The 144,179-nt window shown below is 41.4% G+C and overlaps 1 protein-coding gene across 3 annotated transcripts; it reads right to left on the bottom strand.

The window, feature by feature from the left end:
• Positions 1-25,412: 25,412 nt before the first annotated feature.
• MAMLD1 (mastermind like domain containing 1) lies at positions 25,413-127,763 on the bottom strand. 3 transcript variants are annotated; one of them, XM_074206746.1, is made up of 5 exons: positions 125,470-127,763; positions 71,334-73,154; positions 30,842-30,997; positions 29,985-30,066; positions 25,413-28,715 (listed from the first exon to the last, which is right to left on the bottom strand). In XM_074206746.1, the coding sequence occupies exons 1-5, from the start codon at positions 125,482-125,484 to the stop codon at positions 27,700-27,702; spliced, it is 3,090 nt and encodes a 1,029-aa protein (XP_074062847.1). In that variant the 5' UTR covers positions 125,485-127,763; the 3' UTR covers positions 25,413-27,699. The 3 variants fall into 3 exon arrangements, with proteins under 3 accessions (XP_074062847.1, XP_074062846.1, XP_074062849.1); XM_074206745.1 differs by having other exon boundaries at positions 29,985-30,069; positions 125,470-127,762; XM_074206748.1 differs by having other exon boundaries at positions 29,985-30,069; positions 125,476-127,762.
• Positions 127,764-144,179: the final 16,416 nt, after the last annotated feature.

The raw sequence follows: 144,179 nt of genomic DNA, 5'->3' as shown, positions 1-144,179 counted from the left end.
GGCTTAATTGAACCTGACAGGTTCTAATAAAGTTCTACTGGGTCTTTTTGCTTACTGCTTCCTTTTCTAGATGTCTCCCAACCATCTATTTAAGAATACTCTAACTTCAATATGATGTTATATAATTTTGCCAAGAATCAAAATCAAATTCATAGGCCTTTAGTACAAAACTTCTACCTCTTCCCTTTTTTGAAAATGGCTATAGCATTTGTCCTTCTTTAGTCCTGTGACATTCCTCCCATTCAGCACGATCTATTGAATATGCCTGTAAATGTCTTAGTAAACACACTTGCCAATTGTTTCCAGGACCCAAGGATGTAGTCCATCTGGACCCGTGACTTGAGTGCTCTTTTCCCTTTACTTTTCTTAGGTACCAACTGGGGCAGGTAGATGGTACAGTGGGATTAAAGTGTTGGAGTCAGGAGGATGGGAGTTTGAATCCAGCTTCAGACACTTGTCTCTTACTGTTTGATCTTGGGCAAGTCACTTAACCTTGATTGCCTTGCATCCAGGGTCATCTCTAGTGGTCCTCATTCATATCTGGCCACTGGACCCAGTGGTCCTGGAGGAGAAAGTGAGGCTGGTGACTTAGTACAGCCCCCCTCACTCAAATCCAATTCATATGTTTGTCATGGTATCACCTTCTAGATGTTGTGGTCATATTTGAAAATAAGGGACAAATATTAGGTACTAACTTCCTGTTACCCATTTTGTTCTATCCCTTTCTAGTCTAAAGGTCATTTTCCTTTTCATTATATAGATACAAAATAAAACTCTCCCATTTGTTATCCTTGGCTTTCTTTGCTATCCACAACTCATTCTGAGTCTTAGGACATTCAACAATATTTTAAAAGGACCATGCTATAGATTTTTATACATCCTCTGTTTCCTGTTCTTCATTTCATTTTCCAAATAATCCTATTAAAAGTCTTTGTTGGGAATTGGAAATCGAGGGAATGTCCATCAATTGGGGAATAGCTTAATAAAGTGTGGTATATGTATGTGATGGAACACTATTGTTCTATTAGAAACCAGGAGGGACAGGAATTCAAGGAAGCCTGGAGGGATTTGCATGAACTGATGCTGAGTGAGATGAGCAGAACCAGAAAAACACTGCACACCCTAAAGCAACATGGGGGTGATGGTCAACCTTGATGGACTTGCTCATTCCATCAGTGCAACAATCAGGCACAATTTTGGGGTATCTGTGATAGAGAATACCATCTGTATCCAGAGAAAGAATTGAGTTTGAACAAAGACCAAAGACTATTATTACCTTTAAGTTTAAAAAACCATTATATAATTTTGCTATCTCTTATACTTTATGTTTCTTCCTTAAGGATGTGTTTTCTTTCTTATCGCATTCAACTTAGATCAATGTATACCATGGAAACAATGTAAAGATGAACAGATTGCCTTCTGTGGGGGGGGAAGTGAGATTAGGGGAAAAATTGTAAAATTCAAAATAAATAAATAAATTTTTTAAAAAGTCTTTGTTGGTTAGTGAGTTCCCTATGTATCCACATTGGTCTTTTTAGATAACTTTTCTTCTCTCTTTTCAAAATTTTTTTTATCTTTTTATGATTTCCTTACCAGATGTAGTAGTGCTTGCCTGTAACCCCCTGCTACTGGTAGAAATTGAGGCTGTGGATCACTTGAGTTCAGGAGTTCTGAGTTGCAGTAGGGCTAAAGTTGACCAAATAAGTGTTCACTAGAGGGAAATCACATAGTTTCTTCCACCCTGTATCTTTTTTGGTCGTATGAAAGAAAGAGGCTCTTTTTCATTCAAGGGTGGGATTTTTGCCTGCCATGTGGGAAGCACAGATCTAATTCTCAGCTAAACTATCTCTCCCAGGTATTACTGAAGGATAGGGTTGCATAGTGGAAAGGGTACGGAAAACCTAGATTCAGATCATGGACCCAGTGTTTACTTTGGTCAGATCTTTTCTCCTCTCTGGTTCTCAGTTTCTTCCTCTTTAAAACAAGGATTTGGACCAGAAGACCTCTAAAGATTCTTCCAGCTTTACGATCCTGTGAATCCTATGGAAGTCCTAAAATCACCCTGACTCTGCTCAGAACTATATAAATTTCCTCAGACAGGATTGTTTTTTCTGCTCCAAAGATCTATATTAAAGGATATTTCCACCTCATTTGGTTGCCCATTCTATGGTTAGGTAGTTTCTTCTTAAGATGCTAAAAAAAAGTCTTTTGCCATGTTTGACAAAAAAAAGACCCTTAGTTTTTTTTGACTAAAATTCACTGGTGTAAAAAATTAGTAGACCCAATGTTGTACTGGAATCTACCTTTCCGAACTTCTCATTCACTGTTCTTCTTTTTGTCCTGTGGGCCCAAGGAGAACATGTCTAATCCCTTTTCTAAGTAATAACCTTCTCTTATTTTCCTTCAGTATAATCAAGATACATAGATTCAATCTCCCAGTTGCAGAGGATCTTGGGAACCTTATAGGTCCCCTAATTCATTCCCATTTCTAGGGAGGAATCCATTCATCCCTGAAGTAAAACAACATGTTTTGAAGTTTTTGAAAGAAGTTTCGAAGCAACGACTAGACAATCATTTCTTCAGAATAAGTCTATTCCCTTTTCCATGCCTAGTCAGTCAGATACTTGAATAGAGCAATCATACCTTCTCTAAGCCTTTTCTTCTCTAGGCTACCTAGTCTCACCTTTCCTATCACTCCCATGATTTCTTCAAAAGGCTTTTTATACAGGATGAATCAAAACACATCTGAAAAGAGATGATATAGTAAAAGCCTGATCCAATGTGGTTAGCTTAGAACTTGGGTATTTGTACTATTCTCCAAGATCAGCATTATTTAGAATGTGGTATCAAACTCATATAGTAGAAACTGAGGGGGGGAATGGTAGCCAGGTGGCACAATGGATAGGGCACCAGCCCTGGAGTCAGGAGGATCTGAGTTCAAATCCAGCCTCAGACACTTGATACTAGCTGTGTGGCCTTGGGCAAGTCACTTGACCCCATTGCCTTATAAAAAACAACAGCGACAAAAAAATACAAAACAAAAGCAGAAACTGGGATCATTGAATCATACATAAAGATCCCTGTAGGCTATTTTTAACTTTAACCCCCCCCCACAAATTGATGTTAAATCTTTTTATTTTATTTTTATTTATTTTCTTAACTATTTCCCCATCACATGTTAATCTGGCATGCATCTCTGAATCTTTCATGAGAGATGCACAATAAGAGAAATAAGGGGGTGGGTTAACACACTACTCTTCAGGAAGACTGGAACAGGTGCATATGAGAATTGCTTTCTTTTTCTTAAAGGGCAGGCATGGCCTGAAGTCCCTGCTGCACCAGGGAGCCAGGATGGCATCTGCTATGTGGAGAGCTGATCTGAATGCTGTGATCAGCAGGATGCCTTGGCACTAGGGTCTCTGATGAGGGAATGTGCAAAGTTGCAGGAAAGATTTGTGGGTAATATGATCTTCAGAAGCAGAGTGGTCTGCTAGCTAGGCCCTTGCAGATCAGAGGGTGCCAGGGAGTTGGCATTGATAGTTATTTCATGGCAATAGTTCCACTTGAGCATCTGCTTTGAGGGGGAAAAACCAATACCAGTTCCAATGATTTGGTAGCATTGAGTAATTGTTATTATCTCTTTTTGTTTGGTTTTGTTGTTTTGCTGGTTTTTTCTTTCTTTTTTTGAGGTAATCGGGGCTAAGTGGCTTGCCCAGTTCATACAGCTATGAAGTAATTGATGCTAGATTTGAACTCAGGTCCTCCTGATTCCATGGCTGATGCTCTACCTAGCTGCCCCTATTGTTATCTTGAACCATTTCTCCTGTTCCTTTTCCCTAGTTTTGACTTCTCCCTTCTCTCTCCAGCTCTATCCAAGACATGAATCCATCAGCATAAAACACTACGTACCTCACCTCACATATTCTTTCCTTAACACTAGCATGCCAGTAAAAAAAAAAAAAAAACAGTTCAATGTTGACTTTGACTCTTCACGTCGAAACTGTAGTGGAAAGAACTTTTCAATCGTTTTTCAGTTCTTTCTGACTCTTGGTGACCCTATTTGGGGTTCTCTTGGTAGAGATCCTAGAGTGGTTTGCCATTATCCTTATCTGGCTCATTTTATAGATGAAGAAACTGAGGCAAAAAAGGGTGAAGTGGGGGCAACTAGGTGGCACAGTGGATAGAGCACCAGCCTTGGAGTCAAGAGGACCTGAATTCAAACCCAGCCTCAGCCACTTAATCATTACCTAGCTGTGTGACCTTGGGCAAGTCACTTCACCCCATTGCCTAGCAAAAACAAAAACAATATGAAATAGGGTGAAGTGACTTGCCCAGGGTCACACTGCTAGTAAGTGTCTGAGGTCAGATTTGAATTTAAGAAGATGAGTTTTTCTGACTCCAGGTCTAACACTCTAATCATTGTGCTAGCCACCTACTCAGTGAAAAGAGCACTGTACTTGGAATCAGAAGACCTAGGTTTGAATCCTGGCTCTGTCACTTGCTACCTGTGGATTTGAACTCAGGTCCTCCTGACTCTAGAGCTGGTACTCTCTCCACTGTTGCCACCTAGCTGCCCCTAGAAGCTCCATTTTCAAAGGTGGAAATTTTCCTAGAGGTAGGGGCCTGTGTGCCAAGCCAATCAAAAAGGGTTCTAAAAGTAAGAAAACATTAACAGAGAACGCCTAAACTCACCCTAAGTGCACAGGACAATATGAAATATGTACTTGAGAATAATGAGGCCGACAGACCTGTTCTTTGCTTAGACAGGAAAGGAAAGAGGATGGAGCGGGGAGGCAATTACTTAGCCCTTCATTTAGGCAGGGCAAACTCTAGGCCCTTGGAAGAAGCTGAGAAAAACAGAATACATACTTGTCTAACCCCAGGTAACTTGCAATAAAAAGCCTCTTGTTTTCTGAAGTTCTTACTGTTTTTTGGGCCCTGAAACCCCAGTGCAATCTAGGGACCCCTTCTTAGAATACTGCTCATAAATACATAAAGTAAAATACATAGAAGTCAATTTTATAGTGGATATTATTAGTATACAATATTATATATAATTTTCAAAATATTTTTTAAAAACTTCCCAGGCCCCAAATTAAGAACTCTTGTGGCCATGGGAAGCCACAGCTAGGCCAGCTCATGACTTTTTCTCCCCATAGCTTTCTGCCCTGACTTGTTTCCATCCCAAGTCAGGAGTCATTTTGTTTGTATCCCCCAATTTGGTTAGCCATTCCCTCTTGGAGGGGTAGATACCACCTTTGGATTTTGTTCTTTGACGCTAAAAAAAGAGCTGCTAGAAATATTTTTGTACATAGAGGTTGGGTTCTTAGCTTCTTTCTTTGATTTCTTTGGGGATACAGGCTTAGTAGCTGGATACATACCTTAGGAACTTTGGGGCATAGTTCCCAATTGCTTTCCAGAGATACCAGGAACAATTCACAGCTCTGCTCATAATGCATCAGTGCATCTATTTTCCCTCAACCCTTCTGAATCTGTAATTTTCCTTTTTTTCTGATCATTTTTGACAATCTGATAATAATGCTTGTCCTTTGCCTTTTTTTTCGAAGAAGACCATAACATCAGGGAGGTGACTCCATGACAAATATGTGAATTGGATTTGAGTGAGGGGGTGCCGTGCTAAGTTCCCAGCCTCATTTTCTCCTCCAGAGCCATCTGGGTACAGTGACCAGATATTAATCAGGGACTGGAAATGGCCCTCGATGCAATGCTATCAGGGTAAGTGACTTGCCCAAGCTCACATGGCTAGTTAGTGTCAAGTCTTAGGCTGGATTTGAACTCCCATCCTCCTGACTCCAAGACCAGTGCTTATCCACTGTGCCACCTAACTGCCCAGATTTGACAATCTGATAGGTGTGAGGTAGAAGCCAAGAGTTGCTGTAATTTGCATTTTTCTATGATGTGGAGAATTTTTTCACATAGCTATGGAAAGCTTGGAATTCCTCCTTTGAAAACTGCCTGGTCATATCCTTTGACCCTATATATTATTGGGTAGCAAACAACTAACTTATGTCCCCTTTGAAAATGGGATCCTCTGTTAATTAGGAATTATCCATAGAGAGTAAGGTCTATTCTAAACCACAAGGAGTATGCCAGCTAACAAAGTGAGGAAGGCTCATGCAGCAATCACCCTCACTCCAAAGAATTCATCATTCTTTAATCCATTAGTGCTGAATCTCTCTGCTGGGTTTGAGAAGACAGATACATGATTTCCAAGGGAGTTTCTAGGATGGAAGTAAGGCTCAACTACCTCTTTGAGTGGGGTCTTTTCATTAGTAAGCAGAAAAGATTGACTCCTCGGGGCCAGCTCTGAATGGAGCAAGGTTGAACACATTCAAAAGAAAGGTCCATCAAAATGGCCATTAGCATTCTGCCATCAGAAGCTTCAATATCCAAACCTACAAGTCTAATAATGGCTTCCATTTCTTTAGTGCTATAAGATTTGAGGAACACTTTCCTTATAACAACTTATTAAGACTTATTAGCTCCATTTTTACAAATGGGGAGACTGAGGCTCAGAGAGACTTGATGGGGAATATAGGACTAGCGAGAGGCAGAGCAAAAATTCAAACTATGTCTTTTTCCTACCTACTGGACCAAGATTCTTTGCATCATGTTACAATGCCTCTCTAGAAATGAAATTTTCCATAGTTACCCAACAGGTAGAGTCTAGGGTAGCCTTGACTGTGAGAGGTCACAGTCATAACCAAAGTGTGGGTTTCTTCCTATGTGCATGCCTGAATCCAAGCCATCTCGGTGGGAGATAGGGGTGGAGGTTGTTGTATTGGGTACAGCTAGATCTTGACCCTATCTCATGGATAGTTGGATTTGACCTTCAGAAGGACCCAAGTGATAGTATGCATAAAATGGGCTGATGAACAAAGGGTTGAGAATCAAGTCCTCATCACTGAGAGCATTCCAGATAGAATGGCAGACTCACTGACGACAGCTCAGCAGGATGGAGAACCAGCAAGAATAGGCTGTTCTGATTAGATCCAAAGTCCGGAGGCACAGTATACTTTGTGAAGGCACATAGTAACTAAATTCTATCTTTTTTAAAAACAAAATTATTTCTTGTTCATCTCATGAAATCAGGGTAAAAGATAAGGTACTGACTTTCCCACACTATAGCTTCTCTTTGAACTAGATTCAACTCCAGCTTCTTCTGACATCATTTTTTGGTTGGTTTTTGCAAGGCAATGGGGTTAAGTGACTTGCCCAACATCACACAGGTAGGTATTTATTAAGTGTCTGAGGCCACATTTGAACTCAGGTCCTCCTGACTCCAGGGCTGGTGCTCTATCCACTGTGCCACCTAGCTGCCCCTATCTCTCATTTATTTCTTTTCTGATCTGACCTAGAGAGAGAGACAATGATATGATATAGTAAGCAAGAATGGTGGCTTAGGTGGCAGGAAACCTGGGTTCTAGCCTTTTTTCTAACATGACTAAGCTATGTGATCTTGGGTAAATCCCTTTTCCTATCTGAACCTTAGTTTCTTCATCTATAAAAAGAGGGGACTGGAATAGATTGATCCAAAATAAGAGACTTCTTACTCTAAAATGTTATGATCCTATATGAGTTCTCTCTTATCACATTCCACTTAAAGTCTAACAGACTGCCTTCTGTGGGGGGTGGGGGGGGAGGGAAGCAAGATTAGGGGAAAATTGTAAAACTCTAAATAAATAAATAAAATAAAAAAATATATGTATTTGGGTGTTGTCACCTTATTAGATTGTAAGCTTCTTAAAGACGGGGAGGTCTTTTTCTCTTGTTTCCTCAGAAAGCAAAGTGGTGCCTGGAACATAATAGACACTAATAAATGTTTATTGATTGATCGATTAAAGCCTATCCTCTGGGAAAAATAAAATGTTATGATCCTGTAAGTGACAGAGTCAGTAACTACTGGCAATTTCTATGGGCTATGGGAAGGCCAAGGATAGCAATGGGTTCTCACTCAGTAGCTGGTGAAGTTTCCTTCATCTTTGTCCTTTCCAAGTGGACAGTAAGCCAAACTTAGAAATTATTCTCCCACATTTGTAACAATATGAGATGATTTTTGAAAATCACCCAAAATCAGTTAAGGTTCAAAGTTTCCTTCTTTGCCTACTTACTGAACAACTCTAGCAAGAACATGGTGTTTTCTCAGAGTTAACCATTTATCAGTTTGAATAGGACACATTCTTATGGGGAAAGATAGAAAAGTAAAAAATGTAGAGTTCCTTCCTTCCTTCCTTCCTCCCTTCTGTCCCACTTTTGTTCCTTCTTGCCCTTCCTCACCCATGATCCTCCACCTCCCATCTTTTTTACAGGGCAGGGGGGTGGAGAATGGATAGTATTCTTAATTATAAGTCCTTCAGAGCTTTCTTATATCATAGCATTGCTGAGAAAAGGCAAGTCATTCACAGATTATCATCCTGCAATATTGCTATTTTTAATCAGACACATAATATTTACTTAGCTGTGTGAATTTGGGCAAATCTCTGAACCCCAATGCCTTGCAAAAAACCCCAAATTACTGTTACTTTGTATAAAGGACATTTAACATTGCATCTGCTCACATAAGTTTTTTATTGAGAGCATCCTATTCAACATTTCCCATAACAAAACAGCATTTCATCTCAATCACATACCACTATTTGTTCAGCCATTCCCCAAACATTTGGGCATCCTTGCCATCAGAAAATAGCTGCTATAAATATCCCTATACGTTTAGATTCTGGGCTCTTTCAATGACCATCTTCCATGTTTCTCCTCACTTTTGCCTACTGGCTTCCTTAGCTTCCTTCAAGACATGGCTCATTATCAATGTTCATTATCAACTATAATAGGCTATAATCCCCTGAACTAATTTGTCTCCAAAAGAAAATAATAATAAAGAGATATGGGAGGTTTTAAAACTTGAAATTCTGATGGCGTAATACGAATAATCCCAGGAGGAGATATCAAAAGAACCAAATGTGGCCATAGAGGGTACTCTTTGGACAAGTTCAGATTTGGCACAGTCCTACAGGACTACTTTCGGGAAGGCAGATTTTGGTTTTATATATATAAGGAAGAATTTACAAATATTAGTGCTATTCAACAATAGAATTGGGTGACACTGTAGGTATTATCTCTTCATCATTTGGAATGTTCAAGTCGAGACCAGTTATCTGATGGGGATGCTCTCTTTCTTTCTCATCTATCTATCTATCTATCTATCTATCTATCTATCTATCTATCTATCTATCTATCTATCAACATATAATGAGGTAGAAGACTGAACTAGATGACCTCTGAGGTCTCTCCCAGATCCGAGATTCTTTGCTTCTGGGAATTTTCAATCAATTCCTCTAATACATAAGGGGCTCCATGTAGCAAAAGACTGCCATAACTTATATAATGACTGACCATTCTATACTACCTTACAAGGCTTCTTCATTGGAGCTGGATATCACCTCTTTCCCAGCCCAACCAGAAGTTATGAGTTTTTAAATTCTGCTTGATGCCTGCCTAGGTGAGTGTCATATCATGGGACCTTCCAGAGGGTGAGTCAGGCATAATTGCCAGTGAAAGTAGAATGGAACCACAGACTTCTCTGGATACTTGGTGGTCCAAAAAAAATGGCTAGGTCTTCACAATCCAAATAGACTGAACACATGGTTGGCTTCTGGTGCCCTCTGTGAGGTGCTGAGTACCCTGAATATTTATGAAAGAAAATGATCCTGGTCTACAGTTGGAAGAGAGTAGAGGCCATTTAGTTAAATTTCCTTCATTTTATATATGATGAAAACAGAGGCCCCCTGGGAACATGGAAATTGGAGGTGCAAGATCCCTAAGTTGGAAGCAGGGTTCTAAACTAGGAACTTCTACTTTAAAACAAGCACCATGGGGCTTCTAGGTAGCACAGTGGATAGAGTACTGGCCCTGGAGTCAGGAGGACCTGAGTTCAAATGTGACCTCAGAGACTTAATAATTACCTAGCTGTGTGACCTTGGGCAAGTCACTTAACCCATATTGCCTCGCAAAAAGCAAAAAAAAAAAGGAACCACCAGCACCCTTTTCTACTATATTGTACTGCCAGCCTCTCCTCACAAGGGTGATATGATGAGAGTTACATTGTTGACTTCCCTGGGTCAGGCCATATCTGGAAAATTATGTTAACAATAGTTATCTAATGCCCTAAATTTTACAAGACACTTTGTATATACTATCTTGTTTGAGTTGCACGTTGGGCTCTATAGTTGCGTGGGCTCTATAAGTATTATTTGCCCCTTTTTAACAGAGGGGAAACTGAAATTGAGAGGGGTTAAGTGACTTAACCCTGGAGTCACATAGCTAGTAAGTGTCACAGATGAGATTTGAACTTGGGTCTTCCTAACTCCAAATCAAGCACCTTAGTTATTTAGCTGCCTCATGTTTTAGAAAGGATAAACTAAAATGCTTTAAGAGAAATGTCACTAGAATGGTGAGGGAATCTGCAACCAGATACCACACAAGGATGATTGAAGGAACTTGGAATATATTCTGTAGAAGAGCAAACTGGGAAAAAGGGTGAGGGGAGAATAGACATGATTCAATTCAATTTAACAAGCACTTATTATAGCCTTTTTGTAGTGCAGACTTGCAGTCATGTCTGACTCTTCATGATGCCAATTCTTGGCAGAAATACTAGAGTGGTGGGGTGGCTAGGTGGTGCAGTAGATAGAGCACCGGCCCTGGAGTCAGGAGGACCTGAGTTCAAATTCAGCCTCAGATACTTAATAATTACCTAGCTGTGTGGCCTTGGGCAAGCCACTTAACCCCATTTGCCTTGCAAAAAGAAAAGACATACTAGAGTGGTTTGCTATTTTCTTCTCCAGCTCATTTTACAGATAAGGAAACTGAAGCAAATAGGGTAAAGTGATTTCCCCAGGGTCACACAGCTAGTAAGTATCTAAGGCTACATTTGAACTCAGGTCTTCCTAAATTTGGGCCAGCACTCTATCTCCAAATATTTGAAGGGTTATGTCATATTTCCCCATTCTCAGATTGAATGGGTCCTCTGATCTCTGGGATAGGTCCAACTAAGGGAACAGGGAAGGGGCAAACAAGCCAGTTAATTTCTCTGAATCCCAGCTGCCTCATTTGAAAAATGGGTCTCAGGGCTGTTATAATATTCAAGTGATGAAAGGTAAGAAGCTTGACAAATGTTAAATATCTTTTTTTTTCAAGTGGCAACATGGTAACATTGAAAAAAAGATGGCCTTGTAGTCAGGAGAAACTTGTGGTCCTATCTTAACCCTGACCTTCCTTAGTTTGATCAGGGGACACTTAGGTCTTCTATACTTACTGGAAGAGAACAGCAGAATGAGGTCTGGGGAGGACTTACCCCAAATGCCTCAGTGGCTGGGCTCAGACAGTTAATGCTGTCTACTCCTCAACAATACAAGGGAAAGTTCTAAATTTCAGCTCCCAATCTCTCTTCAAATTCCTGGATTTTCTTTTCTCTCTTTTTTTATTTTGATTTTTAAAATCTTTATTTTTTAAGGCAATGGGGTTAAGTGACTTGCCCAAGGTCTCACAGCTAGGCAATTATTAAGTGTGAGGATTCAGGTCCTCCTGACTGCAGGGCTGGTTCTCTATCCACTGCACTCCTAGCTGCCCTAAATTCCTGGATTTTCTTGAGGTTTCCTTAGGGACTTATTGATTTAAACCCTAGAACCATGGTCCTGGAACTACTGGGCTTTGGGGCTTGCCCATAGGCTGGGGACTGCCAGAAGGAACCTCCAATGTTCAGTTGATGGTGTGGCTCTTTGGATATAGGCAGTAAATGTGACAAAGCTTTCTCTTGTTTCTCCTTTTCTCTCGTCCGACTTTCTTCTCATTCTCTTTTGATTTTCCCCCTTCCTTCCTTTTCCTTCTGTGGTTCCAGCTCTGCTGTGTTTGTGGAATTCACTCCATTAAAGGATGCTTTGGGGACAGAATTCCAGTGAAATGGAAGGAAAGGACTTCCTGCCCACCCTCTAGGTGGAGATACTATGAGTCAAGATTGCCCTATGTACAACCCTGGACTTAAGAGGAAGAGAGTGACCACTCCCCAAAGGGACTGAAAGGAGGGGTTGAACCACTCCCCAAAGGCACTGAAAAGAGAGGGATGACCACTCCCTAAAGAGACTGAAAGGAGGGGGGTGGCCACTCCCCAAAGGGACTGAAAGGGGGACCACTCCCTAAAGGTACTGAAAGGAGGGGGTGACCACTGCCCAAATGGAATGAAAGGGGGAACTACTCCCCAAAGCGACTGAAAGGGGGAACCACTCCCCAAAGGGACTTAAAGGGGGCACCACTCCCCAAAGGGACTGAAAGGAGGGGGAATGACAACTCCCTAAAGGGACTGAAAGGAGGGGGGTGACCCCTCCCCAAAAGGACTGAAAGGAGGGGGATGACCACTCTCCAAAGAGACTGAAAGGAGGGGGGGTGACCACTCCCCAAAGGGACTGAAAGGGGGCACTACTCCCCAAAGGGACTGAAAGGAGGGGGTGACCACTCCCCAAAGGGACTGAAAGGGGGCACTACTCCCCAAAGGGACTGAAAGGAGGGGGGTGACCACTCCCCAAAGAGACTGAAAGGGGGCACTACTCCCCAGAGGGACTGAAAGGAGGGGGGTGACCACTCCCCAAAGGGACTGAAAGGGGGCACTACTCTCCAAAGAGAATGAAAGGAGGGGGATGACCACTCTCCAAAGAGACTGAAAGGAGGGGGTGACCACTCCCCAAAGGGACTGAAAGGGGGCACTACTCCCCAAAGGGACTGAAAGGAGGGGGGTGACCACTCCCCAAAGGGACTGAAAGGGGGCACTACTCCCCAAAGGGACTGAAAGGAGGGGGGTGACCACTCCCCAAAGAGACTGAAAGGGGGCACTACTCCCCAAAGGGACTGAAAGGAAGGGGGTGACCACTCCCCAAAGGGACTGAAAGGGGGCACTACTCTCCAAAGAGACTGAAAGGAGGGGGGATGACCACTCTCCAAAGAGACTGAAAGGAGGGGGTGACCACTCCCCAAAGGGACTGAAAGGGGGCACTACTCCCCGAAGGGACTGAAAGGAGGGGGGTGACCACTCTCCAAAGAGACTGAAAGGAGGGGGTGACCACTCCCCAAAGGGACTGAAAGGGGGCACTACTCCCCAAAGAGACTGAAAGGAGGGGGTGACCACTCCCCAAAGGGAGTGAAAGGGGGCACTACTCCCCAAAGGGACTGAAAGGAGGGGGATGACCACTCTCCAAAGAGACTGAAAGGAGGGGGTGACCACTCCCCAAAGGGATGGAGCTAGAGATGGAGAGAACTACCTCTCTGAGAACCCTAAAGAAATGAATGGGTACACAGCCTCTGGGATCAGCCTGTGATTTCCAACATTGTAATTGAATAGGATCCGATAACTGGACAGCATTGCCCTCTGGTGGTTGAATGTAAACTGAAACTAATAGCATCTACCTCAAAGGAGGATCAAATCAGAAAATGTATACTAGAGGATTTCCCAATTGTCAAAAGTCCTTCAGATGTCAACTGTTGAAGGCAGGGTAGTTGCTGACCTTGGGATCCAATGATGACTTTGTTGGAGGCCATGCCTTCAAGACCTGTAACCCTTTCCGCAAGGGCCTAACGCTTGCCATTCTCTCCAGAGACACAGAACGCAGGGAAATATGACACAGACAAAGAGACGTAATGAAAGCTACCCAGGTAACCAGACTCCCCAGAGCTGTCCTGCTCTGCCTCAGAGATTTTACCTGGCTCTTTTACTCTCCTTTCTGACCACACAGGAAGCTCTATACAATGAAGGGCAGTTTAAAAGAAACCAACCGACCCAGAAGTCTTGGCTAGGCCCTTTTAGACAGGGTTGCTTTCAGCAAATTGAGTAACCGAGGAAGGCTGGTGCCCTTGTTAGGCTTCCTGGCATTCCCTATTGCCTTCCTGATTGTGGTAACAGAAGAGGGTTCAGCCAGCCTTGTTTTCCTTGGCCCAGGAAGGAAGAACTAGAATTTCAAAGGAGGAAAAGCTTCGTTATAATTAGAGATATTTTAAAGTGGAATGAGCTGCCATGGGAAGTAGTGACTTCCATATCACTGGATGTCTGCAGGCAAGGCTGCACCACCACCACTTGTTGGGTATGTCATAAAGAGCTGTGAGCAGGGCCTCTGGGGGCCCTTTCACCTCAGAGATTTTAGGATAAAAGGAAAGATACTATCCTAAATATGGCTAGAAAAGGAGAGCTTGACATTGGAGTGTGCTCCCTCCTGTCTCTGTACACTATCCTCTAGATATTATTCTACAGGGCTGGCATGATCTGTTTGGGACCTCCCAGGCAAATATAATTTTGGGGCCTCCTCATTGTTTTCTTTAAGAACACATAGCAAAATCCGACCTCAGACACTTAATAATGACCTAGCTGTGTGGTCTTGGGCAAGCCACTTAACCCCATTGCCTAGCAAAAACCTAAAAAAACACATAGCAAACATGACCATTTGGTGACATGAGGGGGCAGCAACAGGTGATACTTTCCTTAGAGCTGGTGACTTCCTTGTCTCTATGAATTTACCCATTTTAAGATCATAACTTTAGTACCACTAATATCAATCAACCTCTTCTTTCTTCCCCTTTTCCTTCCATCTTCCTTTTTTCTTCTCCCTTCTTCCTTCTTCTTCCTCTTTTTCTTTTTTCCTTTTTGCAAGGCAATGGGGTTAAGTGACTTGCCCAAGGTTACACAGCAAGTAAGTATCAAATGTTCATGGTCAGATTTGAAAGTGTCTGAGGTAGGATTTGAACATCTCTTGCTTCTAACAGTAATTCTGAAGCCTTACATGTTGACAGAATCTGGGAGATGACAGATTTTTACTGGATGAGCTCTATGAGCAAAATTCCTGAAGTATTGATTTCTTCTTTCAGTCATAATAATATCTCTAGGCAGCTGATACTGCTGGAGAAAATCATAATAAGAACTGATGCTTATATAGCATTTGAAACTTCTCAAAGTATTTCACATACATGATGGATTCTCATTTGAGCCACTAAACAGCAACATGGGGTAGGGGATATGGGCATCACTAGCGGAATTTTTATTTTACAAATAAGGAAACTGAGACTCAGGAAGGTGAAGGGTTATTTATGATGTGGCTCAGGCTACAATGCTAGTAAAGGCTAGAGGTACCCAGTTCTTCCTGTTTTCCAATCCAAGATAGGAAATAGCAAACAGAAAATACTGACTCTTCTTGGGTCTGACTTTTACTTATTTTTGCATTTTAAACTTATATCATCACCTCTGCATAATTAAAACAGAAACCAGAAAAGGGACAAATAAAAGTTGATTCAGGAGGCTCAAAATTTCTCATTTATCTTCATGCTTACTTTTGCTCCCTTGTGATACGCTGCCCTCTACAGTTTATATGGTGTCTTTGAATAGGTATAAATGAATTTGCTAGGAGCCTTACTAGTAATGTATTCACATTATAAAGCATACAAATATATCTCTCTTACCACAGACTTTAATTTTTCAGTATTCATAAGAAGACATATCTTATTTGTGTTGGAGTTTGCTTATTATGAGTTATATCTTTTTTTTGGTGGGTGAGGCAGTTGGGGTTAAGTGACTTATCCAGGGTCACACAGCTAGTAAGTGTCAAATGAGTGAGGCTGCATTTGAACTCAGGTCCTCCTGACTCCAGGGTTGATGCTCTATCCACTGTGCTATCTACCTGTCCCTAAGCTATATATAATATTAATAGATCTTCTTGTTTTCAGATTCTCCCCTCTCTAATTCATCTTCCCCGCAGTTGACTGCTGACCTTGCTCAACAAGCTTCATTGACTCCCTAGTACCTCTCTGATAAAAGGAAAGCTCTTTTGTTGGGCATTTAAAGCCCTTTACTATCTGAATCCAAAATACTTCTCAAGGTCAAAAGCATATGATTCTTCTTCGTGCATTTTACATGGCAAATGAATGAATTTTCTTGCTAGTTTCCATAGGCAATATTTCATTTCCCACCTCTCTTCCTTTGAACATATGAAATCTATGCCTGGAATGCTCTCTTTCACCTTCATCTCCTAGAATTCCTAACTCTCATTAGGGTTCAGTGCTAATGTTACTTCCTACTGGAGGCCTCTCCTCTCAATTGTTAGTTGCTGCTCCTTTGTATGAATTTTGTCTCTATTTTACAGTTATTTGTGTATTGTTATTTACCTCCAAGAGAAAGAGACAGTGATAGACAAAGAGACAGAGAGAATACACACACACACGCACACACACACACACACACACACACACACACACACACACACACACACACACACACACACACACACACACACACAGCCCTTTAGGACAGGGACCATTTTAATATTTATTATTGTTACCCCAGTGCAATGGACTCAGTATCTGACCCCTTTGTATTAGATACTCAATAAATCTGTGTCTAAATACTATATAAAATGAAGGGGGAGGGTGGGCAAGGGGATTTCTGAGGACCTTTCTGTGTTTCCAATTTGATGATCCATAATTTGATCCCATTGCATTTTTGTGGAAATGAGAATGTAGAAAACAGTCCTTCATTGCTTAGACTGTGTCATTTTGGAGGTAAAATGTTCTACCCCTTCTCCTTGTACTTGGCCTGACCCAACTGGGGCCTACAGCCAAGGTATTTTAGCTGGTCTATTCTTGACTCGTTGGTACAGGCAGGGGGAAAGAAGGGGAAGAGCCACCTGAAGAAGCAGGCCATCTCTCACCATTTCTTCCTTGCCTTATTGTAACATCATCCTCATTCTCATTTTCCTACTCTTCTTCTCCAATCTTCACCAACAAAATGGAGGGCTAGATATTGTCTTTGGTCCTCAGGTTCTCCCACACTTCTCCAAAATGGGATTTATGAGCCAAGTAAGAAATGCCATCTGTCTCCATAGGACAGCAAGAGCTCCAAAGGAGGCAAAAACTCCATGAACCAACACGCCTCTTTCCCTCCATAGTACTTTAAGGCTGGTGATGATTTTGTACAGCTCTGCCTCCCTTAAATCCATAACATACACAAGTCAAGAACAAGGGTTGGAAAGGGATTTCTTTACCAGCGTTCTGTGACATAGGTAGTACGAGTATTGTTATTACCATTGAAGCTTGGAGACGTCACATTTGAGTAGTATAGGATAGTGACTGGAGAGCTGATGTGGGTTTAACTCTTACCTCTGACAATTCCTAGCTGAATCTCCCTGGGCAAATGATCTCGCGGCTCTGGACCTCACTTTTCTCATCTGAAAAATGGGGATGATGGATGATATAGCCTCCTTCCCAGGGTTTTTTGGTGAGGCTCAAGTGAGTTCATGTATATAAAATACTTGGCAAACTTTAAAGCATTATCTGAATCTAACTTCCATTTAGACTTCAAAGAGCTTTTCCTAAAGGATAGGGCTAACCATGCCACTCTCATCCTCTCCAATGGACTCCTAATGAGTATCAGCTAAAGTACTGGTATTAGAGTCAGGAAGACCTGGGTTCAAATTCTACCTGGCACTTACTATCTGTGTAATCTTGGGCAAGTCACGTCTCAATGTCCTCATCTGTAAAATGAGTCGGTTGAACTAGATGGCCCTTTCAGCTCTCAATCGATGACCCTATGATATATCATCTTCCTTCCCTATCCATTTTATATCTCAATAAATCCCCAGGTTTTGGAGCTTATATGCTGTGGGGGAAGAGGGGATGGCCCAGAGCTTTTGGAGGATTAGTCTATATTTTTCACAAAAGCATCCAAGAAGGTCTCTGCTACTTTCTCTGAATGTTTTTTCCCTCTTATGAAGCACATTGTTGTTCTTTCCTCTTTTGTTCTTGAAGATCGTGACATCAAGAGGTGATACCATGACAAGCACATGAACTGAATTTGAATTTGAGTGAGGGGGATTGTGCTATGTCACCAGCCTCAGCTTCTCCTCCACAGTCATATGACCAGTGGCCAGACATGAATGAGGATGACTGGAGTTGGTCCCAGATGTGAGGCGATTGAGATTAAGTGACTTATCCAAGGTCAAACAGCTATTAAGTATCAAGGATCGGAGGCCCAATTTCAGCACAGGTCCTTCTGACTCCAGGGCTGGTGCTCTATCCACTGTGTCACCTATCTGCTTTACACACACACACACACACACACACACACACACACACACACACAATCTTCCTTGCTGTCAGCTTTAGAACTCACCTCCCTCTCTTCCCCTTCCCCACACCCAACTCTATCCCTTTGATTCATTCCTGGGGACATCACTCCTCAAGGTGATGGTGCCTGTAACACCTTGACCTCACAGGCCCTCAATTTCCTCAGCCCAATCAATCAGTCCATAAATATTTATTAACCAATTACCTTGGGCTGGGCACTCTGCTAAGGCCTGGGAATACAAAAAAGAGGCAAAAGACAGTATCTGCTCTCAAGAAGCTTACAGTCTAATGGGAGGAGACAATAAGCAAATGTATAAAAACAAACTATATGCAGGATAAATAGAAAATACAGCAATTAAGAGGGAAAGTCCTAGAATTAAGAGAGTTGGAAAAGATTTCCAGTAGAAGATGGGATTTTAATTGAGACTTAAAGGAAGTCAGAGAAGGCAGGAAACTGAGAGGAGGAAGGAAAGCATTCCAGGGATAGGGAACAAGCAGAGAAAAAATTCAGAGCTTAGAGATAGAGATGGACTATCTTGCTTGTGGAACAGCCAGGAGACCAATGGCACTGGATAGAAGAGTACATTTTGGGTAGTAAGGTGGAAGAAGACTGGAAAGGGAGGAAGGGGCTAGGTTATAAAGAGCTTTGAATGACAAACAGATCATTTATATATATGATCTTGGAGGTGACAGGGAGGCACTGGTGTATTTTGAGCTGAGGAGTGTGAGTGTGTGTGTGTGTGTGTGTGTGTGTGTGTGTGTGTGTGTGTGACCATGATTAGTCCTGAACTTTAGGAAAATACTTTGATGACTGAATGGAGGATGGATTGGAGTAGGGAGAGACTCGAGGCAGGCAGACACCTAGTGACAACTGCAATAATCTATGCACGAGGTGATGAAGGTTTGCACCAAATTGAGGCAGTATCGGAGGAGAGGAGGAGACATATTAGAGAGATGTTATAGAGATGAAAGGGCCAGGCCTTAGGAAACAGATTGAATGTGGAGGGGAGGAGAAAGTAAGAAATTCAGGATGACCCCTAGGTTGTGAGCCTGAGCAGTGGGGAGGATGGTATTGATGGTATCAACCTCTAGAGTACTAGGGAAGGTAAGAGGTGGAGGCGGGTTTGGAGGGAGAGGAAAATAATCAGTTCAATTTTGGATATGTTGAGTTTAAGACGTAGTTGGAGATGTGAGATTGAAGGTCAGCAGAGCGTTTGGGGCAGTAGAGGTAGATTTGAGAATCATCAGTATGGTAGCTGATGATATTTGCCAAGTGAAGTAGCATAGATGGAGAAGGGAGAAGGCCCCAGGACAGAACCTTGTAGAACACTATGGTTAGAGGGATGAGGATATGGCTAAGGATCCAGCAAAGGAGTTTGAGGAGAGGTTAGAGAGATAGGAGAGAATCAGAAGTGAGGTCCTGATAACTTAGAGGAAAGAGAATATCAAGGAGAGGGAATGATCAAGTGTCAAAGACTGAAGAGAAGTTGAGGTGAATGAGGACTGAGAACAGGTCATTGGATTTGGCAACTGAGAGATTTCTAATAATTTTAAAGAGAACAGTTCAATGGAGCTATATGGTTGGAAGCTAGTAGACAGGGAGAGATTGAAGAGAAATGATTGAGTAAGGATGGCAGAGGGGGCAATCTGTGAAGGGCATGGGTAGAAATGGGATCACTTGAACTGGTAGAAGGCTTAGTTTTGGTAAGGAGTAAGATCAACTCATTACGTGAGACAAGGTGAGGAGATAGTGGCAGAAGGTGTCTGAGTGAAAAGAGAAGAGGGAAGAAGAAGGAGCTCATAGTGGAATGACCTCCATTTTTTTCCTGTAGAAATATGAGACAAAATTCTCAGCTGAGAGATCGGGTGGAGCAGAAGCACGAGAGGTTTGAAGAAGGATGGAAAGGTTTGGAGGAGCAGCTATGGAAAGTGGGCTAGTGAGCTGATAAGGCAGGGAGAGAAGCATTGTCTAGCAGCAATGATGATCCAACTATCTCCATCTCCATTCACTTTAGCCACATACTACTGTGAGTTCATAGACATCTCTCAGAAATGTCTTACCTCCAAGATCTCAGACTCTGGAATCTGTTCACTGATCTCATCCAGTTGTTCCTGTACCTGTCCTATCCTTTCACTAAATTATCTTGGAAAATGAAGGACCAAGACCTTTGATCTTCTCCTTGAAGCTGGCTCTGAGACCCTCTCCTATTCTTTCAGTTTCTTCCAGGTTCTCTGGTTTAATTTCCCTTATTTCCAATCTAATCAGTCCCTTCAGGTCTTTATTAACCATTAGCCTAGAATCTCTTTGACCCCTTTCCTGACCTTCCACCATAGCTGCCCTACTAATTCTCAAACCAAGGTACTTTTGACTATCTGATTTCTTTGGTTCTGTTCCCAGGCTGCTGAATGACTAAAAGTTGTGTTGAAAATACCCATTATAGGGGCAACCAGGTGGCTAAGTGGATAGAGCATCAGTCCTGGAGTCAGGAGGACCTGAATTCAAGTCTGACCTCAGACACTTAATACTTAGCTGTGTGACCATGGGCAAGTCACTTAACCCCATTGCCTTGCAAAAAAAGAAAATACCAATTCTAGATTTAGGCCCATGCTGTTCCTCAGCAACCCTTCTAATCAACATTTATTGATTCTTTGTATCATTCAATGCCATCACTGCTCCCAACTTCTTCCCTGCTTCTCAAGGAGTCAAACCCACCTTCACTTAAAGCAGCTAACTCATCCCCTTTTTCACTGAGATCTAGGCTATCCAGTTTGGACTCCACCTTCAAGGGCAGCTGGGTAGATGGATCAGTGGCTAGAGCATGAGACCTAGAGTAAGGAAGATTTGAGTTCAAATGTGGCCTTAGACACCTGCTGTATTACTTTGGGCAGGTCAATTCACCACTGGTTGCCTTAGTTTCCCTATCTGTAAAATGGGGATAATAATACTTAGCATAGTATCTGGCATTATGATAATTCAAGTTTCGTTCTTATCACTGCACTGAAACTCCTTTGTCAAAGGTAAATGACTTAATCATTGCCAAATCCAATGACCTTAACCCCTTTTGTGTATTATCTCCTCTCAGCTTCCAAAATACCACTCTCTTATATCTCCTCCAACTCTCTCTCCATCTACTTGTCTTTTTCAACTATCTCTCTGCCTCCTCTTCCCTGTGCAACCCTACCCCCATCATTTCTTTTACCAATTTTCTCATGTTTTGGCTCCTCTGAATTCTGTCCTCATACCTCTTCTCTCTTTATAATCTCTCATCTAGTAAGTTCTTTACTCCCACAGTTTCACCTGTTCCCTATGGTTGACTAATTGGCACACGTAGATGTTTAGCCTTTACCCTCTCTTTTGAGTTGAAGACCACCTTTCCAACTACCTACTACATATCTCTACCTGCCTGGCCCATTGTGTCTTTTTTATTTTTAAAATTTTTTGTTGGTTTTTGCAAGGCAATGGGATTAAGTGATTTGCCCAAGATCACACAGCTAGGTAATTATTGTGTCTGAGGTTGGATTTGAACTTAGGTCCTCCTGACTCCAGGGTCGGTGCTCTATCCACTGTGCCACCTAGCTGCCCTGTCCCATTGTGTCTTAAATTCAACAAGTGCACAATTAAATTTTTGCCATCCTCCACTTCCAAACTCACTCCTGTCAATAACACCTTTATCTAATGCCTGTGCCACAACGGAGACCTTGCTGTTACCTCTCTCTCGTTCCCTAAATCATGTTAATTGCAGTTGATTCTTCCTTTGCTGTGTCTCTCATTGATTAGGATAGCATGATGACCTTCTGTTGACTAATGAGATAAAGAGCTGGACCTGAAGTCTGGAAAATGGGGTTAAATCCTGACTCTGGCATTGCCTAGCTGAAAAAACTTGGGTAAATCACCTAAGTCGCTGTCTCCTGATCTGTAAAATGGGGATTAACCATCCTGCCTACCTCCTTCGCTTGTTTTGAGGCTCAAACGCAACATAATGTATATAAAACATTTTGTAAGTCTTAAAGCATTGTAGAAATGTCAGTGGCAGGGGGTGGCTAGGTGGCGTAGTGGGTAAAGCACCGACCCTGGAGTCAGGAGTACCTGGGTTCAAATCTGGTCTCAGACACTTAATAATGCCCTAGCTGTGTGGCCTTAGGCAAGCCACTTAACCCGGTTTGCCTTGAAAAAACCTAAAAATTAATCCTTAAAAAAAAGAAATGCCAGTGGCAATTATCATCCATCCTATTCGTTTTCACTGCCACCATCTGAGCAGGTCTTCCTATCTACCTGCCTGATCAGCTACAAGAGCCTCCCAAGTTGTTTCCATCCCCTTGGGTCTAGTCTTCGTACTGCTTCGAGGTTGGTTTCCCATATGCTCAGACATTATTGTGCAACCTACTGCTCAGAAGTCTCCATTGCCTCCCTGTTATCCTTGCTCTGACACTAACTGGGTAACCCTGGACAAATTAACAGTTCTAAACCTGTGCCCCCCCCCCCCCCGCCTCCAACCCAGAATGGGAATTATGATGTTTGCAAGGAGTGTCTCTGAGGGTTATTGTGAGGAGAGCACTTTGTAAAGCTGAAAACATAAGTGTGAACTATCATTATTATCAGTCAACCAATCAGTCAAAAAATTCATTAGGAAATTCCTAAATGGAACTAAAATGGAAACTTCTTAGCTTGGCATTCAAGGCCCTCAATGATCTTGGTGCTAGCATTCCTTTTCATTCTCTGCTTATATTAATTCCTTCCAGATGCTCTGTTTTAAACTGTATTATTTGCTCAGGGGCAGCTAGGTGGCACAGTGGATAGGAATCAGGAGAATGGGTGTCCCAATTCAGTCTCCCACACTTACTAGTTGTGTGACCTTGGGCAAGTCACTTAACCCTGATTGCCTCTCATCCAGGGCCCTCTCCAGTCATTCTGATTAAAATCTGGTCACTGGACTCAGATGACTCTGGAGGAGAAAGTGAGGCTGGTGATTTAGCATAGCACCCCCTCACTCCAGTCCAATTCACGTGTTTGTCATGGCATCACCTCCCTGATGTCTTGGTCTTCTTCGAGAATGAAGGACAAACATTAATTGATTGACTATTTGTTTCTCACTTCTAAATGTCCTCAAGGATAATATAATCAAGGATAACTGAAGTTGAGAAGAATGGTGGCACCCTTGAGAGAAATAGGGAAGCTTGGTGAAGGGAGAGGTTTAAGGGAAAAGAATGCATTCTCTTTTGAGCATGTTGAGTTGGCGATGGTAATGGGGCATCTGGGCAGAGATGTGCAGCTGGCAGTTGATAATGTAGAACAATGTGGACAAAGTAGAAAGAATTTGTACTTTAGGTATCTGGAGCAGCATATACCTCTTATAAGTCACCTTAAATCTGGGTCTCAGGACATGGAAGATACTTTGGGATCCTTTGCTTCCAGGGACTCAGGAGGCAACTGAGTGCCTGCATCATGGGTGAATATGACTTCAGCCCCAATCCTCAAAGACCTTATCATTGTCTTATACTCTCTCCTCTGAGGTGTTAGAACTCTAAGAGATCCCTGTGCTCTGGGAGTCAGAGGCAGTACAGATAGAGGCCCCCTCTTAATCATCCCCCGACCTATGGGGAACAGATTCATCTCCCACTATCTTCATCCCCATACTTCAGAGTCCATGAGACAAAACTACTTTCCCCTCCCATCTTTCTCCATACTTTCCTCCCTTCAGCCTTACCCCTCCACAATCCATAACCTCTTCTGTCCTTCCATTCTATTACCTCCTCTGAAATCTTCACTTTCTTGTTAAGCAGCTCTCCTTTATCCCAAGGCACTTCACATTTTTCATTCTCTTGGGCTAGCAGAAACCTTGTTTTCTTTAAGATTAGCTCCATCTATCTTTATTACCTGATCTAACTGCTTCTCAGTAATAATCTATTGGCTTCTGATGATCATTTCCCCTCCTTTTTCAGAGTTTGGTATCTGGCTCAGAATTCCTCTCCTGTCCAACCTCTGCCTCCCTATTTGGAAACCTCAACATACATGTCAATGTCCCTGGAATCCCCAGGCTTCTTCAACCACCCTATATCTTCCTTTACTGCAGTCACATACTACTGATCTGACCACCACCCAGAATTATTTCGTGTACTTAATCCAGAGCTCTGAAATTCTTCTTCCCAAATATAACTTCCTGTTCTCCTTCAAACTCTCCTTTTGATTCACTCCTCTTAATTCTATTCTTTGTCCTAATCATGACTGCCAGACCCTTTAATCCTCCCTCTTATCCCAGTCCAACACCCTTACTACACTGAGAAAGCAGTGTGGGACCAAACTAACCCCAGGTTCATTGACTCCAAATACAGTGTTCTCTCCATTATGTTCTATTACTCTTCTTGGACCAGGTCCTGGAGGAGGTGAGAGCAAGGGTGTGGGGAAGGACTTGATTTAGGAAGGAGTAGAGATGGAGGGGGAATATATGCTTCATTGCCCCATCGTGTCTTCACATAATCTGCTGAGTGTTAGGGTCTCATAAGGAGGAATGGAAAAAGGAGTCGATAGGAGTAGAGATTCTTCAGCATAAATTTCCAGTGGGAGAGATCAACTTGATTTTATGATTTTCTCCCTTATTCAGCAAACAGGAACACGTAAAAAAGAACTAATGATGTTATCCAGGGCTGAGGTTCAAATGGTCACATTTTGTATTATAGTTTTTTAAAATGTGCCCTCTTTTCCCTTAGTAGACTCTAAGCTGGCATCAAAACCTTATTTGATCTTTGTATCTCCCCCACTGCTCTGCATCCATCTTTCCCTTGGTTTGTCAAAGCTATGTCAAGCAATCCCAAAATAGTCCTTTCTCTCTACAATGTGACGGCAATTCATCTTTTCCATGATCTTGCCATGGTTTGCTTTTATTGAACTCAGAGTGTAAAGAAAATTTATCCAACTAGTGGGACTTTTGCTGTAGTTTGAAGTACATGCTAATGATTATGGAGATAGCCAGGGATCTAGGGGCTGGAGTGACCAATGTCTTCTAAACAGCTGACTTTGAGAGGGCACAGAAGACATCAACGGGGCTCTGCTCCTTTACTTCCCTTATCCATTTGGTAGACTGTATACATTGTTTAACCGATAAATCAGGATGGGCCCAGTAGCAGTGAGAGGAGAAGGAATTAAATCTAAGCTAACTTCTCTGGTTTCTCTTGTTTCAACACTTTTCAGCTTCCTTCCCTCCATCCTGCCATCCCACCAAACCTCCACCATCCCCATCCCCCTGCATCGATCTGGGTGGTTTGTTTGAGACATTAAGAGTGTGAATTAGCAAGTTTTAGTTTCTTAGTTATTCTTTTAAACATCTTGATTAAGCAACAAAGGCTCATTATTCCAAAGATCCTCCATCGGTTCAAGTAGAACTGCCATATGACACCACTTTTCCAAAGGTTTGGGTATGGAGGGTGATCCTAGTTTTGTCTATCAGGGCCTTTCCCATTTACTGATCCATAGCAGGGTTAATCCTTGGGACATCTTTTCAATAACTTACAGAATAATATCTCTACAGAACTCTACTTTATAGAATAACATTATGTCAACTTTTGTTCTTGTGCTCAGTACCTATCAATACTCTTTTTTTTCTAATGAAAAATATAGAGTAAGAGATTTGTATTCTAGCCTCAGTTCTGTCATTATATGGAGTATATGACCTTGGGCAAAATGACCTCACTACTATTGGGTCTAAGATTCCTTCTCTGTAAAGGGATTCGAAGAAAGGAATTCTAAGATCTCTTTTAGCTCTAACATCGTAGAATTCTAGTTCCAAGCTTGAGAAGTTGCCTCTCTGCTTTGGTGGAAGGAGTTTCCCCACTGGGAACTTCCTCATATAATGAACTCCCAGGACTGAACCAAAAAGAAAAGGTCTAAACAGTAACCCACCAAGATTTATAGAAAGTAACTAACTGGCCTGGTCAGAATTAATGTCCCGTTGGATTGTTATAGGAACTGAAAGTGTGCTGAATCATTGGACTAAGTTTGAAGTCTCTCTCTGGGTCAAGTCTAAAGCTGTATAATCTAAGGTTCTAAAAGTTGGTCGAATTGTGCCTTATGGGAGAAAGCCTTTTTTTCTCTTCCTGCTCATCAGGAGATACAGATGAACCCCAAGGCGGCAAGTAGTCACGGAAAGAGTAGAAGATGACACTGGCAGCCCCAGAGCCAATGAACAAAATGAACCCAAATATGCAGTTCTCTCATGGCAGTTTATTATGACATGAAGGAAGAACCATCCTGTGCTCAAAGCTGATGCTATATTACAAATGTATGGCTGAAGTAGAATGTGACTAATAAAATAGGATTCCACAAAGCATGAACGTTTTAAGGCATTTACAATACAGTGGCTCTTCTATAAACAGACACTTAAATATACATGACTGTAGCTGCAGACAGAAACCATCAGAGGGACAGATCCCAAATGAACTCTTCATATCAATAGACTCTTCTTCCGAACTCCAAGTCTTACATTCAAACACATATTGAAAGGCCTTATAACCAGGAACGAATCACCTGTACACTACAGATATACACACTAGGGGTGCTGAGACCGGAGGCAGTCTTTCTTCCAGTCTGAATGAGAATGGGAAGGATGCTTTGCAGTCTCTCCAAGGTCATCATTCAGAGCAAGGCGAGCTTCTCCAGGAGACTTGCATGGGGTGGCTCCTCCAGGGCTTCAAACATTCCTTCCGATCATCAGTATTTCTCATCACGGAGGAGGTTGCGGCTTAGCCCATCTCCATGCTAGACACTTAGCATGCTCATCAAAGGCATCAAAGAGAAATGGGAAGGAGACAAGAAGTCCCAAGGCATTCGTATTCCTGGTCTTCCATTTGGCACTTGCTCAGTTTGTCTACCACCCCTAGTTTGTCTTACATTATATCAAACACACGCGTGTTTTCAAGCGGTAATACACAGTATTACGGAAACTAACAAAATGATTTGCATATTTGTAACAAGTGTAACAAGCAAAACTTCTATAATAAAACAATACGTAAGCCAGAGATTTATTTACAAACGGTCACAAAGAGAAGTATAAATACTTCTATATTGAATGCTTAAGAAAACGCCATTTACAAAATTTGGATATATACAGTCACTTGAAAAATAGCCAATATTCAACTTTGTCACAGGAGAAGAACTGGCTCCAACTTGGTAATGGACAAAAACTAGCTTTGGGTATGTGCCTGTATGGTATGGTTGGGGTTTTGCTTTTGTTTGTTTGTTCTGTTTGTGTGTGTGTGTAGGGGGTATGAATGGCTGTATGTGTGTTTGTAGCAGGTTGGGGTGTGTGTTTGTAGTGGATTTGTATGTGTGTGTGTATGAATGCATGTAAATTTGTAGCGGGCTTGTGTGTGTAAGGGGGTTTGTAGTCTAGGTGTGTGTGTGTGTGTGTGTGTGTGTGTGTGTGTGTGTGTGTAGGTAAGTAAGTGTGTTTATAGCAGGTTGGTGTTTTTCTATTTTGCTTTCTCTCACCCAACTCCCCAGCCGGGTGAGGAGGGTGTCAAATCTGGGGACCTTGCCAAGACCTAAACATGACCAGAACTTTGAGTGTGCTGCCCTAAGATGTCATCAATCATTCTCAAGTTGTTCAGCCACTCTTCATCATTGTTGCTGCTGTTTTTCATGAGGGAATCGATGAAGTCTGTCTCGCTGCAGCTGTCTGGCAAAATGGCATCATTCTGCTGTGGGCCAAAATCATACTGTGGCATCTCTGCCGAAGGGCCCATCCTGCTGAAGGTCCCAGACGCCTGGCTGGTGACCGGATAACTCGGGGGCTCGATGCCTTGGGCTGGGCTGATTGGGTTGAAACTGGACACGCTTTGGGGGATGGGTTTCATGACATTCATCGCTGGCAATGGGGTTCGGGTTAGATTTTGTCTCAAACTCTGACTGTTGAGTATGTTGAGGCTTTGAGTAGGCTGGCCTATGTTCACTTTTGGAATCTGCCTGACTCCAGGGGCAATCTGATTGGGGGGTATCACTGACTGAGGTGAAAACTGTTGACCTGTTAGATTGGATCTCACATTTTGTTTGGAGAAAAGAGGACTGTTGGGAAACTGTTGAATGCTGGTGTCTATTTGGCTCTGATTGGGCACTCGAGAGGCCACTGTAGAGATCCATGCCTGAGGGGAGGAACTGGGATACAGGTTGGACATCCGGGCCATATTGGGCTGCCGTAACTGGTTGGGGCTTGCAGACTGGTTTGCTAAGGAGCTGGAACTGAACCCAGTCAGGGTCATTCCAGGCTTGACTGCTGAATGACTGCTCTGGACTGTCTGGCTGGCAGAGCTCAGACTAGCTGAAGTTTGGTTCTGTCGCATGGAGACATTAAAGTCGGAGCCAGAGGGAAAAATTCCCTGTTGTTTCCCCGTGGCCTGGGGGATCATAACCATGCCCCCTGAGCTCTGGTTCCCAGTAGTTGAACTGATTCCAGGGGTCAAGGTGTTTTGAAGGATCCCAGGTGTGGATGGCATCCTGCGGGGATTAGCTGAAGAAGTCGGCATGGACTGGCCACAGTCAGAAGTCATTTGCTGTGGCATGGCTGCTCAAAGAAAAGAACATGGTAAATGAGACATTCTTGCTCTAGAATTATGGCACCAGTGGCATGACAGGGGTGGGGTGGTAGGAAAGAGATATAGCAGGTACTGGAAGTACCAGTAGGGGAAAAAACTAGGTATTACCTGACCCACAAGGTACAGGCAAGGTAGGAAAAAGCACAGTCATGAATCAGATCTTTGCCTTCCCACCCCTAAGAGAGTTTTTGCTATGGTATTTACTCTCAGAATATCTAGTTAGACCATTGCCTAGTATCTATCTATCTATCTATCTATCTATCTATCTATCTATCTATCTGTTTATCTCATTCTCTGCTAGTATCCTCTTGATAAATTTCTCTCTTGTATATCTCTATCATCTCTCTCTCTCTCTCTCTCTCTCTCTCTCTCTCTCTCTCTCTCTCCCTCCCTCCCTCCCTCCCTCCCTCTCTTCTATCTGTCTATCTCATACTCCACTGGTATCCTCTTCATAAATTCCTCTCTTGTATATTTCTGTCATCTATCTATCTATCTATCTATCTACCTATCTCTGTCTATTTCATACTCCACTGGCATCCTCTTCATAAATTTCTCTCTTATATATCTCTATCATCCATCCATCTATCTATCTATATATCTATCTACCCATCCATCCATCTATCTATCCATCCATCTATCTATTTATGTCTATTTGTCTATCTCATACTCCACTGGTATCCTCTTGATAAATTTCTCTTGTATATCTCTATCATCCATCCATCCATCCATCCAGGTCTCCTATCTCACTCTGGTTGGAAGGGCATAGGCCCGATGCCAATGTTGATTGACATAAAAGCTTTAACCTGCTTCATTTTTTCTGTCCTGGGTTGGTTTGCCTCTCCTTAGGAAGCCTGGTGAACTTCTTCTTTAGAGGGCTTACCATACTGGTCCGACACTTAGTGAAGACACCTGACTGGCTTAAGTCCTACCGTACTCCTGAACTCAAGCAATCCACTAGCCTTCATCTCCTCATCATTAGGAACTATGTACATGTGTTGCCATACCCAAGAGAGAAGAATTTATTTTGATTTCTCTCTTGATCCAAATAGGAAATTCTCATTTTGGCAAAATCTTTCTTTCAATTGGGATACCACTTGAGCCATAAGCAAATGGCTAGATCACATGTTGAGCTTCAAGGATGAAAGATTCCAAATAGGAATATTTCATGAAAGACTTTTCTGGCTTCTAGACTTCACATCCCTTCTAAAGTTTGAGTAAGAGTGAGATTAGCTCCTTACTTGAAAACTGACTCATCTGTTGGCAGAGATAGGGAGTCCGCTGGTCAGATGGCCCTGCCATGACATTTGGTCTCTGCTTTTCCTGCTAAATAGAAAATGAAAAAGATGCATTATATTAGAGCTATTAAAAACACTGATGAGGAACAGTATCTGGCAAGCACTAAGTGAGGGAGGCCTATGACACTGTCTATGGCAGAATGAATGGTCACCTTGATACCCAAATATAGATTTGGTAAAGGTAAAAATGACAGCCTGTCCTTTGTTCCTTATACCTGAAGCCATCTAACATGTCTAATTCAAGGCAATTTGAGGCACACTAGAGATACAAAGACAAAAATGAATTGACCTTTCCCTTAAGAAGCTTACATTCTACTTGGAGTGATGATGCAACATGACTCCCAGAAAATAAGGACAAAGTCTATGAACAGTCATTTTGGTAAGCTCTCCAATAGGAGGTAGTGATTGCCTTGTGCTTTGAAGGAAGTCAGGTGGAGATGAGACACAGAGGACCACTTGTGAAAAGGAAAAGAGGTGGGAGATGAAATATCATTTGACTGAACAGTGAGTACAGTAAGGGGAGTAATATAAAATTAGACTGGAATCATGGGGGAGCAAGGTTTTAGAGAGATTTCAATGTAAGGCTGAGGGCGCATGTTATTTTATTCTAGAGGAGTACTAATACTCTATCATGGAAGCTTCTGGGATCCACATGGATAACTAACCGCTTGAGATACATTGTTAAGTGTTCTAAGGCCAATCCCCAACTGCCCTTCTAACCCCCTCCATCCAAATAAGAAACAACTCTCATGAATCAAAGAACCCTGTCAAACTGCCCATGGAAACAGCATGACTCAAACCTGCAAGATATGCTGCCGGCGCAGGATCTGCTGCTTGAGCAAATGGTTTCTCATGCATCCATTCACTGTGGCCTGGGTGGCTGCCGGAATGGAGCTGCCTGTACCCTGGAGAGGGCCTGTATCCTGAAGTCTGGCAGCAATGCTAGGATTCCCATCCTGCCAAGTGAGTAGAAAGAACAAAATTAGACAGAGAAGATAACAAAAGAAACCATTTTCCTGAGCAGTGGGTTTTCCTTTCTGTCCCAACCTCAGCCCACTTCCTGTCTTATATACCACTACACTCTCCAGTGGACCTTTTAGATGATAGAAGTGTGCATCGATCAGGACACCATGGGGAATGGAGAAGGTCTGGTTGAATTCCTCTAGCTGGTACCTGATCTTGTCAAAGCATTAAGGAGGAAGAAGAGTGGTGCTTGGGTGGGGGGGGGACTTAAAGATACCTCTCCCCTTCCTTCCTGTTTTGGTCTCCAGACATGGCTCAGATTAAACCAAAGTCCTAATCACTTTGCCATGGTTACAACTTGGTCTAGAAAAACTGACCAAAGAGAAAATGGTGGGGGAGGAAAATCTATGCAGAAGGACGAAGAGAAAAATGAGCTAAGGACATGGAGAGGAATGAATTATGAAGGGAAGTAATTTTACTCTATGGCACACATGAGAACAATAATACAAATAATAAATAATAGCAGACATTCATATAATGCTTTAAGATTTGCAAAGTATTTTAAATGCAATTACCTCATGTGATCCTCATAAGAACTTTCTGAGGTCACTGCTATTATTACCCTCACTTTTCAGATGAGGAAACTGAGGCTCAGAGAAGATTAAGTCATTTGGCCTAGGGCACACAACAGTAGCTGGTTAAGTATCTGAGATAGTATTTGAACCCATGTCTTCTTGATTCCAAGTTCAATACTCTAAGTATGACCCTGGAAGGCTTCTATCAGTAGAGATAAGCAAATCAAAGTGTGAGTAGCTCAAAGGAAACCATATGGCTAACCCAGCTATGGAGAGATTCCGGAATCAGAGAGGCATTGACAATACATGTACGCCCCACACCATGGATTGCCAGGTTTTCGGCATCAATTCTGAACAGCCGATGTCGAGTACCACTTCCCAGCATGATTCACTTCACAACATCTGAGTGTTAAAGTGAACAGCTGCTTGGCAAAGAAGTTGAAAGAAAGGAATCAGAGAAAAACTCTCCCTTTAACTCAGCTATGAAGAAAAGAACCCCAGAAAGTTAGAGTTTAAGGGACTTCTGGGAGTCTTCTCCTCAAAACCTTTCATGTTACAGATGGGGAAACTGAGGTGGGAGGAGGTGACATGCCAAAAGTCACAGAGCTGAAAAAAGCTGAAGTCCAAGAGCAATGGAGCTGAAACTAGCATCTAGTTAGTGGACATTTAATCCAATGCTTTTTCCACCAGGCCACAGAGCCTCTGGAGGGTATATTCAGCAGCCAAACAGAGCAACGACACTCAGATTACTATTTCTGCTTTCATATCCAACTTTCCCATTATTAGGGTTTGTTATCATTGGCAGAAAGAACCATACACATTCTCTCCAGCATTCTTCCCGAGGCCATGCTTCCTTTGTTTTCCAAATGGAGGCCCCCCATCCTTTGTTTCTGAATCAATGTTATCAAAGAGAAGCCCAAAGAAAAGAGTTGCAGCCTTTTGACACTGAGAATTAGAAGCATGTGAAAACAGAGAAAACAGGAAATGACCAATGTTTTTAGTGACCAGAAGGAAATGGTGGCTAAAAGTTGCTGCTTAGTAGTGGGATATTCTAGGTTTATTTTTTTTTTTTTTGCTTAAATCCAAGAGATCACCCAAATTATGAGAGGATTTAAAAAAAATGAAAGTCATGATGAAAATTGCACAATGCTCCTTGGTTGAGCACTAAGCTGTAGTAAGGCACAGTAGATGAAAGAGAAATGTCTAAAAACAAGTTTGTCCAAAGATGTCTTCCTAAAAGCCAAAACAATCACTGACATTGTTACCATTATTTTCTGTGTTAGGTGGATGTGGACTTTGCTTGGGGGACAGGTAGGTTGATGGAGGCGGCCATATTTTGTCCCCCTCTTTCAGTGTTTCTAGTTTACTGCAAAGTAGCAAAGAAGAACCTTCAGTTGCTTTCACTTAGCCAGGAACAAGGTCTAGGGACCTTTCATTGAAGAGGACCAGTCTGGAATTCTTAAAAATTTCCTGAGTGGTTCTTTTGTGTGCCAACTGGGTGAGGTTGATAGACTAACATAGCTGAAAATATGTTGACTAGCTCTGAGGCATGTTGGCCAGGGTGGTCTCCCTCTGAAAGAATGACACGCTCCAAAAAGCAGTGGGGCATAGTTTTGGTGGATAGCTGCTGTAGAAGGAAAGGAAAGTAACAGAACAGCAGGCTTCCAAATCTCATCAAGAATGATGCCAGATAGTAGGACTGTGAAAAGAGAGTCCCTTGACCATGCCAAAATGCTTCAAGAGGCAGAACTGAAAAGTAGAAAGGTACAATTTGTTGCTGGGAAATGGAGCCATAAGGACTTAGGCAGGAAATGCCTTCTAGCTACAGACAGTACCAAAGGTTAAACCCTCCCTTGCTTCAAAACATGGGTTTTCCATGGATTTGTTTTGGGAAAATGATCTAAGAACTCTTCTCCACTAGCATGCAACTCAGTGGGAGATTTTTACTTTTTTGTGTAGGAGGGCAAGGCTTGGGATGGTGTTGAGAATGATTCTATTTGACTTTTCCCTGCTGTTTACTTTGTTTTTCTATCCCAATTAAATACTTTGGCATTTGACTAATTTCCAGCCTGGTATGTCAGTGGACTAGGTACTAGATAGGCACTTATTTCCCCTCCATGGAACTTAGTCTTTAAGAATTCCAGAGTGACCACATCAGTTTATACAAATCTTCCCATGTTTATCTAAATTCTTCATCATTTCTTATGATGTAATATTATTCCATTACATTCATATCACAGTTTGTCTAGTCATTCCCAAATTGAAGGGCACCTACTTTCCTTCCAGTTCTTTGTTAATGCTAAAAGTATTGCTGGGAATATTTGGATATATGACACCTTTCTATCAGCCTTGGGGTATATCTCAAGTAGTGAGATTTCTGGGTCAAAGGATATGAACAGTCTAAAATACTTTCCAGAATGGTGAGCCCAATTCACAGTTCCACCATGAGTATATCTAAGTCCACTAACACGTAAAAACACATATAAATAGTGAAAAACAAAGAATTCCTTGTAAGCCTCTATAAAACTTCAGAATGGTCGAAAGCATAGTACTTAGACACTTTCTTATCTACTGGGTCTAGCACCATCCTTGTCCTTTTTAATCCTGATTTCTTAATGAATTGATCGATTACTGAAATATTAAAATATGGATATTTATTGATATTGAAAATAAGGACAAATTTCTTGCTTTCAACCTCAAACCCTTTTCTCATTATATAGAAATTGGCAGGGGCAGCTAGGTGGCACCGTGGATAGAGTACTGGCCCTGGAGTCAGGACAACCTGAGTTCAAATTCAGACTCAGACATTTAATAACTACTCAGCTGTGTGACCTTGGGCAAGCCACTTAACTCCATAGCCTTGCAAAAACAAATATATATACATATACATACATACATACATACACACACACACACACACACACACACACATTGGCAGTGAAAGGGAACTTAATTCTGCCATTTAGTCATTCTTTAATTCGGTCATTTAGCCAACAGTCTACTATTACAAGTTACCTACTGTGTGCAAAAAAACAATTATATTACTACTCTGTGTAAATCCCTCGTGAGTTCTATGTTTGGATATGAGTTGAATCTGAGGAGATCAAAGATGTAATAAGCCTTATAATACAAGGTGTTCCAAAAGTCTCAGTGTACTTTTAAATTTAGATAGCCTTGAGCCCTGGGACACCCTGTATATAGAAAATCTCTAAAATTTAATTTAAACGAACATTCATTGATCACTTAAGAACACTGTGTTAGATTCAAAAGTAGATACAAAGTTTATGTAAGACCCAGACCTTATAGTTAAGAAGTAGGACAGACACAATTATACTATAACACTAAAAGTGTGTGGAAGAAATGAAGAGTAGATATATGAGCTCCAAGGGAAGGTCTCTGAGGCTGACCTCTGAGAGGAGTTTCAACAGAGTGGGGGTGAAGTGGGGCTCAAAAATTATATTGTAAAGGACTCAGGGGAGCATGGGTGGTAAAGGAAGTAGAGCCAGTGGGTGTAGACAATTCTGTTAGGGAGTTTGGCAATAAAGAAAATGTACCACCCACATCTCTGCCATCACTTCGATTTTTCCCTGGCTTGTCTTGCAGTATGCAAACTGTCTGTGCTTACTGAAGCAAATGAGTTTGAGGCAAGGACAATCGTGTTGATGCTTACTTAGCTCAGAGCTATTGCATTAGCAAGTCATAACATTAATGTCTCCCTCACTAATCTGTCCTCCCAATTTTAAGATTGTCTAAACTTCCCCTGGAAAATCATGTGAGTTTTCCCATCATGTTATTATTGTCGAGGAGGAGAAATTTCATTATTAATCCATCCACTTCACTAGGCAAAGAGACTAATTGTTGTGGTGGGGAAGGACCATCGGGGGGGATGGCTCAGTCCAACTCACCAGCCAATACCTAGAGAGGATATCTTCATTTCAGAAAGAACTTCTTTTTATCCACTAGAGAAAACCATCTTTACCTTGAGGAGAATTAGAATAAAATAGCTTCCATGGGAAGACAGGGAGTGAATGTAAGATCTCTTATTTTTGTAAAACATGATTAGACTAAGCCAAAAGGAAAAAAAGAGAGACACAGAAATGCACAGAGATGCAGAAACAGAAAGAGAAATGAGGTGTTGTTTTTTTTTTTAACCACCACTAGTGGGAACTACTGAATTCTTTTCCAGGAGAAAACACCCTGTAAGTGTCAATACTAAGAATAGTTCTCTGATGTAGCCCAGAAAACTCCACTATCTGTAACAAAGGTTAATGAGCCTCAAGATTGTTCTTTTCTTTGCTCTACAAGAAATACAAAAATACCTCCCTTTCTTGTCTGTGGTCAAATCAAAGCAACCCACATTTGAAACTGTCCACCTTTTGATTTCCCCCCTTGGAATGGACAGGAAAATACCATCTGCACAGGTGACCTATAAAATCAAAGTCTCTAAAAACTATGGGTGTTCCCACATCTATGAAGGAGTGCAATGAAGTGGACACTTCTGGATGAAACTGACCGATGGAAATTTGTACAAAATAGCAGGAAGCCCAGTTTGGAGAAGAATGAAAATTCCTAGACAAAAATCAAGCCAACAGGCATATAGAGGTAGTGACATCAGATGTATATTCTAGGCCTCTCCTTTCTTCACAGAGCTTTTAAGGAACTAAAGATGCTACCATAAGATCTCAGAATCACAGGATCTCTGAGTTGGTGGAGATCTCAGAGGCCATCAATTCTAATCCAGATACGACCGGGAATCCCCTCTCCAATGGCCTGGCCAGACAAGTAGTCTCAGTTTCAGAAATGTTTCAGCAGCCTATTCAGTAGGTGATTGTTACATAAGACAAAGGTATTATGGTCAAGGTAAGGATTGAAAATTTTCTTTTCATGTAGAGGTTATCAATTCGGGATTATCTCTACTAAGGGATGCTTTGGGAAAAAAAGACAAAGAACCCCCCAGTCATTTTATTTAGGGGTTGGAGGGAAGAATTTGGATATAAATTCAGTTCTCAAATTTTTAAAGAGCATGATGAACAAGGAGGGCAGGCAGTGTTGGGACTACTGTGCTAAATTTAGTTGATACTCTAAAAAACCAAGAAGCTGTATGTATCAGTCAGGGATTTATAGAGGCCCTCTTTTTCTATTCCTTTCATTTGGAATGTTCATGTTGGTCAATGTCTGTCAAATTCATCATAAAAACAAGATCATTCAGATTTTTAAAAAATTATCTATGTGTATGTTATTGGTATCATGTGCAACAACTAAAGAAAAATCATCCTTCCTGATAGCCTCCCTGCCCTCAAACTTAGCCTGTTGACAGTCTCAAATTAGGTTTGCTGCATAGTGTAGAATCAGGAATTGATCCCCTTTGTCTCTATTCCAAACTTCCCACCCACCTACTTACAGAAGCCTGAAAAATGGTTGGGTGTGAGCCCTTTGTTCCTATTAGGAATGAAGCTCCATGAGGGCTGTTGTAATCTCTCTCCTCTGTGTACAGTGATTTAACCAACGTTGTTCTCCTTGGTTAATTACAGAGCTTAATATGTCCTCTTTGGATGAATCATAAGCTCAGTACGAATGAGTTTCAGTCAAAGCGCAGTCAGTAATAATAGACAAGGAAATGATATCCCTAGGTCATACAGCTATAAATGGGACAGCCTAGGTTTTCTGATCCTAAGGCTAAAAATTCTTTTTGCCATATTGTATAATCCATGTCATTACAGTCTTAAGTGTTTTGATAAGAGCATTGGACAGAATGTTGGCTTTGGAACCTGATGATCTTGGTTTAGATCCTGATTCTTCTGTTTTACTGTCTGTATGACCACAATCAAGTTACTTTTCCACTTTTGGACTCAGTTTCCTCATCTGTAAAATGAGGGCACAGGATTGAATTACTTTAGGTCTCTTTTAGCACTAAATTGAGATTTCTGTGATAAGGAAATTGAAGAGGGCAGGATTGTGCAACAGAAAGAGTTCTAGATTTGGTGTCAAAAGACCTTGATCTCAACTTCTGGCTCTGATATTTAATGTTTGATGCTAGTCAAATCACTACCCATTTCTGAGCCTTGTCTCCCAAGATGACATCTATCAACTCTATATCCTAAGATCTGTGAATAGAACAAAAGGACTAGAGGACCTTGAGGGGCATGGATATATAGAGAGGAGACTTACTCCCCCCATCCCCATCCCCCGTGGGTAGGAGGGGTGGCAGAAAGGATCAAAATCTGGTATATGAAGATTTTTGTTGTATTTTCGGAGCTGCTGCTGAGTCTCAGACAAATGGAGTGATTACTCTAGTAAATAATCTGTAGGCAAACATTTAGATGCTAAGGGGACCTTGTGGTGAATGATTTTTATAATGCCAGCAACCGCTTTCCCCAGTCCTCAATGTTGCTATTCTGTAAACGTGGATTTTTGAGTCTCTGAGTTTTTTTTTTAAATAGGAAACAAAGTCTATCTGGAAGTCATCAACTAGCACATACAGAGGATCTGGCTTAGAGTAGAATTTGGGAAAAGTTTTGCAGGAAGTTTTCCACCGATGGCAGAATGGATTTGTTTTTTTGAAAGACACTGCACTGATAAATCAAGCTACTGTACACTGGATGTATGGAAAGAATTTCTGTCTTGATTTTTCACTTCTACAGAGTATGTAGACTTTAATCCTCTCATTTTGCAGATGAAGAATCTGAGGTTCAAAGAGGGAAAATGGCTTATTTGAACCTAGGGCCTCTCCAGTACTCCAAATCCAACACTCTTTCCACTATGCCACCTGTTAATTGTTTTTTTTTTCCTTATGAAAGGACCACAGTACCCATACTGAACCCTTTCTAGCTTGGTAGGATCTGTCACAGCTCATATACAGTTTGTCTTCCATTGGCATAGTCTTGGAGAACATAGGGATGACTTTGTGCCAGTGGAAGGCACAGGAGTAGGTCTTCTTAGTACAATGTGATTAGACTCCTCTTCATAAGGACCATCTATCGATGGGCTATGGTTCCCCAGATTATTTACTAGAGTAATCACTCCACTTGTCTGAGACTCAGCAGCAGCTCCAAAAATACAACAAAAGTCTTCATATACCAGGTTCCCCAAGATAAGGACTAACCATTTAGTGAGCAAAAGAGAAGGAATTCCTGCTCATATATGGGTTACAGCATTCTAGAGGTCACGTGAAAACCCTCCTAACTTCCATTCTTCACTTCAAGGGAAGGATTGATTTGAATGTTGCCAAGGACCTAAGAGTGCATGGTACTTCTAAGAAGTCATTCGAGTTTGAAGTTAAATTCTTCTCCTATGTAGCATCTGTTCCTTCCAAGTTCAAGACGAGGTAAGAATTGAGACCAAAGATGACCTAATGTATCAAATCATGTGATGTCATTGGTTCTCTTTGAGAACAAAGAACAAACAACACCAAGCTTGATCTACTAATCTGAGTGGATGGGATTGCCATACCTACCTGGAAAGTGAATAGAAGATTGCTCTGGTGCTACAGGAATAGTGCAGGTGCTTTTAATTAAGTTTGAAGTTCAACAGAGTGGTAACATGTGGGATGGTGGCTGAAGGCCCTGTCTTGGGTTTCAATCTTGACTGACACTTAGGACTTTATCTCTCTCAGCCTCAGTCTCTATGCCTGTCGAATAGGGCAGTAATACTTGTATCACCTACTTCACATGATTTCTATGAAGACAGTGCTTCATAAATCTTAAAGGATGACAGAAATGTGAGTAGTAGTTGCTATTATTAGGGATAATAATAATAGCAGCTCCGATAGGATCATAGACTTGTTCCTGCCAGAAAGGACCTAAATAGATGGAGAAGGGTGGGAGTAAGGGGAGGGGTGGTGACTACATTACAAAAGGATTCTTCACTTTATAAAAAGGATTTGTCACAAGATTTAAGTCAGAGAGACTAGTCAAACAAGTGATACTGAGGGAAATATAATCAGAAATTTAAAAAAATAAGTCTATTTAAAATGATGTAATTGAGAAGATCTATGTACAATCATCTTTTCAGAGGGCATGTCTGTCATATGTCTATAGTGCAGACTGTTCCAAGAGGCAGTAGCTGTTAAGCTTTCTGCTCTCCTCCCAGTCCTTTCTTCACTGCCCAAGTGTTTCGAGAGTTGTCCAATAGAGGATTCAGTCTCTGATGCATCTACTGGCTCAAAAGGTAGACTGCTCAGAAGGCAGCACTATCGAGGACACCAGCTCCCAGGTATTCCCCTCTGCCCCAGTCTCTCTTTGCGCTCCCTAATGTTCTGCCAGATAAGACCATGCCCAAGGACATCTGCTCCCTAGTCCCTAAATATGTGCCCAAAGGGCATATATTCCCTCATTTCAGGTACTCTGGAGACCCTGTGATTTCTTTAGGCCGTAGCCCACCAGTATGTAATGTTGGTTCTGTATGAGCTGATCCTCTCCAAAATAGTGTTTTAAGTCATAAAAATGTCTTCACAGTAGCCACAGTCACTACTGGGAACAGTTCTCAGTGGCCAATTGAAAGGCTGGTCCTAAACAACTTGGGAAAAGGCTTTCCTGAGTCTGAAAAGAAAGAAAACAACTTAGTCAACTCTGAATTATCTGTCTGGGCTTATAAATATTTGGGATCTTATTTGCAAAGCGGGACTGACACTGTCACCTAGTCTATTTAAATGGGAGCTCAGTTAACATTAACAGAATTTTTGTTTACTCAAGTCTAGTAGGAGTTGGAAGGGAGGCTCTTTGAAAACTGAAATAATGACCTCCCAGCCCCAGGGGGAAGATGTGAATCAGCTAGCTAATTGCCTCCCTCCCCCAGTCAGCTCTGCTTTCCTCTGGTAGTTCTCTAACACTCTGCCAGAAGATGGAGTCTAGAACCATCAGTGGAGTGGGAAGAGGGGGCCAAGGTGGGCCAGGTGGGCTGCTTTGTAGCATCCTCTTAGAGCATGGATTCATCATCATTTCTTTTCAAGTATTAGGAATTCCCAGGCCATCAGATATTCCCCTCTTCAAACAGGGGTACCAAGACACCTTCCAGAGTCCAGGAGAAATGATTTGGAGAACCACCAACATTCTGGATGGCCCAGGCCACTGCTTCTCCACGTCATAGCGGGTAACTCTGAGGCCATTTGGGAAGGGATGAAGAAAATCATTTCTGATGAAAGCTAGAACCTCCTCAGGAGTAGGAGGGACCTGGAGTTGGAAGCCTTGACCAGTACGGGTTGTACCAGATGGCTAACTCTAGAGAGTCTCCGATTTGTTTTCTTTTAGTGGCATCCATTTAACACTAAATTCATGTGAAATAACAGCTATAAAACTCTTTGTAAACCTTAAAAGGCTGCCTGACTGCTAGCTTTTATTACTGTTGTTGTTGTTTTGTTATCATTCTTCTTCTCTTAGTGGTTTTGGAGGGCAGGGCAAGGCAGGGCTGGTGACAGACTCTATCTTCGGTTGAAGAATGCCCCGCTGTCTGCTTTGATAGGGTTATTTTCCTGAAGGGTGAGCAGATGGAAAGCATTGGGGCTTGGAGAGCTCACGGAGAAAAGGAAAAAAAATCCCAAATCACTAACCTCTGAGTGGAAAGCACTGTTTGTACTCACAAAAACAGACCTTCCTTTAAAGGACAGAGGCCTAGGATGCTTCTTCACTGTGGTGATTGCTCTCTGATCACTATCGCTTCTAATGTATCCATTTTCTCTGAAAACAGATACAGACATTTTGTACACAGCTTGATTTCATATGCTAAAGCTTTAAGTCCACGGTCTGCTTCAAATCTTCTGCCAAAACGCACCTTATCGCTTTCTACTGTCCTGAGATACCACCCCTTAATGTGAGAGTCTGGGACTGAGGGAAGGGCAGTTGACCCATAAATTTGGGAAGACCATCTTAAATTGCATTCCTCTTCAATGTAGTTTTGGTCAGTGGCCTTTCGGCCTATCTCAACTAGGTTGCCCTGGCCCTGGCCACACTGGTACATTTCTCAATTGTATCAAACACCCTTTGACTCAAGTAATCTGTTAGGCTAGGCTGTGTCCTACCAAAGAGCACAGTACCAACTGATTTGCCAATGAAGTTCTAACCATGACATATATCTGGGAAGAGATCACGGAGCCCCCAACCTTCTGACACACTTTATAGAATACAAGAACCAATTGATGAGTACAGCAACTGTGAAATAAATCAGCTACTGGACCAAGAATTTGTTTTGACTTAATCTGTCGCTGACTCTACTGAATAGACTGACTGCTTGGGTGTTGTATTTGGGGAGGGGATCAAGAACAGATGAATTCGGTCAAACAACTGAAAATATTTGATAAATCAAATAACTGGTTAGTCATAGGATGATAGATTTTGGGGGGGGGAGACTTTAGAGGCCCAACCCCCTCATTTTATAGGTAAGGAAATGGTAGGATAGAGAAATTATGTGATTTGCCCAATAATATACAGGTAGTCAGGGGTAGAGTCAAAATTTGAATCCAGGTCCTCTCACTCCAAATCTAGCTCTTTCCAATTTACACTATCAGGTTCCAGGTACTAACAGATAGTTTTTGATTGTTGTTGTTTTTGAGAAGCCTGTTTGACTACATTTGAAAAATGATATAGTTACCTGTATCAGCTTCTTCCTTCAACTGGTTCATTGTTTCATATACATTGTCCAGTGAAAGGCAGTATGGTATAGTGGATAGAAGACCACCTGAAGTCTAGGAAACTGTGGTTCAAATGCTATCTATTCACTTATAACTTTATGACCATTAACCCTTACATTAATTAGTCCCTTAACCTTACTGAACTTTGGGCTACTCTAAGTTTTACGAAGAGAGACTGTCAGTAAATCACAGGGCTAAAATAGATCAGTTCTCATTATAACTTTGCAAGTCTCCTACATATTTGGTGCAGTAACTGATCTTCTCCTATTTGAAAGGATGGGAAGAAGTTTGTACTTGGCCTCAACATGCTACCCAAGTGTTTTGTATCAATTCTTTAACTGATATTAGATGTGCATATGAACAAAGACTTTAAAAATCAGCATCAGATGACTGCAACCACATAGAAATTTAGAACAGTATACCACCTCTCTGAAAGGACAGATATGCACAAGGGAAAACCCTTCTCCAACACAGAACAGAAAAACAAACAACAACCAAGTCTTTTCATGTGAAATAGGAAGTTAACATCCCCTGGGTACTATAAGGAATAAGGAGAAAATTCAAGATTTAAAGGCATTGGAGGACTGCACTTGAAATTCTTGGTCAGGTACAGGATAAACTAAATGGCTAACTCCAATTCTGGAATTCCTTTCTCTTAAGATTTCACTGGTGGGACTCAATGGCAGCAACCTAAAACTAAGCATCCAGATAGAAACTGAAAGAGCTGTATCAAATCTAAGTGTCTGATCTGAATGATACCACTGCCTGGGTATTTCAAGGCATTAAAGGCAACTTGGCAACTAGGTGGCGCTGCAGTGGATAAAGAGTTAAGACTGAAGTAAGGAAGACTTCTGTTACTGAGTTCAAATCTAGTCTTAGAAACTTACTATATGATCCTGGGCAAGTCACTTCACCCTATTTGCCTTGGTTTCCTCATCTATAAAATGAGCTAGAGAAGGGAAAAGCAAACAACTCTAGTGTCTATGCCAAGAAAACCTCACATGAGGTCATGAAGAATTGGACACAGATGAAAACAAACAAATAGCAGAGGCAGCTAACTGGTACAGTGGGTGGAGTACTAGATCAGGACACAAGAAGACCTGGGTTAAGATTTGGCCTCAGACGCTAAGCTGCTGATTACCTCAGTTTCCTCAACTATAAAATATAGATTAATAATAATAGTAATAATGATAATAATAATAATAATAATAATAACAATAAACTCCTTCCCAGAGTTGTGAGACTTCAAATAAGAAATTTCTAAAGCACTTTGCAAAGCTTCACGTGCTGGTGACTACTATGATTATGCTTATCTTGGTTTGAGACTGATTTTTTTAAAAAAATTTTCCAGCTGCATGTTTGTTGCTGTATAGTCACAGCTACTGTTATTCATGAACTATATTCCAAACTAGCTTTAAAACAGTCACTCTTCAAACTGGCAGGTTAGAAAAAAGTGAGAGGCAAGTTGGTAAAAGGCAAGCGCTCTACATGAATTTTTATGGCCAAATTACAAACTCTTAAAAATCAGATACTAAAGACAGCTTCAGATTCACATCATTGTCATTTGAAAAGGCAGTATTTTGATATGATGACCCACTAAAAAAGGGCTCTAATATTCTTACCAAGTCAATGCAACATACTCATAAAACATCTATCCTCAGCCTTCCAACTATTTATAAACTGTATATGGCTCATTTTTCCTTTGTCATTTCATTATTACAGATTTGAGATCACTAGCCATCTGGAGCTTCATTTCATCAAGCTCTGATTTGTCCTTGGAGCAAGGTAACGTGGGACACAAGCATGAAATGCTGCTTTTCACCCCTGATACTTCTTTATGTTTTTTCCTTCATAAATCTCCTTGCTAATTTTAAATCATTTGTTTTCTACCACTTATTTAAAATTGCTCATACATTCATACATACATGTATTAAGGAGAATCTTATGCAACTACTGCAAAAGACAATTAAAAGCAATTAATTGGTTTTATTTGTCGATAACTTTCAGATTATGGCCCCGAAGTGGCTTCATGTATAATATAGTATAGTATAGTATAGTATAGTGTAGTATAGTATAGTCAAGCATTTAGCCTCTACCTTGCTCTCCCCACCCACCCACCCATACACATACACACACACACACAAACATTAACACACACTTGGAGAAGAGAAACTTTAAATGTCACACTCTAATTTGCTGTTCGGTCATCAACTCTTTGTGACCTCATTTGGGCAAAGATACTGGAGTGGTTTGCCACTTCCTTCTCTGGCTCATTTTACAGGTAAGAAAACTGAGGCAAACAGGATTAAGGGACTTATCCAGAATCACTTAGGTCTTTCTGACTCTAGGCCCGGACCTCTATCCAATGCAATATCACTTCCCAGTTGTTGTGATAGAAGATGCTCCACTGGATGGGGACATTTTAATAAAAGTAACCGATAAAGTCCACATTCATTCATTAAATTCCAAGAAAAATGGTACCAGATGTTTCTCAGACTTCCCCAATTCTGCTTCAGCTGTATCTTCTCTGGAGGGAAGAGTGTTTTGGATTTTCTCTCCAATTTTTAGCCATTAAAGAGCTCATGACATGTTAGAGGAGAGGCAGTAAGATGCAGTGGTAGTGTGAGGCCCAGTTCTGCCACTTGCTACTGCGAGATCTCTTGATTCTCTGGGCTTTAGTTCCTCTTCTGGAGAATAAGACTACACTCAATGACCTTTGAGATCCATACCACCTGTAAATCTAAGATCCAAAAGCTCAAAAAGATCTCAGGATAAATTAGTCCAAGTCCCTTGGTTTTTAGAGAAGGGCAATGAGACCCAGGGAGATGAAGAGAGGAGTCTAAGGTTGCAGAGGACCTTGGGCAATTGGTAACTTGGGGCAAATTTATCTCTAAGCTCATGAACCAACACAAATCCTGACCCAGCAAGCAATGAAATTGGCCCAGTTCTGCCACTGACTTGCGTAATCACAAACATGTGTCTTCCTTTTCTCTGAGCTTCAGTTTTCTCCTCTTGTAAAATGAGGAGAAACTCCTTAGCTCCTTGTGTGACTTTGAAGGGGCAAAGCGAAACAGTTGGGGCAGACCAGGTTTCAGCATCTTTAAGACACAGATTGAATCCCGATCTTTATCTTTTGCTAACTGTATGACTGGAAAGTCACTTAACTTTTTGGAGCCTCAGCTTCTTTGTCTGGAGTCATATCCTTATGGGGGGGGGGGCATTACATCTACCCCCCAGGCTGGTTGTGCAGGTCATTAGAGTTCACATGGAGAAATTGCTTTCTATATAAATATTAGCTGATGGTATTATTATTTACCTCTTTGGGTCTCTTTTCTTCTCTATAAAATGTCTCACTTAGACTAGATGATCTCTAAGGCTCCTGGGAACTCAGATAGTCTATAATTCTATACTGTTCATTTAGAGGAATCAGTCCTTGTTTCTGGGGTTCACTCTTCATTGCTAACAGGGCTCAGGCCTAATCAAAGATTCCAAGACCATCAGTTGAACCATGGATAGGCAAAGATGGATTGGTACAGTGGCTGGGAAGGTCAGGCACATACATCAATACTTCACTAATATCTTTTTTGATCTGAACTTCCAAAATAGTAATAATAGCTGATAATAGTAGGTAACATTTAAAAAGCCCCCACTATGTGCCAGACACTGTACTCAGGGCTTAATGATTACACTCTCATTTGATCCTCTCAACAACTCTGGGAAGGAGGTGCTGTTATGATCCCCATTTTACAGATGAGGAAACTGAGGCAGACAGAGGGTAAGTGACTTACCCAGGGCCACTCTGCTAGTAAATGTCTGAGGTCAGATTTGAATTCAGGTCTTCCTGATTCACTCTGGACAAATTAAACAGCAATAAATTCTGCTGCTTCTTGTAGTCTTTTCCCACTTCCAGTGCACAGACAGAGTCTATCTCTTTCAAATGTTCTCTCCTTTACTGCTCTTAGCATTAGAAGAGAATTAAGACTTGAATAGCTGAAACCTTAGCCTGAGCCACTTGGAACTTTTGAGACCCAGAGGCATAATAAAAATCAGGGGCAACATGAAAACAAAACAGGGTACACCAAGGAAGGGTGAACATCAGCTGGATTTTGTTTTAATTTAGGAGATGCTTTTCTACCCTTGTACTATGGTGAGAGAAAAACTGAGCTTTTGCTATGTCTGGAAAGACCATTCTGTGGGCCTTGTCCTCCTTACGGTATAAGCCCATAGGATGATATTACTGTAGCTTCCCCATGTTGGGTATGGTCCAAAGAGTCAAAGGGGATGCTGGCCCCATGGTTACTGATCTGCTTTGTGAAAGGTTGATATCTACTCTCATATTATGAATTATTTAACAGGTTAAAGATTGGTCTCATCTTCTCTAGCCAACGTATGGCTATTTCAGTCTATGAGAGGAGGGAAGTAGGCATTAATATGCTTAAAGTCATCCACTGTAACTACATTGACTCTGGGGGACTTGAAACTTCACTGGCTTCATCCACTTTTATCTTTCTCTGATGATCAACCATAATATAGAACTCTCAAGAGTTCTCTCTGTGGAGAGAAGTAGGAGAGAAAGGAGAGACAGAGACAGAGAGAGAGAGAGAGAGAAGGAAAACAAGGGACCAATAACAGGCAGGTGAAATCACAAGCTCAGCAGTTGAAAGGGACCATGAGGGCCCTCTTAGTTCAATCCCCTCATTTTAGAGATGAAGAAACTGAGATGTAGGGACTTAAAGTGACTTGCTCAGAGTGAGTGGCAGAAATGTGATCTGAACTTGGGTCTTCTGATTCCAAAACCATTGATCTTTTCACTATAGCAGATGAAGGGAAAAAGGCAGAGAATTAAGGAGTCATGACATAAATTCAGAACTGCCTCTAAATAGATAAAAATATCTAAAGAAGACATTATAGACTAGGTCTCCTGGTTAAAAGGGACATGCATTAGTGTCTCCTTATAGTATTTTTAAGCTACCCAAACCAAGTCTATCTCCTTGGAAGGTTCTCTCTCACCCCCATCCATCCCACTTTGAGTACACCATGATGCAGAACATTATGGAAAGAGTTTTGCCTTAGTTTCTGATTGGCATCACTATTTCTTTCCTGAATTCTTTTAGATAGCTCAGTGGATAAAGCACTGGCCTTAGAGTCAGGAGTTCAAATCCAGCCCCAGACACTTGATACTTAACTAGCTGTCTGACCTTGGTTAAGTCACTTAACCCTGCTTGCCTCACATCCAGGTTCATCTCCAGTTGTCCTGATTCCTATCTGGCCAGTGAACCGAGATGGCTCCAGAGAAGAAAGTGAGGCTGGTGACTTAACACAGCCCTCTTCTCTCTCACATTCAATGTATGTGCTTGTCATGGTATCACCTCCCTGATGTCGTCTTCTTTGAGAAGGAAGGACCAATAGTATCAGCATCATCATTATCATCATCATCTCAAATAAAAGGGAGAGACCATCTTTCTCAATTCATGGGCCTTTGGTCAGATCATGTTTTTTTTCTTTTATTTCTCATAAACTTACTTTGGGTCAAATTCTTCCAGATTTGCCTTGGCTACTCTCGGAAGTAACCCAGTACTTAACGAAATGTAAGTGCCTGGGTGCTAACTGGAATCCTTTTTGGCTGAAAGAGTTGATGGTGTGTGGGGCTTAAATTTGAGAAGATCTTGAGTAAATCAATTTCTCCACTCTCTCAGCAAATGGAAAAATGGCTTTGCTATTCTTGTTCCACCAGCCTCTCCCCACAGTAGACTAAAGCACTGACCCAGACAGGAAAGAAGAATCCCATAATATACCAACAGGCAGTGAAAAGCCTAACAAGTCACAAAAGAGAAATCCAGCTCTATCTTTTTGTCAACCTTTGAGTCTACATATATCATGAGGAGACTGGAAGCCAACTAGTCTTTAGCTCTTGAAATGAAATATTTTCCAACTTGGCCAAATAATATATTTTGGTTTCCCTGATAAATTGCTTTCTATTTAATCAAATAGAAAAGTCAGGTATTTCCCCCCAAAGTATAAATATCCAGAACATAACTCTTTGCCCATCAAAGATTATTAAAATTGCCTATAGTCTGGAATCGAGTCCTAAAAGGCTTAGACATTTCTTGGAATTAGGTTTGAATCAAAGAATTATATTGAATTGGTAACTTGTTATTTAGTTGCTCTGGAAAATCACCACCACTCCTTTCTCTCTCCCCACAGCTCATAGCCTAAAAAGGTAGGGGAAAAGCTGACAATTTACAAATCAATCAATAAATGGGTTTCAATCTGAAAATGTACACTAATAAATAAGGAAATAGATTGTAAACTCCTCAAGGACAGGGACTAACTATGTCTTCGTTATTTTTGTATTTTGTACAACGCCAACCACAGTAGTAGGCACATAGAAGTCACTCAATAACTATGCATTAAATGAATGGATAAATCACTTTAATGGCCTCCCCCCCCCCCCCACTGCCTTTTTAAACAAGACAAAGGGATTGGCCTATTAAAGGGTATTTTTTGATGGTATGAACAATGTGGCTGTTGAGCCAGCTGGTCCATCTAAGGTCAGAGGTGATGATGATTTCTTAGACTTAGTACCACTTTTGGAAATGGGGAGAAATTCTGAAGATCTTCTGCCTTCTCCTCTTTCTCTTTCTTCCTCTCCTTTCCTCTTTTCATTCTCTCTCTGTCTCTGTCTCTTTCTCTGTCTCTCTCTCTCTGTGCCTCTCTCTCTCTCTCTCTCTCTCTCTCTCTCTCTCTCTCTCTCTCTCTCTCTCTCTCATCTCTATCTCTGTCTCTCACCTTTCAAGCCTATTTCCCTAACTAGATCCAAAAGGTAAAATATTTCCAGATTGAGAACTGTGAAGCTTCAAATGACAGTTTTCTTGTCCCTACTGAGCAGATGAAACATTCTTGACCCACTGCTGCACTGTATCTCTAAATGACTGTTCCTAGGGAGACATCCAACTGCCATATTCAGGGAAATTGATTGAATGAGAGACACAAGATTTCCTTTAGAATAAGTGGAAGTCACACAAGTGGAAAATGAGATGCTATTTCAAAAGGACAGCCCAAGTTGAAATGAAATCATCAAAACTTTAGTGGAGAAAATGGTCTTTTGGCATCTAAGCATCATTTTTTTTTCCATTTTCTGCTACAAATCAACTGCTTTTCCAGGAGGGACTCCTGTCGGACAGGATTAAGGCTGTGTCAAGGCTGCAGGACCAAGTGGAGATTTCTCTATTTATGTGACTTGGGATTTGGTTGCTAGCCCCGGTGAGCACAGCTGCTCCTTGTTTACTCGCTATGTTCTGGTCAGGAATGGCAATCTTTCCATGGCTCAGAATCTTCAACCTGCCCTCTTACTCCACAGGCCTAAATTCAGACAAATAATCAAGTTGGTATTTCCAGTGCCAGATGATGCTGTGTTTCCTTTCCTTCTCCTCTCATAATCACTCCTTTGGTCATCCTTCTTTCCCTTGGGTTCCATTAGATTTTGTCTTCTCCGTTAGATCCACCGACCTCCCCCAGTTCCTACTCCCTGATTTATCATCCCAGCAGTTTAATTTTGTTGAAAACGTTTGAGTAGACCGTAGAGATCATCTGTTTCAATCCCTCTATTTTAGAGATGAAGAAATGGAAGGGCAGAGGTGGTGATTAACTTATTCAAAGTCACACAGTGAAGTAAGGGCAGAACTGGAAGAGTAACCTAAGTCTCCCGATTCCCATTGTAAGACTTTTTCCCTGTACTGCACTGCCTCTTGGACATCCAGTACCAGACCTTGTGTAGGACTGCAATTCATAATCCCTGATTTAGTAGGGGAGCCCCTCATGCATTAAGCCAGAAGGACAGGTAGATTAGGTTACCCTGCTTAGGTATCCTTGAGCACAGAATGGTACTACTTTTTTTCTCTACTCTCTAATCTCACCTTTCTCCACCCCCAGCTCCAGTTACCACTTAAGCTAGCACTATCTAGATCATTAGGGAACATAGCTTGGGCAAGGTCCATGCCTGTCATTTGTTCGCAGTGTTAACCCATTTGCCCATTCATGAAAGCCTCCCAATCACCCTTTTAGCCAATCCAAAATCCACTTCATATTCTTCAGATACTATGTATGTGTCTCCAAACTACATTCAGATAGACAGTCCCAGAGAAGGGTTTTGATACTATTTGGGATTCTCTAACTTTGTTTAAACTATTTAGGGACATTTAGGGAGCTGAAGAAGAGCAGAGAGAAGTGAAGACCAGAGCAACCTATTTGCCTGGTCCAGGAACGGAGAGATGAGAATGGGGAAAATTCTCTGCACTCTTTTGCCTCCCCTCCCCTACTGACTGCTGAAAAGAATTTTGTTCCACCAAAGACTGACTCTATGGTATACTATTAAACATATAATATATAGTAAGTTAGAGCCGATTCCATTGGTTCAGGGAACTTCCAAAGGAGGCACGATACCTCTATGAATACTGTTGGTACCTTCTTTGCCCCTTAAGTAGCCTCAAAGAGTTGCCTAGAGCATTGTGAGGCTAAGAAACTTAGGCTCAATACTAACCCAGAAGCAAGACATGAAGCCAGGTCACCCACGTTCTACAGAAGTAAAGTTTTTTGGTGACAGGCCCCAATGAGATCTGAACTGGAGAACAGGCCAGCTCTCTTTGCAGGAAGTTAGGTGACTGAGAGTTAGGGACATCTGAGTTCAAATCCTGCCTCAGATACTTCTTAACTGGGTGACCTTAGGCAAGACATTTAACCCCTTTTCAGTCTCACTTTCCTCATCTGTAAAATGAGGATAATAATAGCATCTACTTCACAGTGTTGTGAGAAGCATACAAGGTAACATGGTAACATGTATAAGGACATTGTAAATCATAAAATGTCAAATAAATGCTTGCTAACAATATTCTTATTAACTACACTATCTTTCTGAAAATATTTTACATATTCAGTCTGTATAGAAATAAATGGACATCAAATATTTTTTAAATAAACAGGGTCCTGTTCTAGAAAATCTTAGTTGCTCCCAAACTCTTGGCTACTTTTTATACCACCCCTAACCCCAATGACATCACATGACCTCATTTAATTTGCCTAATTTGCCCTAGAGAGCTTCCTTCCTACTTGCATCTGCCCAAAAGGGTGGTGTTTTTGGAGAAATACATATGAATAGGGCCCAGAAAAGTGTGAAATGGTGACCATACATATGTGTGGTGGGTGGAGGGGTAATCTTTGCTCTGAATTGACAGAGGAAATGTGGCAAAATGTCAGGCCCTGAATATAGAACTAAAAACAGGACTTCTCTCTTTTAAAATATACAGTGGTTGGAATTAAGCTGAAAGGTTAGAACATATAAGCAGTATATAGTGGACAGGACTTTGTACTGGGAATCAAAGAAACCTGGGTTTGGGGCTGCTAGTTAGCACCATAGTAGAGAGAGCACTGGCCCTGGAGTCAGGAAGACTCATCTTCATGAGTTCTAATTCAGCCTCAGATACTAAGTTGTGTGACCCTGGTCGAGTCACTTAATAAAACTTCCTTCAAAAAGAAAGGAAAGAAGAAGGAAGGAAAGAAAGAAAGAAGGAAGGAAGGAAGGAAGGAAGGAAGGAAGGAAGGAAGGAAGGAAGGAAGGAACGAACCTGGATTTAAGTGCCATTTATTAGCTATGTGATCCTAGGGCAGGTTATTGACTCTCTTAGGACTTCAGGTTCCTTTTCTAAAATGAGAAGGTTAGGGGTGGCTAGGTGGCACAGTCGATAGAGCCCTGACACTGTCAGGAGGACGTGAGTTCAAATTCGGCCTCAGACACTTAATAATTACGTAGCCATGTGGCCTTAGGCAAGCCACTTAATCCCATTGCCTTGCAAAAAAAAAATGACCGTTAAACAAATGTACATGTAAAATGAGAAGGTTGGATTGTGATGACCATTTAGAGGTCTCTTTCAGGCCTGGAATTCCATTACATTTAGGGAACATTCATCCTTATCTAATAGAGAAATGCATCTTAAATTAGCCTAAACTAGTGTAAATAAAAGCCTGAATTTTTTCGATTTTGATTTCTCTTGAAATAACCTTACTTTTTTCATTTCATAATATCCCCCTCCTCCCTAATGATGATCTTTAGATAGCTGGGCCAAAAGTTACTACCTGCAAATGAATTTATGTCATTTCTGATTCACAAGGCTGATTTCTCTAGAACTGGGATGGTAGTGGGTACATCAATGTGGGCACACCAACAGAAAGGAAGAAGGGACCATACACCTCTGCGGGCACACCAACAGAAAGGGGGAAGGGACATTACACCTCCCTCACCCTCCCCACCAAAAATGGGCAGAATGATAAAAGGCTAAAGAATGAAGGATAGCTCCAAGCTTCTAAAATCTGATTTTCCCTTAACATGGTAGTCATCAAGAGAATACTGCCTGGTGCCTGTTTTGTCAGCTGTCTTCCAGGGATGAGGGAAAAGTGTTATCTTGCTGCTTATGTTGCCCAACACGTGAAAAACTATCCTTCATAACAGAGCTATAACTAGGAATCCTTTTACCTGGGGAAAAAGCAGGAAGAGGGTAGGACATGGCCCAGGGGACAATTTAACTATGAGTGTAGTGGTGGAAGAGAGGATGGCTATCCAGTCTGCGCCTTCATGTCTCAGGAGAGGGGACCCATAGGGATGTGACCCAGGGGCAAGGTGATGGTGCCAGACAAACAAGTAAGTTCATACTACAGTGCTGGGAGGCAGAGAATCATGAGGCATGAGCACAGTGGCCTCTGAATTGCTGCAGGGAGAAAGAACATTCTCCCTAGGGAGTCTTCATTCCCTTAGATGTTAGCACCCTGGAGAAAAGTCTCAGGCACCGCACCCTAGTGGTGACTTTGCTTCCCAGCTATAATTTCCAAAGAAAAATTTAGTTGATTGTCACTCTCTTCTCCCAGAAACAAATTGTACTCCATATAGAAGGAATGATCTCATAAACACCTTTCCCAACAAACAATACAAGAATAAGTCTCTAGGGATTTACATTAAGCATTCCTTTCCTAGCCCGATGAATTCTTTATTCAAAGTTTGCACTTTGCTGTGGTTACTTTATATTTCCTGGACCAGATACGTATGTCATTTTCCTCTCTGTCATTTCCCTTCTTTACCCCAGTCATGAATTGTTGTTGTCTTCTCTTTCTCACTCAAGGAAGAGAGAGACCTATTGAAATGGGAAGTCTGGGGAGGCCCATGCACACAGACATCTAGTAGCTGACTTTAAATGCTTGAAACACAAATCTTAACTCTTCCAGAAGAGGACCAACTGGGTTAAAAATGAACTGAGCAGTAATAGGTCACTCAATTTTTCTTATCTTTAATACCTGAAATCATTGTAATTTCATCTTTTTTTTAGCTAAAACTTTTGAGTTGTATCAAATTCAACAGAGGCCCCTTAATAATTTCTTTATCACAACCAAAATCCATCCCCATATGCCTGCCTTTCTGCTCCTAACCTGTGGCTGGTTCTAGAGAGGACCTGGCAGGGTCACACATGTTTGGTTTTGCTTTCTTAAAACTCCAAGAATTAGCCTTAAGGGCAAAACAATCAGTACAATTACACTCTGTCCCTTTGTCTAGGGCAACAAGCATCATTTGGACGTCTTAGAACCCCGAATGAGGGAGTTAGAGAATCAGGTAATTTAAAGATCGATATAAGGGTGAGAAAAGAGAGAGAATCAAAAGAACAATTTGAGTGAGATGAGACAGAGAGAGGTTATTTCCTGATCTTTGATGGATTTGAGGTATAACGTATGTCTCTGAAAAGTCATTTCTTTTCTCTTTGAAAATGCTTGAGCAGATTTTGACTAAAGAATAGCATTTGCTTCCAAGAATCGAAAGTAAGGAAGATTCAACCATAAAAAGTTTGAGAAGTTAATGCTTCAAGACAGGGTCAGCAATCATGAATGGATGGATGGCTATAAGGCCTTCCTGCCTACCCCAAAATATTTTTCCTTGGCTTAAAGCCTTGTCTCCAGGAAAGCCCTGTTAAAATGGGAGGAGAAAGGCATTAGGAGCCACTTTCTAACTGGACTTTTGTTTTCTATTATTCTCTCTGTTTGGAATGGGTTTACTTCCCATTCTTCACCTGTTGAATTGCTAGACCTTCCTAGAGAGGTCAATTCAAATGCTACCTCTTTAAAGGAAACCTTTCCTCCACCTTCCACCCTTTTTCCTCATTAATATCTTTAATCATATATTACTTTGTATTACATTTAACTGTGCATCTGTCTTTTCTACTGATACTTCCCTAAGCTCTTGGAGAACATGATGTCCCTAAGGCATGGTCTTTGGTCTGGAAAGGACAGAACAAAATTGGCTAATATGGAGGTGAAATGCAAGATAAGTAGGGAGGTAGCAAGAGAATACCCAGTTCCCCTTAATAATGAGATCAAATCAACAGGCACAGGTCAAGAACATCCCTGCGGGGCTGAATGAGATGGTGGATTATCACTGTGGTGCCACTGTCAATGATTTTTTTCAAGGAAGTGAAAAAACAGGAGAGAAGGCCCAGAGAGAAGGGCAAATACTGCTGTGATTTTTTTGGTGGGGGAAAGGCAGAAAGTGATTGACAAATTAGTAGGCCAGTGAGTTTTGCATCAATTCCTTGCAAAATTCTCACACAGTTTTAAAGGAATGGTTAGTGAACATCTAGAAAAGAAAACAGCGATCACAAAGAACCAATATGGCTTCATCAAAGAGTAGGTCTTATCATAGATGAGCTTCATTTCTTTCTTTGAAGGGTTTTAGACTAGGATAGCAAGAAAATTCATTAGAAATAGTTTAGCAAGATTTCAAGCATTTTATTATTTTTTTTTAGGTTTTTCTTTGCAAGGCAAACAGGGTTAAGTGGTTTGCCCAAGGCCACACAGCTAGGTAATTAAGTGTCTGAGACTGGATTTGAACCCAGGTACTCCTCACTCCAGGGCCGGTGCTTTATCTACTACGCCACCTAGCTGCCCCGATTTCAAGCATTTTAAAACAAATTTTTGTTAATGCCTTTTGGTTTTACATCACACTCATTTCCAGATGTTAAAAACCCTTCCCCAACCCCAGCCCAAAAGACTTCTCTTGTTTATCTAGAGTTAAGCAAAGCATTTAACAAAGTTTCTCATGCTATTCATATGTACAAGATGGAGAGATACGAGTCCCATGATAGGCCAGTTAGGTGGATTTAGAACTGGGTGAATGATCAGACTCCCCAAAGTAGGCATGTATGGTTTTATGAGTCTACATTGGAATGCCCCAAGTATCTGTGTTTGGCCCCCAGTATCTGTGTTTGGCCCCCTCCCTTGCTGTTTAAAATTTTTAACAACAACTTAGATGAGGTCAGAGATGCATACTTATCAAATGTGCTGATGACACAAGAACAGGAGGGATAGCTCAAACTTGGGACAAGAAGATGAAGTTATCTTCATAGCTTAAAACATTAGGTCAATGATCAGAGGATTCCACTTAATAGGGATAAATGTAAAATGGACAGATGTTCTAAAGGGCAGTTTCACAAGGATAACTGACTACACAGCAGATTATCTGAAAAAAAGCCTGGAAGTTTTAGTAGGTTTAAGGTTCAATATGAGTGGAGAGTGTGATCAGGGAAACTAATTTAGACTTGGGCCAGGATTAGGGAAGTGGTGGTCTTAGTGTCTCCTGCCCTGGTCAATGTTCCTGGAAGGTTTCTTGGTGCCACATTTTAGGAAAAGCACTGATGAAAATCTGGAAAGTAACTAGAATATCAGAAAGTTTTGGAATCATGCCACATATGAAGACTGATTGAAGAAACAGGAGAAGCTTAGCCTGGAGAAAAGAAGACTTAGGTGCGACATCTTCACTTATGGTTTGTTCTTCTTGGCCCCAAAGGGGCAGAAGTAGAAGCAACGAATCCAAATTAGAAAGAGGCAGATTTATGAAGGAAACTTCATCCTAACTAGAATTAACTCCAAATGAAATGGGCTGCCTCCAGAAGTAATAGGTCACCACTCATGTTATAGTGAGAATTCCTGTTTGGATATGGGTTGGACTAGATGTCCATAGAGGATCTGAAATTCTGTGATTCTATGTCAGAGCCCTTGTCTTATCTAAGCTATCTGTTTCCTCCATACCTAACACACTTAATAAATGTTTGATGGAATTGGAGCTTAGAAACTTTTGTTTCCTGGGGAGATTGTGATTGAGAGGAGAGGTAGAGAAAGATTAGAGTAAGAAGTAAGTCCAGGAGTGACCTGGCATTAGATCAACATAAGGACTCCTGGAGGCTGTGATGGGGGGCACTGAAAAGGGGAGAAGACTGTACTCTTCACTTACTAGGCAGCTAGGTCATGAGGTGGATAGAGCATTAGATCTGGAGTCAGGAAGATCTGAGTTCAAATCCAGCCTGTGTGACCCTGGGCATATCACCTAACCTCTCTGTTTGCCTCAATTTCCTCATCTGTAAAATGGGAATAATCATAGTACCTAATTCCTAGGGTTGTCATAAGAATAAAATGAGATAATATTTGTAACATGCTTTACAAATTTTAAAGCATTATATAAATGCTAGCTACTACTACCACCACTATTACTGCGGCCACTACTACTACGAGTACCAGCACGACTATTACTTACTATTACTACCACCACTGTCACCACCACCTCACTACCACTTCCAGATTTTGCCTAGGCTCCTTCTTGAAGACCTCACTTAACATTCATGTTGTTTTAGCAGGATTTTCTGTAAAGGAAGACTCCAACAACAAAATTGTGCAACCTTTCAGTAAGGTTCATAGAATCTTAGTGTTAAAGGTTGGGACCTTAGATATCATTTAAGCAATTCCCTCATTTTAGGAAACTAGGTCCAAGGGATTCATTTCAAGTTCCTTGGGAGTTAGAGGATCATTAAGAAAGATCATGATGCTCCAGAATTTGTACTTTGAAGCTTCAATCTCACAGTTTTCCTTACTGAAAGACTAGTTCCTTGGAAAATGAAGCTCAAACTGTCCCTCTGCCACACATCATCAAACGTGTTCAGTCAACATATGATAAAATCATAGTGTCCTTGTTCTCTCTGATCTTGAGTCGAGTTACCTATTGTGCATTAATGGAATACTATGTTCATCTGGGCAAGAAACCATCTATTTTTAACAATATTAAGATGCTCTATGGGTTTCAGCATGTACTTTGTGGTTTTGGTGGAAGTGAAAAACAGACAAAATCCCCAAACCCCAAATGGAATTCCTATATAGAAAACATGCAGAACTCATCTCTTACAAGCAATTAATGGCACCAGATTCCTCAAGGTAACCATCACTCAAGAATTCCAAGAACAAGGTATGATTCCTGAAAGTAATAATTCTAAGCAGAGAATAAGAGTCTATAGGAGTCATTATAGGATAAGACTAGAAACATTATTTTGACTTTCCAACCCTGATCTAGCATTGCCTCCATAGTGAGGACGATGGATGGACTCAGTAAGAGAGCAATTTTACTTCAGATACTTCTTTCCTGTGGTTGAGCTTCTAAATGGATCCAGCTCTCCTAGAAGACATGCTGATGCCAATCTACTTCTAATAAGTCCCCGAAGGAGTTTTCGGATGCCTGAACAGGCTCTCTAATGCCACTCAGGTTCTTTAATTCTGGAGACCACACTGTCTATCATTCAGGGCCTTGGCAATACCTTGAGCCCCCACCATAAGTGATGTTAGGGTTAGGGAGAGCCCAACTGCCCAGTCAGCCAGAAGGAAAAATACAGTCCAGACGGCTTAATTCCAATGTTCACTGAGCCCAGAGCCAAAGTCACGGCCCAGAACTGCACTTTGCAACCTCATTTTGCTCCTTATTGCAATCAATGGAGCAATAAAGGAAATCATGGGCTATCTCGGGGGGGGGGGGGGTTGGGATGGACTTGTTCTGCCAAATGGCACATTTCCATAGCAAAACCTAAATGGAGCTTATAAGGGAACAGCTATCAGCAAAGCAGAAAACAAAGACCAACAAGGAAAACCCTCAAATATGTGAAAATCTGTGCCCACCAACAGGTACAAGCCAGCTTCTCACACTTACTTTCCATGTGATACAGAAAGACTCTGAGAATAACTCAATGATGACAATGTTTTACCTCCTAAAATACTAAATATGAAATTATTTATCAAAAAATTTACTGTGTGATAATTGGTGGGGATATAAAATGGGCTTAATTCCCTTAATTTTAGACCCAATTTTCCCAACCTCTCCTTTATTTTAGGGGCTGATCTAGATTCTCAAGTCCCCCAATTGACATTTCTAGGTTCTGTCAATAGTTTTTCAAGCCCCAAAGTGTGGTTCTGCAGTACTTAGATTGGGAAATGTTGCTTACAACCAACCTCTTGGTTCTTGTTAGCTTGTTTTCCCAAGTTACATTTTAAACCTCATGGGAAAGCAACATATGCTTACCATCTAGCCTTCAAAACCTGGGAGTTTGACACCAGCCTAGTCAGAAGGAAATATGAGATTTAAACACATACTTTGGGAAACCCTCTAAGTAGCTCTGCTGATGTTGGGAATCTCCATATTATCCCAGGGTAAATCTTTTGGGAAATGGAAGAGAAGTCCACCAAGTGATGGTTGGCAGTTCCAAGTGGGTCTTTGGGGGAACGTTTATAATTTGCTATTGTCACTGTTGTACTAGAAATGGCAGACAGAGGTCATGGTTTTCCTTTCCAGGGGCAGCTATGAGCCAGGGCTGCCATTGTTATTGCTTTTTCAAAGAGAACCATGAGTAGAAGGAATAAAGATGAATGGGAGGAGAGTTAAGTAAAGGTGATACACATAGTTTTAGTTCCCTTTCTGAAGCCCAGACCACTTATCCAATCACACCAGAGGAGCCAAAGACCTGATCAGTGTTTACTAGGAAAGCATCTCAAACACCTAATGGACACAGGAGCATTTTGTTCTTCAAGCCTGGGTTTTCACAGATGATCAAAGTTCTCAATGTGATTTCCCTCTAAGATGCAAAGACTGACTACATCCTGAATGTGAATTTCTATCAATGACTAGTGTAGGGCACTTGAAAAAAAATCCCAAGGTTTTGAAATGGAAAGTCTGCACAATCAGGTGGTGAAGAGTATATATTCCTATCTGAAGAGAATCTGCCCATGGCTCTCATGTTCAAACCTAAGGTGCTGGGGGAGTGCTCTTAATTCGTGGCTGAGATTTTCTATCTTCACTCCTGGTCATTGTCCCTGCAAGTGCATTGGCTCCCCAAGGCCCCACTTTTCCCAGCTCCCTAGTGCCATTTGTCGGGGTTCTTGTGTGAATCAGTAAACTGTGAATCATCCTTATGCACTGGAGAAGCCATGAAACAGACACTGAGACAATATCAGTTCCTGTTTACAGTCACTGCTTTGTTCCCCCACCCACACAGAGAAATTTCTCCAAAATGACCAGAAAGAGAAAGAAATTGAGTTCATTTTTTACCAGGAAAGTTATTTCTAGGTATTAAAAATGTACAGTAATCCATGTCATGCATTTTTAACTGAAGCCTCAAAAAATGATAAATTAAGGAAAACTTCAAAGCTTCCCATAATACAATTGTACCTGTGTAAAATCCTCATTTCTGACTTAAAAAATCCAAAGTATGGAGAGGGAAGAGAGAAAATTTTACAAAAATGAATGTTGGAAACTATTTCTACGTGTAATTGGAGGAAAAAATACTATTAAGAGATTAAAAAATCCAAGGTAACAAGTTTCTCCTTCGCTTTCATGTGTGGCAGCAAAATATTATTGTTAATTAGAAAAGGATAAATAAGTTATTAAAACTTTTTTATGAGAGGCAAAAACTAGAAAGTCATATTTGAGGCCTCTTTCTTTTCCTATGTCCCACAGTTTATCTTTGAAATGCTTTCTAAAGCTAAAGAGTGGTTAAGGGTCATAGAATAAGTCACTTATTCCAATTCAGGAGCAGCTTGTGCTACTGTAGGCCAGCTAGGTGGCACAGTGGATAGAACACTGGCCTTGGAGTCAGGAGATGGGAGTTCAAATCCAGCCTGTGTGACCTTGGGCAAGTCACTTAACCCTGACTGCCTTGCATCCAGGGCCATCTCCAGTCGTCCTGATTGCTATCTGACCACTGGACGCAGATGACTCTGGAGGAAAAAGTGAGGCTGGGCACTTAGCATAGCATCCCCTCATTCAAATCCAATTCATGTACTTGTTATGGCCATCACCATGGCCTTCTTCAAGAAAGAAGAACAAACATCATCATTAGCTATAAAACATCCCTTTCACAGTTTGGAGAGAGAAAACATAATCTAGATTTTCCCACTGTATTTCTCAATTTATGTCTCCACCAAACAAAAAGCAAATTGGCAAGTCAGTCTAAAATTTGTTGAATGGATGAAGGGCTAAAGTGACAGTCAGGATGATTCAAGCTCTAAGCTCCTCAAAGAAACAGTTAAGTCTTACTGATCCAGATAATAATAATAGTGCCGATGATGATGAATGACCATCTTATATTTATATGGCATTTCCCCTATAGTAATCCTAGGAGGTTGTCCAGGCAAGTATTATTATCCCCATCTTACAGAAAAGGAAAATGTAGCTCAGAGAGATAGAGACTTACCCATGGTCACAAAACTATTCAATATTGAATATTCAATGGTCTTTCCATGCTATTAGAGATATTTTTTTCAGTTCTCTACTTTTCCTTGCCATTGCAAACACAACTAAATTTAGGTTTGAAATTCTGTACCCTACTTCCTTTCATTTTTTCAAAAATTATATTTCAACCTATATGTGGTTCACAAAAAGGAAATTTGACATGAAATCTTTGGTAAAATGGGAAGAACAGAAAAGTAGTTTTCCATGAGAGAAGCACCGATTCCAATAGAAGATAAGCTTCTTGAGGGCAGGGACTGGTTTTTGTTTGTGTCGTTTTCTTCTCCATGCCTTGCACCAAGTCATTAAACTGAACCAAATTAAAAGGGGGAGGAAGAGTTCTTTGCTGGGCATTTCAAGTAATATACAGCAAATACTGGCATCTGTGAACATGCCTAGCCACAGAGAAAGCCCTGACTGGGGAAGTCCCTTGTGAGTTCTATACTGCTTTTAGCTTTAAAAAATCTCACTGCTTTTGATGTGGGGAAATGGCATGATCTGTCCTCTTGGTGCAACCAAAAAAAAGCATACCTCATTGTGGGCAAAAAAAAAAATAAAATAAAGACTCAGGCAAACATAGGATGTTATTTCTTATTTGCATCAGAAAGAGGAAGGTCTTCTATTGAAGAGATATGAACACTAAGCAATATTGATATGGTGGAAAGGTCACTGGCTTAGGGAGAAGATCTGAGTTATAGTCTTTGTTCTGCTGCAAACTAGCTGTGTGGCCTTGGGCAAATTACTTTCCCCCATCCAGATCTCAGTTTCCTCCTCTGAAAAACAAGGGTTTAGACTTTTTGAGTTAGTGCAGTACAGTAGAAAGAATACTGGATTTGGAATCAGAGAACCCGGGTTCAAATCTTGCTTCTGCCACTTTCCACATTTATGACCTTTGGTAACTCATTTTTACATCTCTGGGCCTCACTTTTCTAATCTGTAAATTGGGGAGAGAGTGGACTAGATGACCTTCAAGGTCCCTTTCCGGCTCCAAAAATCTCTCATCTTCCATCTACACTTCCATCTATCTGGTATATTCTTATTTATTTACATGTTCTTTTTCTTACTAGACTGTAAGCTCTTTTGGGCAGCTCTTTATTACTTGAAATGCCCAGCGAAGAACCCCCCCCCCCCCTTTTAATTTGGTCCAGTGACTTGGTCCAAGGCATGAAGGAGGAAACGACACAAACAAAAACCAGTCCCTGCCCTCAAGAACACTATTTGTGTTTTTCTTTGTAGCTACAGCATTTAGCACAGAGCCTGGAATATAGTAGGCACTTATTTATTATTCAGTCATTTTCCTGTTGTGTCTGACTCTTCATGACCCCATTTGGGATTTTCTTGGCAAACATACTGGAGTGGTTTGCCATTTCCTTCTCAAGCTCATTTTATAGAGGAGGAAACTGAGGCAAACAGGGTCAAGTGACTTGCCCAAGGTCACACAAAGGGTAAGTAATTGTCTGAGGGTCCGAGGCCAGATTTCAACTTAGGAAGATATGTTTTTTTGACTCCTGGGCCAGAACTCTATCCTCTGTAGCAACACCTAGCTGCCCCTCCAGGCTTGGCACTCTACTGCACCACCTGGCTGACTAAAGGGCACTTAATAAATGTTTATTGCTGGATAAGAAGCATTGAAGATATGCTTGCTGATTGACTAATCTGATGATCTCTAAGCTGTTTTCTGGTTCTAAAATTCATGGAGTCCATTTCACTCTCTGCTTTCCCCTTCAAAATTCAAAAGGGATTCTATCACAGTAGGATAGAATGAAAGTATTTATTTATGACACAATTGGGAAATCAGCTGAGAGAACTCGTCACATTGGAAGGTGGTATAGGTTGCAAATCCACACAGGTGTAAGAAGGGTTCAGATGAATATATGTTGCTAAATGGTATGAAATGAAGAAAACTTGTTTTCTTTTGTTTAACCAGTTATGTTTCCGAATTCTTGAGTTTCAGGCCATGCTCTCATGTATGACATAGCTTGGTCCTGACTTTCAGAAATAGAATCAGAGTCCCACGGGACTGAGAGTGAGTTGCAATGTTCTGAAATGGCACTCGAGGTTAGAGGAGCATTTGGTGTCATCATAGACTCTTGCTCCAAACTCTAAACATTTTAGGCTTTGATAAATTTCCATCGACAAGACCTGTTTATTGGCACTGAACTTTTAAATTTGCTGCAGTTTCAAATTAACCTCCCCCACCTTACTCCTTCAGTCACTGAGAACACCAAGGCTACAAGTTTCAATGGCTTTGCCATTTCATTGACATGGACACTCCTTCCATGGGTACAGAGAGCAAACCATCCATGTCTTTTCATCTTGTGCAAATCTTGTCTAAGTTCTTTTGTAAATTCTCCATAATGGATCTAAACAGCATGCTAGAGGCCTTCCTCTGGGTCTTTGAATATTTCATGGAGACCAGCCCAGCACTCTAGCTGCCCATCTGTTATTCCTCTCTCTTACTCCATGACTTGACTGACCCACCTCATCTTACAGTTTATATACATATATGTATATAAAGATATGTAATATAAGTTATATAGATGTATATAACTATATTATTAAAATATAATCACACTTGCTGTGTCTTGAAGTCATTACCATTGGCAAATTGCCATAAATTACTCACATAGGGATACATGTGGAAGCATATTCATGTATGAATATACATGTTCATATGGAAATGCTAGTTGGAATGGGGGGGGTAGGACTCAAGGAGAAATTCCTTCTGGCCCCATTTCTACAAGTGATAGTCTTGGAGAGTTTCCTGAGGCCACTAGGAGAGGACTTGCTTTGGGACACACTGCTCATATGTATCAGAAGGGGAATATAAACCTAATTTTCCTGACTCTGAAGTCAGCTGTCTAGCCACTACACCATTCCCATTTTTCTATTGGATGTACTTGTAATCTGAAATCAGAATTTTCCCTCTTTCTTAGGATATTTTTAGTAAATTTATTCTTTTTAAAATGGAAGTATGGAGGAAGCTAGGTGGCGCAGTGGATAGAGCCCTAGTCCTGGAGACAGGAAGACCTGAGTTCATGTGTGACCCTGGGCAAGTTACTTAATCCCATTGCTTTGCAAAAATGAATGAATGAATTAAATAAACAAAATGGAAGTATGTGCCTTATTATATAAAAGGCTGGCACCTCCCCCCAACTTGAATATATTTTATAACTGGTCTTCAGAAACCCAAAGGATCTAAGAGGAGTTTTCAGAAAATGGTTGGATTTTAGTTGATGCTTTTTAATGACTTCATTAAAACTTGTTTATTCTATAAAAATAAAAACTCTACCCATTGTTTAATAGCAACTCACATAGTTTTAGACCTTTAAGGTTTACAAAACTATAGGTAACAGCGAAATATCATTATTCCCATCTTACACATGGGGAAACTGAGACCTGGGAGCTAAGAAAGCATCACAGCTGCAAACCAAACTTGGGTTCAGCACTTTTTCTATGACTATGCTGTTTCTGGATTTTTCTCCATGTCTCTGCTCAGCTTATCCCATTATCTCTCCTACTTCCCCATTGGGAATAAAGATGGCTTTTCCATTCACATTTTCACCTTTAGCATAACGGATGATGACAGCTCCAAAAGTGTACATACAATGTGAAATGGCTTTAGATTTCAGCACTTCACCTTACTCTTTTTTTATCCAGCCAGAATAAAAAGAGGTTGAAGTTTAAAAGGTTAACATTTGACTTCCAGATCCATCTTAAATTCCCACTTGAAAAAAAAATAAGATGACTTTGAAGTACAGGATCACTGATGTCTCTCTGATAGCAAAACAAACCAAAAAACCACCAAAAAACAGAACCTGCTAAACTAAAAAATAAGATATCAGGTTCTTAGTCAAACTAATCTTTCCAAAGACTAAATTTCCCAAGTTCCACAGTCTCTAGAGCTGCCTTTCCTGATAATTCAGAAGAGCAAACATTTTTTTCAATACAGAAACACTTGCCTCTGAGTTTCCAAAGCAACAAATGTTCAAATGAGATATTTGTAAACGGCTTAGCACAGTGCCACAGAGTAAACATAAATATATATATATACATATACATACATTTATTATATATATGATATTATTATTAATTGAGTAATCCTTCCTCCATCCCTACAAAATCCTTCAATTTTAAACAGTGAGGAGGATGAACAAATTGGGGTGAATATAATATAAAAAAATAGTTCCTGGGGAATCTGTCTTCACATCTGGAAGACAAGCTATATAGAGGTCAAAGCCCAGGTTCAGCCTTGGTGCTTTTTCCTAAGGCAGATTCCTCACTAGCATCTTTTATTCTGTGAGAAAGCCATTTAATTAGCTGAAGGGCTTGGTGTTCTGTCTTCAAAAGCAGACTCTTCTTCACTCCCTCAAAGGTCTCTGCTCTGACATTATGCTATTATCAGCATTAGCCTTTGAAATCAAATCTGCTTTTTTTTTCTCTAGGGAATTAGAAGGTAAATTTTTTAAAAAAACCTACATTTTTTTTCTTACTCCCATCAAAAATAAACACGCAAAAAGACACAAAGAAACATGGAGAGACACGGAAAGCCTTCCCAGGGTCTCCTTAAACTGGTTTAATATCTTGGGTTGGGGTTAACTGCCGGTTTTCAAATAGAACACTTTTGAGAACAGTGAAAAAGCCTGTGTGAGGTCTCTGTGGAGTGACTTTTTCCAGTCAAGAATGAACCAAGAAAAGGGGATTCTCTTCATATTAACTAAGCTATTTTTATCATTTTTCTCTGCAGCAGGAGGTCGTGGTGTGAGGGTTAGGAAAGTCAATTTGGAATATTAATTAAGATGACATTAATTCAAGTTGATAGTCTGCTGAAGCAAGTGAAGCCCAAACCAAGACAATGGACACAAAAAAGAAATGTAGGTTTCCCTTAGAATTCCCTTCAGGGAGAAAATAAATCCCATGAGTTTTAAGAGCCTTTAAAAGATCCATTGGACTCTCCCAGCTTAAACTGGGTCTAAGCAATGTCCCAACCACCATTTGAAAAGTAAAATATTCGATCAGTCAACCAGTGACTTGGTCTCCAGGATATGACAGGAACACAAGTAAACTTTATTTTTAAAATGTATTGAACTGACTGGCCATTTGGTAGACGGTCTTCTAAAGAATTTCCCCTGTGACTTCACAGCATCATGCCAGGGTCATAGATCTAACTGGAGTTAAAAAAGCTTTTAAGAGTCATCCAGTCCAAAGTTTTTATTTTACAGACAGGGAAACTGAGGCCCAGAGAGGACAAATGAACTTTCTAATGTTTTCTTTCCTTGTTTCTTATTGGCAAACTCACCCTCAATGATCATTAGATTGCTCAAGTAATCCACCACCATTTATCAAACACTTACTATTTGATACTTCTCTTTGGGGCTTGAGGGGCTTACAGTCTAGGCAGGGAAGGCAACATGTGCTCGTATAAGTATATTTAAAAAAATAGACACTGGGTAATTTTGGTGAAAAAGACAGTGGCAGCTGGAAAGATGTCTTGCCTTCATATTCTTCCCCATTTAAAACATGGGTCTATTCTAGAACTTGCACCTCCTCCCCCTCCAGAAATCCCACCATGGGTGCAGAAGCAAAACCAGCTGGGCCAAATTTGTGACTGTCTGTGCCCAACTTCCTTTTCAGTTGAAAGGAGCAGTGAGGGGTAGGGGGAACCGCTGGGGACAGGATTTGCCCTTCCTATGCTTATTTTTCCTGACCACGAGCACTGCCAATCGTCTAAGGTGTCAGCAGGGGTGCACCCAGCTAGGAGAATGGTGTTTACTGGAAGCTTTGAAATAACAGGTGGCCTGGAGGAATTTTTCACTGTATCCCGCCAAACTATTTCCAATGCTTAGGGAATCCAAAAAAGAGTTCCAGGTTTTAAATTATTGCTTGGCCTTCCCTTCTTCCTCTCAAATAAAAAATACAGTGTACAGGTAAATCATCATTAGCTATAATCCCCCCTTGACATCTTCCTTCAGAATGTACATTCCTGGAGGTGATATTAACACTGAGACCCTTTCCCATATTCCACAATATAGACTGTGTTTGCATGACTGGCTGCCAAGGTTCTCTCCAGAAGAAAGGAAGTGTTTGGGGGAGGGTGAAGACCAGAGGTTCTTCAGATTTACTGGCTGTCTGCTCAATGGAGGGTTTGGGTGACTAATTGAAAAAGGTGCAATTGATTAGTCATTGAAGATACAAAGTTGTATCACACACACCACTATTCTTTGGGGATTTTTTTTACCCTCTCCTATTCTTCAATGCCAATTAAAATACCAATATGCTCCAACCTTGGTCTATTCCACAGTAGCTAGACCCTTACCCATGCTCTTTTCCTTTGGACCTTCAAAGGTCAGATTTCATACTTGGAGCTTCTTTTTCCAACTGGCTACTACCCTTGTTTCTTCTTTCTAACAAAGCCTCACCTTTCTCTTACTCTGGAGGAAAAGGGTAGAGGTATTCCACAGCATACTTAAATTCACATTCTGATATAGGCAGGCATATTCCCATATACAAACACATACACAAAAATACTGCAGCTTGATTCCTGAGCCACCCCTCCCCCCCAACATTCTTTAGGATAGCGTTCATTTCCTTTTGGGCCTCTGTGTTTTTGTCTTTGAGCAATAGTAACTCTTAATCACTGGTTACCATGTGCAAAATCCAAGGTGATGTTTCTTAATCCTGGTTTTGCAACACTCTGGGGTGTCTCCAGTTCTCTAGGGAGCTGAGGTGATGGAGAAAGGGGCATCATAAAGGTCTCAAAACAAATTGAATTGTACTTAATTTTGTATTGAAAAAAAGAATATATGTCTTCAGCACTCAAACAAGGACAGCGTCTGACAACTCCTCTCGTTAGAAACCACCCATCTAGGGCCCCTATTTTTCTTTTCCTCCTTAAGCATAGGCGTGAATGACTCCGACTTCTTTTTTTGAGTGACTTCATTTAAATCAGTCACCTGATGAGAAAATGAAATTCCCTTCAGATTGGATGTCCTCATTCTATAGAGAAAGGTAGACTACTGTACACCACTGGAATTTTCATTTATGTTTAAGTGTTCCTTCTCAGGGATTTGCTTTCTATTTTCCATTCAGAAACAGCTCTTAGAAATGTTGGGACAGATTTTGAACAAAAGTTCAGCCTTTCAACAGTGCCTGCCATTCACAGATAGCTCAAGGAGTTGTAACGGCCTAAGAAGAAAGGCCCTTTAGTGTGTAATGACCATTATAGAAGTTGGGGCTTGTAAAAGTTTGGGATTTATCTGACTGGAAATGAGAAACATGCAACATTTATACTCATGCCTCAGTTACCCTTATCTTAACCAGTTTCTCCCAATTTTTGCCTCAAATATGCTCTCACTGGTGCTACCCCCCCCACACACATACACACACACACACACACACACATACACACACACACACACACACACACACACACAGACACACACCCCTCCTATCTCTACCTCTCTTTGTCTCTGTCTCTTTCTCTTTCTCCCTCCTTTTCTCTGTATGTTTCTTACTGATTGTTTCTGTCTCCTCCCCCCTCTCTTTTTTCCCCTCTGGAAAAGCTGCCATGACCAAGTATTGAAGCCTCAGAAGTTACATGGGGAAATGGCATAATATAGAAGTCTGGCCAGTTAACAGGAGGTATTGACATGCCGTGACAGGAATCTTTCTTGGTATTTCTTGACTAGAAGGAGAGTATTCTCAGTATAGAGGTGGTAATGGAGCGAAAAGGAGGGAATAAGTCAGCTACAAACATTTATTAGGGAGATAAATAAGGGAATAAAAGAAGAACCTTCGGGGCCTGTAGCAGGGGAGTCTAGTAGCTCAGCTCATTGTCGATGCCTTGCAAAGAGTGTAAATACTCTTTGAGTTGGGTTCTGCAACAGTCACATTAATGCAATTCCATATAATGCAAAACAGAGACTAGGGTCTATCTTGGGAAAGCCAAGCCAGCAAATCTTTGCTTTCCCACGTTGTCCTCTCCACATAAAGAAGAACACTGAGGTCTAATTCAGACCTGGTAGCTTACCTTGATTTAAGATGGAGGTGGGCAAGTCACACCCTTGGAGGGAGGAGGAAAGATATAATTCCATTATAAAGAAGACACTTCCAACCCATCCTCACAGAATCCTGTATTCACATGGAACCTCAGAGCTGGAAGAGACCTCAGAAGTCATTTATTCCAACCTATATTTAAGCAGGAATTGCCACGGCAACATCCTGCGCCTGAAGACCGTCAGCGAGTAAGAACCCCTCACCCTGGCTGCAGCTGCCCCTACTTTGGAGCATTTCTCATGCTTAGGCAACTTTTCAAGCTCAACTGAATTTTGGAGAACTTGGTTACAGGCTGATAAATTTGCTGGCACAGAAACTTGGGATGATGGCTTGCTAGATAAAAGAGAGGCCAGGATCTGTTTTGGTGGAGGAGAATATTTCTTTCTCTACTGAAGTAAATAAAGACATGGGAGGAAGAGAGTATCCTGGTACAATGGAAAGGAGGCTGGACTTGGAAGTGAAGAACTTTGGCTCTGCCATATTATGTGACCTTTGGCAAATTGGCTCACTTGCCTGGGCCTCAGTTTTCTCTTCTGTAAAATGAGGACATTGAAATAGCCCAAGGCTCTTAATCTAGATTCTAGAGTGAATTTGAATTTCTTCGGATAACTACATTTTTTTAGGTTTTTGCAAGGCAATGGGGGTTGCCCAAGGCCACACAGCTAGGTTATTATTAAGTGTCTGAGGCCACATTTGAACTCAGGTACTTCTGACTCCAGGGCCAGTGCTCTATCCATTTCACCACCCAGCCACCCCGATAACTACATTTCAAAGTAATCCTGTATATCTCATTTTATGCATTTAAATCTAATCACAGAAGGACACTACAGTTCCCCTCCAGAAGAACACCAGAAACTGCTTCCATCACAAGAAGGTTTCCTCTAAGAGGCATCTGCAAAATGAAGCAGGAACTGAGAGTCACAGCATATAATGAAAGACCCCACAGAGAAGTCAAATTAAAGGGTGGGTCTGACTCAACTGCCCTTCCTTTTTACAGGGCTTCCTTTGACAGGTCCTCTCTTGAATAGCAGGAATAATAGTTGTCAGCTAAGGTGACAGCAGAGAAGAATCAAATGTTTTCAGTGGGGAAGAGGCAGTGGTAGTTTCTGGCAACATCCTCCTGTGAAATCCCCTTGGCAAGGTGGGATGACCCTGAGTTCCTGAAGGCTACATCTGTTCTTACTGGTCCTATAAAGCCAGAGGCTTCTGGGACAGACCTGGTAATAGATTACATGTCCGTTGTCCTACAACTGGCTTAGCTAAGTGAACAGAGGCTCCCTTGTCACCAGAAGGCTGGATGCTGAGTAATAAATTTACAAGACTCCCATGATCCAGAAATACTGTGCAACAAAGGCAGGAGGGCTTGCAATCTGGGTTGGTGAAAGGAATACCTAGCCCTAATGAAAGCAGAGATACCATTAGCATCTTTGGGCCTTCCAGGTTTTCTCAGCTCCCCTTCACATACACTTATAATCTAGCCAAATTGGCTTTCTGACCCCAGAGATGATACTGTTACCTCTGCATGGAATACATGCCCTTCTCATCTCCGACCCTTGCCATGTCTAGCTTCCTTTAAACCTTGGCTCAAGTCCTACCTCCTGAAGGAGGCCTTTCCTGATTCCTCCCACCCCTACCAACTTCTAGGGCTTTTTCCCCACTAGCATAGGAAAAAATGACCTTGTATTATTTCTCCCTTCTAGGGGGAAAGCTCCTTGGGGAAAGGGACGGTTTCATATTTGTCTCTGCTCTCTCAGCACCTAGCATAACTCTTTTTTTAGTTTTTTTTTGCAAGGCAATGGGGTTAAGTGACTTGCCCAAGGCCACACAGCTAGGCAATTATTAAGAGTCTGAGGCCGGATTTGAACTCAGGTCCTCTTGACTCCAGGGCCAGTGCTCTATCCATTGTGCCACCTAGCCGCCCCATAACTCTTGATACATAGCAGGAGTTTAATAACAGCTTGTTGATGAACTGAACCTGATTCATAACTAAGCAAGTTCTGGTTGAAGAGAGCCCTAGGATGAATGCTTGTGGCAACAGCGGCAAAGTTTAAATAGATAAGTAAATAATCATATCCATCGTATAATGAGTAGGAGAATTTTTTTTTGGTGGTGTTATTAGGTTGTGCTGAATCAATTGCAGTCTTGCACTTAGCCCTCCTGTGACCTAAAGTGCCTGCTAGCTAGAGATACAGTCAGTGACTGGGGGATGCCAAATTGCACTCACTTGGGAAGTTGCCTTACCTGAATGGGGCCCAAATATGGAACCTCGATCTCATTAACACTGCAAACTAGTCAGACCCACATAATTGGCTGACTTCAATATGTGTTCCTCCATATCAAGCCTCATCTAAAGGTCATGAGGCCTAGATGTGCTCTCCATAATTAGGCCACAATAGAATCCAACATTTTCCCAACTCAGAAGCCAATCAACAAAAGCCAATCTGAGATGCTCTTACCTGTCTAGGCTGAGAAGGCAAAGAGGCAGGTGACATATGTCGCTGGGTCCTCTGTTGTTGCTGCATCATCTGCTGTAGCAAAAACTGTGTATTGTTGGACTGCTGAGTGGAGGAGGCCTGTGGAGGCTGCTGCAGGTAATGGAGCAGGGATGGTTGCCCTGAGCTTGCAGACATGGATGCCACCTTTTGGGGGGTTGCCTCAGAAGTAAAGTGGGACAGAGGCTTGGTGTTGCCAAAGGAAAATGGCTCCTGACTTCCAGGGCCTTCAGTCACGAGCCCAGACTGCAAGCCCCCAGAACCTTGCTGCAGGATCACACTGAGATTCTTCGTTGGGTTGTTGGTGATAGTCTTATAAAGTGTGTTCTGTTGCTGCTGCTGCTGCTGCTGCTGCTGCTGCTGTTGCTGCTGCTGCTGCTGCTGCTGCTGCTGCTGCTGCTGCTGCTGCTGCTGCTGTGGCTGCTGTGGCTGCGGTGGTGGTGGTGGCTGCTGCTGCTGCTGCTGCTGCTGCTGCTGCTGCATACCTACAGGGTTGCTGACATTTGACATCAGGGTGCCCTGTGGACTGAAGGACTGCTGATGCAGAGCAGGGCTGGAGAGCTTGTCTGGCCGATATGGTGAGGATGGGTTGGTAGAGGCCATGCTCGAGACCAGGCTACTTGAAGGGCTCTTGATACTGGTAGTTGGGATGGCAGAGGAGGTTAGGTTGGAAAGCATGACATTGGGAGGGCTGAACTGCTGCTGCTGCTGAGTAAGCATGGGACTGGACAGTATCTCCGAACCAAAGGGTCCAGAGGGCCCACCACTAGAGTTGCCACTGACGGACAGATTGGAAAGCAAGGCAGTGGGAGAGGTCTGGAGGCTGCTCCCCGGCAAAGTGGTGGATGATATGCCAGACACCATGATGTTCTGAGGGCTATATGGTTGTTGGTGTGGTGATGAGCCTGGTGGGTATGGTGGAGAAAGGCTTGGAGAAGCCATGCTAGACCAGCTGGATGTTGGCATTTGCTGTTTTGTAGAAGATACTTGCTTGCTGGCTGCCAGGGCCTTCAGTTGGTGGGCGTGATGCCAGTGAGGCCCAGACAAGGTGGGTAAGGAGCCAGTTAGCATGTTCCGGGGCTGGCACTTTGTCTGGACTGTCGAAGAAATGGGGGAAGTGGTAGGTTTGTTAGGACGAACCGGATAGCTCGCTCCCGCAGAGGAAGGCCGCATCTGAGGTGATCCGCTCGTTACTGTCTGACTGCAACTAGGAGAAAATTCTTTGCTGGTAATATGGTTCTCCAAGTGAGTTGTCTGAGGAGAAGGTTTAGGAGTGCTCCTCATGGCTGGTGGTGTATGAACTATGCCAAGTGGTTCTTCTGGTTTGCTCCCCAGGATATTTTCAAGGTCTAGATCATTGGGAGAGGGATCTGGCATTTTGGTTAGCTCTTCCAGGAGATCCTGAAGCTCCTGATCCACAGTCTGCAGACTGTTTCCTTTTTCATCATAATGAACCATGCTGTCTGGTCCACCCATTGGCCCTTTCTGTCCAACTTCTGTATTTGGTGGCATGGTGAATGAAGATCCAATGTCATTATCATTCATCTGGTTATTTTCAAGGAGGACCGAATGGTCTGCCATGCCAATGGATGAAGAGTTATGATCCAGAGAATATGGTGACATTTGTACCTCAGAACATGAGCTACTGGGATTGGTACTTTGTCCCATAGAAAGAGTAACATCATCAAGACAAGGTCTCTTAATATCATGAGGATAAAGGTCATCAAATGAGCTGCTGTCAGGAAAGTTGTCTCCTTCCAGTTTCCTCTTAATGGATCCCTGTGACTGAAAGAAAAAGATAATAAGTGTTTGGCACATCAGAGCAGCAAAGAAAATGAGTGAAACAGCTCTTCCGACAGAAGCCAGCTGCCGAAATGAGACCTTAAAGGTAAAACAGACCTATCCCGTTGAAAACGAGCAGATGCCAAAGCTGGATAATATTTTCTCGACTCGTTTCTTTGTCTCTTTTTCTTTTTAAACAGTTTTATTACATTTCAAATCAGACATTAAGCTCCTTATAGACGAAGCATGCCAAATAGTTATGTAAAAGGTCTTCTTTGCCCAATTAATAGGAGAATGCAACGAAACGAGGCAGAAATCATCAATTGGATGATTTGTTGCCAAAGCCAGACATTTAAGAGCTAACTAGGAAAAATCTAAGATATTTTTTTGATTCCTCAGAGCCAGTGTGTCTGAAATAATCTTCCAAGCTACACATTTTCCAATTTTTTTTAAAGTGACATATCAGTATGGACATTAAGCTTTCAAAAACTGTCTCCTTCAAAGATGCTTCCTTGATCACACTCCATCTCCTGTCTCAGCTCAGTGATTTTGCCCAGGCTGTCCTTTCTTGCCTGCCATGTACTTCTTACTCTCCTCATCCTCTTAAAATTCTTGCCTTCTTTTAAGATGAAGCTCAGGTACCATCTCCTACATCTTATCACTGACCATGTCAACTACCCTTTCCTTTCCTGATCTCCCCTCCACCACCCCTAGCCACCAGCTATTGGTACATTCCTCCCTCCTCCAATGAACTGGGATTTCCTTATCCATATCCAGAAATTCCATACTTCCCCCTCCCCATCCCCCTGGCCCAACACACCATTAGAAGGTAATAATAATAATAATAATAATGATTATGATGATAATGATGATGTTTTCTCTTCATTTTTGAAGACCATGCCACCATCAGGGAGGTGTTGCCATGACAAGCACAATAATTGGATTTGAGTGAGAGGGACTGTGCTAAGTCACCAATCTCACTTTCTCTTCCAGAGCCACCTGGGTCCAATGTCTAGATATGAATCAGGACCACTGGAGATGACCCAGGGTGAAGTGACTGACCCAAGGTCACATAGCTAATACAAGTCAAATGTCTGAGGTAAGATTCGAACTCCAGTCCTCCTGACTCCAAGGTCAGTGCTTTATCTACTGCACTACCTAGCTGCCTTATTGGAAGGTCAATCTCTTAAAGGCAAGGGTTATTTTGTATGGCCAATGTCTAAGACAGTGAACTGTCACACAGTAGCCATTCACCAACTACTTGTCATTGAAGTGCAGATTTGGGAAATACTAAAAGATGATGAAAATTTGAATCTGGACAATGCCTAGATTAATATGCTTTGAAAATAAAAGGAGGACATGAGTCACTCAGTCCCATTTAAATGAGAGAATTATTAATCCAGACCTCTTAAAAATGTACTCTGAAAACAATGCTTCCTTCACTGGCTTCATTCCTCATGCCAGACCAGACCTTCTTAAATATATCTTGTATATCAGTGGAATTAACACTACAGTCACAAGTGAACAGGGACAAGGAAAGAGGGAGAGATCCTACCTGTGTCCTAATTAATCAAGAAAAGAAAGGAGGAGGGAGGATTTAAAATGGATCTAAATATCAAGGGGAGTTAGGAGGTCTAGGAATAGACACATTTCCTCTTTACCATGTCTTTAGACAACTTTGGCAGTCTTACAAGGAAACGTGAGGTTGACCTAACGCTCCCCAATGCTGCGCCAGTCTTCTCTGACTAGTTTATATTTAAAGCCCGAGCTCATAGCATGGAAACGGTAAACTTGCAAACAATAGAGAAGGCAGGCAGCAGTCCCCCTTGTGTGTCTAATTTGGGCTTGGAGTTCTAAATCATCACCTGTCCACTTAATAAATGTTTATTGACTGACTGATGGCCTTGTATGGGGAGATTTCCCAGGAATAGTTCACAAGCAGCTGGGTCGAGATTCCAGGTCAGGAAGTTCTGGCCTCCTTATTTTTAAATCTGCTCACAGCTTTTAGGAGAAATAGGTTTCCTCCCTTTTAAATACACACACACACACACACACACACACACACACACACAGCCACACCACAGGCATACATATGCAAATGTACACTCACATACACCACACAAATACACTCACACCCATACCACAGACATATCCACATAAACCACATATCCACACTCAAACATATGCCACACATATACCCACAAAGACACACATACAAACCCACCCATACACAAGCATACACATACAAATACACACACACCACATCCATCCATCCACATCCATACTACATACCATATACATATATACACAACATACATATACACACATGCCACACACACACATACACACTCTCCTAGGAGAGGCAGCATTTGGCTTCCTTCCAGAAATGACTGCTTAGCTTAGGGTTTTCCCTAAACCTGCAACACCTCTAAAGGATTGTAAGCTCTCACAGAAGAGATTGCCAATCCAGGACAAAGAGGTCTGAAACATCTCCAAGTTCTCTGTGGGAAGTCCTGCCAACTAGCAGGAGGAGAGAGGGTGGTTGATCTGTGCAGAGTTCTAGAATAAAGAGCTTCACTGAAGGCAGAGAAGACCAGGACAGTCACACAAGGGAATGCTTCTGGGCCTTAGAACCATGAAGATAGTTGCTGCAAAGTTAGGGAAAGGACAGGAATGGGAGCACAAAGAAGGGCTCTGGGGTACCAAGTGGGTACCATCCATAGTTGTTTCTCACTTTTTATTCCAGGCCATATGGAATAGGAAAATACAATCTAGAACCCAGGAAGCACTGCCCCATCTTTTCTTTATTTCTTTTCTTTTATTTCTAGCAGGAAGAGGACCCTCACACAAACAAATACGTAGCTCATGACTTGAAATTTGGAATCATGAAAGCAGATTTGATGATGTGTTCCAGTGGAGGGAAGGTAACACAATCTGCAGAAGCTGCTACTCATTTGCTCATGTCAGTACAAACTTTGGATGTCATTTGGATCCCCAGTAGGTAAGGCAAAGGAGTCCTTGTAGCCTTCAGCAAGAGAGTCCAGGTGGGCTGGTTCTCCCATTTGCAGCAGGCTGGAGGAAATGTAGCAGGTATATTCTCTAACATGAGTCATGGGCCATGAGCTACTTCTAATCTGTAGGTTCAACACCTTGAGGTTTGTAATATTCCAAATATTGGGGCAAAAAAGATGATTCACTTCTTTTACAGGAATTATAACCAAGGATCTTGAGTAACCTGACTATCCCTGAGGGTCCCAATATAGGCCCCATAGCGGCAGAAGTTTCAGTATAGTATGGTGCTTTGCTTGCTTTTGAAGGCTCCTTTGATTGTATTTACAAATCTGTTAGAGGCAAGCATATTATTTCTGATTTCATGGGGAGGGTTTGCAAATGCTAGTCAAAAAACATGGTGCAGTACAGTTCAAATGCTGACCAACTTTAAGCAAGGCTTAGTAAAGGAGAATGGAGAAAGTCAAGAAAGAGAGAAGGGGGAAAAGAAAAAGAAAAGCTGACTTCCTTAGCTTTGGTTTTTCAGGCTAAGCTGTAGATAGGCCAGTAGATCAATTATCCAGATACATTTTTCTCCCTAAATTTCTCTCAAAAAAAAGGTTTGCTTTAGTATTTCCTTCTCTGCTGACAGATGATCTGTGTCTCATTTCTAATCCATGATGTTCCTTTGCTCTCTTCCCCAGTGTCCCCAACCCCATTCAAACACCAAAGTAGGTCCAGGTACACTGACATGGCCTTGGAGTGGTTCTGATGAGAATGGGGTTGAGAATTTCACAAAGACACTTGCCATTTTAGGTCATGTGTTTGTAACTGCTGCAAACTCCTCACTGTTCTGCTTTGACTTCCAAAATCAGCACTACAGGATTCTGGGTCAACTAAACTCCATCTGTTGTTTTTGGCAGGTCCTTAATCAACCATTCCTGGGTACTTCTAGACCAGGGGTTCTTGGGGCCCGTGGATAGATTTCAGGGGGCCAATGAATTTGGATGGGGAAAAAAATACTTCTTTATTTTCACTAACCTCTGGTTGGAATTTAGTATTTCCTTTAATGATTAAAAACAAATCCAAACACTTGATCCCAAGATGTGGTCTCCGGACTATGGGTGGACATTAGAGATAAGTAGATTTGAGTTTAATATAAGGAAAAATTTCCTAGCAATTAGAGTTGCCTACAAGAAGCAAAGGAACCAAGTTGATTCAGTCTAAGAGCCCTAAATTTGGAGTCAGGAGATTTGGGTTCAAAACAAGCTCTGTTGCTTACTATCTCTGATAGCAGATGAATCTTATATCTTCTCTGGACATCTTTTCTCATCTAGAATATGAAGGGATTGGTCACTAGGTGATTCCTAAGGAGACTTCCCAGTTCTTAAGTTTGTGAAACCATTATGGAATGTGTTGCCTTGAAAGACAGTGAGTCTTCAAGCCCCTGGGTCATCAGATAACCCTTTGCCAGAGACCTGGTTTCGCTTACTGGAAAGGATTAGATTAGATGGCCTTTTTTTAAAAAAAAATAATTTTTCTTTTTATTTTGTTTAAGGCAATGGGGTTAAATGGCTTGCCCAAGGTCACAGAGCTGGGCAATTATTAAATGTCTGAGGCCAGATTTGAACTCAGGTTCTTCTGACTCCAGGGCTAGTATCCATTGTATCACCTAGCTGCCCCTAGATGATCTTTGAGATTCCTTCCAGTGTTGAGATTTTTTTTTGTTACACAGGATTATTTTCACTTTGCTTTTGCTCTTTCCTTTTTTCCCCCTAATGATAAACCAACACAAAAACATAGGCTGTAAGAGTCAAAAAAAATCTTAGAGATTCAGTCTACAACTCTAGTCATTTCTCTCCATACCATCTCTTAAATACCCCTCCTGTCCTCTACTCACACAGGCACGACTCTAGTTCAATCCCTCATCCCCCTCTTGCCTATATGATTGAAAGAGCCTTACAATTGGTCTTTCTACTTCAAATTTCTCCCCACTCCAATCCATTCTTCACTTAGTTGCTAGAGTGATTTATCTAAAGCATAGGTCCAGCTATGTCACTCTCTCTTATTCAGTAACCTCCAGTGGCTCCCTATTACCTTCTAGATCAAATAGATATACTCTTCTGTTTGATATTTTGAGCTTTCCTCAACCAGAGTCATTCCTCCCTTTTCCATTTTCTTACACATTCATTCCCTCCTCACATTTTATAGTCTAGACAATTCACCCTAATAGCTGTTCCTCATACTTAACACCTCATTTCCCATCTCTGTGCCTGGAATATTCTCCCCTCTGTTCCTCAGCTTCTATGAATTTCTGGCTTCCTTCAAGCCTCAGTGCAAATACCACCTCTGTATGTATTTCATATGTATCTATTCATATACATACTATTTCCTCCATTAGAATATGAGCTAAGAACTTTTATATACCTCAGTATTCAGCATAGTGCCAAGTACTTAATAGATGCCTGACGATTGTCTAACTCCCTCACATTACGGAGACAGAAAGTGAGGTCCAGAGAGGAGTGTTGACCTGCCAATGGTCACATAGAAAATGAGTCAGAATTCTAATCGAGCTTCCTGACTCCCAGTCCAGTACTCTTAAACCTCCTGCTTTGGGGAAGGAGGGGGGGAAGGGGAACAATTATGTCAACTAGAATTATCTGGAAATGAATGACTTCATACCAACATCAATTTACTACACACTGTAGAAGTTCAAATTCATTCGCAAAAGCAAGGGCATAGTAGACAAAGCTACCAATGTGATCTCATATGACTTGATAAACAATCATTAAAATTCATTGCAGAGCATGTGATAGCTCTCCCTCCCCTCAAATTATTAGGGAACAAAGACAGTCCTTTTGATCTGGGCCAAGTTCAGCTTTGAACTCAACATTATTTCTAGTCCACTTTGAAAATATGACAATATGGGAACTCTTTTACAGTTTTAGTCACAGAATGAAAGACAAAGATTTTTTAGAGGTGGTCTGATCACCAATCCACAGGCCCAGTTCACAATGCTGGCAAAGAAGGGGGTAAAATCCTAACCGTTTACATTGTTCTTTCCTAAGAAATCTACTAGACATAAATTACGAACATTTCATTTTTAACTTCCTATGCTTTGAGGTATACAGAAAAAAAAACTCCCCTAATCCCCTTGCAAAAGCTGTCTGTATTTTCTGCTGGATGAGGGATAGAATGACAGACAATAATTAAATAAACACTCCATTCTATACAGCAGAGGCACCTTATTTTGGGCACTGAGAAGCAGGACCAGCCCTATACAAATTGTGAAATGATTTGTCCCAGCCTCCAGGCTCCCTTTCTTTATGTTCTCTCCCCACCCCCAATTCGAGCTATACGTTTTAGGAGTTTCTGGAGTTTTTCTATTTTTTTGGTTTTTGCAAGGCAACAGTGACTTGCCCAAGGTCACATAGCTAGGTAATTATTATTAAGTGTCTGGGGCAGTTCTCCTGACTCCAGGGCTGGTGTTCTATCCACTGTACCACCTAGCTGCCCCCAAGTTTCTGTATTTTCTTTTTAGGTTTTTGCAAAGCAAATGGGGTTAAGTGGCTTGTCCAAGGCCACACAACTAGGTAATCATTAAGTGTCTGAGGTCGGATTTGAACTCAGGTACTCCTGACTCCAGGGCCTGTGCTCTATCCACTGCATCACCTAGCCGCCCTAGTTTTTGTATTTTGATTTAAAAAAAACCCCAAAGCTTATGATGGAAAGTCAGAATTAGCCTAATTGTTTAGAAGGAGGTTTGTCAATTTGGGGCTGTCTGCAGTGGAGAATACCATCTGTATCCAGAGAAAGAACTGTGGAGTTTGAACAAAGACCAAGGACTGTTACCTTTAATTTAGGAAAAAAAACTGATATCTTATTGTCTGATCTTACTACCTCTTATACTTTATGTTTCTTCCTTAAGGATATGATTTCTCTCTCACCACATTCAATTCGGATTCAACGTATACCATGGAAACAATAAAAAGACTGACAAATTGCCTTCTGTGGGGGGTGGGGTGGGAGAGGGAAGTAAGATTAGGGGAAAAATTGTAAAACTCAAAATAAATAAAATCTTCAAATCCAAAAAAAAGGAGGTTTGTTCATGGAGTGATGATCAACCTTAATAGACTTGCTCACTCCATCAGTGCAATAATCAGGGACATTTTTGGGGGATCTGTGATGGAGACTACCATCTGTATCCAGAGAAGTAACTATGGAGTTTAAATGAAAATCAAAGATTAAAATCTTCAATTTTTAAAAGTTGTCTCATGTATTACATACTTTTGCTATCTCTAATTTTTTTTCTTCCTGCTAGATCTGTTTCTTCTCTCAACACATTCAGTTTTGATCTATGCATATCATGGAAACAAATGTAAAGACTTTATCAGATTGCCTTCTGTGGGGGGAAGGGAGAAAAAAATTGTAAAATTCAAGACCTTGCCAAAAAATGATTGGCAGAAATTTCAATTGTATGTAATTGGAAAACAAATAAAATATATAATTAAAAAAAGAAGGAGGTTTGTAGTTTTTTTAGATCAGGGGAGGAAAACCTTCTTTAGGGTTCCATACCCCTTAGACAACCCTACTTGGAAGGACAACTCAAAGGCCCCACTGGGAACACATTTCCAGTGCCATTACTATATCTACTTGGCATTCCACAGACTCAATCATGTCTCCTCTTCTGAATTTCAGAGTCCTCTAGCTACAGGTACTTCTTCAGCCTTGACTGGAGCAGACATCATAGACCTAAGTGGAAAGAGCATACTCTGAATCTAGTGCTCTTTATAATCCACTCATATGTACTTCTCTGGGCCTTATTATCCTCTTCAGGAAAATTGCAGGGTTGTACTAGATAATCTCTGAGGTCCATCCAACTTAAATTTTATAATCCCATGGTCATATGAACCCAGGTCTTTATGTCACTTTAGATCCTTCACTGAAAATCTGTACAAAGAGACAGTCCCTCAGACATAGAAGAACAGCTTGGGAGAATCTTCAGTAAAGCCAAGACATTTTTTATTAGGTGGATAAACCATTACTGAATTTATCTAGTGGACAAGTTTATATTTGAGTGTATTGGATTTTCTTAAGCACAATTTTGCCCTTTAAGAAAAAGATCACATAGTCAATAGAACATCCCTTCAGATCTATATGGTTGGAAGCTTCTGTGAGAGGCTAACACTGCAAGTTAGTGACTCAGGATCCCTAACATGACCTGGCCTGCTTGCTAGGCACATTGAACCTCCTCCACAATAGCTAATATCAGTGAAGTCAGCACTTCATTTTGGGTCTATTGAAAATCATTCTCTGAACTTCCTTCCTATCTTTACAGGGGGTGTGTATATATGAGTGTGTGTGTGTGGGGGGGAGGATGACTATGGGTATAGAACATTGCCTAGACTGTCCTGCTTGATTGATGCCTTGATTAGTTTAGCTGGACTGTTTTTTTCCTCTTTCTTTTTTTATTTGTTATAAGGGATAGCTCTTTGAGTGGGGGGGGAGGAATAGACTGAGAAAGAAAGGTGATGGAAAAGCAAAAGGTGTCAATGAAATTAATTTCACAAAGAAAAGTGCTTCCCCCTCCCATTTCTGCCATTTACCAAATATATAAACACCTGATATTCATCAGTTGGGATTGATATTCATCAGTTCTTTGGAAACAAGGGTTTTCTTAGGATATAGCCCACATCAAGGGGAGGGGGACAGGGAGAAAAGAAGATGGGCCATGATCAGGGTCATGTTGTAGGGATTTTGAACTCATGGGACTCCAGAGTTCATCCTGAAGAACATGACAGCAAAGGGAGAGGGAGACCACTCCCTTTTCCTGTTTCCATCAATGGCATGACTGACTGAGCTGTCAGTCATCATTGGGCCAGCTGGTAATTATTTACAGAGAGTAAGATGGGGGTGGGGGTGTTGTCCTCTTCTTTCTCTTTCTCTACTTTGGTGGATCATCTCAGCTGAAGTAATTTTAAACAGAATTATGAGGACACCAAGTGCAGGTTGATGAGGATGATAATGGCCTCCCAAAATAGAGTGGAGGGACCTCAAAGTACAACCTGTACCTCTCTAGCTTCCCCAACATTGCCCCTATATCTGTCTTTTGAGGCTAAACAGAATGATCCTAAGCCCTCTTCTACATGATGGACTTTCAAGTATTGGGAGATGGTTATCAACATGCTAGAACTCCTCCGAATGTATTCCAATATAGCAATAGTTTCCTAGAATGTGCCTCCCAGAACTGAACAGAATGTGCCAGCTGTGTTCTGACAAGGGCAAAGGTCAGCAAGACTATCCTCTCTTTAGTTCTGGACATGATGCCTCTCTTCAGAGAGGCCAGATCACTTCAGGATTTTTTTTCTTTTGACTGCCCTATCATGTGGTTGAAAATGCTTGGATAACAGCAGAACCTCCCAGATCCTACAACTTAGGGTCTTCTTTACTGCTATGGAGCTTTGAGGGGGTGGCTGGGAGACCCTAGGGGATTCTCCTGGAATTGATGTTACGATTTATTATTATGATTAAAAAAATTTAAGAAATGGCTTTCGAGAAGACACCTACATTGCCGTTGGCACTAGGTTTGGATTTGAACAGAGGTACATGTAAGCATACAAACACATACAAGACTCTAAACACAGTTCACACAGACAGTGGAGTTCAGCACCACAAAGAAAATCCCCTGTATACCACAGAAGCAGGATGTCCCTGCATTTCAAGAAATGAGAGTTGAGAATGTCAGGGAATCCTAGATGCTGACTGACTTGTAAAAAATGGCTGTGACTCATTGACTAACCTTTACAAAGGGATCCTAGGAGGGGAAGATTCTAACCCTTGTTAGGAAGGCCCTCTGACTGCCAATGAATCAACACGTTTATAGTATAACTCACCAAGTGATGAATTTGGACTCCACAATCTAAAGCTCAACCTCTCAATGGTTCCTTAGCAAATTTAGCTATAGTAACATATTCTCCCTGACCTGATCCTCCCCACCCCACATTGATGTTGCCACCAATAATTCAGATCTCAACCCAAATCATGTTTGTGCATCCCACACAACTCTTGCCCATCTCTTCCCTTAAGTATGTAATGTGCTCTCTGTGTGTGTGTGTGTGTGTGTGTGTGATTCCTGAATGTATTCTGTCATTGTGAGGGTACCAGTGGAGCAGAGCGGCTGCCACAGGTTATCCTTCAGTCTTGCCATGTGACTCGTTCTCCCCTCTCTCCCCCTTCCCCCCCAGTATATGATTTCCCTTATGACATCTCTGATTCTGATTCTTCTTTGAAGTTTCTCATTGGTTATATGTTACAGCCTGCTTACACCCACCATGTGCTTTTATATTGCCATCTGTGTAATACTCAATTCCAAATCTTCCGAGACTGTAGTATTCTCTGACTTGGAGCCATGTAATAATGGTAGAATCAAGATGGGCCCTTGTTTCTAGGAGAAGCCTGTGAGAGCTTTGCAATTTCCCTAAGATAGTCAACCTGCTTTCCTCCTCCTGTTTCATTCTGAACCCAAGTTGCCCGCCAATTGCTTTGTCTGTCTAAGCTTTCTCTCCTCTCTCCCCTTCCCCCACCTTTCTCCCTGCCATGACTACTGTAGGCATGGCCAAGACAGTGCACTCTTCTATCTGTCTATCTATCTATCTATCTATCTATCTATCTATCTATTGATAGATAAACAGATATAGTAGCTGTGAGGAGGGTTAAAGGAGATAATTTATATAAACCTTCAAGGAGCAATAAAAATGTCAAGTAATTATGATTACCTCCATCTTAGGATTGTTGCAAGAAAAGTGCTTTGTAAACCATAAGGCACTGAGGCAACATGAGCTCTTTGTATTATTGCAGAAAGGGGAAACCCAGAGGAAGGGGAGGGAAGCAAGGAGCAAGGAGCAAGGGTTTAACTCAACTGACTCTAGGTTTACTGCTGTTGTTGATTGCCTCGTTTTGAGAAATACCACACACTGTCAGCCCAAAGTGGTCAGTCTTTGCCAGAGGTAAAGTGTTTACTGCACTCAGTCATCCATACTTGAGTGTTTGTGGCTTAGACAAGCTTCGATGAGAGCTATCTGCACATCAGCCCCAAGGGTTTCAGGCAGCTCCGACAACAGCAGTCACGAAAGGAGCAAACTCAGTCTGGCAACTTTCCATTCCAACCTACAGATTTCAAGAAATGCCTTCTACCTTTTTCTAGCCACACACCAACCCGGAGGACTGACACTCACTTCCAAGAGTAGCCCAGGACTCACAGATCGAGCTTGTTTCACAATAACATCTTTTCTGACTTTCTAAGAAGAACCAAAGAAATAGGTGGGAGGGACAAGAAAACTCATCTAGCCTACCTGCCTCATTTGACAGAGGGGGAAACAGTGGCCCTTAGAGGAGAATTCATTTGCCTCAGAGAACTACAATGTAGTTAGAGGAAGCTAGGTGGCGCTATAGTGGATAGAGTGCCAAATCTGGAGTCAAAAAGACTTCTGTTCCTGACTTCAAATGTGGCTTCAGACTATGTGACCCTGGGCAAGTCACTTTACCTTGTTTGCCTCAGTATCGAGCTGGAGAAGGAAATGGCAAACCACTCCAGTACCTTCACCATGAAAATTCCAAATGGGATCACAAAGAGTTGGACACAGGTAAAACTGAACAGCGATACCACAGGGAGTTAGTAGTAAAGTTAGAACTGAAATACTGAAACATTAGGTCTCCAATTTGCAGGTCAGCACTCATTTCCACTATAATCTTGTATCACTTGTCATCTCTTCTGCAGAAATTGAAGTGTGGTTTAGGGGGGGCATACAAGACCCTCACTCTGAGGGCAGGGACCATGAATTTTTGACTTTAGGAGTTCTAGGAACTTTAGGAGTCCAGGGTTTTTCCCCATCTGTCCCTTGGAAAAGAATAGTTAGCTAGCATCTCTGACTGCTGCTGTCAGCGACCAGCTAGGCCAGACTCCTGGAGCGTTCCTCCATCTGTTCCCCTATGAGAAAGAACAATTTGAATAGAAGTATAGTGTCTAGAACCTGGAATATACTAATCCTACTCTGCTTTGTTCTGGTCAGACTATATCTGGAATATCTTCATACAAATCTGGGTCCTGGTTTTGGGGCTAAAGGGTACCCAAAGGAAGGTGCTCAAGATGGAAAGGGGACTGGAACCCATGCTGCATGAGAACTGCTTGAAGCAATCGGGGACCATGAGCCTGGAGAAGGGGAGACTGAAGAAGGGCTGGCTTGGGGAAGAGAGGGTCAGATATGTTTTATTTGTCTCCATGGTAGAAATCATAGACCCTCTATCAGGAATTTTAGCTCTCCATCAGAAAAACTTTTCTACTAATTAGAGCACATCTAAATTGGATGCCATGGGGTAATCATCTGTTCTCCTTCTCTGGCTCTCTCCATGCAGTGACTGGAGGACCCCTTGCAGGGAGGCGCCAGACAAGGTGAAGACTACAGAAGTCCCTCTAAGTGTAGGATTCTCTAATGCACTAGATTTTATGAGAGCATTTCTATGGTGCTTTAAGGTTTGCAAAATGCCTTATCAATTCATCTGATCTTGATAACAACCCTGGGGTGGTAGATGCTATTATTATCCCCATTTTACAGATAAAGGAAACTGAGGCAGACAAAAGTGAAGTGACTTGTTCAGAGTCACACAACTTGTGAGTGACTGAAGCCAAATTTTAACTCAAGTCTTCCTGACTCCAAGTCCAGAACTCTATCCACCATACCATCTATTAAAGATGATGATGATAAATCACCACCTCAGTGTAGCATCAAGTTTTTGGCAAAGACCTGAAGGCAATTTTGAACTGCAATCCTACTTATAATTCTATCTCAGGGAAGGCACTAGGAACTTGGCAGAATACAGAGTTCTTTCTGTTCTACCATATTGAATCAGTGTCCTGGACCTGTCCAGGCTCAGAGAGAAAAATGGAGATTCATTGTACCAAAAGCCCAAGATGGTTCTTCCCTGGGATAGAGTTAGGAGACCTCTGTAATTCATAGAAACTTGACACTGTCTTGAGGAGGTGATTTTTTATCAGGGTCACTGTCAACTCTGCTTAGAGCATCAGAATCAAGGGTGTGATTAGCATTCTCCCCATCTGACCTACATCTGAGTGATTTAGACTGGGGAAAGGGTAATTAATTCTCTTGGAGAGTGAAAGTCCCACAATTTCACAGATATGAGAGGACATAAAAGAAAGAAGAGCTACTATTAATTCTTCCCAAGAATAATACTGATTCCAGTACCTTTGAAAAGCATCGGTTGCAGGGCCCACTCTGGAAAAATGATTGCTGGTGGCCATCATCATCTCCAAAGTTCCTTCTACATCTCACTGTCTAAGCTCCTAAGTTTTGCAAAATAGGGGAAAATCACATTCCCAGGAAACAAAACAAAACAAAAACAACCCCACCCACAGAACGAGTGGGGCTGCCTGGTCTCTAAGGTCCTTCTATATCTCAGTCTATGATCTCAAGAGTCTATAATCCACTCTTTAGACTTCACTTCCTTCCTACATAATGTAAGAGGTCAGGGGAGAAGGTAGTAGGTTAGACAGTTTCTAAGCTTCCTCCCAACTCTAAGAGTCATTAGTCTAAGAGATTCCCTTACTTGATTACTGATTGCAAGAGGGAGAAATGGATTCCATAGTTCTGTTCTCCTTAACTTGTCTTCTCATTAGGAAAATGGGGTTCATGACAGCCCATTCCTATCTCACAGGGTTGTTCTGATGATTCTGTGTAAAACACTTCACAATCCTCAAGGCTATACACAACATATATAAATGTATATATTTATACAGTAATATATATATGTAAATGCTAGATATGATTATTATTCTCCTACAAGGACATGCCCCCTGGGTTTGACAACTAACCTGTTAGTCAAATAACACATCTGACTTTATTGCAAACTTCACCTGCTCCTAAATAAAGCCGAATCGATTATGATGTAGGTTATTAAAAAGACTTAAATCTTATGCCTCACCCTCCAACATGCAGCTCGTACACACACTGAACAAATCCATATCATTATTCCAAGGTATTATTATTGCCCAGTTAAATTCCAGGGTGAGCTAGTCCTTTCCCCTGGCAGGGGCTTACCGCCTTGGCTACGAAAGGAAGGCAATTGGAAATCATCACCAAATGATATCTCTATCCCCCAGGGCTTGCTATATGTAATGAAATATTAGCCTCTAAGACTGAGGCGCACAGGAACATTCCCAGCAATGAAGGCTGCTAATTCTCAGCTCCCAAACTCTGGTGATCTTCTTTTCAAGTGAGTTATTTGAGAGTGGCTGTAATTCAAACCCTGCCAATCAATCAATCTTTCTCTACCCATATGCCAATCAAAGGGGCCCAGAGTTGGTTAAAAAAACTGCTCTCGATTAACTGTACCAAGAGGCCTGAGAGTTGTAACATCCCATTACATTCTAGATTTGTGTCAGCAAACTACAGAGAGACTATTAAATACAAGAAGTGAGTTTATGTATGGGAAATAAAGAATCTAATCGGAGTTAGACTCATTCCAATTCATGACTTGTCCCTTTGTCCCTCCCTTTCTTCTCTCCTGACCAGACAGGCTTATGTAGCAAAAATCATCTGAAAATAGTACAAGGAGAAATCAGTTGAGGGACACAAAGCTTTCTTCATGTATCGTGCCCCCCCTCCTACCTTTCCCTATTCCCCCTAATCAGGAAACTAGATAAATGAAGGCCTATGGGTGGGACCCAGCATGAGGATACCACCTGCTCTCTTTAGCAACCCCCAACCATCTGCTGGGAGGAATAAACAAAACAATACGCAGGACAGGTGAATGAGGAACCAGGAGAAGGAGATTTTGCTAACAGGGGCCAAAAGACAGAAGAAATTAATATTGGGGGGGGGAGTAGGCAATTTAACACAGAGCCATTCTCATTCCAGAATAAAAGCCAGGCTTTCCTTTAATCCAGTGGGTGATGGAAAGAAAAGGCTTTGCATTCAATAGATAATCCTAGAGAAGCTGCATTAGTTCCTGAAGCCTGGTCCTGTTAAGGAAGTTAAGTCCTCTTCTATAGGGTCATAGATTTAGAAATAAAAGAAACCTCAGTTCATCTAGTCCAGATGTGGCAAAGGCTCAACTATCTGCTGACCACACACCTGAGAGCAGCCAGAGCCAAATTAAAATATAATTGGAAAATAGTTCACAAATTAATTAAAATGCAATTGAACACAGGTGATGGTAATATGGAGCTGTTAGTTTTTCTAAGTCAATAGGAACCAGTAGGCATCCTTGTGATTTAATAGCCCTTCTAGTCCAACCCCTCTGCCCCTATTTTATTGTTGAGGAAACCCTGGGGAAGTGGAATGATCTGCCCAGCCTGAGAAAGAGGAAGAATATGAACCCAAGTCTTCCAAACCCAGGCCTCTTTGCATTGGTTGGTGCAAATTCATCTGGGTGGCCCTCACTGTGCTGCTACTGACTTGGGAGGCATTCATCAAAGTGGCTATGGGGTAGAGTGGAAGTCAGTGGAATTTTGGGTTCAAATCCCATCTCCTATATTTACTTAGGTGTGTAAAATGGAACAAGTCATGTGACCTTTCTGACTCCGTTTTTTTCTCCATCTATCTTTCAAATGGAGAGAATAAAACTTGAAGTCCTAGTTCACAGGGCTGGCAACTCAAATGGCATTAACATCAGACAAAATGAAATGAATCAAAAAAATCAGAACCTAGACTGTAATCTCCCTGAGGGCAGGGACACTCTTTTGCCTCATGTGGTCTCTTCAGCACAATGCCTAGACCTAGCAACATTGTAGGCTCTTATTACATGCTTATTATGGACTGGCTTACTGACCTTACTACAGTTTCTCCTCTCCCAAGTTCCTGCTATTACCTCTGGAAATGGCCACCCTCCTGAAGGGAGTGTACATCCATGGCTTTCCAGGAATGAAAGCCAGAGACACTTTGTTTGGACATTAGCTAGGGCCTGGAGGCCCAAGGCCTCTTCCTCAGCACCACATTACTTCTGAATGGGATGAACTTTAGCCAGGTCCAGGGAGGCCCTCAAGATTTCAATCCACAGCTTACCCTCTCTGTCAATCAGAGTTTTGGAACCAAGGGATCTGTTCTCTAGCAGGGTTTGGATTTCACAACTCTATCTAGGTTTAGGACGTGTGTGTGTGTGTGTGTGTGTGTGCTATTTACTACTACTCCCCTCCCCCTCCATCTCTTCCTACCAGCTGGAACTTTGTTCTACAGATGTAGGCCTCGATTAGTCATCAGAAAACTTCTAGCAATCATATTTTCCTCCTAGAATATCAAGTGTGTTGGTTTGGCTGCAATTCCTGAAATGTACTTCCTAATAAGAATAAAAGCCAGCCTTTTTTTTTATCATGGTCTCTGGACCACCTGATGGGGAGGTAAAGGGCTGATCTGTATGGTATAGATTTGGGATATTTCAGCAAAATCATCTGACTGCTTATGCCCTAGACCAAGTTCAATGAAGTAATCTGACTGAGCAGAAAGAACAATGGACTTGGGAGGGACAGAATCCTAGAACTGCAGTGATGGAAGGGTAACTCGGAGGTCACCAAGTTCAGCCTACTCAAAGCATGAATCCCCCTAAGTCATGACAGGGAACTCACTAGATCCCCAGAAAAATCTATTTTATTTTGACTCTGCTTTAACTGTTAGAGAATCACTCCTGTGGTTGAGCCCCCGAATTCTGTCTCTACACCTTCCCCCCACTGCCCCAAATTCTGCTCTCTAGGGCCAAGCCCAATAAGCATTCTGCTGATGACAAGGAGCCCTTGGATATTTGAATACAGCTGTCACGCTCCCCACCCCCATCCCTAACTCTTCTTTTCTTTAGATGAAGTATGGCCAATTCCTTTAAGCCCACCCTCACGTGGCTTGGTTTTGAGTCTCTTTATCAAGTTGCCCCCCCCTTCTCTAGACAAACTCCAGTTTAACAATAGCATCTAACTTCTTAAAGCTTCAGTCGGATAAATTTCTAAAATGCCTGTAAAATGAGGCGAATACCTACCTCATTGGATTAAATGAGAGCAGGACAGTAAGCATTCTACAGGGAGAAATAAAGGATTATTAGAGTCTGTTATTATTTAACCTAATACCGTAAGAAATGGAAGGTCCGTGGCCTTTTATTTTGGTGAGAGAATCCAGGATGGGCTGTGAGTAGCTCCAGGTCCCTTCCTTTCTGCCTGTGAATTGCCTCACTTTCCCTGCCTTTTCATCTCCACAGTATCATTTTTTGATAATAATAGCTTACATTTATGGAAGGGGTTGTTAGTTTTTATAGTCCATTAATTTCAATACCCCATGGAACCTTTTATATAGCCAATCCAAAATCTCCATTGCTTCTCTCTTGGGCAATAGAGAGGTAGGGAGATAATAATTTGCAGACATCTTTTTCTTTTGATCAAAAGGGATATGAGGGCTCCAGATAGCAAAAGAAATTGAGGCTAATTTCTTTTCTTCTAGACATTACTCTGTTTCCAGGGGAGCAGCACTAACACACCGACCACAGGGCTTGAGGCCACAGGACCAGGTGAGCTAGAGCTACAGATCAAGTCCTGCTGGTATTTCTGGTAACTAAACCCTTTTGGAGGGGAGCCAAGTTGGACCCATATCAGACCAAATTCCCAGGCTACAGCCAGCTGTGTGATAGCAAGGCTCCAGCATATGGCTGTTGCCAGAACAAACAACACTTAGAATATACTAACTGAGTCCCAACCTTTCAATAAAGTATGAGCCTCATGCTTCATAAAGACAATGGGTCTTATAATTAGTAGAGAAGACTCTAGGTTTCCTTGATTTGTTTTCAAGCTGCCTGCCTTTCCTTCCAACTCCTCTCCCCCTGTCTCACCTTGTTAACTGGAATGTCCCTCTATGACACTGGAGGAGCCCCAGATTTACAGGCTGAGAAGGAATCACCAGGTCAGTTAGCCTTTCTACATTTAGCTGGCAAGGTGGGGTAGGAATAGTTGCTTCCAGGCTCTTTTCACCTTCTCTCAGATATTCTGTAGGTTGGCAGTCAAGATCTAGGTTCAAATTCTGCCTGGTATGTAACTTCACCTCTGGGCCTCAGTCAGTATCCTCAATAAGTGGTCACTGCGTCTTCTCAAAGACCTCCTATAAGAGGAGCCTACCATTTCTTTTTTTTTTTTTTGCAAGGCGATGGGGTTAAGTGGCTTGCCTAAGGCCACACAGCTAGGTAATTATTAAGTGTCTGAAGCCAGATTTGAACTCAGGTACTCCTGACTCCAGATTTCTATCCACTGCGCCACCTAGTCACCCCAAACCTACCATTTCTTGATGCAACCAGTGACTCTTTTGGAGAGAATATCTGTCTTTGAATTTTTTTTCAATTAGGATCATAGATCCAGAGGTAGAAAGGATCAGAGGGCATTTAATCCATTGCCCCCCCCCCATTTGACAAACAAGGAAACTGAGACCTAGGAAGATTTCGTGACTTCTACCCACTGCTCTCTGGGGACAGAAAGGACAACTTGATTCTCTTTTGCTTAAGATAGTTAAATAACCTTTGAGTGATCCTTACATGGCCTGGTTTCATGTCACCTCTGTAATATTTCTGGTTCAGAATGAGACATATATGGCTTTTACAGGTCTTTTGTTACCATGAAGGAGCTTTCCATAACAAAGGCTTACTCCATCCAGTGACCTCATCCACTAGAAGATGGTATGGCCTGGGAACCATGGCCCAAAAGTAGACAGGATACCTGGATTTATTCCTTGGTTCTACTGATCTCAAGTGAGTAACAGCAGAGCTGTGGCCATCTGCAAAATGAAGCCAACTCAAATTATGCCATCTTGACTTTTTCTGAAAGGCACTGGGAGAGGACTTTCATCCACCATGTCCTCATCTAAGTTAGCCTATATTCATAGCAATGGAGCAGATATGGAATTTGCCATAGGTAGGGACCCTGAGGTAGATGCTGAATAAATGCTAGTTGAATGGAAGCAGGGATTCATGGGGAAACAGGAAAAAGAAAAGGCTCAGACAGTAAGAAACTGACTCATTCAAATGAGGTTTTATGTTCACTAAAGTGGTTTGCCCAATGAGGAGGGGATTATAACCAGACAGTAAAACTATAGTTTCAAGTTAAAAATAAAATCCAATGGAAATGTTCTTTTATGGGTACAAATTTGGTAAGGAAGGAAAAGGAAAGTGTTTTTTGTTTTGTTTTGTTTTTTTGTTAAACGTTCTGGAAACTCCAAGGGATATCTACTGAGTAGCCACTGATCACCTGCCCAGAGTTTAATCAAATCTGTTCCTTTCTCTTTTGGGGGGCAATGGGGTCTGTTTCTTATGCCGAAGGTAATGATTTCTAGGTATCTCAGCTTTTCCCCTTTTCTCCAAGAGGGGATGAAAATAGAGAGAAGAGGGAATTAGGGGTAGAAGCTTATGAGATATCCATAGTTAGGGGGAAGGAGGAAAGAGAGATACTATTCTGAGAGGTAGGAGAGCTTCTGAAAAGTGCAATGTCACAGAAACCAAGGGAGCAGAGTGTCAAGTATACATGCTTAATAGGCCCCAGTGATGCGAGGGATTGAAGAAGTGGACTAAGAAAAGTTCACTGGAGCTTTTTCTCATATAGAGAAGGCAAAAACCAGACTTCTGGAATTGACATCCACCCATCCTGAAATGACTTCTTTCAAAGCACAAGGCCTTGAACCATTCTCCTGGAGGTTTTGGACCTCTTCCCCTCTGGAAATCACTTTGTCTAGCTCTATATTCACTTATTTATGCATGTGTATCCCAACTTCCCTTCCCCACTCACCCACTGGAAATTCCTTGAAGGCAAGGTCTCTTTTGTTTCAGTCTCAGAATCTTAAAGTTTAGTATGTACAACAGAGGGGCTTACTAAATATTTGTTGAGTTGTACTGAAGATCAAAAAGGGAATAGATGCTGGGGAACATGAGATGAGGAAGGCAGGCTGGACTAGACCTCCCCCCCCCCCCCCCGCCGCCACCCTGTACTGGCTATAACAGGCTCATTGCTATTCCAGAGTTTTGAAATTAAAAAAAAAAACAAAGAGGACAGTTAGGGCAGCAGCTAGAAGTGGTAGAAAGGTCAATCCAAAGTGTTTTTTGGGCCACATTAGTGCCAATTTTATTTTAAATATAAGGGAGATCTGGGCAAGTTTGATGATGGAAAGGTTGAAGCTCTTGCTGAAAAAGAAACCAAATCTCATAATTATGGGAGTAATATCCAAAAGAAATTGAGAAGAAATGGGGTTCAGTACAAGAGGTTAAGTGCCCATTTTCAAAAGGAAAGAAATTGTTCTCTAAGCCTAGAGAAGAAGAAAGATGAGGTCTGCTAACAGCTATCTTCAATGAAGGCAGGGCTTAAAAAAATAAAAATTATTACCCTCAAGTAGCTTACATCCCACTGCGGGGTTATAATGTGCACAGATAATTATAACACCCAGGTAATTTGAGGAAGTAGAGAGAACTAGCAACTGGGGTGGGGGAGGAAATCAGGGAAAGAATGTTTAGAGAAGCACTTTAGTGGAGCCTTAAAGGAGGCAGAGATGAGAGGAGAGCACACTCCAGACATGAGAGAGGTATGCAGAAAGCCAGAAGATGGATTACAGAGTTTGGGGACCAGTTAGTAATCCAGTTTGGCTGAAATGCAAAGTATGGACAAGGGAGCATTAGGAAATAAATCTGGGAAGGTGGGTTGAAGATAGATTGTTGAATATCCTGAGTTTCAGTGCTATACTTGAGAAGACTTATGCTGGAATTGCTTTTGTATTGCATTGGTTGAATATGGACACTTTTGTTGGATTATCATCTAATCATTCTTTCCATATGTCCTAACATACCAAATAAAATGGCTAATAGGGGTCTGGACTGGTAGCAGACATTTTTCTTTATCAAAGAACCTGTTGAAAGGCTGGTTTAAATGACATTTGGTTACAAAATCCCAGAAATCAAAGGACTCTTAGGAAGGCGTGATGCAAAGGTTCAAATTCACTACTGGCAGTGGGCATTTTCCTTTAGCCATCAGGACACACCAACAAAAATGTTCATCCAATGCACCATCATCATTTGCCAGATGGACTTTTGAAGCAAAATTCCTTTAAAAACAACAATTCATCTCCAACCCGTGCACTATTTTAATGGCCACACGCTTATGTAACAAGAACACGTGTTGGCCTCGAGTGCCAAGTTCTGGCCTGGAAAACTACCAACCCCAGTTATTGGCTTGGCAGCAAGACTGCCAAAGCCTGTCATAGTAGAAGAGGTAGTTTAGAGACTACAGAATAAAGCATATTGCTTCCATTCTGAGCCCCTCTAAGATGGTCTATTTCCTCTTCTGAACCCTCCATAATTAAAGGCGGCTGGGAAGAAGGCTGAAACTTCATTCTGGCAGACACAATTGCCTCCAACTTCCTGAAAGCAGCCCTGTAGCTCTCCCTGCTATGTCTCCCTGCTCCCTGCCCTTCGACCTTTCTGCCTCAGAGCCCTAGTTATGGAAAAAGGAACAACTTGGCCAAGAGTCCTCCTGTCACCAGTCCGAAAGCAGAGAACCATTGCAGAGGTCTCTGCAAATGTCTACATCCAGGGTCCAATAGCCCCAGGGGAAGGACCAACAGATGACCCGAATGCAGGGACAATTCTCAATCAGACGTCAGTCCCTGTGCTTTTGAAGCAGGTGGGGAAAGCCCTAGAGGAGGCCAACCTTGCATTTCTAGCTTTGCTATTGACTCACTATGACTAGAGGGGATCTGAGCCAGTCTCTTTAGGCTTCTCTTTTACCTCTTCTGGAGGATAATAAACTTGGGTTAAATGTTCTCTAAGAGCACCTGTCAACTTAATAGGATCGAAAACATCTTTTTGTGGTTACTCTGGATCTACTTTATATCCCAAGAGGCAGCAAAAATTCTTCTGGCCCTACCTTCCCCAAGCCCTAATTTCAAAAGTCCATTTGCTTTTAAAGTCTTTGACTAGGATCTTTCCAAAGCAACAAACTTACTAAGGTGCTCAGGTTGGCTCCATTCATCCCCACCCTATCCCCTCTTAACTGTAACACCACCCCTTCCATTCAACTGGCAATGGAAGAGCCTACCATATACTAGGGAAACCAATGCTCTCTGTCAACTACCTCCCTAGCAAATGTGGATCTGTAGACTTGAACTGATCAGAAGAGTGCCAGGGATGGTGGACCATCAGAAGGATAGTAGGGAAAATTAATGGAGAACTACAGTGCATGCTCACATAGGGAAGACTGGGGTTTAAATGACATTTGGTTACAAAATCCCAGGATTCAAAGGCCTCTTAGGAAGGCGTGATGCAAAGGTTCAAATTCACTACTGGCAGTGGGCATTTTCCTTTAGCCATCAGGACACACCAACAAAAATGTTCATCCAATGCACCATCATCATTTGCCAGATGGACTTTTGAAGCAAAATTCCTTAAAACAACAATTTATCTCCAACCCATGCAGATACTTCTCCTTTTAACAAAGTTCAAGGTCTTCTAGAAGTTTAGGAATGACTTATCCTAGTCATTCAAATGACTTACTAGCCATAATAACAGACCAAAGGGATAAACACACCCCCAGTATGGATTCCAGACTTTCAAAGGCCTTGAGACAAAAGGCTTATTAATATTGCCATTTCCAGAGTTCTCCTTGAGCTCAAACATCCTACATTAACTATCAGTCCAAGCTACAAGGAGACAAGGGGAACTCGAGCATGAGGGGACGCCAATGTCCACAAACAGCAACACGTTTCCCTTCCATTACCTAATATAAAGATAATGTCTGAAGCTGAGCAAACAAACTAGTGGGAGTCTGAGTCCGGTAAGCTGGTCCTACTTAGATTGAGGATGAAATGCTCTCCCTGCTCTGTCTCCTGTGTGGCATCTCACTTTGTGTTCAGGAACTGTTTGACTATCTCCAAAAGCTTCTGCATCACATAGGCCACAGTGTGGATCAGGGCAGTAGCAACCTCATCGAAGGGAAATCCCAAAGCAGTTTGCACTGCAGCCATTAACTTCTCCCCAGCTGCCAACAATCTGCTGATTCCTCATAAGCCCATTCATCTCCCAGCAAAGTCCTTAATGCACACTCATACACTGTGGGCACTACTGTGGACCTTGGGTGGGGGTAAGGGTGGAGGGAGGAAGGATGACAAAGCAGCTAAGAGTGTGGACTGAATTTTTAGTAGCTGAATGAACAGACCTCATTAGCCCACAATATACTGCTAGGATCAGGAAATCAGAGAACAAAAGTACACAGGTGGGAAATTCAAGTAGGGGTGCTGACAGCTCCCTAAGTATGGTACCTATTCCAAATCTCTTGGTGCCCTTTGGTAGCTATGGTCAATTTTTTAAAAAATTCTCTATGCATATACTTTTCTATCTGTGTCCTCACCAGTATGGGTATTCCCTCCACTGGTGCTGATCACGGTCCCTCCATGCCCTCCGACTCTCTGGTCCTTTGTGATAGTCTTTAGGTCTTTTGTGCCCAGAGACCTTCTGGTTCTTTTCATATTTCTTGGGTTTCAGGGCAAAGTCTGTAAGCTGTACATCTATTATACCTTTGTTCAGTGGTTAGAAAATGATGCTCAGAAGGTCAAGGGTAACTTAGGGAATTCTTTCATTGGAAGAGAGGTTAGACAACATGATCTCTAGGCTCCCTTACGGGGTCAAAGAATTTTAAGAAATTAAAGAGGTGCCATGCCACGTAGTAGAAAAAAGCAATAGGCTTGGGCCCAGAAGACCTAGATTAGAATCCTAGGTCTGTCACTTACTGGCTTATGTGACCATGGCAAGTCATTTATTTCACACCTTTCCAATCCTTGATTTCTTCATTTGTAAGATGGGGAGAATAATGCTTGTCTTAGCATCAAATGGGATAATGTTCTATAGAAAAAGAGTGGTCTCATCATCATCATCATCACTATCATTGCTACCACTCTACATTGCATGTGGAAGCTTTGGCAAGAGGTAGTGGGGAAGGGGTATGGCCCTGAGTCAGGAATATCTGGATTCAAATTCTGCTTCTGATGCTCACTTAGTTTATGACCATGAGCAAGTTAAACCTTCTAATTCTCAGTTTCTTTATTTGTAAAATGAGAGGGTCAAACTAAATAACCTTTGAGGTCCCCTCTAGCTTTAAATTTATGATGCCATAAGGGGAATCAATAACTCTAAGCCATGAGCATTCTCAATGATCTCCTCCAAACAGAACTCCGGTAGCTTTTCAGTTACCAAATCTGAAGGAGAACCAACTCTTGATTTTTATTTCTTGAAAATTTGGAGTGGGGGTATTGATTCCCCATTCCCAGGGGGATTGTTGTTTCAAGTAGTAAAAAACAAGGGAAGAAGTGAACAGACTTTCACAAGACAGTACTTAATTGCTGCAGAACTAATCTGGGCTGACCCCCATCAAAGAAGTCACATTAATAGGAAGTCCCAGGACACTGATAGTGGACCACAATGCTCCTGGCTTATGTACATAACAAGGATCCATCAACTCTGAGAAGTGGAAGGGGCAAATTCGTCAACCCTTCACATGATTTCTTCAGTAGATTCTTTGAAAAACATATTCTGTGTTTAGTCTCTTGCCTGAAAGAGCCAGCCAGCTAAATATACACAGACCATTCATTCCAACTCTGCAGCTATCCAGTGTGCCACTGACCAGAGATGCTCAGCTGCAATAATATTCCATAAGAGACAACAGCATGGTATTCTTTTTTTTCAAGGATGGAATATTTCAACCATGTGGCTAATTTTACTACCATATATGGAAACAAGAGGACAGGATGCCCTCAGGAAAATTGTGAAGTAGCCAAAATTTGTCCCCTTCCAGCACCTTCTCCTCCCTTTGCCTCCCACAGGGAACTTAATGTCCTTAGCTTGTCCAGAGAAGCCTCCACCCCTTCTATTGTACCCTACCAGACTTTTCCCAATTGCCCTTACAAATCTTTTTCTCTCAAAGAAGTCCTGACCTGGTCTGGGCCCTATTCCTTCAGTATCTCAGGTTTATAACCTAGGTCAATCACTACCTTTGGCAGGAGATCTTTTCTGGTCCTCCCAAGCAGTTAGGATCTTTACTTCCCTCCTCCCTTCCAAGGCAAACTTTTCATCTCTTCTGAATGTAACCCCTATATATACTGATTTCTATACATGTTTTCTCACTCATTCAATATAAGCACTTTAAAGGTGGGGCCATTTTTTGCTTCTCTATATATCCCCAAGTTTATTTAGTATTCTATAGTAGGAACTTAAAAAAATGATGGAGACTGTCTAACTGTGTGATCATGGGCAGATCTCTTAACATGTCTGCACCTCAGTTTCCTCATCTGTAAAATGGGGACAATGATTCTAGATGAGATAGCAGATGTAAAAAAACAAATCGTCAGTTATTTTATGCAATGTGAATCTACGTTTTGTAAGCTAAATCATAGTTCAAAGGCAGAAGGAAAGTCCCAGATTCTTTAAATGCCTACTGTGGGCACTACACCTTGCATGGTGTTCTATGCAATTTAGGTAAGAGAAGATATGTGTTCCAGTCAAAGGGAAGGCTAGGACACAAATTAAGATAACTATAAGGCACATGATAACATAATATGTGAATCAGAGAGATTAAAAACCAAAGTGCTTTGTGAAATCCCAAGGGATTGTTACTGACCTGGGTGGGAAGGGTAGAAAAATCAGAGAAGGCTCCACTGAGGAGGCAGCAAGGTGGTGCTGCCATACACAGAGTGCAGGATCTCGAGTCAGGAGACCCTGAGTGCGAATGTAACCACAGACACTTATTAGTTCCTGGGCAAATCACTTCACCTTTGTCTGCCTCAGTTTTCTCATCTGTGAAAGGTAGATAATAATGGCACCTACCTCCCAGGGTTGTTGTGAGGATCAAATAAGATGATATTTGTAAAGTACTTTGCAAACCTTAAAGCAATATATAAATGCTAGTTGCTATCATCATCATCATCATCATTATTATTACTGTTGTTTTTGTTGTTATAACTTGAGTTAGGTTTTAAAGGAACCACGAGAAGGAGGGATGACATTCCCTGCATCCAGAATGTTGTCACACGGTAAATTCTTTGTAATGTGAATAATCTCCCTTCCCCCACCTCCAGTTTATCACAGGATTATGGGATTTAGAACTACAAAATACCTTCGACTCTCTATTGCAAAGGTTCTTAACTGTTTTGTGTATGTCATGGCTCCTGTGGCACTCTGGGGAAGCCAGTGGACCTCTTTTTCAGAATGATGGTTGTAAATAAAATGCATAGCATTACAAAGTAAACCAATTCTAGTGAAACAGAGTTCTCCAAATATGTTTTAAAAACAAGTTCACTGACCCAGGATTAATAATACCTGAACTAGTTTGAACCCTCTATGTTACAAAGAAGAGGAAATGAATTGTCTGAGACCATACAGCTCATCAATGGCAGAGCTTGTGAGCAGCCCAGGGTCTGTAACTCTAAATTCACTGCTCTTTCTATTAGAAAACCCATGTCTTTGTTTATATAAGTCTGGAATTCTGAATGGCAGGCTCTCTTAAAATAAGGCCTGCTTGATATTGGGTCCCAGACACAGGTTCAAACTTTCAAAGCCCCTTGACATTTATAAGACATATTATCCTACAGTATAGGACAGATGCATATGTCCATGGAGCTTAGCAGACACCTTCATTTTTTTTTTTTTGCTTTCTTCAGCAAAAGAGGCTGTCATGAAAATGGGGCTACTTCATTAAAAGCAAAACCAAGAAACCAAAACGGAATTTGGTTTTCTGTGGGGAGAACAAAAATCAAACAAAAACGATGACGGTCTTGAGTGTATTCAGAACTCTCCTTCTGTATGGACACATGGAAAGTGTTTAGGATGACATCACGGAAGGTCTCACTGAACTGAAGGAAGTTCCTCTTTGGGGGGAGGCCTTATATGGTACTTCCTTATAGCAGCTGCATGACTGTTGCCAAAAACTTTATGCAACAGAGAAAGGGCCAAAGTTTGGCTGTCTTGATATCAGGAGCCTCAACTCAGTTACCCTCAATAGTGATTCAGAAGTCTTTTTCGAATCTGCCTCGATTATCCAGAACTCCTAGGGAATTCGACTGGTTGACAGGATGCCAACTCAAAATAGATACATTTGCTGCAAAATTTTCCTTCTAATAAGGTGCAAAGCTAGTATACAGTGACTTTTACTTTTCTTTCCCTTACCAAGAGAAATGATCTTCCATTGGGAAAGAGTAAGACAAATATGATTAAGAGGGATCAGAGGCAGAATTTTTCTCAATATAAGGAAAAACTTATAGAGAAGCAGTACAGAAAGTGGCAAGAATCCTTGACTTGGAGTCAGAGGACATGGGTTAACAACCCAAAGCTGACTCATACTCCCAATGTCACCTTGGGCAATAATTTCATCACTCTGGGCCTCAGTTACCTCATCTGTAAAATGAAGGCATTGGACTAGATTACATCCTAAGGGACTTTCGAGTTTTAAGCCTTTAATTCATGAGCCTAACAACCAGATCTGTCCCCAAAACGAAAAGGGGTGGTTCAAGAGGCAGTGAGTTAGTTTCTTGTCATTGGAAGTCTTCAAGAAGGGGGATGGTGGAGGTGCTAGTTGGTTGCTGTTCAGAGTGGACTATGTAGTTTCTGAAGGCTATTCCAACTCAGGATAAGGTAATAACAGGGGAACATCTAATTGCTTTAACTGGATTCAGCTCTCCTGGCTTTATTAGTTACATCTGAAGAATCTACAGATTTGTTTGCTAGAGGCTGTCAGTAATTTTTGAGAACTTACTGAGAACAGGAGAAAAATGACAAACATTATAGTTTGCCAAAAGGATGGGAAGTGGGTGGAGAGGAAGGTAGACTCTGAAAACTAGAGAAGGAAATCAATGTTCATCCTCAGCAAACTTTTCTAGAATGAATTATTAAATTCATGTTTTATATGCATTTGGAAAGGGAAGCAGTGATATCTGTAAGCCAGCATGTTTTCTCTAAGAAAAAAATATATTTGATTCTCCCAGAAAACAAGAACTATGTCCCATTTTGTTCAGGTGCTTAATAAATGTGGAATTCAATGACTGAATTTGAGGAAGTAATGCCAAAGTAGCCTCATTTCCTTATTTTTTAAAAATTAGAATTATTAGAGGGAAATGCTAAAAGGCATTGCTAAATATCTTGCTGAAATTTAAATAGACTAATTTTCTCACATTACTATTGTGAGCAATATAGAGAAATATTAGTTGACTGTATGACTGGACCAAAAGATTATTGATTATTGAGTTGTACCAAAACCACTTTTAAGTGAGATCTTTAGTAGCATGCCATAAGGGATATGACCCCAGATCTAATCAACATTTTTTTGTCATTGACCTAAATGAAGACATATTATGGCATGCCTATCAGAGTTGTTGATAACATAAAGTGAGAAGGGTACCTAACAATGTTAGGATAGGTACCAGACCCATAATTTCACTGGCATAGGGTAAGGAAACTTTCTACCAGTGTAGGTTGGCACCTTCTCTGCAACTTACAGAGTTGCTTTGAACAGAGGTATCATTGGAAAGGAAATAAATAAAAACACAATAAAACACAGATAATGTTAATATGTAGTTTTCTAAGCCAATCTATGCCCATTGAGATCTTCATGTATAGTTCAATGATCTCATTTCTATTTGATTTTGACACCATTGGCCTACAGTATGAAATTTTCCCAGGGTTAGGGTCAAAGGTAGGACCTGAAACTAATTGTCCCTGCCTTTGAGGTGGGTTTTCTAACATGTATGACATATTCACGGCCTCTCGTAATGAGTTGGATGCCAGACTAGGATCCAAAAAGATCTTAATGATATTTGCCTAAGAAGGCAAAATCTCAACATGGATGGGTGAAATGTTCTATCCTCAGATCAGGTTGGGGGAGAGATGGCTAGATGGCCATCATGTGAATGAGGCTTCAGGATTGGAGTGACTTAATACTCATTATGACTCAGTGAGAGGTGGTAGATAAGAAAGCAAATGGAGGCTTAGGTTGAATTAAGAGAAGTAGCATATCCCAGATTAGGGAAGTAACAGGTTAGCCTACATGTAGATTCCTACACATTCTGTTCTGGAGGCCACATTCTGGAAAAGGCATTGGCCAATTAGATCCTGACTAGAAGAAAATGCTCAGGATGGTAAAGTATCCATAAACTGTGTCACATACAGATTGGCTGAAAGAAGTGGTATATTTAACCTAGAAGAGACAAGGCTTAAGGAGACTCATAACTTTTTAGGGCTAGAATGTGGGAAAGATAAGACATTTTGAGAGAGGACAGAGCTAGAACCAAAGGATAGAAGGTCTAGGGAAGCAGATTTGGACTCCATATAAACAAAGACTTTCTAAAAATCAGAGCTAACAATGATGTAGATTGATTCGCAAGGTAGTAATGGCCCTGACACTAGAAGCAGCCCATCAACTGCTCTTGGGCTGTGAACAACCAAACTCATCTGCCCTTCTTCAGCTGAGAGTCTATGGTTTTTAAAGATGCTTTCGCTTAAAGGGGCTTAAAGGACAAATGCCAATTATCTGCTTTGCTGTTTGGAGAGGTTTCATCTGAAATCGGATTCAGTTGTGTGGCAGATAGCTCCATGGAGGTAGCTTATGCAGGTTGGTCCAAGGTCATTGTTCTAAATGTAGAACAAACCGCACATGCTTACTTGACAGGCGAACACAGCAGTAGGAGCATTTTCAACTCCTCTTAGGAGAGTTCCAAAGGATGGGATAAAAAGGAGGAGGGGTATAATTTCTGTTGTTTTCTTTGGCACCCCAAGGCCATAATAAATAGCCTTTGGAGGTCAGTGGGTAGGTAGAGCTCAGTGTCTAGGTTGACCTCTGCCACATGTCACAGAGAGCTGGGCTACCTTGATAGGAAAGGATGACTTCAGACTCTCACACAGAAGGATCCTTGCTGAATAAAAAGCAGCCCAAGACTCTACCTGCAGGGGAAATGCCAGGGTCCTGGGGTGCAGCACAAAGAATGTGATCATGGCCACCCTTCCTGGAAGCAGTGAGAAAGAGAATTCATCCATGGTCCATAGCATCTTTTTAAATCATAGGATTTCAGGGTCTTTAGTGAGCAGAGAATCTTAAATTTCATACTAGAAGGGGTCCTGGAGATGATCTAGTCTAAGACCCTTATTTTATAGATGAGTCAATTGAGGCCAAGAAAATGTAAATGACTTCCTTCAGATTATACAAGTAGTCAGTGGCAGAGCTAAACTTTGCCCTCTGCCCTTTGTCTCCAAGCCCAGTGTTCTTTTGTGTCTGCCACACTACTCAACTAGTCACCTCCCCTCATTTTATAAATAAGGAAACTGAGGTTAGCCAAAGAAGAAAAGATAATTGTCCAAGATAAAATTAGAATGGAGGCTAGAACCTCAAACTCTTAACTCACAGTTGCCAATACATCTCTAGTAAATAGGCCAAAGAGAAATCACAGAATGTTTGATGTGACTTTGGAGCCACAGGGGGAGGGGGGTAAGAGGGAGGAGTCTGATCCATATAACTTAATGGTCAAATTTAGACAGGAAACCAGATTAAGGATTTGGCCTGCCCTACTTGATCTAGTGCAATGGTGCCATTTTCTTCTGATTAAGGTGTAGAAGACAGGGTCGACACATCTCCACTAGAGAAAATGTGACCTTCCCGACAGATAATTCACCTAAATTATCCCTTCTCTCATGAAGATTTTTTTTTTTGGGGGGGGGCAAGAGGTAGGCCTAAATCATTAGAATTCTAATCTAGGTACCCCAATTTCTTGTTAGGAATGAAAGTCATTTAAAATGTTTTAAAAGACAAGACAAGAGTACTTATTGTTGCTGCTGCTCAAAAATGAAACCATGTAAATTCTGCTTTCCCTTGAAAACAAAAGGAAATAACTTTCTAAATTAGTTTTTTTTTTTAAGTTCTGCCTTGCCCCTGTAGCTTTCACTTCTACAGTCCGAGAGGCAGCTGGCTCAAATGAAAGCTATCTTGGCCTGAGATTCAGGAGCTTACGCAGCATCCTCAGCTTGCCTTTGCAAGAACCCTGCTGAGGGTCCTTGGGCCAGTCATTTGACCATCTGTGTCCAAATTCCCCCAATCTACCCCATTCTCCTAGAAAATGGGGATAATTCTACCAGAGCTTATTTCATGGGTGGGCAACTTAGGCAGCCGCCTAGGCTGCCCCCATGTAGGGAGTTGTAAAGATGGATGCTTCCAAATCAGATTTCATGTAAATGCACATATTTGAAAGTCAGCATATTTCTACTCTCCATAACCCAGGGGGATTTCTTTTGTGACAAACAAGTTGTGTATTTATCGTATGGTGGGCTGGGCCCAGTTTTCAGGCCTTGCTTAGGTCATCCCAAAGCTTGCTGTCTCCCCTTCCCTTGACCCCACTGCTTGCTACTTTACTGCTCTAGCTAGGGATGGAAGCCAAGAAACTGCGGGGCAGAATGAATAAATCACTGGGGTTGGGAGAGACCTGGATTCATCTCTCTGCTGGGGTGGTATTGGGCAATTATGTCTCTTTTCTCAAAAGCCATCGGTTCTCCTTGTACAAAAATGGGGACACTCCTTACCTGATGGGGGTTGCAGAGAGAAAAGAGCTTTGCTAACCTTAGAATGCCATTAGAACTCAGGCTCTCATCTTTTACCATGAATCAGCTGGGTACAACACAGCCGACAGTAGATGTAAGTGTGGTCTGTTGGGTTAGTGACCTATGACAGACATGTGAATTCTTTACTGCAAAAAACTCCTCTGAAATCATTTGCCTAGTATGATGGGAGGGGGAGGGAATCAGAGACTCCCAGAGGAGGAAGTTTCCTTGGAGGCCTAACCCACATCTAAAGTATGAGTCCTGTCTCTTCCATCCCACACACCAGCACCCTCACAATCAGGGAATGTTTCAGTAAAAGGGACTTTAAAGACCATCGAGCCCAGTCCCCTCCTCTTAGGAATGGAAGAAACTAAAGACTGGAGAGGTCAAGGGCTTCTATCCAAGGTCACCAACTAAGTAAATAACAGAGTTGGCAAAGGAAGCCAGGTATTCCAACTCCAAAGTCCAGGGCCTTTTCTATTATCACTATGCTGCCTCTCCAAATGATCCTTACATCCTCCCCATTTCTCTCACTGAGCAAGGAGCAACTTTCTATTCTCAGGCTGAGTTAAATCCTTAGACTTGGACTGCTGGTAAGCAAATTGTGACTTCAGTGGCAAATGGTCTTTACCTGAGGCACTCCTCCAAGGTTGTGCTATGGAGCATAGTTTGTCTGTACAGGGCTGTGTTACCATCCAAGGGCTTACAGAACTGCCTAAGACCAGAATTAGGACATCATGATCCAGACACCTGCTGGGGGCTGGGCAGAAGGAAAGCAAAGAAGGAGATTGGGGTAGGTGAATGGATCTCAAGGAAGATCATGAGTTAAGACCAAATAGTTCAGTCACATTTGTAGTCTTAGCTCTGAGTTAATAGCCCTTTGAAGTAAAAGAAAACATAATTCTCTACATATCTGTCTACATACACACATAAACCCATATATACTCTTAAAGATTCCTGAAATGAAATTTCAGAGAGCAAACTTTCAGAGCAAATGCTTCTGGTTCTAGAAACTGAGCATTCCAGGCAGAGTGTGGCCAAAAAAACATCCATCTGTGGAAACTGAGATGCACTGATGGACCATTACAGCCAAGAATCTTAAACACAAGAGAACTCAGGAGGTAGCTGAACAGCCTAAGCTTTGGGAAACAGTAGCCTCATTTTCACAGCATACAGAATTATTGGGATCATCAAAAACACACAAGGCAGGGGGAGTTAACACAGCAATCTTAGGATTTAGAACTGGAAAGACCCTTAAGAGCTATCTAGTCAACCCTTCCCATTTATTCTACAAAGGACCAAAGTGAGGCCCAGCACAGGGAAGAGGTTTGCCCAAGGTCACCAATGGAGTAGAATAGCAGAACCCCTATCTGATTTCAAATCTTTATCCTGACCTACAGCATCCTGCTCTGACTTAGGGACAGCTCCTGACTGCCGTCATCAGGCAATACCTTTCCTTTGGTTTTTCATTTGATTTCAAGATTTCGATCCCCACCTTTGAGAATTTCTTGCCAGTGAGTTCCCTTTAGTTTACTAGGCAGTTTGAAGCCAAGGAGCTCACTTTTGGAATCCATAGGCTAGTAGTGTGATGCAGTACAAAGAATGTGAACTTTGGGGTCAGAGGTTGGGGTTCAAATTCTGACTCTACGCCCTATGTGACCTGAGGCAGGCAATTTCCCTTTTCTGGGTCTCAGTTTCCTCATCTATAAAATTAAGGAGTTGGACTAAATAACCTCTTAGAGTTCTTCTAGCTTAAAATTTGTGAGCCTACGATAATTGCTAGCAATGTTTAAGTTTGGTGTTGGAGAGATAATAACTAGACCTCAGGTGATGGAGAAATCATCACCAAAAATGGAAGTCCTAATACTTGGCCTCTTCTTGGCCATTGTGTCCCAGTTAGATTTTTCTAATCCTAACAGGATCCTACTGTCGTGGAAAAGCCTGCGAACAGCTGTGTGCATTGCAGGAGAGCACCCAAAATAGAAACATGCACACGATCTGCAGGCACTTGACCCAGAAAGTTCATAATTGCATCATAAATACAGGACTCCTCACAGTATTCTGACCATCTACTATATTAAGGCTTTCTCAGAAGGTAAGAAGCCTTCTTTTGCATTCCGACCAGAGCTCCAAGGACACATATTTACTAATTACCAGTACCAGTTCACAGACACCCTTGTTCACTGGGACGGTGGTGTGAATCTCTCTTCCCCAAAACTTGTAACTCTATCCATTTTCTTTGCTGTCCTTAGATAAGACCCTGGATGGTCAAGAGTGATCTCATGACCACCATGGTCAGAATCCAAGTATACCTGTGAGAATAGTATCAGAAGGCACTGAACTATATGATAGAATCATCATCATCCAGCTCTTGTGTGTTTCCTGTCCCTAAGTCCTTAGGTGACTTAAAGTGAAGTAGGATCCATGAATCTTGCCCTAGGGATAAATGTCACCTTGGCAAACACAAACACAGACACACAGAGAAAGTCACCCAAGTAACTAGACTCTCTAGGTAGATGAACCAGTGTGTTTTAAAAACCATCTGGTCATAATATTAATAACCCTCATGAAAAACCCTTTTGGTTCTATAATATTGGTTAAAAAATTTCAGAAGCATCCCAATACACTTGGCTACCTGTGGATTTCCAAGAAGTACAAGGAAAGGGGGACAGGGAGGTGTGGAAGGTAAAGTGAAAATGATCACAAAAATCAAATCAGAGTTACAGCAGCACTGAAAGTCAATACAAATACTAAGTATTTGTCAAGAGAATATCATATGGGAGCAAATGCAGAAAAATATACAAAATATATTGTGCCATCTTCCTTCTTCTAGGAGAGATACTTTGGAATAAAGCTTCCTGGAGCATGGAAAGTCTTTCTAAAATGTACAAGTAAATGCAGATTCTGGTTTTGTACTCTCCTGCTTCTATTCAGACTGGTTGAAGAACAAATATGAATGAGCTTAAATGATTTGGAGGCTATACCTTCTGCTTCAGACTAGAACAATTGGGTTATCTAAGCAACATTGATCAAATGGTCATCATGCCTGGTGCAAGATGAGTCCATGTGTTAGGCATTTTGGGGTATACAAGGAGGAAAAAGATATGATCCATCTTCTCTGAGAGCTTATAGTCTATTTGGAGAGAGATGACATATTGGCTTTATAAAATGTATGATTTCATCTGTGGGCATTCCTTTCACTGATACAGAATCTAGCCCTCTCCCTCCATGTCTTAGTAAATGAAAGTAAATGGTCTTAATTAGATTTTGTGGCCAAAAAGAGAGAAAAATTCCCTGGTAATTAACCTCTGAATGATAAATGAACCTCTCTAAATTTTGTTAGGTTAGTCTTCACTCAACAGATTCACAATCCCTTATTGGATCAATAATCAAAGTCATTCCAGTTTAATAGAGCCTTCTAGAATTTGTGCTCCATTCTGAGAACCTTCGAGAATTCAGAGTCACATGAAAGTTATAAAAAATAGCAAAGAGGAGATAAAATTATTACTAATTTTGAGTAACATACTGATATAGGTAGAAAACCCAAGAGAATCAGCTAAGAGACTGAGCTAATAGCTTGAGTAAAGTAGCAGGAAATATATCAAACTACAACATCATCAGCACTTCTATATAACAAGAACTAAACCAGCAGGAAAGAATAGTGAAAAATCCTTAAAAAAAACTACAAAATATATAAAATATCTGAGAGTTCATTTACCAAGACACACCCAATATTTATACAAGTACAATTATGAAATAATCTTTAAAGAAATAAAGATAACTAGAAGGATATTCATTGTTCATGGTTGTGCCACCTCAATGTAACAAACCCTATATTTCTTCAATGAAAATTATTGTAAATACTAGAAAGTAGTTGGAAAAAGAAAGGCCTATGCTAGCATCTTATACCATATACCATATAATAACTACCAAATGGATAACTCAGTTCTAATATAAAAGGTCACATCTATGGTTAGGGGGGAAATCCTCAAACAAGATACAGGGGAGAATTTATTAAGAAATGGAGGATGGGGGGCGGCTAGATGGCGCAGTGGATAAAGTACTGGCCCTGGAGTCAGGAGTACCTGGGTTCAAATCCAGTCTCAGACACTTAATAATTGCCTAGCTGTGTGGCCTTGGGCAAGCCACTTAACCCCATTGCCTTGCCAAAAAAAACCACAAAGAAATGGAGGATGTTTTGCATGAATGAAATCAATACAGCAAGGATAAGGAAAAAGACTATCCATTATGAAAAATATTTTGAGAAATATCTGATGTATAGAGCATTGTCCCAAATATAAGAACAAGAACAATTTCCTAGCAGATAAGTATGTGAGCATGTTCATGCTGAACAGTTTTCACAATAAATGCAAACTATTAACAAACCATATTAAAATTTACTTTTCAAGTCACTAATTATAGGAAAAATATAAATCAAAACAACTAAAGTTTTAGCCAACAAATTGGCAAAAGTTAACTGAAGGTACAGATAGTCAATGTTCAAGGGACTGTGGAAAGACAGGAAAGTTAATATAATGTCAGTGGAGTTGTGGTTGCTTCAAGAATTTGGGAAAACCAACTGAAATTTTTTTAAAAGTGACAAAAATGTCCATACTCTTTGACCCAGAGATCCCACTGCTAGAAATGTATCCCGAAGGACTTAAGAACAGAAATAAAAATAAATGCCTCATATTTGCCAAAATAGTCATACTATCACTTACTTATGTTACCAAAAAACTGGAAACAAAGTGGGTGCCTATTGATCAGAGAATGGCTAAATAGACTGTGGTTATGACTATAATGGAATATTATATCATCCCAAGAGATGAGAAATGAGGAATTAAGAAAAACATAGGAAAACACATGAACTCATGGAAAGTGAAGTAAGCAGAACCAGGTAAACAATATTATATATATATATATATATGTATATATATATGTATATATATATGTATATATGTATATGTATATGTATATGTATACACACACACACAATGGATACTAAGAGAAAGAACAGACATTTATTAAACATCTAAAATATACTAAGTACTAGAACTACAAAACAAAATAGTCCCTGCCCTCAAGGACCTTCCATTCTACTATAATCCATGAATAAATGAGACGACTGATCATGAGAGGATTAGAGAATTCCTCCATTTTACAATTGGGTAGCCTGAGGAACTACTCCTGGTTGTGGAGTAATCAAGAATAGACTTAGTAATTCCCCCATCTTGTAGGTAAATAACTTAAAAGCTATCTAGCGCCTTAAGTAATAAATTATTTGTGAGAGATTCAGAAATAGAAACCAAATAAAAATGAGGCAAATGGATTGCCTTGTGTTAAAATGGAACAAAAAAGTACCCAGCCCTACATTGAATCAGCACAGGGGTAAGATACTTCATTGACTGTGAATATATAGCCAAACACCAGTATGGAAACTCTCTTATTTCCAAAGTCATGTAGATAAATAAATGAAAAGAATACGTTTGCATCCTCTCTGTAATATACTCTGACAAATGTCTGCTTCTGCTTGGCATCTCTGGACAGCATTTTCTAGTTCTCAAAGAATTTCCACATACAGTCTCTTTAGATTCAATTAAAATGATGAAGTATCTGTCTTCTGTTAAGACTTGTGCTGAGAACGATCAAGTTTAGCTGAGACCTTCTCTGAGGCCTCAGTGAGCTTATTATCTAGCAGCACATGTAACCTAGTGATGACTTGCTAAAACCAACAAGTGAAGTTCAGATTCAGTCTCAGGTCCTCAACATCAACTTTCTGTATGAAAAACATAGGTGCAGGGGAGGCTAGGTGGTGCAGTGGATAAAGCACCGGCCCTGGAGTCAGGAGTACCTGAGTTCAAATCCAGTCTCATACACTTAATAATTGCTTAGCTGTGTGACCTTGGGCAAGCCACTTAACCCCATTTGCCTTGCAAAAAAAAAAAAAAGAAAAACATAGGTGTGGTCTGGGAAGATGTATCCTTTGTCTTCTAAAATCTTTATTATTTCAAGACTTGGATTTATTATAATTTTTGAGAACAAAAAAATAAAGGGTAAGATTAGCAGTGTCCCTTAAATGAAAGGTTGACTGCCATTCAAATATAAGGACCTTAAAAACAGGGACTGTTTCTTTTTTGTCTTTGGATCCCCAGTCTCTAACACATAGTAGGCACCTAACAAATGGTTGTTGACTTGAATTAAGTGGTTCTAAGTCTAAATGGATAACTTTTTAGAGCAAGGGATAAATGGTGTTTCAAAATGCACATGATTTCATGGTGAGAAGTTGGGGTGGAGGGAGATAGATGTCATTCATGGAAATTACCAAAGGCAGAAGGAACAGAAAGCAAAACAAAATATCAAAAATATAGCAAAGACAACATCATGGAAATGAGACTGTTGCTCCTCCCAAGCTTCCTTCTCTGTGTGCCTCTTATATTTTCCCTGTAATAACTTAAGAAGAATGGAAGTTTCTTGGCCTAGTCTTCCATCCAGCTGTCAATCTTGGTCCTTTAGTCAATAGTGGGAGCAAGGAAATCGCCGTTATTCCGCTTGTGTGGTAAAATCCCTCCTTAGCACCAGGTCATTTTCCCAAGGCAAAAACAAACTGCCTGGTGACTAAAATTTGACCACATTGAGGAAAGCCCAACTGGCACCTCCTTCATGGTTTTGGCCCCACACCAAACGTAGCAGCAGCAGCAGCAGCAGCAGCATACTGCATTGCCCTGGTGTGCTGGCAAATAAACCAGGCTACCCACACTTAATAGGTGCAATTCCCTTCAAAGTCATCCCCTTGAGAGGTTATACCTCAATTTCAATGAAGTTTCCATGGAATTTTAAGCCTGTCAGGCCTTCACTCTAAGATTTGATTTTTTTGGAAACAGCCAAGAGTCCCATGGAGTCACATCTGTTGGCTAAATTGAATGATCAAGCTGAGAAGCATCTTTAAAAATATGGCATTGTTAGTTATTGTGTTGCCATGAAACAACTTTATATATCATTAAAAATACTGTCGTTTGACAGTCAATGAGGTACATTATCAACCCAGACCTGCAAAGGAGAAATAGGAGAAAGTATATCATCAGAGAGATGTCTGGCCAAAAAACAAGGCAAGTAAGCAGATAAGGATAGCAAGAGATAAACTGACAGACAGCCCACATATTCCATTTGTATGTCAAGAACTAAAAGAACTAAAAGGTCCTCAACCTATTAGATAGACTACTTGTGGGAAATTTATGAAAACAAAGATTCTAGATTCATAAAGAATGAAAAAATATGGCAAAGTTATTATCTATATTATTGGAGGTAGTGCTAAAATTGGTGAGGATACGGATGCATCCATATATCTAAGAGATAGAAAATAATGAGACCAGTTTCCTTATATGGCTCTTATGTACACTAGCTCCACTAAAGTAGTAACCTGGATGGAGACATACTGACTTGCTAAAAAAATTCCCCCCATTCCCCCAACAGCTAAAAAAAAATCCCCACAATGGTTTCATCACTTTGTAGAGTGTCCTATAGACTCATAGGATCATTTTTAATTCAAACATTACATACCTACTGTGTGCATGGCAATGTGTTATGCCTTGGTGAATCAAAGGCAAAAAAATTAGTCCTTGTCCTCAGGGAGCCTACATTGTACTATTCTTTAATTCTCCAAGGAATCTAGCTCATGGTGAATTATGACTGAGAGTTATTAGAGGGAGAGAGAGAGAGAAAGAGGGTTGTGAGGGAAAGAGGGAGAATTTCTAACCACTGTCTAGATAACAGTGACACTAAGTGGGTTTTTTGGAGGGGCCTAATCAGTGACCAGAAAAACAAAGTATGATTTCAGGACTGTCCCTCTGCACCCATAACCCACACCCTGTGGTTCCAGGGCCACCAAAATAAAGGTGATTTACCGAAAATGTACCGGGTCTGGAATTTTATAAGTAAAAGCCCTCTAGTTATGTGAAATGACATCACCTCAGAGCCCTGGGCTCCCAATTCTATTAACAGGAAGGAAACAGACCCACTGCTCTTTAAAAGCAGCTTCCTCTTTGCTCTATTAATTTCAGAGATTAAGCAAGCCACTCCTCTGGAGGCATAATAGAGCAGGCTAACAGTCATTATGTCTGCTGTGACTCTTGCTAACTGATTCTCGAGATTTGGGTGATGTGTGGGCCTTGCATCTCAAAAGTCAATGAGAGAGACCATGTTGTCAAAAGCTTTCAGCTTCTCTTGTTTTTATAGCTATGGTGGACCTTTGAAGTACAGTAAAGATCCCATAGCTGGTTTCAGAATCTGGGCCACAGACTATTTCTAAGGGAGGCGTGTGGAAATATGTCAAATTAGCCTTTAAAAGGATGCCAGGACCAAAGGCATTTATTGAATGGGAATTCCTTTTTTTGTACCCTGCCCTCGGAATCCCTGTTCTCAGTCATACTGAGAAAATCAGCCTAACCAACATACAATTCTTGTAATTCTGACAGCTGCTCTATATTAGGGAAAAAGAACTTCCTTCCTGCTGTAGTTCAGGGTGTTGTGGTGATGTCAATAGTCCTGAACGGGGAGGCCAGAGACCTGTATTTTCAGTCCACTTCTGTGCCTACCCCTGAAACCTTGGACAATCACGGGATCATAAGATTTCAAGCTAGGACAGCTCGTAGCAATCACCTTGTTCAAAGCCTTCATTTTTCTGAAACCTGAGGCCCAGAGAAGGGAAAGATCTTGACCAGGGTCACCGAAGTGCAAAGTAGCATCCAATCTAGTTCATTTACCTCTGACAAAAACACTGTCTTCTCTTCTCCCTCTCTCTGAGGCTCACTCTTCCCCATCCATAAAATGGCAGAATTAGATTAGAGATTTTCTAAAGTCCTTTTCATTTTTAACACTCTGCCTCAATAAACGGCCACAGATTATGGCAGATGCCCGTTGACATTTACTAACACGATAACCACTGCCTGTTTCTCCAAAACTCCAACCACATTATTTGCATTCAAGTTGATGATGAGAAACATCCTAGCAAGGCCTCTCCTTTACCCCACAGCTCACTGTTGGAATATTCCTAGGTCCTTTTGGACTCTAAGATGGTTTCTAAACAGGGTAGGGTAGAAGACAATATACTGGCTCCCATTTTCCTTGACAATGTTTGTTTTTTTCAAACTCAAATATTGTCAAAACTCTCATTTTATTTCTAGATTCTCAAAACTTTTTTTCCCAAGCTGTGAAGCAAACATTAGAATAAGGTCCTCAATGGAGGCAAAATGTATATCTTTCTTATATGAAGATGATGCCACTAAGGAAAGTATTAGCTTTGGACTTTTATTTGTGACACTCTGGGCCTAGGGAGACACAATTCTGAACAGTCTGGTCAGGGTGAGGGGTACAATCTCTTGCCACAGAACAGAAGAAAACAGGTGAGGGCACATGGAGTAATGGAAAGAGCACAGGGTTAGGAGTCAGAAAATCTAGGTCCTGTTTCCAGCTCTGCCACATAACATGTGACCTTAACTAAGTCTTTTCTCTCTGGGTTTCAGTTTCTGCTTTGAGGAGGTGGGGGCTAGGTGGACTCTACAATCCCTTCATTTCTGAGTTTTTCTGACTACTGCTCATCCTGGGAACACTCCATCACCCTGGCCTTGTTAGGTCCATGTGCTAACCAGCTACAGATTAGCACACACTTGAGAGAAGAAATATAGTTTATGAAGAAGATCACAAACACTTTACAGAAGTTGACATGGAACAGAGCAGCAAAAGGTTGGCCACCAGGGAATTCATTTTTTTTAGTCATGTCAGTTTATAAAGACCTTCTACTAAGTCATGGAGAGGTTGGGATCTGTGCCAGTGGAAGGAAGAGATTTAAAAAAAAAATAAAGACCCAGATCAAGGACTCTGTCCTGATTTCTCTTCTCTTCTTCCATTAGCTTCCATATGTTCCATCATCATCTCTAAGAAGATAATTCCCAAATCCATAAATCCAACCCTCATCACTCTCCTGAGCACTCAATTTATATCAATCGTTGAGCATTTTCATCTGGATAGACAAACTCAAAAGCAATATGTACAAAATGAAACTCATCACCTCACCTTTCACACCTCTAAAACTGATTTCTCTCGAGGATACCATAATCCTGCCAGCTACGAGGTTCCAAAATATCAATTATCTTTGACTTTTTCCTCTTCCTAACCCACCCACACTTCACATCCAACTAGTTCCTATGTCTTATCAATTCTACTTCCATAGCATTTATTCTAAAGATCCAGTCCTCTCCTATCCATGTTCCACACAATTTACAAAATGTTCCACTACCTTTAGTGGATTCTATTCCTCCAGAATAAAATTTAAACTTCTGAAATTTGACCTTGAATGTCTTCACAAACTGCCTCCAAACTCTTTTTCCAGGTTGATTGCAAATGACTCCCCTTCATTCTGCCTTCCAGCCAAAAAGGTTTACTTGTGGTTCCTCCATGTCTATTGCCTCCACACCTTTATACTGCCTCCTCATCTCCGACTCCTATAATCTTCAGTTTCATTCAGGACTCAGCTCATGAACTTTCGACAGGAAGTCTTTACTGATCCCCCTTTCTCCTCCTGAAATGACCATCTATGCACTTAGCAACTTTCACATGTTGTATCCCTCAGTAGAATGGAGGTTCTTTGATGGGAAAGATTTTTTCATTAGGTTTCTATAACTCTAGGGTCTAGCACAGTGCTTTGTAATAGTACCCCTGAATAAATACATATCCCTATGGTTTGGACTGAAACATGGGATTGAAACTGGATGATATTTTTATCAAGATATAGATTCATAAAGTAGAAACACTTCCTTCCTATAAAATTCTTTTGGGATTGAGTTTCTGGGATACAAACCTCAAGTTATAGAACCTGTCCAGAAAAAAGAATTGATCAATTCTAACTGTTTTTCCCTAAGCTACATTAGTCTCTAGAGACTTTAACCTCTAGAAACAACCTCTGTTCTAGGATCAACCTTAATGATGTCTTTAGAGATGCACCAATGTCACAACTTGCCTTCCCTTCCCCTAGAAAAGAAAATGATCGAATTCTAGCATAGAAAGGAATGTCAACCTCTTCCACATGTAAGAATTCCTATGGAAACCTCTCTGGTAGGTACTTAGGCTAGTAGTGTCAAACTCAGATAGAAATAGTGCATAAAGATTCCTGAAACTACCTATTGACTTAGAAAATCACACATTGACACTATCTATGTTCTCTTGTGTTTTTATTTATTTTGTTAAATACTGCCCAATTAATTTTAATCTGGTTCCAGCTTCACTCCCCAGGGTTGTGGGTGCTAGTTTGCTTAGCCTGGCATGTTTGATACCACTGGTCTAGTCCCTGATTAAACTCTTCCAGTAATTCTTCCCTAAATTGCCAAAGAATCCATTCCATTGTTTCAAGGCTCTAATCATAAGAAATATTAAGATGAAATATATTTTCCCTGTAACTTCCCAGCATCCCCAACCACTGATTCTAGTTCTGTCTTCTGGAGCTACTCAGGATAAGTCCTGTCCATCTCACACATGATAGCCACTTCTTTCTCCAAGTTAAACATACTTAAAGTTCTTCCAGGGTATGGTTTCTTGGTCATCTTCTCTGGATAAGCTCTAGCTTGTCAAACTCCTTGCTAAGATGTGCTCCTCAGAACTCCAGACCAGAGTACAGGACAGCAGGACTACCACCTCTCTGGTTCTGAACATTATTTTTTTTTAATTATCAAAGCCTCAAATTATAATAATTTGGGGTTTTTTGGCTGCCCAAGCCAAATGCTAACCTTGAGGTAGTCAATACATGACCCTCCACCTTTCTTGGTCTTATTTCACATGAGCTGCTTGTCACCCCCCCCCCATCTTTTCTTTATACAAATGACTTTCTGAAACTGGCTTTGGTGTAAGGATTAAGACAAAGAAAAAGCAATAGAATAGGGATGATTGTAGAGTCCTCTTCTGATGCTCCCATCCTGGCTCAGACTAGGGTACCCTGGAGCTTCAAATGCTATGCCCATGAAATTCAAGCTCAATCAGGTCCTACAACAGATTGGAATTCTTTCAAGTACAGGTCTGGTCATGGAGTGTTCATAGTACATGCAGATACACCAAGCTAAGGTTTGGGCTGATAGTATGGTGATAGCAGCTCACAGAGACCTTCTATATAGCCAGAGAGGAACTGTGGACTATTTTAGCAGAGGGAGAATTTGCACCAATAAAATCCCTAAGTAGATTCAACCCAGTGCTCTACCCTATTGGGATCTTTTGGGATCCCGACTCATCTATCCAACCTGCTAGTTATCCATTCTTAGTTTGTTGTCAGTCACACAGTTGAGAGGTCTTTATCAAAGTCATTGATATAAATGGTGACCAGTGTAGGGTGAAGCACTAAGACTTCTAAGAACTCTTGCTAAGAATTATACTCCTAGGGGCAGCTAGGTGGCGTAGTGGATAAAGCACCAGCCTTGGAGTCAGGAGTACCTGGGTTCAAATCCGATCTCAGACACTTAATAATTACCTAGTTGTGTGGCCTTGGGCAAGCCACTTAACCCCATCTGCCTTGCAAAAAAAAAAACAAACCTAAAAAAAAAGAATTATACTTCTATACACTCATTAACCAGTTCAGAAAGACATATGTATATTTTTCCAATTCTCCCCCACCTGGCAATATAACTTTTTCTCTACATAGCAGAAAATAAAACCACATACCTAAGCAAGGGAATAAGCAACCCTAGAGGAAAGCAGTCATTTGATTTTCACATGGGGTCTATTACTAATTCTAGAGAGATGAGAAAAGTGAGTAAGAAACCCTGAGAAACAGTAAATCTTGTGCAAGGATCATTCAAGATTACCTGAAAACCCAGATTATAAAGAATATTTTCCTGTACAAAATGAAGAGCACCAACTCCCCAAAGAACATTTGAAAGAACTGTATCTTCCACAAAGCTTGCAATGATTCTAGGTCAAAGCAGCTAACATCACTCAAGTTTAAAATCTAGGAATTGGGAAACACTGGAGAACGTGCATAGGAAGCTCAAAGCTTTGGCTTCTTCATGACAATGTTCTGACTCAGTCAGCTTCTAGTGAAACAGTTTTTGTTTAAAATTCATTATCTCCATAAGTCACCTACCTTATTCATCAGGCTCAGCTCCAAGTGACTTGGTTATTTCCAATTAGGAAAAATATTTGCCAACACTAGGGAGATCTAAAAGAATGGGAGGTGGCTCTTAAAAAGACAGTTCCCAAAGAAGAATCCTAGGAAATGGTTTGAGAAATGGAAACATTCATGGAATAAATGTGTAGCCATCCAAGGAGGTCAACAAATAGTTGCAAAATGGAACAGATCTGCAGGTACTTCTACAGTGATCTGATTCAACCTGTCTGTCAAAGACTAATCCAGCACCTACTAGGTACTAGGTGCTAGAGAGAAGAAAAGCTCTGTTCTCATAATGGACAATTGAAAAGGCAACATGGACTATGGCAAAGGATACTCTATTTGAAGTTGGAAGACTTGGTCTCAGAATCAAGATTTAGCCACTTAATATCTGTGCAACCTTGGACAAAAGATTCCGTGGACCTCCCTTGCTTCTTCATGTGTAAAATGAAGGGACTGGATTTTCTAAAGACATTTTCTAAAGGTTCTTTTTTTCCTGCTTTAACAGCCTACGCTTCTCTAAGTCTAGACCTATGATTCCTATTCTGAAGGCCATGAGGAACACTAAGCATTTCCAATAAAACTGGAGACTCATTGCAAACTCTCTGAAATGAGATACTGTAGGGATCCAAGATGAAGCATAAAAAAGCAGAGAAACTGGCACATTCTACTGTCAGTGATTGGAAATTCATAACCCATAGTTCAATATTTCTGTGCATCAAAGGGAAATAATTTGCAAGAGATACAAGGTATCTCATGACAGTATTGTGTTAATAAATATGTCAACTTCCACACATGTAATATGCAGATTTATAAAATCAATTGTAAATGCATCAGTTACAGCAGTTACCATTTAATCTAACCCAGGGCCAGAAGGACACTCCATTTACAGAAAGAAATAGGGAGGGCTTTCCACCTTTAGAGAGAATAAAAGGTTGAGCAGTTTGCCTCAGTGTGACTACCTTGCTTTGCAATGTGATCTCACCAAGTCTTTTTTTTTCTCTTTAACTGCTGACACTGTGAAGTTGTTGACCTTTCACCAGTGACCTGTGGAATCAATAAACAACTCACAAAGTCTTTCTATGGAGCTGCCTCAAGCCTTAGTTTGTCCTCTTTTGTACCCCATCAACTGTTAATCCATTTGAACTTTTCCCCCAGATTCTGTTCTGGGGTGATTCCCCCCCCCCATGCATTGCCATGTAGGCTGAAAACCCTACAACACCTGTGTTCTCTTCTATTTGACTATATAATCAAAATTGCCAGGGCTTCCAAACCAGGGCAAGGACAGTTTGAAGTGGTTTATTCTTAAGACAGAATCCTAATTCAAGGAATGAATAATTGTAGAAATCAACATTATTACAAGCAAAAGCAAAGGGTTTTTCAAGTTGGCCATTTCCTGAAAACTCACTCAATCTTAAGTGGGCAATGGACAGCTGCTTACGGCTGCCCTTTCTGAGAATCGAGAACGATGTTCTCTGCTACTTTAGGAGGTCAAAAGAGGACAACAGGCCAAAAAGGAGATGACAGCACTGGAGAAAATACCAACCTTGCCACACAGACCCTTATGACAAAACTGGATTCAGTCTGTCTAGACTCCTGGGATATCGGGTCATTTTAAAATCCTTTTTTTTTTTTAAAAAATAAGTGTTCATTGGTTTTCTAGAATACCATGCAACCTTCCCTCTGCCATAAAAAACTCATACAATCTGAAAAGTTATAAACAATGAGAGTTTTGAGTTTCCAGTTAATTAAGAAATAGAATGACAGAGTTGAAAGTGATTGCATATTGAAGAGATCAAAAGAAAAACTGAAGTTAAATTCTAAACTTTGGGATTTTCTCAGATTTAGAAAAAGAATATCACAAACCTGAACTGAGAGACCAAAAAAATGAAGGTTGGTTAGGATCAGTCTGGCTGGGCTCCAAGGGTCTCAGACCACTCACCACAGGTCAGTAAACACACTTTTCTAGGCCTGGCAAGGATATAAAAGCATTTGGAGCACCCTGGAGAAAAGGGGCAGCTAAGTTAAGTTAGAATTGTTTACTGCCATCAATATTCCTGCTCAGTTGGCCTCCCTGCTTCCCTACCTCCTAAACTGGTAAATTTCTATTTGCATTGGCCTAGGTGAAATGGAAGGAAACCCAAAAGTTTCTAATTCTTCCAATCCTTCCGGTTCCTAGCCCTTACTTGAATGTGTAGTTTCCTGGATTGCTCCAGGAAACATACACAAAATAGGAGGTTTTAAGGTAATTTATTCCCTCTGACCCCAAATTTCCTATACTGGTTCTCCTGGAAGTACCGGGGTAGGAAAGGCAATTGGTTTAGTTGATAATTTCAGCAAATCATCATCCTTTGTGCGAAGTACGGTTAGCTCTATAACCCCAGACATGAGAGGAGAACCCCAAACTTTGTTAAATGGTTTAAAAAAAAATGATTGGCAACCAATAATGGAATTCAGAAGGACAAGGTAGAGGAGAAACCTGGTGCATATAGCACAGAACACTGGAGCAGTAATCAATTGAAAGACCTGCTCAAAGTTCTGACACCCACTAGCTGTGTGACCTTGGGTAAGTGCCTTCCCCCTTTATGTTTTTATCTACAGAATGAGGGGATGGGACTAGATGACCTTCTCAAGCTCTGATAGTCCAGAGCTCTGACAATTTAAAGGTTTCACAGAATGGATATCTACCCATTGGTATCTACCTAATGGCATCTACCCATTGATCATCTGAAATGAGATTATTTTATTTATTTTGCAAGGCAATGGGGTTAAGTGACTTGCCCAAGGTCACACACCTAGGTAGTTATTAAGTGTCTGAGGCCGGATTTGAACTCAGGTCTTCCTGACTCCAGGACCAATGCTCTATCCACTGCACCACCTAGGTGCCCCTCAAAAGTCCTGGTGGTGACTACTTAAAAAACTATAGACTGCTTCAAAAATCCAAATGTGAAAAGATCTCAGGATTGGTTAGCAGAAGACCTGGGTTCAAATCCTTCCTCTGATTCTTATTACCTTTGTAATCTTTGGACAAGTCCCTCAGCAGTTTTCTGCCTCAGTTTTCTCATTTGTAAAATGATGGGGTTCAACTAGGATCCTTGGGTCCCTTTCATGTCTAAGTATGACTCTATGACCATCTTGGGCCCCTTCTCTATCCACTTAAAGACTGGTGAAGCTACCAAAGACCAACAGAAACCCCTTGGATTCTTAAGTACCAATTTAATTTGTTAGCTTTAGATCTTTATCTAGAGGCCTCACATCTGTATGACACTTAGGAGCTTATACACATACACACACACACACACACACACACACAAACACACTCCCCACACCCTCCCTTCTATTGATGTTAAACTTCATAACAACTCGAAAAAGATAGAACCAAACTTCAAATTGAAAGGGAACCTTAGAAGTCATCTAGTTCGACTACCTCCTTTTACAATTAAGGAAACTGAGGCTCTGAGAAAAGTACTTTATCCAAGATCACACACACATAGGAAGCAGATAGAAATAGGATTTGAACTCAGGACCTTTGACTACAAATCTAGTATATTCTTTCTACTGAAACATGCCTCTCATATTATACATGCAGACAGAGAAACTGGGCCCAGGGTGGTTAAGTAACTTGTTTGAGGTCACACAGGGACTCAGTGGCCCAGCAAAAACAAACTTGGGTCTTCTACCTCCTAGGCCTGGAAGAGTTCTTCTTACAGGGTGACCTGAATAAAGAACATATTGAGGTTTGCACCATATTTGTCTCCTAACCCTCTGTACTGCCTTTCCAACAAAACAAGATTGTATCAATAGGAAAAGTTACCCAAGGAAGTAGTTTTGTTGTTTTTTTTTTTAAAGTGTGGTTTTAAAAACAGACAGAAGCATTGACTTTGGGGAGCAATAAGAACAGGGAAGAGGTAGAATGGCCAGTGCAAAAGTATGGCCTTTGTTAAAAAAAAAAACCCTGAAAAAGCCGCTCCTGGGTTTAGCTCACCTTTTAAAATCCATTTCACACATCTCTATGGGTTTATAAGATAAACAAATCCCAACAATGCCACTTAATAACATTAATAATGCACATTCATGGTTCACAAAGCACATTTACATACAATCATCTCATTTGATCCTCAGGACAACTCTATGAAGTGGGTTCTCTTATCCCCATTTCACAAATGAGGAAACTGAGGCTCATAGAGATTAGTGACTTACCCTTCGGTCACATAGCAACTAGTGTCAGAGATGAAATTTGAACTTAGGTCTTCCTGACTCCAAGACCAGGAGTCTTCTGGCCTTTAGACCTTTCTAGCAACTTGCTTTTCTGCCTGAACAAATTCTCTCAAGTCTTAGAAATGCAAATATTTGCAATGTTATTCCATAAAGGAGATCAAGGCAGTGTGGTTGCTACCAACGGTTTTGCAGGATACAATTTCATTTGTATCCGTTTGCCTCTTCGTTCCCATTTGGCTAGGCTGGCCCCTGCTTTAGAAAGAGAAAAGAACAGGCAAATATAGCTACACATTTCTTAAATGGGTCCAGAAAATTTTCTTTGAGAACTCATTCAATGAAAGTATACAAGTAGGCATTAAAGGAGGAATGTCATTTCATAAAGAGCCACTACGTTGGGACACACATAACCCAAATGCGATGCGGACATTGAGCTTTGGGCTCCAAAAGGAGATGGAAGGGAACACTAACACTAATATTTTTATTAGACAATCCTGTTTGGGAGCAGACGCCAATTTCCGCATTCAAAACTATGAATGTGGATTCTCATGGCCCGCTTTCAACATACTGTTAACCTATTTAGCAAGCAACCAGCTATGCATTTCTGGGCTATCCTGGAAGAAGACAGAAAAACAGAAGGCTTAATAAACCCTCGTCATTAGTGTCAGACTAAATCACTTGACCCCACAGCTCAAAAATACTCAGCCCATAAACCCCAAATGCTAATAAGACAGACATCTTTCCTCAATCCAGTCAGTCTCTTTTCCCCGAGTCCTAAAGAACACAGACTGGGGCCTCATTGTAAATGCATGTGTCATTAGGCACGCCTCACTGGGGCTCCTGATATTTCAATAAAGGAGGAGGAGGAGGGAGCTAGTTTAAGAAAAGTGGCCCAAGTCTTGCTTCAGGCCTGTTCTGTGTCAGGTCACTGCTCCTGTTTGCTTGTGCTGAGCTAAGCTTCGGTTAACAAAGTGAACTTGAGATGTTCTCAAGTGTATGTGAACTGCTATATATCATCACTCCTGGATTCTACTCTGTCTACTTAGGCTGGTCTGCTCTACACTGGCAGGGACGCTTATTTCAAAGCAGAAAAAAAAAAATATGTCACAATTGGGATCAGCATTCCCTCCACACCTTCAATGGCACTGTTGGCTCAGATTTCTTGAAAGATAAATATTTAACTCCAGATTTTCAATCAAACACAAACATATTTCTGGGGTTGAAGATTAAACCTGCTTGAGTTAGGAAAAAACAATATCAGTGGTGTGTGCTTTACGGAGATAGTGTGAGATCTTGGAAGAGCACGAGGATGTTGTCAGAAGACCTCCATTTGAGTCCTGAATCTAAATGCTTCCTTACTTGAGTGAATTTGAACAAGCCCTTCCCCTCCCCTGGTCTTGTTTTCTGGATCTGGAAACTGAGGGTGTCGGATTGTGTGATCTCCGGGGTCCCCCGGGGGCTCTGACACTCCACAGTCCTATGACTCATACCGATTTCAGAGCTACAGACTCTCGGAACTTTTATTCCTTGTTTTTCTTTTGTCATATACCCAAGATGACTAGGAATAAGGGTATACCCGTGGAAAGCTCCTAGGGCAAAATTTTACATGAATTCATCCACTGAATCAACCACTGTCATTCATTCATCCTGCTTATGTCTCTCCTATTCTTATGATTTTTTTTCTTTCTGCCTCTATCACTTTCCACTTCTCCGTGTTAAGTAGCTCAGAGCTGTAGAGTGGGTGTAATAAAAGAAGTGATCTGTTCATTATGTGCCTCAGTTCAGTTGAGGGACAGTCAAATCCCCTTGGCTAGCTAACTTGGGTGTATCCAAACTATAATGTCCTTTACCTTTAAAGTGGTAGAGAAATCTCTAGAGGTTTAGGACATTCATTTCATATTCATTTAAGAAACCCACCGTGCTATCAGACTGTATCTGGGCTGGCTTGCACTTGGACATTGGAAGTTCTAGGATTTCACCTTCTGGGTCTGAGACTCTGCTAGCCGTTAAAATATAGCCTGGCTCTCAAATGATTATGGGCTTATACTCAAGACTCAGGCTAAAGCCAAGCAAAGTAGCGGAACTCAGCTGTGCAGAAGGAATCCGTGTTGCCAACATGTCCGATTGTAGAAGCTTACTGTTACAGTCAACGACATCTTTCTGAGCACCTTCCCTGAGCTGTGCCACTAACGCTTAAAAAAAAAAAATCTGACTAGCATGGCCCTGCCCACCAGCAATTGGTTTTTCCTCTCATCCACTTGATTGACAAAATTCTACTAAGGAGGTGACCCTGAATCCAAATAGGAAGGCAGAAAAGTCTAGGAGACTTAGATTAAGATAATGCTAGGCAAACTAAGGTCCATAGCGGTATGGAAAAAGATACCACCAGGACCAGAGGATTTAAAGATTGAAGGAGCATTGAGACTTCAAAATAACCTTCTACTTCAACCAAGATGGCACAAAGGATAAATTTATTTTGAGGAGCTCCCAGAGGGGAAGGGAAGATAAAGTTAAAGCAGTTTTGAGAGAAGATTCTAGCACAAATCTAGAACAAGAAGCTTAGAATCAAGAGCAGCGGTGAGATATGCCTGGAAGGGAAAGTTGAGTTAGAATGAGAGAGACCCAAGGATGCTTTGAAATGTCAGAAATGAAGCAATAGCCACATGGCAACAAACGACTGAAGACTGGATTGATGGAGTGGGACACAACCTTGAGGTAAGAGGGGGAGAGAAGAGTTTAAGGTGTTAGTCTGAAGCGATTGGAAGGCAAGTTCTGAATTGGTAAAGTGAAGGATCAGGATGATACAAAGACCTGGAAGATGATAGATAATGATGGAACAAAGGGAGAAGTCAGGAGAACTTTGAAAGACTCAATAGCTATCAAGATTATTATTTAAACTCTTCCTTCAGTGTGTCTGTGTGTGTGTGTGTGTGTGTGTGTGTGTGTGTGTGTCTGTGTATATGTGTGTTGATGGTGTTTGGGTATGTTAATCCAAAACATCTTTATGAATGTTGGTATTTGTTTCGGATATGAAGACATAGAACCAACAACTACTTTTTTCACCGAGTTAAAAGGAAAAAACCCAACAACTCGGGATGACAATTTGGGGCTAAATGAAGTCTTGTCTCCAGAATAAGCATTTCTGATTTCTCTTATTGAAAGTCTATGTTGCCACGGCTAACATATTTCGGGTTTTCCACCATGTTTTAGGGTGCTTTGAAAGCTCTTGCCTTCTCATCAGGTTCTGAATCATACGATTTGAATGGGTGACTTTATCTTCACATCATTTTTCGTCAAATTTAGGGATTTACAAAGCAAACAAGCCAGTTAAACAAAGCTAATTACATTCACCAGCGACATCCTTGCTTTTCCCCCTCAGTGCCCGATGATTTCGGATCCTGGTGCTCTGATAGCTGCTGACAGCTTGCTGGGACAGAAGAAGGAAGTAGGTCAGAGTAAGCCAGGGTCAGCAACAGAGAATCCCATTAGACAGGCTTAGAGGGCAATCCTGAAATCGAGGAAGTGTGTGATGTAGTGACAACGTCCCAGACACATAACAGCCAGCCTCGGGAAAGCCTCCGGCAGAACTTGTACATTTATCGGCGAGTCATTATAATGACCCCAGATAGAGCTTCTCCAGTTGATTTGTGATTCCTAAGAGGTTCTGCAGAAACCAAATGACAAAAATGGACTTGCAGTTAGCAAGATTATTCCAGACCATAGGCAATATACCATGAGCTACTCTTGCAATGTGACCCACTAGCTTACAGTGCAAGCCTAGTTTCTAGGGAAGGGGGCAGTAATCTCTTAATATCATCCCTTAATATCTACAAAACATGGCTAAGGGTGAGGAGGGAGAGGGGCAGCTATTCAATTCAATTCAATTCAATAAACATTCATTAAGTGTAAGACATTGGAGCTAGAAGGCAAAAATGAAAACATACCTGTCCTCAAGGGTTTCATGGGCTATCATTGATTTTTTTTTTTAAGAAACCAAACCCAAACCAGGGAGAGCATACAAAATAATACATAAAAATGGAACTCTTTCAGTAGCGATTTCTGTCAAAAAATTTCTAGATTTTAGAAATCTAGACAGATTGGGGTTTCAGGCCCCCTGCAACTCGGCAGGGTCCAATTCCTCCAAGGAAGCGGTGACATTTTCACTTTTAACAAGAATAGTGGGCCTGGCAATACGATCTTTGACAATTCCAAGATAGCCATCCTATCACAATAGTATTTACAAGGTTCAAAATGTTGATTCCTTCTGAAGGAAAGGATGCTAAAAAAACAAAAAACAAAAGGGATAATAACCAGCTTCCAAGTTAGAAAAAACTTATCTGGGTGAACGATGTTGGAACAGAACATTCCCCCTGCAAAGGTTTAAGAAAATGTCTTCTCACATCAAGGCACAGAGAGCCTTGGAGCAGACATTGACAAGGAAGTCCATAATTTTTATAGAACTCTTTAGCAACAACTCCCGCACAACCAAGAATCTAACTAAACTTTCAGTCTCAAAAATGTTGCTGCCTTTCACTGTCTTATCGTATTGCTTTTTCTTCATAAGAAGAAATTGGTATGGAGTATTCCCTCATGTATCTGCTTGTTTATGTAACTCTCTCCAAAGAACCTTTTAGGTGGAGGAGAGCTATAAACTAAGCTGCCTACATTTATATGGAATTTGCTGGGTTGAAAGGAAGGGAAAGCCCTGAACCTCAACTCTCTGGGGGTGCCCGGGCTAGGGTTCCCGGCATGCACAGTTCAAGTTGCTCTGACAATCATACCCATCAAACCATTCTATTTCAATTACAGGGAGCTATTTCTCTGGATTACCCAGTGCTCATTTTTGTAAATTTGTAGTTCAGACTGAAATATGACATTTTGTAGGGGAAAAAAAAGCTGGGGTAGTATCTTGAATAAAATGATGGGTTTTGAGTTAATGAGATGTGGAGTTCACGCTCTGACTCTGACAGTCGCTGGGCAACCACTGGCAAGTCGTGAACTTGGAGGCTCAGAGTTCCTCACAATTTGTCTACTAAACTATAGACAAATGACACATTGACCCTTCCTTAGAAAATAGGTATGTATTGACAGGATCCATTGGAAGCTCCCATGAATACAAACACAAACCAAAGGATATCATTATTTTCTTTGGATTTGAGGGCCATACAGATAACCATTCCGTTGGGAGTGCAAAGTCAACCAATGTTTCAGAAATAAAAGCATTTGGACTAGTAAAGTGGTTTGGATTATTTTAGAATGTTCATTTTTATTGCCTGTACTTGCAAAAGCCAAATTATAACTTGGCAGGGCCCAGAATATCCCTATCCCCTGTCCTTGGAGGAGAGTAACAATAGTAAGTTGGGCACTCATAATACTCTCTGTTTTTCTCTTCAAAGTACTTTGAAAACATTAAATGATCAACTCATGTACAGTCTTCCAGAGTCTCCAAGCTACCTTTCCAGTCTCATCTCCCATCATTCCCCTTCCAGGGCTCTAGGAAATGGCCCAAGTAAACTGCTCATGCTTTCCCATTTCTGTTCTGTGAGCATAGTTTTTCATTTCTGTGCCTGTAAGGGACTTCCCCTACCTCCCACCCGAGTCATTTCTCTTATTAGTTCAAGGCCCAGCATGGATGTCCCCTTCTCCACCAGCCCTTCCAGATTCCCTCCCTTCCTAATCTTCCAGCCCATTCCATTCGAACCCTTTGACACTTGTCTCATTGGAACTTGCATTATGCTCATTTCTGTTAATGCCTTATTCCACCCGCCTTTCTCCCTCCCTCCCACATCAGATGAGATTATAAATATGACCTTGGACAAATTACCCTTCGGGGTCTCATTTTTTCACCTGTAAAATAGGGATACTAGAGGGTAAGGGAACTTGATATCTCGCCATCTGAGTAGCCGCTGAAGGAAATAGGACTATTTAGCCAGGAGAAGAGAAGACTCAGAGAGTACAAGATGGATGTCTTAAAGAATATGAAGGGCTAGCATGTTTAAAAAAGATTAGACTCTTTCAGCTTGGTCCCAGTGGGCATAACTAAGAATAATGAGTATAATTTCCAAAGAAGCAAATTTCTACTTGAAGACAGATGGATACGGCCACAAGGATAAAGTGCCAAGCCTGAAGCGAGGAAGACTCCTTTTCCCGAGTTCAAATCTGGCCTCAGACATACTAGTTATGCAAGTCAGTTCACCCTGTTTGTCTCAGTTTCCTCATCTGTAAAATGAGCTGGAGAAGGAAATGGCAAACCACTCCCCTATCTCTGCCAAGGAAACCCCAAATGGGGTCACTGAAATTCAAACACCAAATAAAAACAACAAAAGTGAACTGGATTGATATAGGAAGAAGATTCCTCCTCAATGGAGGTCTGCCAACAGAATCTCCATTACTACTTGTGTTCAGATTCAGCTGTTGGTCTTCATGACCTCTCAAGTGTCTCCCAACTTAGAACTTCAGAATTTCTGTGACTCAACCATCTCTAAGAAGACCTTAGACCCAGCTACAGATTGATGATTCTAGGATGGTATTTGGTTGTTTTTTTTTTTTATCCTTTTCCAAAGTAGGCTTGTTAAAATGTTGAAATTGGGCAATCCCCCAAGTGAGGGGAGTGGCGGGGGGGGGGGGGGTGGGGTGGGGGATGGGGATGGTGTCTAAAGCTAATCCAAAGGAGGTAGTACAAATCTAGGTCTCATTCGAGGGCTAGCGTTAGGGTTAGGTCCATGATCGCGGTCATTCTGACCTCCGGCTTCGAGTCCGTCTTTCCCGAGTCTACCTACTGATATTAGTAGCCCAAGCCAATATGAACTATCGAACAGCCTGTCCATCTCCACGGGAGCAAGCAATAAGCATTTTCCCCAAGACATCTAGCTGATGAAAAGGCAAAGTTAAAAATACATCAAACAAACTAGAGCAAGTACCACAGAGTACCTTTGGCCACAGGGAAAAGCGGAAGCTCTCAACAGCACTCAAATCTAAAACAGGTTGTACGCATTTGATAAAAATCAATGTCATCTCCAAGTAACTGAATACTCTAAAAGCAAACTAACTGTCTGATGGCTCAAAGGACCCTCTACCATGGCTTTCATTCCTTGACCAAAATGTTTTTTATAGTCTTGCCTAAGTTATTTCACTTAGTGCCACCATGAAACTTCCTTTTCCCATTATCTATGACCACAGAGGGACCATATTTCAAAGTTTCAGGGCGACCTATGTCAAAGGCTTAGTGACGCAACCTCCAAAGCCCATTTCCCAAATAGGGTTATGAGCCATGTAAAAAAGGGGTTCCATGAGAACCCCTCAATGCAGGCCACATTCTCTGATGGAAAACACTAACTCTACAGTGATATGTGTATAATAGTTATTATATACAACAATTTTTTGCTATTCCCCCTCCCCCCCTCCAAAATTCTCCTGCCCTCCCTTGCCCTGCCCCACCTCATCCCATCTCCTGCTGTTTATCCTGGAAGTATTCCCTAGCTCCACATTTCCTCACACTAGAATTCCTGGGTTTCACAGATATTTTTTTAAGTCCCCAGGTCTTCTGTGACCAGACCAGTTGGGGAAACTGTTGCAGTAGAGGATCTCTCGATGGTCCCTTCCAACTCTGAAGTCTAGCTCCTATCCTAGGGGAAATTCAGGGTCCAATTCAATGCTCCCGCTCCTACAATTGTCTTTTCCTCAAACTTTCAGGTGTTCCCTGGTACCCACCTTCCCACCAAGGAAGAAAAAAGAGGATCAAAAACATGAGGATGGTTTTGAAGTAACTTATTTATGCTAACCAGCAGAATCCACTGGTTTCTTTTCATCTTTCTTTGTCTTTTGAACAAGCTTTTCAGGCCAACCAGCCTCCAAATTTCATGGGTCAAATTTAGCCTGCCAATTGCTAATGCAAAGTGGAATCCGTTGAGGTAAAGGGTTTCCCTTACCCAAAGCTGGGTTCTCTGGAAGGTTGGCATAGGCCCATTTCTCGAAGAAAATGATCAAGGAACCTCCACAAAACTGTGTTGGTCTCAAGGTATTTATAGATGGATGAACCTACCCAGCAGCAAGATCCAATTTGCTTGAATCCCAGAGAATGCTTCCCTTGTCCCCCTCCCCACCCCCCCCAATCAAACTCCTTTTGATAGAGCTCTCAGATGTAGTAGGGGCTCCTGCAAGCAGCAGAGGAAATAGCTAAAAGCCACAATTGTGCAAGAACACTGGGACTCTCCCATGGGGGGTTACTACTGCTTGCCTAGCCTGTCTCCCAGGGCCTGCTGTGAAGAAACTGCTCTGTAAACCATAAAACACTTTTTTTTTTAAAAAAGGGAGAGTTGTCATCAGTATTCTGAAGTAGCTGGAACAGGGTATGATAGAGAAAAAGTAAAAAACAGCAAACATCTAAAGAAGAATACATGTTCAGTGGGTCACAAACAAACCCAAAGAAGGCGGGCATTTAGAAATGCTCCACTAAGCCTGGAAAATAGAAACAGGATGATGAGGAGAACACGGGATCAGGAATCTGGAGACCTGGAGTTCATGTCCTGGCTTACCCACTGGCTAGTGGTTGGAACCCTGGGTAAGTTACTTCTCCATTCTAGGCCTCAGTTTCCCCATTCGCAAAATGTGAGAGTTGAATTAGATGCTCTCTAAGGTTTCTTCTAGCTCTAAGTATATGCATTCCTGCATTGATGATTCATAAAAACTAGGAAAAATGGTTTTCATATCTTATTGAGCAAACCCAGGTCTACTTCCCTTTACCAGTTCAGGCTAGGAGAACTTCTCACCATGATAGAAAGGTCTATCACTGGCAGCTAGGTTGTGTAGATAAAGCACTGACCCTGGAGTCAGGAGGACCCGAGTTCAAATTCAACTTTAGACACTAGCTGTATGACCATGGGCAAGTCACTTAACCACATTGCCTTGCAAAAACAAAAAAAAAAAGATGAAACTTATATCATGCTGACTTAAGGATTCCAAAATAAGCAGTTAATTCCCAGTTACAGCTATGTGTAATGAGCCTTTTGTTTGATAAGAAGGTAGACCAGCCTGGAGAACCTCCACTTATTCTCTTTGCCCTTTCAAAAAGCTCTCATAGTCCTTTCTTATCTCTGGAGTCCCAAATCTCTCTAGTGAAAACTAGTCCTTATCACTAACTTCTTATTATACATTTCTAACCAGATGTCCTGTAGGCATCTCAACCCAACATGCCCAACACAGAACTTCTCTTTTTTTTCTAAAGCTTACCCCTCTTTCAGAATTTACCTATTCCTATTAAAAATACCATCATCTTCCCAGTCACCTAGCTTTGCAACTTCAAGTCGTCGTCAATACCTCACTATCCTTTGTCCTATATATCTAATCAGTTGTCAGACCTGGCAGGTACCATTTTGACCTTCACAGCTTCCTTCATTGCCATCCCCTTTTTCGAGATACATACACACACACACACACACACACACACACACACACACACACACCTGCTACTCCAATGGAGGACCTTCATCACCTTTCACCAGGACTACAGCAGTGATGTCCTAAATGGTCTCCCTACATGCATTCATTTCATTCTGGCCTTTTCTCCATACTGCTGCCAAGTGATTTTCCTAATCAACCATCCAAACAAAGAGTATTTATGAAGCACCTACTTTATTCCAGACTTTATCCTAGGCAGTAGGGACAAGAATACAATGAAGTGAAGGAAAAAGATCTCTCCACACAAAAAAACCCTTATACTCTAACCAGGGGAGACAAATACACATATAAGAATATGCAGAAAAAATATAAGTACATACAAGGCAGCTTCAGAGGAAGAGCACAAGTGGATGAGGGGAACTGGGACTGTATAACATGGCACTTGAACTGTGTCTTGAAGAGAAAGATTCTAAGTGGTAGCAGTGAAGAGAGAGGGGATTCTAGGTATGGAACATCTGGTGGAACAAAGGCAAGAGACCAAAGAGGGAATGTTTGCTGTATGTGAGGAACTTTGGCTGGATTGTGGTGTGTGAGAGGGGGACTAATGTCCAATGAGGTTGAAAAGATATCTTGGAGCTAGGTAGAAGTATTTCTATGGATCTTAGAAGCAATAGGGAGTCATTGTTGTTGAGGAAGTAGGGAAATGACAAGGTTCAGCCCTGTGCTGAAGGAAAGTCACTTTGGCATCTGTGTGTCAGATGGGTTGGGGAGAGACTGGAGGCGGGGAGACCATTGAGGAGGCCATTGCAGTAGTTCTGGTGAGAGATGATGAGGCCTCCACCTAGGCTCAAATCCTAGAATGAATTCCCTTCTCATCTCTATGTCTTGGAAGACCTAGTTTACTTCAAAGCTCAGTTAATAGTGCTCTCCCTTTCCCAACTAGCTTGTATTCATTTTGGAGACATCCTGTGTAAACTTAGCTAGCTTCCAGTTCGAATGGAAGCTCCTTGAGGGCACAGACTGTTTCATTTTTGTCCTTGTATCCCCCTTGTATCAGTCCACTGTCCTCAAAGGAACAGTTGTTTGTTGATTGATTTCTATAGGATTGCCAGGCCAGGCTTCCCACAGCAAAAACCCAAACTGACTGGAAATGTCTATGGGCAATCTAGAATTCTTTCACAGTGACACACTTTGAAACCACATGACTAAGTCTTAGAGGAAGATGACTACGAAGACACTTTTTGAAATCAAAATGCAATGAAAAGGATGGAAAGAAAGACAGGGGATGAGGGAGGGAAGAGGGATGATCAGAATCTACCAGTGACCAACTCAACTCCAGAGTTCTACTCAGAAGTGGAAATCCTCCTGGATTTGCAGTGACTGAATTACCAGAAGGAGGATCCTCTGATCCTCATCGTTATGGGATGCACAGACAGATAACATACGGTTTGAGCTGGAAGGGACCTAGAAGGCCAGCTAGTCCAACTCCTTCACTCTACAGATGGGGAAACTGAGGCTTGCCCCAAGTCACACAGGACTTCAGTGAAATCTGCCCTCTTTGGATTCTCAAGTCAGTGCAGTTTCCACCACCCATCCTGTACCCCTAGAGTTGGGACTCCCGAAATAAACATTAGCTTGAGAGCAAATAAAAGTCCCTGCCTCGCTCCAGTAAATCCCCTTTGAACAGGGGGACTCTAGAATGGCTACATGTTATTTGATGGGAAAATACTGTTGAATAGGGCTGGAAGAAAGAGGAGGACAACACACAAGAATTCCTTTCTCCCCCGCCCCCAGGCAATCCTCTCCAGCAGAGGCCTGACCTTCAATGTTAAAACTTTATCCCCTCTGAGGAATACAAAGGCTTTTATTCCAGTGAAAATGCAAATAAGTCTGAGAGTGGGGGGAAGAGCTTTAAGCTGCCTACAATCCTTTCTACCTTCCTGTGACAGAAGGATCTGCTAGCTCTCTTTGATGGGGAAGGGGATTGACTTTTGAAAACTAGCAACCTTAGCCAGGGCTCTTCCAAGTGGAGGGGTACCCAGCATCACTCTATATAGCAGCATCCTTAGACTGTTCCAGAAAATTGGAAACAATGCAGGATGGACCAAAAAAAAAATTCTGAAAGAGAATTAAAATAGGCTGCACATGTATAGACTCTCTGGGTGACCTTGAGCAAGTCACTGCATCTTTTGGGGTTCTGGAGGAGTTGATCTTTCTGAGGGCCCTTCCAGCTCTGATGGTATCTGAATCTCTAATCATTGGTAACCTTGCCAGTTTTAAAAGAGCCTCTCATTTAATGATCAAAACCTTCAGAAAACTAAATAGTGGAGGCTGAGGTGTGGTACAGATGGTGGAGTACAGCTGCCCAAAAGGAAGGAATACACAGGCTTCTCTAGTCTTGCTTTCTGTGATTGGATAACTGTCCATATGGAGAGCAGATAGTCCACCTTACATGACATCTTTATTTTCAAGACTAGAGGCTGGGAGTTATAAAATTACAGTATTGGAGTTAAAAAAGACTTTATAGATCATCTAGGTCATTTAGCAGTTGAGGAAACTGAGACTAGAGAGGGCAAGTAAGTGCCTTGCCCAAGGTCACACACACATATATAGCAGCAGGACCCAGAATGGAACCCAGGTCTTTTAGACTCTGAATCCAGTATTCTTTCCACTACCCCAAGAATGCTTTAAAACAGCTCTAAAGTGGGAAAGTGGATAGAAAGCTGGACTTGGAGCCAGGAAGTTGTCAGGCAATGACAGGCTACATGACTTGCCCAGGGTCACAGAGCCAGGAAGTATCTGAGATTGAATTTGAACTCAGGTCTTCCTGATTCCAAGTCTAGTTTTCTATCCACTAGGCCATCAGCTGCCTCTGATGTCAGGAAGACCTGAGTGCCAATCCCACGTCAGACACTTCCTATCTATAGGATGCTGGTCAAATCACTTAATCTCTGTTTGTCTCAGTTTCCTTAACTGTAAAGTGGGGATAATAGCAGCACCTACCTCCCAGGATTGTTGTGAGGATCAAATGATATAAAATATGCAAACCCCTTAACACAGTGTCTGCCCCATCACTGGCACTATCTAAATGTTAGCTATGATTTTTATCATTATTATTCATTTAGAAACCACTCCCTTTGTAGAAGGAAGCCAGAGCTTAGTGGTCAGAAGTTATCTGGCCTCATTCACTAGATCCCCTAAGGGTAATAGCCAGTTCCACCTGCTAGGGGAAGGAAAGCCATATGGCCTTGCCCTGCAACAAGGAGAATTTCAGACAGAGGGGAAAAAAGGCCAGGAAAAAAAAGTCATTTTTTTTGTCTTTTGAATTTTCCTACTATCCCCATTTTCTTCCTTTCCTTTCTATTATCTTCTGAGTAGCTAAGTGAGGAAAAAGGGAGAGACTTGGCTAAGAGTAAGCCAGAGCAGAATCTCTTCTAAAAGCGTTTGCCCAGATAAAGCAAGATGCTTTAAAAAATCAAAATGGATTCAGGAGCACTCTCCTGGCCATTATTTCCCCTTGCTTAAGAAGTCCTCTTTTTTTTCTCCCAAGTCTCTTAGAATAGCAGAGAAATTAGTAAGAGGATCACTTATATTTTGAGTGTGATTTTTGAAGAAAAGAAAAAAGTGGGCCAAGTTACTTCATTTCTCTCTCTTGCTGCTATATGAGATGGTGCATTTCCTGTCCCTGGAAGGAATCAAATAGAGGGCAGATGACCAGTTTGCAGGGCTGGATTCATGCTTCAAACAAGGTCTGGACTCCATAACATCAATTGTACCAAAGTTATCCGTGGTCCTTCTTGATGGGTTAAGTCAAGGGGCAGATGACGTGGGGAAAGACCCCACCATCATTCCAGGAAGGCTAATCTTGAATTGTCTGAATCGAAAAACATGACTGACAAATCATCTGGAATGTCAATGGAGGTAATTTCCCTAAGAAATAACCTCACTGAATCAAAGGTAGAAAAACGATTATTTCCTGCCCCTTTTGGTGTGGTCTATAATTTCACCTTGGGTGAGCTGTTAGAACCACAGAATGTCAGAGCTAGAAGGGCCAATCAACTCCTTTTACAGAAGGGAACACTGAGATGTGATGACTTTCTCTTGTTCACCAGCAGATGAAAAGCCTAGGTTAATTACATAAGTCTTTTGGAATAAACTGAACTGATGGCTCTTTGAGAAGGGCTTTGAGATACTGAGAGAAAAGACCCTAAATAAGGGTAAACTGGAGAGCAGAGGGGGGTAGACTGAGGCTCCAAGTCCCTTCCAATATGACTTTCGGAAGGTATAATAGCAGCTAAGAGAGACAGTTTGACCTTGATGTGGCAAAGAGACCTATTGGGTAGTTGACTTCTGTGACATGACAGTTTTTCTGCTGAAGCCCTTTTAGAAGGGATTCTGCTCTGGCTTACTCTTAGCCGAGTCTCTCCCTTTTTCCTCACTTAGCTGCTCAGAAGATAATAGAAAGGAAAGGAAGAAAATGGGGATAAATAGGAAAATTCAAAAGACCAAAAAATCACCAACCTGATGCTTCTTCAGTGACAAAGCTAAAGGTCAAGGTTTTGTATCACCTATGTTTTTCTAGCATGTATGTATCCTTGCAACTGTTATCAAGGGTTCTCTACATGCTTTAGTGGTTCCCAAAATGGTTGACTATTATGGAGTCAGGGTCCTCAAGGTAAGCCTAAAGCATTCCCCCAGCCAAATGGAAAAGATATCAAGAGGGTGGTATAAGGCAATGCTCCAACACATCTTAGGAGACTGGAACTTGTTTGCCTAAAGCCCAGTACACATCAAACAATATTTCATGTTTTCAGTAGTTTTGGATTTGAAGGAAATGTCCTTATATGGCTTTCTATCCCTTCAGCCTCCATGCTCCAAAAATCTGCTTACCTATTTTTGTGAGTCATTCTGATTTGGGATCAGATCATTATGCACAAGGACTATTATATTGAAACATACACATTTTTCTTAGGCTGCTGCCCTCAGTTAATATACCTTTTAAAAGTATTTCTGAGAATGGCATAGATGTTACCACCTTGCAGGCTACGAGGGATCAGACAGATCTTGGACCACTGGCAGACAAATTTAACCGTGAGTACTCTCAATATGGAATCCTTGTCAAATGAATAAGCTGACAAACCACTGGCGGAACCAGACTCTGTCTATACCTGACACATTCTATGAATTGTAAAGACAGAGAAGGCGTGGAAGTTGGTGAAGGTGGCAAACCAGCATATACAGCCAGGGATTCTGATGGATATTGACATCCTCCAGGTGACAAGGATCAAAGTCCATCCAGTGTTCTATCAGACTGCGGAGGGGGGCCTTTAGGAGTTGCAAACCCTACACAAATTCGTTGGATTTTCATCCCAGATTCTAGACTAGATCTTTGGATTAGTGAACCCACACCAATCAGAGGTATATTCATCTGAAGTGGTTGCCACATGAACTAAAAATGTTAACAATGGAATTATCCTTTCTTTCGGTCTCTGGAATTAAGTTGCCAACACTCAGTTCTTGATTACTTGCCCTAAACAGGTAGATGTATGACTAATATAAAAAGAGAGATAACAATATGACATATACTTTCGCTTTTTACAATGTAATCACTCATCCCTCCACCTCCAAGTTGTCTCTGTAACTAACCCCAATCCATTTGGGCTAAACAAAGCTTAGTTGTCTTAAAAAAATGATCTGGCCTATATTATTGACTCACTGTGTGACCTCAGACAAGTCACTTCCTTTCACCATCTCTAAATTCAGAGGTGGGGCTGTGTGTGTGTGTGTGTGGAAAACAAGGGAAAACATGGGAAGTTATTAGACCACATGGCTAAGGCTCCTACCATTTCTTATATTCTAGGAATATGTGATGCTTTCGATATCCAGAAACTCTAGAAAACCAAAAAAGAAGACTTGGAAGACCAATCATAATAAAATGAAAATTGACATTTAAAAGTTTGCAAAACATTTCCATAAGTCATTTCATTTAATATGCTTGCCCATAAATAACCAGTAAGCCTTGGAGTGGTATTTGAACTCTGATCTTCCTTGACATCAAGAACAACACACTTTCCATAGCACCATGCATGTTGCAATATCAAAATCCCACACAGTATGAAATTCCCACCTTACCCGAATCAATTCAATCTTTATTCCCACCAAAAGAAAGAAGGATTTTTGAGACCACAGTTGGATATCAAAGATTCTTTTTAAAACACAGCTTTGCTTTGGTGCCTGGAGGCAATTTTTCTGATTTTTTTTTCAGAAGTAGATGGGTCAACAAACAAGTGTTATGTTGGTGTTTGTTTAGAAGGGATAGTCTTGTTGAATCACATTTTTCCCCTAGCTCCTATAGCATAGCCTCAACTTCCATTTTAATATGCATGACCATAGGAGATATCAAGTAACCAGAGTCATCAGTGATCAAACCTCTCAGGAAACAGTGCCAAGAGTCCCAGTCACTTTAGTTTGAAAAGACAATTAAGCAGACAGTTTTGTTTGGGGCTGGATGGTCAAAATAACGGATGGAAGGAATCACGGTTTTTTTTTTTTTTAGCAGTTTCCATTCTGTTTCCACAAAAACCAACGTTTTCCCTTAGAGGCAGCATATAAATTGGAGTTAAGATACCTGAGTTGGAATTCTGGTTCACACTATGACCTTGGGCGAGTCTTTTCATCTCTGTGAGCTCTGTAAAACGGGGAATGATACTGTGTAGACTCAGAGGGTCATGGGAGTGATTTGTAATATTTCAATTTCAATTAATTAGAAAGCTGAAAGGACCTTTAAATTTCTGAGATCACTCACAGAATCAGAACTCTAGAGCTGAGGGTGGAGTGAGAGAATGGGGGAGGGAATCTCAGAGGCCAGCAAATTCAATCTCCTGGTTTCACTGAAGAAATTGAGGCTCTGGTAGAGTCACTCAGGGAGTAGCCAGAATTTTACAGAGGTACAAATAGATCTAGAGATGGGAGCAATTTGCTGAGAGAGTCACAGAGTTAGTCTGGGCTAGCTCAAACTGTCTAGCTCTCTCTCCACCATACCAACCTGTCTGTATTTCTGAAATGTTAGAATTAGTGTTATAGGGTTTTCTGTACCTTCACTGACAATCTAGTATCTGGAATCTCAAACCAAGATTTAGGGTAGCAGAAAAACTGAAGGTTCGATTTCAGGTGTTGCTCTAACCAGGGCTGTGTGAGCCTGGGCAAGTCACTTCTCAGTGTTTTGGGTAACTAAGTTGCAGAGTGGAAGAAGCTCCTTACTATGAGTAAGGAATCTTACACCAATGAAATTAATAATCCATATAGATCCCTTTGGTGGTTGTGGGGTACCTATGTTATCTTATCTCATCCTTGAAATCCTGTGAGAAGGATATACAAATTAGAACTCTCATTTTAGAAAGAAACTAAGGTGTTGAGAAGTTTGTTTTTCCAATGCCACATAGGTTTCTGACCCAGCATCCTTGCTTCCATACCTCGATGCTTCCCTCAGAGGGGAGCAAATTTCTAATAGGGCCCCCTGAATCAATGTCACGGGGAGATGGAAGCAAAGGAAAATGTTTACAGAACCAGTAAACATGGCATGATTGAAAAAGGCTAACTTTTCTAAGGACCTTATGAGCTAGAGGTTGCTGACAGTTTTCTGTGATAAAATATTAAAGAACAGAATATTCTCATGGGTGACAACAGCCTGAAGACTAAGGGCTTCTTTGAGACAAGACAAAGTGTTCCATAACACAAAAAATGAAGGATGGGTTTTCTGGCTTTTTGTTCTAGGGGTTGGGATAAGACAAAGAACCAGATTTATATCAAGTTGATTTTAAAAATAGGTCTATTTGTTGAAAATACAATGATTTCCAGGGGTTCTCTGAGGATGTTGCCATTATTCAAAAACAATGTTTTCTTTTCAATTAGACCTCAAGCACCATAGGTTCGGAGTTTGGATTTGAATATAACAGCAGCTGACTCTTATGCTGTTTCCCTGCATCCCCCTCTCAAGAAGCCCGGGAGGTAGTTACTACAGATGTAATTACCCCCATTCCTCAGAGAAAGCTGAGGTTCACAGAGGCAAGTGCCTCACCCATAGACACAACGACACTAATAAGGCCGCCTCAGAGTTCTTGGCTGTAAAACCATTAAGTGTAGAACACGAAAACTGAAACAACTGGCTCTTCCCTATTCCAATTCCAGAAAAGCAAACTCAATTTTTCTTGATAGGCCATGACTGAACATCTTGTAGAAAGAGTAACTCTTTGGCAGCCAGAGGTCAAAGTCAATCTCAACAGGACTCTGTGGAAGAGGAAATTGAGGCCCAGGGTGGGTAAGTCACTTACCCAAAGGCACAAGCTAAAGAGCCTCAACCCCAACCCAGGCTTTCAAAGTGAAACACCCTTTCCAGTGGACTACTAGTGACTGCAGAGCTTTTCTGAATGATTTTTTTTTTCCAGGGGAATAATGTTTGTCCTTCCTTCTCAAAGCAGACCATGACATCAGGGAGGTGATGCCATGACAAACAAGGGAACTGGATTTGAGTAAGGGGGTGCTGTGCTAAGTCACCAACCTCACTTTCTCCTCCAGAGTCATTTGGATTCAGTGGCCAGATATGAATCAGGATGACTGGAGATGGTACTGGATGAGGGGCAATCAGGGTTAAGTGACTTGTCCAGGTCACACAGATAGTGTCATTTGTCTGAGGCCAGATTGGAACTTTGGTCTTCTTGACTCCAAGGCCAGTGGTCTATCCACGGCACAACCTAGCTGCCCCTTTTCAGGGGGATGGTGGGTATATCATGCTTTTAACAATCAAGGGAATCTTTCAGTTTTCCCCCCATAAAATCAGGAGGCAGAAGAGAATAGAGGAGCTATGTCTTTTCTCCCTGGGCCTCAGTTTTTTCCTCTAGAAATTAAAGGAGTTAGAAGAGTTGCTCTCTAAAGTCTCTTCCTGTTTAGACATTCTGAGTCTACAAACAGCAGGTAAATCTCCAAATTCCCTGAAATATTTTAAAAGGACAACAAAATTGATTTCTTTCTAATTTAATTAGGATGCTAATAGTTTATTTTTAAATAGCTAAGATTAAAAAACAAAGCTGAGGTCCTTGCTCTTTGAAATGATTTCATTTTTTAAAAATTTCCATTAAGAGAAATAAAGAGGCTTGAGGAACCCGGTTTTGTCTTCACTGAGAAAAATCTGGAAACTACAGTAAAGCCAGAAACAGGTGGCCAATACAAGGCCCACATTTCTGTTTATCATATGGAATTACTGAGGCCAAGAGAGGAAAAGGTCACACAGCAAAGGAAGAAGCAGAGTTTGGGTCTCTGGGCACTAGAATCTCATGTTTGTTTTGTTTTGTTTTGTTTTATACTAAGCCATGGGGTATATAGGTTATCTCTTGTCTGTATGATTTCTTGACATTTACTGAGTATATAAAGAGGTTTGCTTTTTTTTCCCTAAGAGTCAAATGACTGAAAATTAAATTTTATTTCAGACTTTGGAGTATTTCACATTCTCCAATTCTCCTCTTTCGGGGTGAAGGACTGTGGAGACTCTGAGAATGTGGCAAATTCCAATTCCCACGTTCCAAAAATATTTAAGGACCTTCTTTGTACCAGAACTTGGACTGAAAAGATAGAGACCCAAGGCCATACACGTCTCCTCAGTCCAAGAATTAGCTCACTTTCTCTAGGAAAACAAGAGGAGGTAAGTGGAATTGTTCTTAGGAATGGCAAGAAGCTGAATGCAAATTGTCCAACAGGTTCCTCCCCCGGTTGTTTGTTTAAGGAACCACTCAATCAGTTCAAGAGAAAGGAAGGGCTCTAACCCACACAGCTTGCCCTACCCTAGACAATTAGGAGGGATCTAAGGCAGGATTTACTCCCTCTGAGGCAGCTAGGCGGACCTGGAGGCAGGAAGGCCCGAGTTCAAATTCAGCCTTAGACACTTCCTAGCTGTATGATTCTGGGCAAGTCGCTAGACTCTATTCGCCTCAGTTTCCTCATCTGTAAAATGAGCTGGAGGAGGAAATGTCAAGAGATCCCCCAAATGGGGTCACAAAGATTCAGACAGTACCAGGAAAACTGACTGAACAACAAAAACAAAGTCTCAATCTGTTACACCCCCAGCCAGCCTCTCCTTATCTTAACTATTAGAATACTAATAGGTGCCCTGAGGTTTTAAGATTAGCAATCCGGCAGCTTTATCTCCTTTGGTCTTCCCCACAATCCAGTGAGGGAGTTGGTAGTATTCTCCCTAGCCTCAGTGCAGGGATTTAAGCAGGATTTGAACTTGGATCTTGACTCCAAGGATACCTAACATTCTCCCTTATGTGCCACATTTCCTCTAGACACATAACAAAAGGGCCAGCTAAGTTCTTGTTCTCTGGCACCAACAACATGGAAGTTTCTTGAGAATAAGGACTGGTTTCCATTTTTTGTCTTTGCAGTCCTAATACCTAGGAGAATACATTAGCCATAGTAAGTGCTTTGGATTGACTAAAAATTACTCTCTAAAGATAACTTCAGCTGCCATGGCCTGGGGGGGGGGGTGGTGCTGAAGGAAGAAAGCCTTCCCAACTTAGAAAGCTAGAGTTTCATTGCACCTTGGATTTATTTGGTTATACCGGCCAAGCAGAAAAAAACCAGAGCAGACAAACTAATATGGCACCATCGATATGACAGCTAGGAAATCAAAGAATTTCAACAGAGTTGAGGGTGGTTTCTCCAAGGCCACAGACAAGCTCATTCTGATTTGGAATTTTAGTTAGGCAAACGGGTCAAGGTCCATGGGGGGAGGAGAGGAGAGAGGGACACGGAAAGGGAAAGCCAGACACCTGGAGCACAACCTTAGTCCAGTTCATAATTTTGCCAAAGGCTGGTCAAACACTAAAGATCAGATGGAGCCCAAGGGGGGGGGGGGGAGCAATGGACTCTGGGCTCAGAAGAACAAGGGTCTCTGGCCAAGCCATGTCACAAATTCCTAACTGGGATGTTATAAAGCTAAAGATGGCAATACAAATTTAGCCCTCCCCCCCTATCATCCACACCCCCCCCCTCATCTTTACCCCTTCCCCTGGATTTTTTTTTAATTTTATAATTTTTTTAATTTACTCATCTGTGTGTTTTTTCCTCCCAAATAGAATGGAAGCTCCTTGAGGTCAGGCACTGTTTTTGTCTTTGTATTCCCACTACTCACAATAGTACCTGACACATAAATGTTTGTTCATTTGGTGGGAAAGACAAGGAGCCCTGGACTTGCTCAGGGAAAAGAATTGATCCTTCTTTCCAGTTTCAAAAGGCATATATATTGGGCTTTTCATCCATAACTAGTCTAGATGAGAGGCAGATACAAATTCTGACTAGGGTCTAATTTACCCCATGGCTCCAACCTTATATACCCCTCAGCCTCATGTTTATTATCTCCTAGGGACAGGAGTAGGGAGGTGCCTAGGGCAGGAACAGTTCCTTGGCTCCCAGGTCCCCTGTTCACCTGCTACCGTTTGGGGAGTTAGGGGCAATGCAGCAGCCAGAGTGGCCATAGCACAGTCTATCTAGATGTTTGTCCTTCCTTCTCAAAGAAGACCATGACATCAGAGAGGTGATGCCATGACAAGCACATGAATTGGACTGGAGTGAGGGGGAGCTGTGCTGAGTCACTAGTCTCACTTTCTCCTCCAGAGTCATCTGGGTCCAGTGGCCAGATGTGAATCAGGATGACTGGAGATGACCCTGGATGAGACGCAGTCAGGGTGAAAAGACTTGCCCAAGGTCACATAAGTCAGTGCCAAGTGTCTGAGGTTGGATTCGAACTGTCCTATCTAGAAAACTACAGCCAAAAGCAGTTCCCTCCTCTCCCTCCCCTCCATACGCATTTACAACCCCCTTAGAGATCTGATGGCTGAGAGACTCCATAAAATTTGTGGCCTAAGGGCCAGGTGTGCTAAGGTGCAAAGGGGCTCAGAGGCCATCTTATCTGATTCCCCATTTTAGAGATAAGGAAACTGAGGGAGAGAAAGGGAAAATGACTTGCCCATGTTGACAGAGATATCTGTGGCAGGATTTGAAGAAAGGGCAGTTTTTTTTTTTAGGGCATCACCTTGCCTTCCAAGTCACATTATTACTTCTCTGTGCCTTAGTTTCCTCATTTATGAAATGAGTCTAAAACCAGCAATACCTACTTTGCCAAACTCAATGGAGATTGTACATTTGTAAAACATGCTGCCAACTTTAAAGTGCCTGATAAATACCAGCTGTCCTTAACTGCCAGAACCTTGGAGTGCTCCAATTTAAAATGACTTGGCACTGGTACAAATTAAGAAGAAGGTCCTGAGTCTTATCCTACACCCAGAGTTCTCTCAGAACAACAGATGATAAAAACCTGTGTGTGGCCCAGTTGGGCTGCTGTCTGAGAGCAGCAGCTGAGGTGTCTTCTTTCTACTGTACAGCCCCCCCCCCCTTAGGGTTCATTTCTACCACTATGTCTACAGCTACCAAGATCTTGCCACTGTGATCTCATTGGAAGCAACTGGATTATTCACTTCTAACTCCAATGGCCGCCCAGTTCCGGCAACACTGAGTGCGTCAGATTTGACTCCCCAAATTAATTTCAGAGTAGTGGTAAGTCAAATGGCATATTTTTCAGTGCTTTTGTTAGAATGTGCTCATGTGCA

The sequence above is a fragment of the Macrotis lagotis genome, chromosome X (assembly GCF_037893015.1).
Source record: "Macrotis lagotis isolate mMagLag1 chromosome X, bilby.v1.9.chrom.fasta, whole genome shotgun sequence".
In the NCBI taxonomy this organism is placed as follows: Eukaryota; Metazoa; Chordata; class Mammalia; order Peramelemorphia; family Peramelidae; genus Macrotis; species Macrotis lagotis.
This window is presented reverse-complemented; position numbering and strand designations above follow the sequence as displayed.

Excerpts from the sequence above, each read along its gene's own strand:
- MAMLD1 (XM_074206745.1), bottom strand. Across the intron at positions 30,998-71,333 it reads TGCCTTCTCAGCCTAGACAG|GATGGGAATCCTAGCATTGC; the intron begins GTAAGAGCATCT and ends CTCACTTGGCAG. Across the intron at positions 30,070-30,841 it reads GCCGGCAGCATATCTTGCAG|CAGGAAAAGCAGAGACCAAA; the intron begins GTTTGAGTCATG and ends TTTTCTATTTAG.